We start from the raw sequence: 144,179 nt of genomic DNA on the forward strand, positions 1-144,179 counted from the left end.
AGTTAGTCTATGCAGATAAAAATGAACTGATAATTAAAATTCTTCATATATGAATCAAAGTTATTTAAAGGCATAGGATTCCCCTCTGCTCCTTAATGGGAAATGAGCCAAGCAGTGACGCCAGTGAATCTGAGGAAGAAAGCAGATGTGGTAAAGATGGCCAACGGTCAAGTATGGCCAGAACCAGAGGGAAATGGAGCTCTCCCAGGCAAGGCAACTGGGCAAACATATTTATTTACACAATGAAATATGTGAAATCCAGAGCCAGTTGTATGTATTAAATAAAATTGGGCAATAAACAAGAAACATGCCAGTCTAACTTTCAATATGAAAATGTCCTCTACATAGTGTATAAAATACATAGAATTAAGAAAAAAGAGTACAGCGACAGTGAAAGAAAAATGGCCTCAAATGTAAGTCTCTGGCTAGTTGATAATGTCAGTTTTTCATGTCTTTTATGTTTTGTTGTAGCATCTAAAATGACCAAATAAGCCATGATTCTGGAATAAATTCTAAAGCATAAGTGAGTATGTCATGTGAAATGAAAATGCAATTCAGGGCTGTATGGAGGATATACATTTATTAACAGTGAAAAAGCATTTACCCAAAATGAATGTTACAAAATACAAAGAGAACCTGCACAGTCCGGTGAGCTCACTAGTTTCAGCATTATCTCAACCTGCATAGGATTCTGTCTCACTCATTTTGACCTTTCTCTCTCTCTTATCTACAACCAGATTTTCAACTTAAAAATGAACAAACAGGAATACTGAATGCCTAGCCTTTGAAGCAGTAGTTACTAAGGAAAATGGAAAACAAGTTATCTGATCTTAAGCCCCACATATTTTAAAACTGAATTATCTTCTAAAATAGAAAACAACAGACTAGTTACAGCAGCTATAACACAAGTCAGATAAGTTAGATAAGGTCCACAGGTACTAGAGTAATAACTAAGTACACTTCTTCCACTGTACCGATCTTTCATATGCATGTCGAGAGAGACACAGCTGTAACACGATGGCTTGGCTTGAGTGCCAATATGAAATTCTCTCCTTTCTGTTCAGAGTCTAGAAAACATATAAATATAGAACTTGAGTATACATATAATCTGTTGTTTTAGTTTCCCAGAAGTCAGGCCAACTGGATAAGAATTCCTGATTCGGGAATGATAGTTTTCTGAATAGGTTTTTATTTTCTTTCTGGGATAGGTTTTATTAATATTAGAGATCTGTGCCTCACATAATTTAGAGTAAGTAGCAATACAGTAAATATCCTCAGAGAAAACCCTCACTTAACAAACTCCCTGATGGGCACTGTAATTTTACAGTGAAGTACCAGGCAACTAAGAATTTGAGGAATACTAATGAAATTATTTTCTTATGGGGAAATAAATTTCAGTAAATTCTTAGTAAGTTTTAGAGACTACTAATTGAAACTAATTCTTCCTATTTAGTTCAATGAGAAACCTGTAAGACTGGCTAAATTGTTAACGGGCTCTGTGAGGCCTTACTTGGGTATATGTTAAGTTTGGAATCTAAAGGTGATTCACCTTTTAAAAGCTGATTTACTTAGTGATGAAGAAATCTCATAGATCTATCTTAAAAGGCAAGTTTGTCTAAAGGCATACAGAGCGTTCACATTCTGCTACACAAAATTTAGTTCTGTAATCCCTACTTGAAAGGATTTGGTTTTTCATTTAAAATTAATCATGTTACTTGTTTGTGCAGAAATACTCCCTAATTATATAAAACTTTTTTTTTAGGCTGTAGCAACATAGATAGGAATTGAATTCTGGAAAATATTTATCTGACAAGTAGATAAGTTCTAAGTACTAAAGACATGTGTTGTAAATTTAATCCAATTTGAATATTAATATACATTTTATAATAACTTCACCAGTATCCTGGGTACCTTCATAACTTTCCCTAGTCTTGCAGGCATTTAAAACAACATCAGACCCAAGCCTGGCCTAATGGCTGGTCTTGGCATTCACTAGTCTATTTCTCTAACTGTTGACTGTTGTTCTTCTCTGACTATCCTAACTGTATAGAACAGTGACTTCCTGTATAGAATTCAACATCATTTCCAAAAAAGATACTTTACAGATAAGTCCAAACTTTATTCAAAACTACATCTTAAATTTAACGATACTAAACATCACAATGGGAGAGGGGGAAAAAAAAATCAAGGCCAAAAAGAAAGAAAGGAAAAACCACCCCACAGTGTATCAAGGCTTGAAATCTGTCCAGAATTCAGTTCTGATGTTTTAAACTGCCACGGGCAGAAATTAGCACACCTATCAAGAATGCAGTGTCAAACTAATTTACATTTTTATACAGATCAAAACAGATGTTTATTTAGTGCCATGTTCATATGTGCATTGACTCTATAAAGCAAGTTAGATGAGCCTCTGAAGACCTCTCACACACTTTGGGCTCCCACTGTTTCTGAAAAAAAGAATGAATGCATTATAAATTACTGAAAGACCTACTAGAATTTATTGTTCTCTTACATTAAAACTTAGAGCATAAAGTTACTACAAAGGAAATACTAATGCAGTTTAAAAATGGGTTAAGAGTTTCTGTTTGAGGACGTCAGATTATAACACTCCACTGGGGAAAAAATGTAAAACTGATTAAATCCTGACCAGGAAAAGTGGCTGTGAGGGAAAGCAGGACGGGGGGACAGGTCCCCAGGACACTCAAAGCAGGTGGAGGTGCAGTGCCGGGCGAGAGGGGCTCAGCCCAGGCCCCTGAGCAGGGGCAGCATTGAGACACCAACTAGTAACACTGGGCTAAGCCACTGGGAAATCAGTTAAAGGTTTGATATTTAGTATTTCAGGGAGAACAAAAATAAAAAGTCTTCATTTTAACTGATTGATTAATGAATTGATAGAGAATAACAAGAAAATCCTTTGATTTTGATGCAAGACACATTCTCCTCTGAGTGGCCCAGGGGCTGTGCTATTAGATCCATATAAGGAAATCCGGGATTTATTCCCTGGTTCTGCAGTGAGGCCTACTTACAGAGAATAGCCTTCAGGAAAAGTACAGAAGTTTTAACTATTATAGTTACAAAATTAAAATGTTTGCTTTTATAACCTTAATGTAAGAAGATGAGTAAAACTGAAAAGACAGCAGAAGAAAAGGGGGGGGAGGCCACTGGCTGAGTAATGACCAAAGTTGACAGAACCAGCAACCAACCACATATACTTAAAATAACAAAAGTATCAAACAGAAAAAACAAAAATAATAGTAAAAGGGGAGGTAGGTCCAAATACTCACTTCTGGTAGGGAAGATAAGAGATGTCTGAATTTTTTAATTTAAAAAATTAATTCTAACAATATTATTTAAAGATAAACAGTATCTTATCCAAAAGAACTAAAAAACAAGAATTAAAACATATGGGCTCCTCCAATTACCCTTAATTCTTTTGTACTTTTCCTTCTTAAACAATATGCATCTACTACCTTGCTAAAACTTACGATTTTAAAAATAGAAAATTATCTGATAACACCATTTTATACCTAATTTCTAAATTAGGCAATGGGTCTTGACTTTCTATAGAATTATGCCTCCCTCCCAGTATTTCACTTAAATCTTCCAAGTACTAGGAGTAGATTTGAAAAATAAAATGATGGCATCAAGATTCAGTAATTTTTCAATATGAGTTGGTTGAAATTGGAAACTCTTACCAGGTTCTTTAAGTGTCTGAGAATTCCCAGCTAATTCTTCAGTCTGCATTTCACGTAATACTTCACCAGATAAGTGGTTTTTCTGTTCTTCCTCTACCATTTTCTTCCTTAGATCTGCCTTTGGAATGAAAAACCAAAAAAGCCTCAAAATCAGTTTTCATTTCAGTAGCATTTGTTACATAAGGATAAGTTTAATTAATTAAAGGAAAATACCTCTGAATATATTGTCAGTTTAAGTGGTAAATCTTCAACTTTCACAAAGTCTTCTTCATCCGATTTTTGACTTATGTTACCAGACTCTGCTTCCTGTAAGATAAATTATATTTAATGAAGGCAATCCACTCTATCTCTGGATCTAAGTCTTTAAAGTCATCCATGCCAAGAGATAAAGTGGATTCTTACATATAAGTACACATCAGTAATCCCATTCTATTTGGTTTTTTCCTGTGTTCAACTCTATGAATAGAACAAAGCTGGGGTGCACAGGAAGGGCCATGCACTGGCAGCTGTGGACATACTGTCAAGCATTTCTGTCCTCATTTGGTAAAGAGCCAGTTTATATAGGTTCAAAGAAGACATAGCAGTTACACTGAGGGCAAAAGTAATGAGAAGAACAACAACTGTATCCAGCAGGGTATCAGTAAACACGTACAGGCTTTCAGTAGCAGCTCTGTGGAAGCTGAGAAAGAGGAGGTATGAATCTAATAACTCATTTTTGTGATCTCTTCAGTGTTTCTTTGGAACTTGAATTCTTTTATTCTCCTAGTTCTCCGTTTCTGATTTTTGATGGTATCACTGTACCAATTACACAAGTGGAAACCTTAAAATTTTCTTCTTCTTTCAACATTCCTCACCCATCTCTCCCTCGTTCAGCTCGAACTTGGTATCTCTATGCATGGTAAGGGAGTTTCTTAACATTGCTTCCTTGACAACAGATCGTACGCAGTCACCAGATTCATCTTCAAAAAGCAGGACTTTGGCCATCTGACTTTCTTGCGCAAGAACTTTCAGTAGTGGCCCCTGCCTAAATTTCAAATTCAAGTCCCCTCTATAATCAAACATTAATTTCAACTGACTGCCTCCTATAGCAACTCTGTGCACTCAGCAAATTATAGTAAGAATAAGCCTAACAGGTAACTTTCAAAGTTTAAAATACATAATTTTACTAGTGGTAAAGCAATCAAAACCCTTAAGATACTCTTTCTACTTATATTTCTGGAATATTATGAGAAATTATGAAATCTTAATTGTAAATACCTCTATTAAGAAAGTTGGTATCAAAAAAAAGTGAAACATATTCTGTAGGCCTAAAAGTATTGTTATAAATCGCTTAATTCCTACTGACAAGAAATGTTTATAAAACACAGAGATCTAAAAAATAATCTACTATAAAAATTAAATTGAAACAAAAATGTCCAAGGTAAAAACTCATCTACTTACATCCTAAGTATAGATTTGCTACTATATTTCTTTCGTTTACAGTATAGAGATGAGGCGTCTACTGCTGTCAAACTGTGAACTTTCAGGTTTATCAAAGATTTATGAAATGCTCTAAAATACTTGATGTTAGGCACGGGTACTGTAAGAGATTAACGGTGACCCAGGTATCATCTGCCCAAATCTAAACTTGGAATGCACTCTGAAGATTGCCACCTACAGCTCAAAATTAGAAGAATAGCTTTTAGGTTTTCAGACAGTCCTCTTAATTCACTATCACCCTGCTGTTCAAGTTTAAAATCACTTTGAATAAAAAAAAAAAAGTTTTAGCAATTTCTAAGCCTAAACACAAAGGATACTCGTGTGTACAGACTGTAAGGGGTAACCTGGAAATGGAGAAATACCCACAGAAATGAAATGTAAATGATACGTACATAGTCATTCACTAACACTGGAGATTCAGTATCAGGACTTCCGGCCAAAGAGCTCTCAGGAGTTTCCTGAGCAGACTTAACTTCTTTGACTGCAGGCACCAAGGTTTCAATTTCAGTTAAAGGCAAAGGGTTAGGCTGTTTAGATGAATCAATGGTAGTGAGAGAGTCCTTTTGGACAGCGCTATTTAAAGGTTGCTCATTTTCCAAGATGTTGAGGTAACAGGGTTTCACAGGAGTGCTGTCTTGGTCATCTGTCATCAAAAGATAACATTAATGTATTGCAACAGCTATTAAGCTTTACTGTTATACCAAATAGTAGTATATATGAATAAGTAACCAAGATATTTAAAATCCAAAAGAAGAGGCTACTGCAAATTTTCCATATCAATGATTCCTAAAATTAGTTGATCAGATTCATCTGGGGATGTTTTAAAAATTAGATGCCTGAAATCCACCCAATTTCTAATAAAGTAGGATATTCATGAGTAATACCCAGAAATGGGCATTCTAAAAAATCCCCCACATTGGTAGCTAAAGATGTCTTCTTTAAAGACTTTTTTCTGTGTGTTTAATTATTTGTCAACTCTTATTTAACAAGTGTTTGCAGAAACAAAGCCCTCATGTTTTCTACAAAGGATTTAGGGGAAGAAAAAAGACAGACATCAGGTCCAAATTATCTTCAAAGTTATGTCAGCTAAGAATTTAATTATTTTAAGTTTTAAGCACATAAACGCCACTTGAGATAATCTTAACATCGAACACTTTAGATTTCTTGCCTTTACTAGTAGTGGGTTCTTGTTCTGATGGGACATTTTTGCTTTCTCCTGATTTTTCAAAGTCATGTTGTAGTACCTAGAAGGAAAAAGTGATGTCTTAATAGCGGGGCCTGAAATAATAGGGTCACTATATAGGAGATGGGTTAATGTAAGGTTTTTGTCCAACATGAGACCTTCATACAAGAGAATTTAAAAAAATCTTCTCAAAAGTGTTTGGAGAAGGGATAGATAAATAAAAAGGTTTCCTTTTCTTCTTCAAAATAATAGAAAACTAGAGTGTTATGGATTCCACTCTTTATTTTTTAAATCAGATTCAATCATGAATGACACTAAAAGGCATCTGTATATAGATGTTCAGGGAATGGAAGAGGAAGTGAGCAGGAGGGAGAAAAGATGAAGTCAAGTGCCTTCAGCAAGAGGAGAGAACAAAAAACAGATTCACCTCATGCTTGGAAGTACCAGATTCTAGGAAGGAAGGAATACACTGTGGATGAAAAGAGGGGGTTGCTGGTGGTTCCCTAAAGCCGTTTAAAGAAAACACAAACACTGAGGTTCCCTCCCCAAACTCACACAGAAAATGGGAGATTATATTTTGGGTAAATGGAACTAGTGGGCCTCAGCCCTGGGGCTGCCAGGGGTAAGGGGGGGTGCAGAAAGCACAAATAGGGACAGGATAAGATGTGCCGAAAACAAGAACTCAGCAGAGTGTGTGCCGTGATGGGATGCTCGGCATGGTTTCCACGTCCCAGTCCAGAGCAGCAGCAGCCAAGAGGATATATACTTCCTCCCCGGCAGGAGGAGAATGGAAGACCCTTCTGGGGAGAAACTAAACCACCCCAGAGGAAATCCAATAGTCACTGACATTTGGGATTTTCTATCAAAAAGCTAACTATCTGTCCAAATGCCCTCCAGTGACGCCCACAACAACCCCAATCAGCTTTTTGGAGTGTTGTTTTTTAATATAAACACCAAAGGTACTGCAGACATTTGAAGAAAGCCTGCAGATGAGTAAGAGAAGACAGCGCTTCCCTGATTTAACAGCATGCTATAAAAAAGTAATCAGAAAACAGATTAAAAATATGACATTCATATAAGTGTTAAGGTCCATAGGAGTCTCCCAGAAAGTAAAGCAGAAAGACTAATTGGACAATATAAAGAAGAGAGGAGATGAGAAGTTAGACAATTAAACCAGGGGCACCTGGGCGGCTCAGTCAGCTGAGAGGGCATGATCTCAGTCTGTGAGTTCGAGCCCCACGTCGGGCTCTGTGCTAACAGCTCACAGCCTAGAGCCTACTTTAGATTCTGTGTCTCCCTCTCTCTCTGCCCCTCCCCTGTTCCCAATTTGTCTCTCTCAAAAATAAATAAAACATTAAAAGAAATTAAACCATGAGGGCCGATAATATCTGATAATATTAACTCTAGGAGGAATGTAAAGAGAAAATGATGGGAAGGAAATATAAAAAAAGAAAATTTACCAAAATAAAGGAAATGATAATGATTGCTCACAGACCTGCCATGTACCCAGTATAGTGACTAAAAAAGACCCACAACAATGTGTATCACTATAAAACTTCCACAAAAGTCCAGGGGAAGCTCCAGTGTGGGAAAGAAAAAATACAAAGAATCACAACAAAAAAAGGCGCTGGCCATCTCAGCAGCAACACTGAAAACTGGGAGACACTGGAAGACAGAGCAGTGTCTCTCAAAGACCTGAAGGAAAGTATGTGTAGCATGGAATAATTTATGATTTTCTCAGACATATAAAGTCTAAAAGTATTTATATTTAATGCACTCTTTTTCTGAGAGATCCTACAAATGTGCTCCACCAAAATGAGGTAAAAGGATAAGACGAAATTCTAGAAACACAGAATAAAGAATGACAGAGGGGATTTCCAGGCTGCTAGCTCATGAGCACGTCTAATGAAGAGCCAAACCCAGGACGGAGTAGGAAGAACAAAACTGACAGACTGGTTCTTGTAGAAAATTATACTGAGAAGTGTACTGAGCTCTTGGTGGGCAGAGTGAAGATTTGACTGGGTTTGGGTCAAAGAAAATTAGGTAAAAAAAAAAAAAAAAAATTTGAGACAATTATTAATTTTAGGTGGAAAAAAATGTACAAGACTAAGCAATAAACAGTATTTGCTTATTAATTCAGTAATATTTATGTAGTTTGACTAAATCTATGGTTAAATGCAGATGTTAGCTGAAGATATGATTAAACAAGGACAGCATTAATATAATTAAATGAAGCGTCATAAGTGGCCTCAAAGTCTTCACCTACTAGAAGAGGAAATCAACAGAGAATGTCTAATACATAAATACACACACATTATTCAGAAATAGAGCTAAACAGCTGAAGAAATCATACAAAATACTGCCTATGGAACAGGATGAAGTGGAGGGAAGAAAGGGAATGATTTTATTTTGTCACATACGATTTCCACATATGACTAGGAAATAAATGAAAAATCCAGATCTTCCGCAGTAATCTCATAGTTTTTAGGACTTATTACCAAAAAAAAAAAAAAAAAAAAAAAAAAATTCAAGTGCTTTAAAGGTAAACATTGGTAAAACTAGTGTTTGATTTGGATTTCAATAAGGACAGTAAAGAGGTTTGTTTAGTCATCTCATCTCATCTCAGTGAGAGCAGGGAAGCTGTCAGTTCTGACACCTTAAAAAGGATCTGCCTTGAGAAGGACAAATATCATATGTTTGCACGTATAGGAGGATTAGGAGAAACTTGACGGAGGAACAAGGGGGAGAAGAAGGGGGGAAATGGTGGGGGAAAGGGAGAGAGGCAAACCATGAGAGACTCTTGAATGCTGACAAAAACTGAGGACTGATGGATGTGGGGGGGAGGGGGGATGGGCATGGAGGAGGGCACTTGTGGGGATGAGCACTGAGTGTTATGTGGAAACTAATTTGACAATAAACTATTTGTATAAAAAAAAAATACTCCTGAAGTTATATCTTTAAAAAAAAAAAAAAAGGATCTGCCTTTAGCAGGTGCAGACTCGGGGAAGGTGTGTTAGTCCCAACAGGAATACCTGATCGTTCTGTTCAGTTTCTTCCGTAGTTTCAGTGTTAGCCTGAAGGGAAGTCTGAACATCTACAGGTCCTTCCTCAAATTCTTCTATTTCTTCATCTTCATTTTCATCTTCTCCACTTCCATAATTCGTCAAAGCCTGAGTTTCAGCTTTGGATAAGTCTACGTTGATTAATACACAGTTTTTAGTAAATTTTCATCACCAAATCTTTGTGTTAGCTCCCACATACTGCGTTCCTGCACTGCACAAGTCCTTTACATACAACGCCGGAAACCTTCAAAACAGTAAGCACTAGAATGCTGAGGCGCAGAAAGGGCAGGTAATTACGCAGGGCCGCACTGAAAAATCCAGAGTGGCTGGACACTGAACTCTGTATTCATTATACTCCCCACACCTGTGTGAATAAGTGACCTATAAAGAACTCCCGTATAAACCTAGTACGAGCCTTTACACTTACTAATAGACACCGGACATTTTTCACTTTCTTCATCTTCCTCTTGATCAGAAACCTCAGATCTCACATGTTTGGGACCATCACCATCATACATCACAGATGTTTGCGTCCGCTTCACCGTTTCGGTCTCATCCTTGTCCTGGTCACAGATAAATGTACTTAATTCCTTCAAATATTTCTTAAAAAGGCATATAGTAAGTCTACCAAAAAAAAAAATTAAGTCATTATCTAATAAAAAATACAAAAAATAATTGTTTTTAAAAGAAAATAAAATTTTGTCAGAATCACAAATATTACGGTAAAAGCTGTTATTTAATCTTCTGTCTCAAAAGCACGATCTTTAGGCACAAATTAATTAGCACATACTTTGTCTTCATCATCAATTTCTCCAGCAGGTGAGCCATGATCTCCTTCAAGAATCCTTTTGGCCTATAAGCAAGTTAAACAGAAATGAGGAGCAACCTTTCTATATTATACTTAGGTATTTAGTAACTTTCACAAATGCTGCAGTTTCTGGTAATAATCCAAAGCACTGACCACTTTCTTAGAAATGTAAATTCAACTCTTTCACTGAAATCTTTTAAATTAGCAAAACAAAACCAACCCTGCCTACCTGACATCTCCCTGGATATGTAAGAGCATCTCAAATTTACTAATTCCAAAACAAAAACCTTGACTCCCTCTCCAAACCCCAGCCTCCTCCAGCCTTTGCAGTCTCCATAAATGGGCCTTCGTGTGCCCAAGGAAAAAGTCAGACAAGAGAAACCAGCCTGTGCTGTACTTTTATTATCCATAACTAAACCATTAGAACTGCTCACTGACTCAACTGTCAAAATGGATCTGCTGGTGCACACTCAGAGCTGAGTCACATCATTTCCCACCCAGACTACTACAGTGGCCTTACGACAGTCTCCCTGCTTCTGGCTCTTCTCTCTTACAATTCCTATACAATGTGGTATCTAGACAAATCTTTTTAATTGCACAGGAGATGTCACTCCTCTGTTTCAAAATTTCCCATGGGTTTCCATTATGCTTAGAATAAAATAAAAGAGAAGGTCCTTACCAGTTGGGCCTTACCTCCCTAGGTGACTTCATCTACATTCTCACCTCATTTAATGGGTTCCTGCCACCCTAACCTTTTTCCTGTTCTCTAAACTGTTCTTTCATGCCTTATTTCATAAACCAACTCACACCGCCTCAAGAGACTACTTATCTTAAAGTAGCCCTTCTATCATTTCTTACGGTTTTGTCCTGTTTTATTTTCTTCAAGCTCTTAAGCAATGGCTGAAATGATCTGAAACTGTATCTAGATTGAAAATATTATGCAAAGTGTGAAATAGATGGCTTGACTTTATCCTACTTTACACTGCAGGGAGAAGAGTTACCTCTTTCTCTTCTGGGTCTTGACCTTCTTTCCCTCTCGTGCTTAGAGCGTCAACAGGAGGTATGAGGGGTTGGTATGCCTCAAGGTGAGGGGGGAGAAACCTTCCAGTTTCATACGTGATCAAGACTAATTTAACAAGGCGTAAGAAGCTACAGAGATGTGCAGCCCAAGCCCTAACCTGCAAACAAGGCATATGTGTTGGTGGGGGTGATAAATATTCCTGGGAGATCTATTCCTGGGTGGGCAACCGCCACAGCAGGCAGTTAGCCAGCTGAGGCTCGGATCCCAGTCCTCTCTCTCCAGCAGCTGACAATCATGTAAGATACCTGACAATTCCTGTCCCCAATTTCTGTCTGTATTCCTGATCTTGTAGCCACTGCTGTTACATCTGAGATTCAGTATGTGGCTACCGTATGTACTGATTTATGGATCTGATTAATTGCTATAATTTCGAAAATATGTTTGCTGAGGTCAAGTGTGATTTTAGTTATTAATGATCAAGAACTATAGTTATATGCTAATTATAACTACTCCTAAAACTTAAATCATAACGAATGTCATTTACCTCTTTGGCATAAGACTGTATCACTCCGGCTGCTTCTATTTTCCTTTTGCATCTCTGTTTAACGGTTATACTATTATTATCCAAATCTTGCATGAGCTTGAAGAAAGCCAATTCATTAAACAACACTTCAGATATCTCTACAAGAAGATCTTCTCCACAGTCTTTGAGTTTTCTGCCAGCAAATTTTGCTAGTGAATCCTATTCAAAGATAAACCAAGTAACTAAGATTATAGTAAACTTCAAATGTGGGTAGAGCAATACAGAGGATTAACAAATTTAAATTACAATACCCAGGGAGGGGCACCTGGGTGGCTCAGTCAGTTAAGCTTTGGACTTCAGCTCAGGTCATGATCTCATGGTTCATGGGTTTGAGCCCTGGGTCTGGTTCTGTGCTGACAGCTCAAGCCTGGAGCCTGTTTCACATTCTGTGTCTCCCTCTCTCTCTGCCCTCCCCCACTCGTGCTCTGCCTCTCAAAATTAACTAAAAAAAATTTTTTTTTAATTAAATAAATTACAATACCAAGGGAAAAACAATTCTGTTACTTTTTAGTATGAAGACAGTTTAATGGCTAAAATTACTAAGAAAAAAACAGTAAAACTCTTTAGTGGAATTCAGTAGGAATTGTGCTCGTCCTGCTTAGAGAGTATATGGAAGGAGAGGAAAAGGACCTACGATCATCCACAGATTTAGTCCCTACTTAGTGGAACTGGTGGCCACCAAAGAGTTAAACAGGGAACTCCTAACCCCGGATGTTCCTACACAGTACTAGGGGTACATACTTACCACGGTGAGAAGCTAAGGTGCCCAGGGAGGAAAATATGCAGTCTTCCCTTTCTCAATGTTAACAACAGAGTATTTTTTCAAGTTTCCTCCTTTTATATGACCCAGCATTCTTTTTTTTCGTTTATTTCTTAGAGTCTTTTTTTTTTTAAGTTTATTCATTTATTTTAAGGGGGGGAGGGGCAGAGAGTGTGGGGGAAGGGCAAAGGGAGGGAGAACAGAGAGAATCCCAAGCAGGCTACACATTGTAAGTGCCGAGCCTGATGCAGGGCTCAAACTCACAACCATGAGATCATGACCTGAGCTGAAATCAAGAGCTGGACACTTAACCGAATGAACCACTCAGGTGCCCCTAAGCCAGCAACCATTCTAATTTAAACTTTTTCTTCAGAATCAGTTTAAAAATAAACTTTAGTTCTATTCACGTTGAAACACAGCATCATCAAACGAACAAGTCAGCCATCTATAGTCTATACATTTTTTATAGAACTGCATCTTTTTCTTTCTACAAATATGGACTATGCCATTTAAAAAACAGGCAAACAACTATGTTTTGTGTCTCCTCCCTCCAAGAAACAACCTTATCTAGCACAATTGTGGAAAATGTACAAATGTGGCTGCCTCGTGAAAAAAAAAATTCACTCAATAGGTTTCTTCAGAAAAAAAGTAGAAGATAGTATTTTACACTCTACCTCATGAAAGATGTTCAGCACTCTGGCCAAGATTTACTGTAAATCTAACCTTTATTCTTTAGGTCCCTCTGTGAAAAAAAAATCAGGAATAGGATAACAGAAAAGCAGCCAATGTTCTTAGAATAAAATCTGATTTCCAAATTAATACCTTGGCACCTGTCTCAATTATGGGACTAGTAGACAAAACTGAAGGAGGACTGCATGGATTCTGACCAACAAAAGTACTTAAGCATAAGCAGCTTCTCTCTGAGCCTGACTCTACAATGGAATTATTATTTCTTTCTGTAGGAATAAACTAAATTTATAAAAACACATTTGTCTAAAAATTATCCTAAACATGTTTAAACCATGCATAACAACACAGATGCCTTATATTTCTTAAAGATTATGTGTTAGTACAATTGGATTAAACAGAGCCAGCACAACTTAAAACTTATTATTGAATTAATACTTTACTCTTAATAAAAACAAAATGGAAAATTAAAGTGATGGAAAATGTGCATCGAGTGTAGTGTTTTACAAAAGTTAATAGAGTGAAAATACCATCTCTAAAGCAATGTAAACACAGGAATAGGCAGCAAGGAACAGTTTTATGGGAAATTTCTGTAAATTTTGTAAATTTTTATAATAAAGATAAAAAGAAAAACGTATTTCACAGCGTGGAGTGAAAATACACATCACTGAACTATCTCAGTGGGAAAACACAGGAATGTATTTAACTGTAAAGGTGTTTATTATACGAAATAAGGTATGGTTACTTATCACAACCTTACTACTATTAACATGCCACAAGATGCTAGTACCAGCCTCTCCCCGCCTGTGTGACAAATGTCTGTAGAGGTTGTAGTGTCTCTCCAGGCAAGCATAACTGCCCCAGGTGAGAACCACTACCTTAACATTCATTTAAAACTACTGTTACAGCCTAAGAAGTCTCCACAATCAATAGATGGTTTCTGGCTTCTAAAATTTCCCACACTGGTAAAAAATTATTTTAGAAAATACCATGCAGTACTTTCTGAACATTTCAAACTGGAAATGTTCTTACTGAGTAGGAGAAAAATCAAAACAAAATTTTATTCTAGTTTGGATAGGCCTTACAGGATGATTGGGTCAAATGAAGACACGGGCCCTAACACAGTATTTTTTCCCTAATAGAATTTTTTTTCAAAACCAGGTAAGGAATAACTTAAAAAGATACTGAAAGGTCATCCCCAATGGATGCTGGAATGGACATTTATTTCAATAAACTGCATATTGCCAGAAAATGGCAAAAAAAAAAAAAGAGAGTCTCAATTGTATATAAGTCATATAAGTATAAACTCTTACCTGTAATATACTTCCAAGTTGTTTATGAAAGAACTTTACAAACTCTTTGCTCTCATCATTTTGCTGGGTAAGGGTCAAAACCATGCGTCTAACTGAAGTTAGAAGTTGAGAAGAGCATACTTCATCCATGTGCTCCTGAGAAAAATCCAAGTTGGTTAGGAAATAAAGTTACCTATTGGTTAAAAAATATTAATTCCCATTAATATGGAAGACATTGTCTTCCATAGATGCCTCTCAATTTTCAGATGCACATTTAGAAATATTTATCCATAAGAAGAGCCAGACTCCCACACTATCCAGGTTAAGGGGTTTATACATTTTGACCAACCATAGCAGGTAACGGCCAGGAAAAGAAACTGGCTGATTCAGTATTTCATCACTTCCTTTCTTAAAGTTTAGCTCACAACTCACCTGCTACCCACGTGCTCCACCTATTTTCTAACTCCGCTTTCTCAGTTGTGGCACTATGGATACTCTGTGCACTGTAGGATGTCTAGCGGTGCTCTGGCCCTTACCCACTAGATGCTAGTAGCACCCTTTACCTTTCTAAGTCCTAAGGACTAAAATTGTACATAGACATTATAAAATGTTTTTAAGGCCAAAATCACCTCAGTTGAGAATCCTAACTTTTGTAACAAGTTTCGAAAACTTTTGGGCAAGTTTCTCCTCCTTCACCTTCCTTGAGAAGCATGTGCAAGCACCTAATAATTCAAATCATGGTTCGCTTTTGGAGGTGAGTCCATGAAAACATCCACACCAAGTAACCTCAAGGCTCTAATACCTCTTCTGCCACTAAACTTACTTGGGCAGGTCCTCTAACCTTTACTCAGGTAAGTTTCTGCTCTGGTTTTGTTTTTTTCTATAGAAATGTATAAAGTGAGGTGACGAAAGTAGATAATTTCTAAGGTTCCTTAAACTGAAGGACTTAAGGTCTCTTTTGAAAAATTCATTGTCAGAGCAGGCAATTAAAAAAAAAAAAAGGACAACAGTCTGTTGTCTTCAAGGGAGCAAATACCAGAGAAGTCAGATACATGAATAATCAACCACTACATGCTATGCACTGTCCAGCAGATGATACTTTTAACTAATAGGGACCATTTCTCTTTCATCACTGAGCACAATGGCCAGCTCACAGGAGATAACTCATTACTGGCTGATAAACAGGTATCATAAAACCACCACACTAGGTTCTAGAAGGATTTGTAAAAGCATATTGGAAGCAACAATTATCTCTGAAAAAAAGGACACTTCAGCCAAGCAGAAAAGAGGGAAGGCACTTTATATTTTCAATAGTGACAGCTTGAACAAAAGACTGATATATGAAAAAGCAATGGCAGGAATAGGACATTTTGAGCAATTTGAAGTGAGTGTACCAAATGGAGAACTGGGAAAGATGAAGTTAGGAAAGTATACCAGGTCCAGTAGTAAAATCTTTCAAAGGCTGTCGGGGGGAGTCTGCTTGGTAAACATTCATTTCATGCCTATTATGACAGTCTAGGTAAAACATGAACATCTGAATTAAGGTTATGCTATCAGAGGGAAGGAAGGAGAATCCATTTTGGGCTCACTGGTGACAGGGGAAGATAGTCAAGAAGTCTAGTTTAGGTGACTGGGTGTAATGCTGACATTAACAAAGAAGTTCTTATAATCCTACCAAAAAAGTCAAGATTTGAAGTGAAATGAGACATAATAGTTAAAATGAGATCATTAGTTCAACTCATTTTCTTGGCCTCAAAAACTCTGAAACACTAAATTAGTAAGTGAATGAAAGGGCATCACTTAAATCACACACAAAATGGTAAACTGCAGATGACTGCATTCCCTAAGCATAAAGATAAATCATTCAGATTTTAAAACCCTTAGAAAATAACTGTACATATTAAATATTACTACCAATATACCTAATTTAACCTAGAAAGACATGTTTAAAAGTATTTATTATATCACTCATGATAAAACAGAAATGTGAAATAAAAAAGGCTATCTGTGTTTAAGATGAAAGCAAGTAATCGCTTAAAGACAATTCACCCTAAGGAATGGTTTCAAACTGTTAAATAAATACCTACCCTTCTATCTACAAGAATATATACATATTCTTGGGGCACCTGGGTGGCTCAGTCGGTTAAGCTCAGTCAGTCCCAACTTCGGCTCAGGTCGTGATCTCACGGTTCGTGGGTTGGAGCCCCACATCAGACTCTGCTGACAGCTAGCTCAGAGCCTGGAGGCTGCTTCAGATTCTGTATCTCCCCCTCTCTGACCCTCCCCTGCTCACACTGCCTCTCTCTCTCAGAAATAAAAACATTTAAAAAAAAAAAAGTTAAAAAAAAGAATATATACATATTCTTATAATTTATAGGAATATCAATATTCTTTTTGGGGAGATAGTTACATAAAAATAATGGGAGAAAAATCCACAGAATTGATGAGACTAAAGTTTTTAGCTTTCTTAGGTTTACGTGTATTTTCTGAATTTACTATAATGAAGTCTTTTTTAAGACTAAAAAAACAAAGCATAAAGTGTTATGTTTAAAAAAATTATTGCTTACCTTCAAAAAAGGAATGACTTCTTTCATAATGGCTTTGATTTGCCGGTCCAGCTGCTGAGTATCAATTCTAGGACATGGGACAGTAGAAACTTCACTTACAGGTTGTTGTGAACTACGATTTTCAATGGGAGTTTCTATTTTTTAAAAAGAAAATGATTTATTAGCAAATTAAAGCCTATGTCATTATATATGTCCATTTATTCAGAATTCTAAATATTAAAATCTAATAATTTTATGGGAAAATAACACAAAGGAGTATCTATATAGTTTTAGCATCCTTAATAAAAAGAAAATGGTGATAAAACTACTATTATACATCAAGGGGGTCTATACATTTTTTTTAATATATGGAACTATAGATTTTTACTTTTACTCAACCAAGCACACACCTTCCAAGTTAGTAACCGCAGCCGCGGCAGCAGCACCGTCCTCGGCCTCAACAATCCTGCAGGTGCATCTTGTGTTGGTGCTACTCTCAGCCTCCGTCTTCATGCGCTCATATTCTCTCATTCTGGCTAATGCCTGATCTAAGTGAATCACAGTGTTACCTGCATATGGAACGGAAATATTTCAAGAAAATATAAAAGCAAACTTTGTCATGTATCCCTTACAAAGTCTTAAAAAAAAAAAAAAAGTCTGACCATAGGTAAAGAAACGTAGGTCCAACAAATTCCAGATACTATACTAGCTGGGTAACAAGGCATACATTAGTCTCTTAGACTCTGAAGTCCATACTGATTTCACTACATCACGTTGCTTCACATAAACAGTACAAAGAAAATATATCCCAAATGTCACTCAAATTCTGATGAAAACGATCCAACTGGACACAAGCAAATAAGGTAAGGAAAAGGCCTAAGAAAAAGATTTCCCAGTTTTCCTTTGTCTACTTCATACAAAACTAGTGGTAAGAAAAAAAATCAATAAATGAAACAAAGCACTTGGTAACTCAGAAAGGGAGAAAAAACCTGAAGGGCAAAGGGCCGGCCACACAGAGATTTTTCTCTATAATGGGAAGAGTTCAGTTCAGACTTGACAGGTATTTAAACAGATGGGAACCAGGCTTAGAGTCCTTGATAGTCAAGATAAGTCAACGAAGACTTAATGCTTTGGTAAAAGGTGCACATCTAATAATAGGACAAGGCTTGGCCCTTTGCTTTGTAGGAGTCCTTTGGAATCTCCTAAATCTTGTTCTCTTCATGTGGAAAAACACTAGACTAATATGACCTTATTTTATCAACTAAATGCCCCAGATGTCTAAAATCACTGAGTCTTCAGTATCTCTTGAAAGGGAAACAATCAGATACCTATACATTTTTCTTTTCCCTAGTCTCCTTTCCAGGTCTAAGACTCCAGATTTTCTTCTTACTTTGGATTATACAAGACTCCATGCTTGTTTTACTGATGATGAAAAAAAAAAAATGCTAGGTGTCATGCACATTGAGAATCATCTGGGTTTCACACAGAAGACTATGCTAAGAAAGTTCTTATCTCAAATTATAAAGTTAACATATTTACTGAAAATATGATTGAATGAGGCCCTGATACCTCTCAATTTTTCCCATTAACTAGAAAACCTTAAAGGATAATGTTTCCCTGAAGGGAAGGCAATTAACATTTCTTAAACTCTTATTATACATGCTAGAAAGCTGTATATATTTTTCACAAGAACATATAGCAAGGTAGGTAAGACTCCCATTTCCTTAGAATATGGAGGCAGAATGATCAGATGATTTGCCAAAGGCTAAGGAATCAACAGGAGATTCTTGACTTCAGACTGATAGACTTTTTGCCATGGTCTTTCTACCACATCTTGCCTTTTTGGAATTTTGGTTTTTAATCGATGTAATTCAAAGATTGTATTAAAGTCATGTTCTAAGGTTATAAAACATTCTGCTTACCTAGATCATCAGTTGCAAAAGGCTCAAAATTTGAAGATACAGACATGACACTAGCATTATCACCAGCATTTTGCTCACTTATTTTATGTGTTTCTCTCTCAAAGTTCTTCTCAAAAGTTTCCTAAGTTATAGTTTAAAAAAACAAAAATCACTAATATTTCTTTAAAAATTATATATTAAAAATTTAACATACTAATTATTTGCATAAAACTATATACTTAAAATTGTGATATCACTAAAGTTATTAAAGGCTGAATAATCACAGAGAATGTTAAAATATTAAGTAACCTTGCAGAACATATGTCATTGAGTAGATAAAAATACACACAGCCAGCTATTAATTTTAACTTGGAAAATTAACACTTCAAATTATTTCTACACTCTCAGGGAAATTCTCCCATCTCTAAACCCTAACAATGCCTAGGACTTTACTACATGTGGTTTTACCAGAAGAAAAACATGACAGCATCATTCACTTTTTTAAATGAATTTTATTGATATAATTTCCATAAAACAATGCACTCATTAAGCATACAGTTTGATGAGTTCTATAAACTCCCATCTAACCACCTTCCCTAAAGATAAAGACCATTTCCATCAGCTCAAAAAGTTCCTTTGTACCCCCTCTGCAGTCCCCACTACACTCCACCCATATGATTTCTATCACCAAATTAGTTTTGCTTGTTCTAGAACTTGACATGTAAATGGAACCAATTCAATATATACTCTTCAGTGTCTGGCTTCTTTTGCTCAGTGTTTCTGAAATTAATCTGTTTCAGAGGTTCATTATTTCTTAATGGCCGAACAGTATTCCATTGTAAGGATATACCATATTTTATATATCCATTTATCTGTTGATGTTCGTTTGAGGCTATTGTGACTACAGATGCTATGAACATAATACAAGCATTTTTGTGGACATATGTTTTCATTTCTCTTGGATGAATACCTAAGAAGAAAAACTGCTTGGTCACATGCCAAGTTTGTGTTTAGGTTTATAAGAAACTGCCAAACTGCTTTCCAAAGTGTTTGCACAATTTTACAATCCCATAAGCAGTATGAAAGTTCCAACTGCTCTATATTCACAGTGACACTTCTTACTGTCAACCTTTTTAATTTCAGCCTTTATAGTGCGTGTGAGGTAATACCTCATGTGATTCTAATATGGATATTGGCCATTTACAGATCCTCTTCCATGCAGTGCCTGTTCAAATCTTGCCCATATTTTACCAAGTTGTTGGTTTTACAAATGAATTATAAAAGTTATTTATATAGTCTGGATTTATTATTTATATAGTCACTGTCAGATATACATACTTAAATTATGTTCTCCTAATGGTGTCTTTTGAAAGGCAGAAGGATTTTATTTTTAATGATGTTTATCAATTTTTTCTTTTACAGTTAATGCTTTGTGCACCCTAAGAAATCTTTGCTTATGTCCAATCATGAAGATTTTCTTTTAGAAGTTTTATAGTTTTAGGCTTTTCAAGACTTTAATATCAAAATAACTTTTGTATATAGTGCGATTAAGGAAAGTCTCACTAGAATGTAGAAACCCGTTTCAGTTGTGTTCTTTCTCCTATTTTTTAAAAATTTCTCTTAAGTTATGAAATATGGGGCACCTGGGTGGCTCAGTCGGTTAAGCGTCCGACTTTGGCTCAGGTCATGATCTCACGGTTTGTGGGTTCGAGCCCTGCATCAGGCTCTGTGCTGACAGCTCAGAGCCTGGAGCCTGTTTCAGATTCTGTATCTCACTCTCTTTCTGCCCCTCCCCCGCTCACACTCTGTCACTCAACAATAAATGTTAAAAAAAAAAAAACATTAAAAAAAGTGATGAATAGAGTCATTTTGTTGCTCCTTCAATTAAGATTGGAAGGTAGATGTGCTTTTGCCATTTTATGGCACCTAGAAGAGAAGATACAAAGTGTTTCTTCCTCTTTCTAAATTTCAATTCTTCATCTCTCTTGTGACTTATAATTCCCACATGCCTACTTTTACTTCCTTCCTTGGTATGAAAAGCTCTTACATACTCTGAAGTATGTCTATACAAGCTCCATAAATGAAGCTCAAAAGACCTTGGCCTAGAAACTTTGAGAATCAGAGTCTGTATCTGTCCAATATGGAAACCACTAGCCATGTGTCTATTTATATTAAAATTTAGTTCCTCAGTCCCATTAGCCACATTTCAAGTGCTCAATAGTCCCATGAGGCTAACAGCTCCCATGTTAGACAATGCACGTACAAAACACTTCCATCACTGTAGGAAGCTCCACTGGATAGCACTGCTCTAGATCTGTGGGCTGGAACACTGGATGCTGTGCTGCTGCTGATTAAATCGCATTAACAAAGGGAGGATGTTAATGACATCAATGATGAAAAGAAGTTTTGAATAAAAAATTAAAGAACTGATTTATTTAAAAACAATACTAAGTATAGTTATTTGTGCCGAATCCATATGGTATGGGTTGAATCTCTGTGTCGCCCCCCCCAAATCCGTATGCTAAGACCTTAACTCCCAGTGTATAGGAGGTGGACCTTTGGGAGGTAAATCAAGGCTCAGAGAAGTAAAGAGTCTGAAGCCCCCATGGCGACATCAGTACCCGTATAAGAAAAGAGATATGGGGGCCACGTGTGGACACATGGAGAAGGTGGTCATCTGCAAACCAGGAAGAGGGCCCTAACCCAGTACAAAATCTGCTGGCACCATGATCTTGGACTTCCCAGCCTCCAGAACTGTGAGAAATAAATGTCTGCTGTTTAAGCCACCCAGTCTACAGTATTTTGTTGTACCAGCCTGAACTGAGACACTTACTTAGGAAGCAGGTCAGTATCTTAAATTTTATTTAACTTTAAAATCCTGTCATGTTAAATTAACTTTGTCATAAACTGTAGCTCAGTTTTCAATTTGCTACTGATGGTAAAGGCCAATGTGCTCAAACATTTTAAAATAACGGAGTAATACCATGTATATGAAATCTGGCTAAAGGGGAGGCAACGGGAGTTACAGGAGGCAGAGACATCAGTCATGCTCTCAGCACGTTATGTCAGTGGCTAGTCAACTTTAATGTAACTGCATATCTCCTCCTTTTGTATACAGCTGGACCACTCTTCATTTTCCACAAAAAAGAGCACACAATTTCCAATTAGTTATAACAGCAATCCCAAATAACAATTACATTATATATTTGACATTGTTAAGTGAATTAAAACTATGTACAAGTTTGTGTTCAGAGAGGTATAGGAGGTGGAGCCTAAGGTTTTAAGCGGAAAAGATGACCTGGGGAAAGTACGGTTTTAAACAGGAGTATAAGTTAAAGAGGAAAAATTCAGAAAATGTCCTCAGTAATTGTAAGGAAACTACTACAGGTGAAGAAAACACAAGAAATCTTTTGAGAAAATACTATCTTTTCAAAAGAACTTACACTGTTAATATATCAATAATGGGCAGAAACACAGTAATACTGTTTCTGACTCTACTCTATAGCAGATGACTTGCTAATCAATTATGGCACTCTTATCCATGAATTTCCAAATACTAGAATTGGCAGAAAAAAGAAATTTATTTGTTAGCCCCAGGACCACATGTTACCTTTTATAACAGAATCAGGATCCAAACCTTTTAGGTGATTTCCAAACCCCTAGCACATGCTCTCTTCACTATCCTAGTAGTTGCCATTCACTCGTTCAGTCACTTCTAGGCTAGGTGGGGCCTACTGGAGAAGATCACTTACTGAAAATGCACCATTTTCCTCTCCATTCTTTTCCTTTGCCCAGTTCCTTTTACTTTACTCAAAATTTTCTTCATAAACTGGAATATATTAAATTAACTTTTTTCCCTGGAAGCCTTTCTTTGGTCCAGGCTTCTCTCTTCTAACCCAAAGACCTGATTTATCTTGTATTTATGTATTTAAGGGCTCTGTGATCTGACTGCAGTCTGGTTTACTAACCTATCATTTATAGATAATTTCTGGGATTTAGCTGCTGACATATTTTAATTTGAGTTTTATACCTTACCTCAAAATGATGTGTTTGACCCAGCTTTTTAAGAAAGCTAAAAACCACATACCAGGCATACTCACAATTTATAATAACTTATTTAACTTTTGTTTACTCCATACTGAAATTATGTCTACATTCATTAATCATGATCAGCTTACATCATCAGTGGTAGCAAGGCTTTCACTGGGGGTAAGTTCTGAGTTTGATGCTATCCAAGTACCAGAATTCACTGACTTTACATTTTCCCCTTCTTTTTCATGGTTTTCAGAAATATGTCTGGATACTATGTCCTAAATAAGGAAATAAGATAGTTACTTACGTGAAACATTAATTTTTTTTTATCACAAATTTAAAAGCAGCAGACAGAAGAACAAATGCAATTCTCCTCACCTCATAGGTTAATTATGAGGAAGAAATAACATTAAAGACATAACACTAAAAAATTGCTCAGAAAAAGACTTTTAGAAAAGGCTATTTAAGCTATGCAAGTTTTAAATAAAATGGTAAGACAGCACATGAAAAATGGATCATTATACATATGGAAGAGGATGTACTTCAGTCTAAGAAAGCAACCAGACAGAATCATGAAGAAGAGCAGCACCAGACAGGATAGGAAAAAGAGGGTGGGTACCAGATACCTGCAATGCATATAAAGCCCTCTGTCTCAAATAGTCTGTATTAAGTAGCTGAAGCTCATGGAAGAGTTCAATAAGAAAATGTGGACGAGATTCATTTTGAGAAATTAATGTAGCTACTTCAGAATAAATAGTATCCCGCAAAGCTTCAAACATGGAAAAATCACTCCCAGTTTCTGGAAGATATAAAAGATCAGGAAGTTAATACTGATGAAATACATTCCTGACCATTTCTACTGGCTTGTATCAGTACTGTTTAAATTACTCCAAAATCAGAACATACTCAATTCTATTCCAGGGCTTTTAAAGTAGAAAAAGAATCTTAAAAATTACTGAGATAAAGATAATCTAAAAAAATATCAAGATATATATTAGAAAAATACTTAAATGTACAGATAATATTACCTAGTATTACTCAGACTGTATTTATTTCTCAAAAAAATCATATGGATAATTTTACACATTTCACAGGAATAATCAGTGGAAATCTCTCAGCACTTGAATGAAATAAACAGCAGATAATTGTTTTTTTTTTTTTTTTTTTTTTACTAATATGAACTTCATTACATAAAGGGAAATTTATTTAGTTAAGGTTTAGAACTAAATGCTGCCAATAAAAGCTACTATTTTTAGGTCTATCTAGTAGGTCTATTAATTCTCAAATCTCAGCTACCATTCTATATTGATGGAAATTGAGTTTGTAAGTACAACACAATATAGATCAATTTTGCTAATGTCTTACTGACACACTCAGCCTAAGCTGGACCAGGTATGACCCAACGCAAATGTTTAGTTTCACAGATTCTAGGTATCACTCTATTACTTAGCAACAATTCTGCTGTATTTGCTGATAACATAGAATTATCGCCCTTAGAGGTATATGGTCATACTTTTATTTTTAAGAGTGTAAATTAACAACTGTTCCTGTGGTTGTGAAGCTTTTGGTTTCGGCTCAGGTCATCATCTGGTGGTTCAGGAGCTCAAGTGCTGTGTTAGGCTCCGCACCGTCAGCATGGATTCTCCCTCTCCTACTGCCCCTCCCCTGCCCACTTTCTCTCTCAAAATAAATAAATAAACTTAAAAAATGTTTTTAAATGGTTCCCATTTTGAGTTCTCTATTAAAAAAAATCTCTAAGTAGCTCTTCTGGCTATCAAAATCTGTACCCTTTCTACAGCAATAGTAGAAACATAGATAGTTAAATATTCAAGTTCCACAAATACCAGTGACAAGTTTCTAAAACAGAGACTTTAATATGTTGAGTGTTTTCATACACTGCGCTTTTAAATAAATATGCAAAGATCATAAAGACTTAATTCACTTTTTACAACAGAGGATAAGAATATGCAAAGCAAGAAGCCTAATGATAAAATTTCCTACTAACTTATGTCTTCTATCTTAACATCTTCAGGTCTCGATTTCTACAAGTATAAAATAATAATAATGAATATGCAACTTCCCTATCCCTCACACATTTTTCAGTATAAAACAAAATTAAAAGAACAAAATAAAATACTTATGTTCTCTGACTAGTTTTAAAATGTTCAAATGCGGTATTTATTATAAACATGAACCAAAAATGTCTCTGTAGGAAATATCTAAAGGAAAAATCCAGATAAGAAAATGAATTTAATATGCAAATTTCCAATTTACATAATACAGTTTGACCACAATTAATTTAGAAAATGTTTATTATTTCAAAAATATAAGAACAAAGCACATTCAACTGACATCTGTTACACCTCTGTAGGTGAAAAACTATCATTCTAAATTATGTATCATTAAAGATGAAATTATTCCCAAATACTGAATTAAGTTGAACACACACTCCACCTCCCCCTCACCCCTCTGGCCCTGCAACAGAGGTAGAAAGTTTTTGCCTGTTTCTCCTCCTAAACTAAAATGCATTAGTTTAGGCAAGAAAAATCCTTGATCTCAGTCAGGTTTCTCTGATTCGGTCTTATTTTCATAGTTCTTTAGGAAGTGTCACAGACATAAGTCAAGCTTAGTCTGTGCTAGATTCTTGTTTTTCCTTCTCGAGATTCTCCTGCAGATTCACAACAGACTTCTATTTTTCCCTCATGTATACTGTAGTAGGCCATTAAAGAATATTTATAATTCTAAATCACACAGAACCATATTTAAAACATATATATATATAGTATAAAGATAAAAACAGCACTTTGGAATGTTTGTAATTTTCCATGCATTTTTATTTATCGTGGTCTATGCATGTCATTTTTTTGTTTAATTGTGTATTGGCTCATTTTTAAAAAATAGATGTTGACTAGTTATGGAAAATAACAGAAGTCACACTATAATACTTAACACTGTAAATCAAACCTAGAAAAAAATAACTTTTTGTTTCAAAAAATTATTAATGCTTTTAAGCGTTTAAGAAATACAAAATCAATAACTTCAAATAAAGCACTGAATTACGAAGACTTTCTATCACCCTTATGAATGTGCTGGTTATGTTCTCTACAGTAACTGAAAATGAAAACCAGAAAAGCAGCTAATTTTATCATCCAAGTAAAGAATTCTAAATGAAAGCCTTCAGAATCTCATGAATATGAAGTCTCTTTCACTTTTACAAGGCAAATGACATATATACACTAAGCTTAAGCTAAAAAAATAATCAGAGCAGCAAAACTAAGGATATTTAGGACTAATGGAAAAAAATTAACACAAAGTGGACACCAAAACTAAGCAGATTGTTACCTGGCGCTTCATTGCATGCATTTCTGTTAGACTGCTGTAGTATTCTCCTAGCATGTGCTGCAGGAAAGGGCAGACATAAGGATGAACATAAAATGTGTATGAATTAAAGACAGGGTCTATAATAGGAGTAAGTGAATTAAAAAAAAAAAAAAACAATTTCTTTAAATTGTTTGCCTGAACTGAGATGTTATCACAAGGTAAAGTTTTTACTTTGTTTTAAACTAATCTTATCAGGGAAAATATAAGATTTGCTATGAACTTATATATAAACTTAATGTGACTGATGATGACTATCATAATAAACTTCTGCCATTCACTCTCAGAAGCACACACATTGTGGCAAACCTCCCCTAACTCCTTAGGGAGAGGACAGCACAATTCTGCACTAGCGGTCATATGTGCTGCACTCTAGAAATCACGAAACAAACCCCACTAGTACATGCTATAAAGAATTTTAGGGTAATGACTAAAACTAAGTGTTTTTAGAGAGTGAAAATGCAAATACACAGTGTATATTTACACAATTCAAGCATTTTTTAGTGCACCAAAATCCAATCCTTTTATTTTTCTAAGTAACAGTAAAAGGTCTGAAGAACTATGCCCATTATTTACGTAACTTAATAATCCAATTAAGTCTTTCAATTTAATGCCCTTCACCAACTTCCACTCTATTGTTTACTCTTTGAAGATACCACTATTTGATAAAGATAGTGAAGTGTAAGTGTTATAAAATTTTGGTAAAATGCTGGGGCCGGGTCAGGAGAATTGACAGTTTTGTCAAAAGGATCCAAGACTTAACAGAAGACCAGGACTGAAACTTCCACGATGCCATTTCCTAGCAACAGGACCTTGAGGAAGTCAGTTCAAAACACAAACTGTGACATTTCTTTTCTGATTACAAAAGCAATAAATACTCGTTATGAAAGGTTTAGGAAATATAGAAAAGTTTCAAGATGATAATAATCACTATTAACATTTTCATGTATTTTCTTCCAGTCTTTTTTCATTGATATTTTTGTTAACAGTTGGAATTATACTGTTCAGACAACACTAAATGTCAGTATTGTGTTCACTTTCTGTTTTCCTTAGCATAGGCAAGTACAATTATGGAGTTAAGAGCATGACTTCTGAAGCTTTCGAGAAAAATTGTAATTTATGTTACGAGCTCTTTATGACAATGGTGGGGGGGGAATAGGTCTCTCTGACCATGTTTCCTCATCTGCAAAATGGAAATAAAACCAATTCACTGCATTATGAGGCTCTAATGGGACGAATAATTTAATTTGTAAATAGTAAAGCATAATACAAATGGTAGCTGCTACTCTAGCTTTTCACCAAGCATCTTACTGACACCTGACAAGTGAGGGTCTATATCTACTGCCTCCCGCTCCATGTTTCTTTGAGATGTACTTGTTCTTTATGAAACAGGAAAGTACCAGTACTTACTTAACGTAAATCTGTTGCAAACACATACAATTCCATTCATTCAATCAACACTTACTAAGTGCCTACCAAGTGTCCAGGATCATGGGAACATTTAAGGTACAAATATGATAAGGTATTACCTGCAGTCCAAGGGTCTCAAAAAGGTGACAGACACTTTAACAGGTAATCACTATAAAATGTGATACAGGCAACAGAATAGATTTACACAGGCTACAACAGAAACGAAAAAGGAGAAAGGGAAACTTCTCTGAGTTTAGATTTGGATGCAGTATTAGAGTTGCAGAATTAACATTTTATAAGACTCCAGTAGAGAAAAAGGCTTACAAAGCGCAAAAAGGTGAACTCAGGCAGAGAAGACACCTGCTGAGGTGAGAAATGGCATGACAGCTATGAGCAAACTTCAATTCAGTGCCTTGGAAAGAGTCAAGTTTAAGGCAGAGGGTGGGCAGAGAAGAATCTAGAGATGCAAGAAAGAGCCAAATCTCCACTGGCCAGAAGTTACATTAAGGCATTTGGACTTTCCCCTGTTAAGCATGGTAAAGCCAAAGATTTTAAGCAGGGAATAATATTTTATATCGAATCCTTATTCAGAGAAGATTTTCAGAATTTCAAATCAGTTCCAAATTAATATCAACTACACTTTTTGTTCAGAATTTTATCAAAATGTCAAAAGCTAGTATCGCAATAAAAATATTTCCAGTTTACATTTCTTGATATCAAGAATATATCTACTCTTATACAAAACCTGCACATGACAAAAAATTGCGACACACCGCTTTTCAAATCTAAGATGAAGAAGTCCTTAGATTAAAGCAAACCAAAAAATAACATACCTGAAGATATTTCTGTAGACCTACTATATTTTATTATTTTTTCCAGCTGCTCATGATTCTTTCTGCTGAATACTTTTGCTTGAACAGGCTCTTCAGTCTGGGCTGAATGTCTGTTCCTACTTTTGCAAGGTTCACATGTGCTAGACATACTGGCACTTTCATACCCTTGAGTAAAAAAAGTGACAACTGTTATCAGTTGCAACTAACTCAAACTAAAAGGGAAACTGATTTCCAAAGTGAAACAGTACATGTAATCCAATTCAGAATGCTATGAAGGCCTGGTATAAATAGACATACACAACAGTAATACAATGTCTGGCAATAACCTTTGAAAGCATGGGTAACAGTAATATATTCTAACATTTCATCGTCCTTTGATACTTAACGAGTACATCCCAACTCAAACTATATGGCAGGCCTTATATGACCCAAATTCTCTACTAGACTCCAATTTTTCATTGTTAGCAAATACAAGAATCCTGTCCAGTCTACTGAAAATGTCCATTAACAGAGGGAAGTAATGGGCACTAGTCAAATCTGTCTGCCTTCTTATTATAACTTGTGTGTAATAGGACTTGATTTATAAGGTCTTACCCACTCACAGGTTATCTATATATTCTACTAAATTTTCCTTGCTGTATGGCACAGGATAGGACTTCAACTTTATTTTGTTCCACATGGACACTTGGTTATATCTACCCTCTTCCCAATGAAATTCTTTGTCAATATTATTAAATCTCCTTATTAATTTTTACTTCGGGACACTGTTTAAATGACTTATCTATTCCAATGCCATTTTCATTCTTTTAGCCACCAAAGTTTTACGGCATGCTTAAATATCTGGTAAGACAAGTCCTATATAGCTTCTCTTATTTTCTTGGCTATTGTTAGACGTGTCCTTCCATATAAGCGCTGATATTTTTTTTTCTAATTTCAGAAACAGTCCACAGTCCATGGGGATTCAAAATGGAATCACAGTAAAAGCATTTCTTAATTTAAGGAGAATTGATATTTAGTAATTTTACACATTCTCTTCTAAAAACATCGTGTATTTGTACAATCTTGTTTCATGTTCTTCAAAAATATTTACATTTTTATCGATGCAGTACTTTCCTTGTTAAATTTATCCCTAAGGATTTCCCTCCTATAGCTCTGGATACTACCATGGGAAGAGGATTTCACCCCAACTTCCATTCTGTTACTACAACAGCGAAAAATACTTGCACATTTATTTCATAACCAGCTCCTTTATTAATTTGTTAACTTTAGTAGCTATTTTCAGAAAATAGCTCTCTCAGAAAAAATATAAAAGGTTTCCCTCCTTTTTGAATATTTATTCCAATTATTTAATTTTTTGTCATAATCCTTTCCAAACAATGTTAGACAATTATGATGATAGAGAGGAAACCTTGTCTAATTTCTAACTTTGATATAGGTTACTTCAGAGTATTTTCATTTATAATGTTGTGATTGAGATTAGCTAACAGCCTTCATTATATTAAATATCTGTCTTCTTAGGGGCATTTTACTTAAAATATTTATTAGGAATGACTTCAAAGTTAATCTAATCTACCACTATGATTATATGACTTCTGTCCTTCAATTTGATATCAAAATTACGTTGACAGATTTCCTGATAATGGATCATGATTACATTCCTGTAATAAACCCTGACAAGTCTAAAATTCATTTTGACACAGGGCAGATTAAATTTGCTAATATTTCACTTTTCAATTTACATTAGCAACTGAGATTGATCTGTTGTTTTCTTTACTCAACTGTTGCCTCTTTTTACCTTTCCTTATATTAAAAGTGTCTAATCTGATTCATATGTTGTTTCTGTTGTTTTCCTCACACAGGACACACCAATATCTTCATCTTGACAAGTTTGAATACAGGACTCTCAAATTGCAGTACTTTTTTGTCTGTGTATGGACATTATTTTACGTTCTTCTACTTATGTTGTATGATGTCAGTTAGGTTCTTTTTTATTGTATAGAACTTGTTCTTCCAGTCTGGAAGCTTTGAAGATGTTTACTTTTTCCCTTGGAATTAAGGAATTTTATCAGAATATACACAGGGGTATGTGGATACTTTCCCCTCTTGCCTCCCAGATAGACAAGTTAGCTGAATTTCTACTAAATTCAAGGGTAGAATTCAGTGATTCATCACATTTAACACCCAGTGCTCATCCCAACAAGTGCTGTCCTTAATGACCCTCACCCACTTAGCCTATCCCGCCACCCAACAACCCTCCAGCAACCTGCAGTTCGTGCTCTGTATTTAAGAGTCTTTCATGGTTTGTCTCCTCAATTTTCTAGGCCAAGGATTTTTGGGACTTAATAGTAGTTATCCTCTTTGAATAATCTAATCATTATATGTGAAAATCATTTTTTTCCAGTTCTACTGAATTTGTTATTAGTTCAATACACTTAAGTGTTTTTAGGATTTTGTTCCAGGTGTGTATTTCTTTCACTAACTCTTTTTACTAGATTTTACCTGTTGCGGTGTTACCTGTTCTGGTGTTACCCTACTGGCTTCTGTGGCTTCTCTGGCTGCTGGTCCCTTTTGCAGTCACTGTTATATTCACTGGGCCAGGCCAGGACTCCTATCTATCCTGAAGACTGGACCCAACTGTGGGGTAGCTTCACTGGCATGCTGACAGTAGTTGGAAGCCTCACTCCTACAGTGAGTGAAGCAATGTCATCACTAGCAAGGTGGCGGTCTCTCACCAAGACAGTAAGAGGAAACTTCTCTACTCTGTCTCCTCAACTGCAAAGGCAATGCTCTCCCATGGGCAAGGTAGGGAGGATGCCATCTACTTGTTCAGTGACACCCTTTCCCATTAGTACCTTCAAATGGCAAAAGACTGCTATTCTTTGAAGGAAGGGAGGTGTAAGAGGAGGAGGAGGTACAGGGATGCCCATCCTCCAACCAAGTCTTCTCCAAGACTGCAGAGGTCTGATCTTTGCCCCAACATTCTCGGAATGAGCCGAGAGAGCCTAAAGCCTTACTACTTACATGCTCCAGATCACAGCAGCTGCTCTGCTATTAGCAAGTAAGTCCCCAATGTATGTCGACTTATTCTCTGTAACATCCAATCTGGAGTTAACCTTCCCTTTTTATTTTTAAGGCCGTCATTCAAGTTAGGACTCTATCATCTCATATTTGGGCTCCTGGTTTCTTCGCTGGTCTCTCAGACTAAAGTCTAGACACTCTCATCCATTCTGCATGAAACTTACTGGAAAGAGAGCCCTCTTGGTTATTTCTGACCTTCACATAAACAGGTCCAGCAATAAGGGTATACGACTGACAAAGGGAATAGGTAAAATGGAGAATTAATGAAGGTTACTGAAACCCCAGAGTTACATTGGCTAGGCCAGCTGGTAGATGACCACCAAATGTTCATTAGCATAAGGGCGTGATCTCCTGTCCCATTTTATCACTTTTTCTCTTGCCCATGATCTGTTTTTCTCAGAATGAGTGGCAACATAGCTAGAAAAAAAAAACGTATTTCTAGCTGTGTCTCCACTTCAGCGACACAGCTCAGCCATGATACCCTGGAGACCTTGCACATATCCACAAAGGCCACACAGATAAGGAATGAACTGCAGCTGAGTCTAAGTCTGCACAGAAGACCTTATGATCCTCCTGGAACACAGAATACAAGAACATGGGAGGCTTATGAGGAACTACTATGTGGCTATTTTTTACTTGCCTCCCCGAACCCCCTTATAAAGCTGCCATGAAGCATTTTTTTATCTCCTCCTGGGTTCTGATGAAATAGGAGACCTTTCTTTCTCAGGCTCTGAGGACAAATTTCCAGACTCTAAAGTGGTCTGTAGCTGCAACACGGCACTGGCTCCTTAATAACAGGGCCCACTGCTCATGCTGGAACTGTCATCTGGCTTCTTCTGTTTCAGTGTCCCCTCGTGGCATATAGAACAAAGAACACAGGGTGCTGGGACTTCTAGATGCTCTTACTTTGTATGCCTATGTAAGTAATAAACTCAGTGACTCTAAAAAGGGTTGTTTCTTTGCTGGCCACATCTGTCAGGCCTTGCCCTTCCCGATGCCTGACATGTATTTCAATTCAATCTTCACCAGTCATCAGGAAAGGGAAGAGAAAAGAAACGAAAAGACTCAGGGATAGTCACAGTACATTAACAATTCAATACAATTTTCTAAGAATGGGGAAGACCTAGACTATAGATAGGATCCCACCGCTCTCTAATAATATCAAAAGAGGGAATGGACCTGGTGGAGAGTGGCCAAATTACAGGTGTGATACCTGAAACATCTGGCAAGGCAAGAAATGATGCCTAATTCATAAAATCTAAATTAGAATGGAAGTTTAAAGAATTTGTATCACCTCACTTCACATGCAGTTAATATATACCTTTACATACAAAGATCTGCTAAAGATGAAAATACATGACCATCGCTGGAAACAAAGCTAACTGAGGATGCAGCATGCTACTTCTGAGAACTGTCCACAAGTACAAAGCGAACAGTTCAGCCTAGGAAATCTGGGACAGTATAACCAGCTGTGCTCTCTCTCAAGACAGCAGCTTAAGTCCCACCACGCTGATCTGTCATTTCCTATTTCTTCCCCCAGTTCCTTTTCTTTCCTTGCCTTATCCTGCCTCTAAACTTTTTTTCATTGTTACTAGTTTGGAATGCCTTCCAATATTTCTCCTCATCTGACTACATTTAAGACAAGTAAATATTCTTTTTTTCTAAGAAAGCATGGCCATTCCTACCCCATAAAAGAGCACTGGTCTACCTCAGTGCTTCTCAGACTTTGGTGGGCATATATTCATATTAAAACATCTGGAATCTTGTTAAAAGACAAACTGAAAAACAATGTGGACTCATTTGTGTGGTGCTGATATGTCTGTCCATGGTTCAAACTTTGAACAGCAAGGGTTTGGCTGACTAATTTGATTTTGCTCCCTATTGGTTTGACTCTACATGTATTAGTTAGATTCTACTATCAAGTCTTATTTTTGTATGTATGCCTTAAAGTAGGGCTCTCACTGACAGATGGTCTTAAATGCCTGTCAAACAAATGTGTATATATGTTTTTGGCAAGTATTTTTATACTTAGAAGAGAGGAGATAGGTCAGAATGTCAGTCTTTGCCCTAAAGCAAAAAAGCTAAACTGCATATACAAAAATCCTAATTCCTCAGAATAAAGGGGTTTCCAAAACAGGAATATACCAATTATTTCTAAGCTTGGGTAGACATGGCCACTAGTTGGCTTAAGGGTCCCCTAAGAACCTGCTACTCAAAGTGAAGTCCACAAACCAAGATCAACAACACATGGGAACTTGTTAGAAATACAGATCTTTGGGTCCCCTCTCAGACAGAATCCATCTGCTTTTAAACAAGATTCCTAGGGAGAAACAGTAAAGTTTAAGAAGCACTGCCCTAGCACACTCAAATTAACTGGCTTAATGAGAAAATGAAAATAAACGTTCAAGTTTCTTCACTTATTCATATGACAGAAAACATTTTTGTAGGAGCAAGGTAAAAAAGAGTAAAACATTCACTGGGTCAACCGAGGGACCACTCTCTAACAACAGCCATTGCTCATTATCTATCTATCTACTTAAATGCCCTCTAGTGACACCAGGAATCATCTTGGAGAAAGCAGAATAGTTGGATTTCATTCACCTGAATCACTGACCAATATGCTACATAAAAGCAGCTCCTACCAAACCTATATAAATGGGCAAACATTTGCAAGGATGGTAACGTGTGCGCAGAGAAAAATATCATCCCTGTTCAAATTTGCTTGTTTCGTCATCAAATCAGACTCTTCAGATGGGAGTAGTGGTAAAAGCCAAGGACATGAAGGACACATGATGAACCGAAATGAAATAAAGGAGCACTGTGCTTTCTTACATACAGTTTTCTTCCGAGTTCTCAAGTGTTTCATTAACCACAAGAGGATGAAGAAGAATGCTGTGAACGTTTACAAGTGCATTTTTACTACAGGGTTTCGTACGACCTCCATATCCTTACATGTATTGTGAGCTTCCAAGAGACAGAGTTAGCTGTGCATGGTGATTTTTCACTTTTCTGATTATATGCCTTAAATACTTTGTTCTTAAGCACCAAATACTATCTCCTTGAACTTAGAACATCTCAGAGCCACAGCCAAAAAGCATTCCCTGAAAACTTGAAGGAGTATCCTTTAATATTCCACATTCTAGAGCTAGACTTGAGTAAAATTCTTAAAAAATCATAGAACATCTATTTTTGTAAGTGGCATGCAGTTACCACTATAACTTTAATAACTTTAATACCACTAGAACTAGAACAGTTACCACTATAACTTTAATAACTTTAATACCACTATAACTTTAATAACTTTAGTACTCAATGACCAAGATTCAATCAACAGAGGTTAATGTTTTACCTTATTAACTAGGGGTAATTTCCTAAAGGATGAAGAGCAAACTTGTTTTAAAAGTGGTTTCATCCATGATATTCAAAGAATGCAATGTAGTTACAAGTCCAAATTTCTTTAAACGAATCAATCAAGGATGTAACCACAAGTCATAACGTAACTAAAGTGGTGGATGTGGGACACCATCCTACAAAAGATGCAGTATTTAAAAAAGAGTAACAGTAAAACTTGGGCATTTCAGCAATTTTTAGTAGGGCATGTTGGCAATTTTTAGTAACTTTCAAAATATGGACAATATCTTCAAAAGCTAATGGTAACCATATACACAGGAAATATAAGAAGCTTTATGAAGCACAAAAAAGATTAAATACCATGTCTTAAAATAGCTACATTAAACACTACTTGAGGGGCCCCTGGGTGGCTCAGTCAGTTAAGTGTCCGACTTCAGCTCAGGTCATGATCTCACGGTTCATAGGTTTGAGCCCTGCATCAGTCTCTGTGCTGACAGATAGCTCAAGAGCCTGGAGCCTGTTTCGGATTCTATGTCTCTCTCTCTCTCTGACCCTCCCCTGCTCACACCGTCTCTCTCTCTCTCTCTCTCAGAAATAAAACATTAAAAAAAAAAAACCACCACTTAATAAATTTTATTATAAATTTAAAAGTGACTAAAAGTTACTTTATTCAAGTAGGTTTAGAACAGTGCCTCTCCATTTGTCACAGAAGTTACCATATTCAACAAATTTTAAGGGGCGCCTGGGTGGCTCAGTCGGTTAAGCCTCCGACTTCGGCTCAGGTCATGATCTCATGCTCGTGGGCTCTGAGCTGTCAGCACAGAGCCTGGAGCCTGCTTTGGATTCTGTGTCTCTCTCTCTCTGCCCCTCCTCCTCTCATGCTCTCTGTCTCAAAAATAAATAAAACATTTAAAACAAAACAAAAATTTTAATACTTACCAATATTCTTAACTCTGCTTTTCAGCTGAGTAGAATGCCTTTTCTTATTCTTTGACTTGGGAGTTTTATCTTTAGATGCCAGGCTGGCCTGTGCAGATGCTTTTCTGGTCTTGAATGTTTTAGTTACCGTTGTTGGATCTACCGGATCAGGCATACTGCTAAAGCTTTCTAAAGACTCTTCATCAAACTGGCGTCTTCTCCGGCTGGTCTCTAACTGAGTTTTGCGATTACTATTTGTAGTTTTCTCTACAGACACTGGAAATCCAGTCTTGATAAATGGTTTTTCTACCTCACCTTCCTGGTCGTATGACCATGGCGTCCTACTGTTCTCCACCTCCTCTTCAGGCTGTTTTTGATTCCTTATCAATGAAAATAAATTTTTATAGGTACAACAGATTTCTATGTTTACTGGAAAACTGTCGATATAGTTTACTAGATTTAGGTAAATACATCAACAGGCTATAAAAACATTTTTACAGAAATAAACTAAATATGCAAATATTATGCAGGCTAATGTACTAAATTACTTTGAACTTTAATATTAGACTCTTCTCATTAAATCCTTTTCATTAGCAAAAGTCTCAAACAAAAGATCTAGCATTCATGAAGAAAAAGAGTGGGAAAGAAAAATAAAAAGGGCGCCTGGGTGGCTCAACTGGTTAAGCAATCTGACTTCAGCTTAGATCATGATCTCATAGTTTGTGAGTTCGAGTCCCACATCAGGTGAACTAGCCTGCTTCGGGTAAGCAAAAGTCCCTCTCCAGATGAACAGGAGTTCCCCTTCACCTGAGCCTCTTGCTTGCTTGCCTGTTTGTTCTTTTTCTCTCTCTCTCTCTGCCCCTCACTCACTTGCATCCTCTCAAAATAAGTAAATAAAAAATAAAAATAAAAAAAGGATGGGACATACAAGGAAAAACCAAAACACGTGCAGGAATAGCTGAGAAAGAGCTGTTCCCAGGTTTGGGAACATACACGGATCTGCTGTCACTTTAAGCAGTTCAAAAAGAACTGGAATTTGCTGGAAACAACTGTCCATGCAACTAGTAATTTACTCCTCCACACATTTAGTTCTAATGGTGTGCTAAACACTGGCATTCTTTAATGTATTAATAGGTATTCGTTGATCATCTAAGTTTAAAAAAATAGGCAAAGTTAAACATGTCTACGGGAATTCTCAGAAATTTTACCATGCCAATGTGCTTTACAAATGTCTTAGAAGAAAACACAGTCAGCAGGATGTCCAAAACTTTTTATCACAGTGTTCCAAAGAATGTGACTTGGGAAACTGAACTACAGGATTCAACTTCAGACAAAAGTTAGCAAACCTACACTCTGCAGGCCAAATTCAGCTTGCTGCCTGTTTTTGTATGCCTGGGAGCAAAAATGATTCTTATATTCTTACATAGTTGAAAAAAATTCAAGAAAAACAGTTTGTGACACAACTTATATGAATTTCATATTTCAGTACACACAAAGTACTACTGGAACAAAGTCACTTGTTCATATTGTTTTGGGCTGCTTTTGTGCAAAAATGGCAGAAATATATGGTTACGACAGGCACTATATGGTCTGCAGTATTTATTATCAAGCCCTTTAGAGTAAGAAAAGTTTCCTGACCCCAACTCAAGACTACAGTGTTTCATCTGACCTCTTGTTATCTCCAGCCATTTAATTCAGGGAACCTACCTATAATAGTTGAGACTTTTGGGAGATGAGGTCTAATCTGAAGTAGGTCAAATATCTCAAATAACGTTAGATATCCAGATCCATCCTTTTTTACTATCAGTCATATATAAAATATGGATAGTAATGAAGTAAAGACCTTCCAATAGTACAGCTATTCACCAGAGCTTTGAGTAAATATTTATTGCTTATGATGGAAATCCATTCAACCATCATTTCCGAATGGCAACTATGCCCTAAACACGGTTAGGCTCTGACGATGGGGTATTTTAAAGAGCAAGAAGACATTTAAGGGGAAAAATGGTTAGCAGAGGAAAGAAAAAAGTAGGTCAGCCAAAGGATTCCCAGAATCTAATAAAAAGTTGAATTCCAGGAGTTTTTGTTTAATCACATAAAAAAATCCATGATTTAATAAAGTGTCAAAATACTTATTTAAGAACCCATGACATCCCCAGTCCATAACTGAAAAAGAATGTGAATTTTCTAGTTGTAAAGGGCTAAGAAAGACAAAATCCAAGATCCTTTATAGAAAAAATACTATGCTGAATTGACCTCTAAGTTTTCATCTTTCTAAAAAGTTTTTTTCTGAATAAATAAGAGTAACATAAAAAGGCTATTTTTACCAGCTGGCTATCAAAATCATTTTCCAGATTAACACACACATGAAAAACAGCTACAAAAATATGAAAGATTAACCGGACTCAACCCAAGTATAGTCTTTTATACTATTTGAGTCAAAAGTTTTATTTGCGAAGACTACTGTATTAAAAAATATTAACATTGAAAAAATATATATGTAGAATACTGAGAAACAGAAAAAGATATCCTGACTGTGACTAACACCATATATCACTGATCTAATAGTACTCTACATTACATCTAGATAGATCTTAAGAATTTATTCTAACTAGAAGCTATGAATCAAGGAGCTATCACTTTACAGCTATCATCTAGTAGTATATATTAGTTTCTAGTCCTAAAGTGAACTTAAAGAGAGAGAGCAAATCCAGGCAAAGGACACTGTATGGGTCACATCTTATCCTTCCAAAATGGATTTCACAGGACACTCTGATGAAAACCATGATACCAGGGATAATGGCAGATGTATGCCCAAGAGATGACCTGGTAAGATTATCAGTTTCACAATCCCAATGCTAAAAAGCCAAACAACAGAAGCAGACTGCCTAATTCTGTTTTCAAATTATGTATAATTAGATGTAATCACAAAAGCGACATTTAAGAAAATAATGGATTATGTTCACAATCAAGTACCTTGGTTTTTCTGCTCCGATAGAAGAATTGCTTTCAAAAGGTTTTGGAAAAGCCATATATTCTGTTTTCCCTGAAGAATTCTGGGCTAATGGTTGCTGCTGTTCAGTAGGTGTAGAAATATTCTGAGAAAAATCTCCAATATTAGAAGGAAATAAAGGGCTGAAATTCATACCTAATAAATAAAAGCAGTGGATAAGACAACAACAAAGTGCCTGGAAACCTTAACATGAAATTAAAAGACACTTTTAGTTAAATGTGCCACTCAAATCCACCAAAACAAAAAACTATTACGTTAACATTCATTTGTTCAATCACTCTTTATATAGCTCAGCCCACGGGGTTTTCTGCATTGGTGATACAAAGATGGATAAGGATCCTCACCCTTCAGAGCTAAAAGTTAGATATAATAGTACCTGACCTTTATCAAATTACCGGATACTGGACTCTACTGTAGGCATTTATTTATCTGTTACTTCGTTTAATGATCAAAACATCATGACAGGTTATTATAGTAATTTTACCAGGGAGAAAATCAGCTCAGAGATTAAAAGGCTAGTAGATGAAAGAACAGTTCAGATCTCAGGTCTGCACAACTCCAAAGCTTCTATTCTTTCCACTCTAATTCAACTGGGAAAGTAGAATATAACTAGATTTTTATCATACAGTGCTGTATCAGATATATTTGAGGGGGATACTAACAACTTGGGGAGAGAAAGGTGGTGAGAAAAGGCTTCGCAAAATTACTTTGTGAAGAAAGAATAGTCTTCACCCAGAGGTGACACTGGTAATGACGGATATTACTGCAAAGGACTTACATGTGCAATTTTTTATATTATATTACTTAAAAATGTACTCAAAAAACATTTGTTGCCAATATTAATACTCAAGAACTAAAGCACTTGTTAAATTTGTTAATGCCATTGTTTTTATAATCGTGCTAAGAAAATACACTGCTGTTTTTATTTATTTATATTCACAAAGCCCTCCAGCCCTCCAAATCCTTTTCTCCTCTATATTCACTGGCAAACACCTTCAAGTCCACCTCCTTCACGACGCACCACATCTAAGCTAATATATTCTACCTCCAGAACGTCTTCTGAAGTACTCCTGGTTCTGGGCCCCTCCTGCCAATGCCTTAGATCACGCCATCATTCTTTCTCTAATATTACTGCAACAGCCTTCAATTTTCTATTCACCAGCAATACTCTTAAGCTCCTATCTCCAATTTCTGCAACACTATCACTAGTATAATCTTCCTAAAATAGAAATCTCATGCTAACACCACGCTCAAAATCCTTCCTGGCCCTTCTGATAGGCCACAGAAAGTCCAAGCTTCTTTGTACAGCACAGAAGGCCTCTGCTGCTCTCCAGCCACATCAATTACTCTTCCCCTGTGATGGCCCTAAACATGAATCAAACTTAATGACTTCTAAATTCCCCCCATGATCCACTGTTTCACTGCTTTGTAATTCTAAGTGGTCCCACTGATTAGAAAACCCTTTCCTCTCTAATCTCCCTGGAAATAAATGGTGCTCATTCTTTAAATAACATGCCTTCTGCAGAAAAAAAAAAAAACACCAAAAACAAACAAAACTTGTTGACCATTTCTTGCCCCAAAGAAGAGTAGACCTCATTTGCATCACTGCTATAGCAGACATAGCACTGTGCTGGCCACCTGACACCCCGAGCTTCCTCACTACTCTAAATTACTTTAAACATTAGTTATACCTAGGGGTGCCTGGGTGGTTCCATCAGTTAGGCACCTGACTCTTGGTTTCGGCTCAGGTAATGATCTCACAGTTTCGTGAGTTCAAGCCCCACATTGGGCTCTGTGCTGATAGCGTGAAGACTGTTTGGGATTCTCTCTCCCCTTGCTCTCTGCCCCTCCTTCCTCACTTGCATTCTCTCTCATAATAAATAAATAAACTTAAAAAACATTTAAAAAAAAAAAAAAGCAAAACATTAGTTCTACCCATTTGAATCCCAGTCATTTATTTGGTATCTGAAACATAATGGGTGCATTAAAAGAGCCTGAATAAAAGGCTAAGCTAAGTAAAATTCAATCCAAGCATAAGCTAAGCTTCAGTCTAGGAGTGAATCTCCCTACCAAGACATGCAGCTCCTCTAGAAGAACACCAGAACACCACTTCAGTCATCTTTATTCTCCTTACGCTCTACACAGTGCCTGGTGTGCGGCAATCATGGGAGAGCCTCATTCCCGCTCTCCTTAGTAAATGGTTGCTAAGTAATTCAAAGGTGTAAGACTAAGCAATCTTCATACGTAGTTTACTTAATTTCATTAGCAACCATTTAAAGTTTTTCACCATAAAAAATCAACAAAGACGAGTTCGTAACTTTCTTTGCAACATCAAAAAAGAATGATAAAAACCCACGCAAGAGACAAACTGTATTCCTGAACACTTGGCATTTATTTTCAAGTTTGGAGTCACTTACCTGGTGCAAATGATGACAAATTAGTAAACCCGGGAAGGTTAAACAGATTTACAGGCTGCGAGGGAAAGCTAAAAGGACAAAATAAACTGGGAGAAGACGTGTGTGATGCACCGCTGCCTCTCTCCTTGCTTCCGGGTTTCTCTGGGTGCTGATTGTGTTGGCGCAAAAGTTCATTTAGCATTTGTTTCAACCTATAAATATTTAAGAAGTCAGTTAACTTACAAATCAGTTATATTATCTTCTGTTTAAAGCACATTTAGAGATAATACATATAAAAAGTGATTCAAAAACATGCAGAAGAAATGGACTGTTTGGACAGTGACAGCAAACAGTGGCGTCCTGCAGACTTACTTCCTTAACCTGGCCTTTGGGACAAGAACTACACTTACCACTTCGATCAGACAGTAAGTAGAACTCTAAGAAACTCACAGATTTTTGATGCTGAAAGCTACAAAGAGGTATAATTTACACAGCATGTAATTCACCTAATAGAAGTATAAAGTCGAACACTAAAAATTTTTAAAAACAAGTCTATGGTATTAAAAAGGAACATAGCGCAAGTCACTGTTTATAAAATCCTCAGATACTGAGAATGTCTGAATGTCCAATTTTGCTCGTGCCCTTTTCTCCCAGAAGATAACTAGAAAACACTTGCTCCATTTTAGCATTTTCCATGCATATCTACTGCTGCTAAAAACAGATTACCTTTGCACATTACTCTGTTGCCACGTGAGCTGAGTGTAGCACTGGTTCAGCTGGTGCATTATGAAGTGTACTTGAGGAGATGCAACATTGCTGGGCATAACACTGTAAGGACCCGTAAGAAGAGTCTGTAGCAGACAAGATAACGTCTAAGGAAAGAAAAAATGTCCTAACAGTTACTGATGACTTGAGAAAAATTGGCACTGTTTTAGAAGCAAGAAAAAAAAACAACTGACTTTCGTAGTAACCTTTACCTGCTGGTCTTGCATCAAAGTCTGACAAATACTGACACTGAAATCCAGCTGTTTCTTTAGCTGATTAATTTGTTCTTGCCACTGTTCTTTCTCCTCCACATAAGACAGTTCTGACATCCAGCGAAGGTTTTCCTGGCGCTGCATGCTGATATTCTGCTGTCTCGTCTTGGCTAAGGGACGGTAATTTCCGTCTGCTGAAAAAGGGCGACTGTTCTTCCACCTACCACAGATTTAAAGCATTTAGGTGATCATATGTAATTGTGCAGTTTTTAAAATCCGGCAAAAAAATCAAGAGCAGTATTTTCTTAAGATCAAAGTTTAAATTCAAAGGGCCTAAAAAGTACAGAAAATGAGGGGGAGAGGGAGGGAGGGAGAAAGGGAATTTCAGATTTCTAGCCTTGTGCAATTATCATTTTTAACTTTTTTCCACCTTTTTTACTTAGGTTTTACACTGAAGTGTCCATGTAATCCTATATTCTGCAAAATGAACATTTTATTACAAACATTTTTCCATTCTTCATGCTTTAAACTTAGCCACATGATATTCCATCAAGTGGAACTACTTAACCATCTTTTATTCATGAAACATTTTTCACTGTTAGAAATAACAAATCTATGATTTTAAGTTTTGCTTAACTCCCCCAAACAGGAGCAAAGATCAAAGCTTATGAATCTTGACCCGGTCTAGTTGGGATCTACACTGGCAATTATGGTACAATAAAAAATATATTTGGTCTTTATCCCAGGTGCCCAGCATAGAACTCCCAAACCCTTGGCATCTCCTGAGAGGAAGGTCTTTGCTATTCACTCAACCATAGCTAATGACGCTTGGCAGGCACTAGATAGCTTTACGATAAGGGCCAGTCACTAGAAAAATCAACCAGGTGTTTACAGGGTTAGAACTTTCAGCCCCACCTCCAACTTCAAGAGAGGGAGGAGGCGCTAAAGATTGAGTTTAATCGGCAATGGTTGATGATTTCATCAGTTGTAACTATGTAAGGAAACTTCCACAAAATCCCCTTACCAAGCTGGTTAGGAGAGCTTCTGGGCTGGTGACCACATTGCAGTGCTGGGAGGGTGGCGCACCCAGAGGACACGGAAGCTCTGACCCCGTGCCCCACCCATTCCTTGCCTGCACCATCTCTTCCATTTGGCTCACTCCTGAGTTGTGCCCTTTGTATATGCAAGTAAACGTATTTTTCTGAGTTCATGAGTTGTTCCAGAAAATTATGAAACCTAGACAGGGCTTGTGGGAACCCCCAAATTTCTGGCAAAGTCAGACAGAAGTGTGAGCACATGGAGACTTGGCATTGCAACTGGCATCCAAAATGAGGGCCATCTTGTGGGACTGAGCCCTTGACTTGTGGCATCTACCCTAATTCTAAGTAGTTAGTGTCAGAATTGAATTGGATTATAAGACACTCTGCTCAGAGAATCAGAGAAGCACTCAGAGTCACAAAGATGTGAGATGTCAGGAATCAGGCAAAAAGTTAAAACCGTGAAACTAACCTATTCTTAGTTTCTTTTACATTATAAGAGTTATGATTCATGCTGTTAGGAGGATACATAGAAAAGTTATCATTGGAACTGGCATCTTGCTCTTCTTCTTCCTCCTCTTCATCTGTCCGAACAATTCCTTCAGAAAGGTAACCATCTTCATCTCCTTCTTCATCTAGTGCACACTGAGTAGAACCTCCCCAAGTTGCCATTGTTCTAGAGATTAAGAGACAAAAAATAAGAGGCCATTCTGGAGATTAGCTAAATACCTTACCATCTACTATGTGCCAGACATTGTACCATATATGTACATATGTGTGTATGCTTATATAGAAGCACAGAAGTGCTCATCTATACAATTTCACTTAACCATAGTAGTAAGATGAGTGGTATTCTTTCCACTGCTGTTATACAGAGTATGTTTACTCTGCCTTCCACAAAACAATCCTTCAAATAAATTAAAACAGTAATCATAACCCCTGGAATATTTTTTCCTAAATTAAAGGCCCTTCAATTTTTAACTTTTCCTTGAGTGACAGTTTTCTAGATCAGAGCTCTCCAAAAGAACTTTCTGTAACAGCAGTAATGATCTATGTACGTGGATCCAGTACAGTAAACACTAGGCACACACTGCTAATGAGCATTTAAAATGTGGCTGGTATGGACTGAGAAAATGAGATATTAGTTTTATTTACTTTTCATTTACATAGGTATAGGCAATGCAGCAGCTGCCATACTGTAAAGCACAATTCTATACATTTTTTAAAAAAATTTTTTAATGTTATATTTATTTTTGAGAGAGAGAGGGAGACAGCATGAGCAGGGGAGGGTCAGAGAGGGAGATACAGAATCTGAAACAGGCTCCAAGGTTAACCGACTGAGCCACCCAGGGGTCCCCATACTTTTTAATTTAAGTTTACTCTTAAATTAAATCTTAATTTAATTTAAGAGAGAAAGAGAAAGAGAATGAGAGAGAGGGAGAGAGAGAAAACACACACAGGGAGGGACAGAGAGAGAATTCCAAGCAGGCTCCACATTGTCAGCAGAGAGCCCGACACGGGACTCAAACTCATGAACCATGAGATTATGACCTGAGTGGAGATCAAGAATCAGATACTTAACCGACTGAGCCATCCAGGCAACCCTGGAGACCACAATTCTAGAGCCATGGTTCCCAAGCCTAGATGCTTATCAAATCTATCTAAGTAACTTTTCTAAAGTTCAGATGTGTGGTACTCAGAACAGAAAAAAAGTACCAGAGATATAATCTGATAAATAAAGTATATTTTGGGACTTCAAAACAGGAAAAGTTCTTCTAAGAGGAAGAGAATAAGGTTTGGTGCAAAGTTCCAGAAATGCCATCTGAGGATATCAAAAGGTAAGATCCCAACAAACTTGAATTTCAAAATGTTAGTTCTGAGGGGCACCTGGGTGGCTCAGTCAATTAAGCATCTGACTCTTGATTTCAGCTCTGGTTGCGATCTCATGGTTTGTGAGTTTGAGACCCACATCAAGCTCTACTCTGACTGTGTGGAGTCTGCTTGGAATTCTCTCTCTCCCTCTCTAACCATCCCCTGCTTGCTCTCAAAAAATTAAATAAATAAATAAGTAATAAATTTTAAGATAAATAAATTAAAAAAAAGTTGGATCTGAATACTCCTATATGATAACTAACCCATCTTACAGATAGCTGATATTTTAAGAAATATTCTAAATATGGAAATTTCAAATGTAAACCCTAAAATCTAAATGTTTCATATAATAAAACCTTTCCTAATCCTTAGGAAATTTACAGACAGGAGATTTTTAAGTAAAAATGTGCTCATTTCTAGCCTGATAAGTAACAAACATTTCACTTTTATAAGCCTAAAATGTTAACTAAAAAAATAAGGCTTACACGCTCAAGAAAATCTGTATCACTATTTGACCAAGTGCCTTAGTTATTTACAAAAAAAGAAGTGATGCTATGAGAAGTTAGAACAGGAAACAGCTGGATTTAGTTAAACCGAACCACTTAGGTGATGCTTAAACACTAGCCTCCAGGAAACCGTAGATGTGTGCTGAGAGGGGAAATGAAGCTGCCCTAGGCAGGTAAAGTTAAATAAAAAACTAAAACACCGCTCTTACTTTTCTGTTCTACTCTGCTGAGGAGTGCACAGGTTCTCAGATCCATCACTTCTCAGTGAAACAGCCACTGGAGATGTAGTGTCAGTTAGCCCTTGCCTCCTCTGATGTTCGGCCATCAGAGCTTCAAGCTGCTTTCTTCTCTGTCTTAGCTCTTCCCTTAACATCTCATGTCTTCGCATTTCTGACCACAGCTGTTATTTTAAAAGTCACAGTCAAGTTAGTATCATATACTTGGATTTGTTTTAGCCTTAAAGAATAGAAGACAAAGAGTTCTATTCTCCCCCTATCCTTTTTACACTAAGATATCCACAGTTAAAATATACTTTTGTGATAAGAAAAAACTTTCTTATTATTATCATTAATCCTTAATGAAAACAAGTAGTAGCCAAATACACTTTGTCAACTATTTAAAGTTACGATGTTTTCTACAAATCGCATATAAATAAAATGGAAAAGAATAGGTCTTTCTAACTGAAATGATTACTGTTCAATGCAACTACCCCTTAAATATAATTCTGCTAAATATTTGCTAATAAAGAACAAGATTATTTTGAAAAAATCCCAACTTAATTACTTTTGGGGGAAAAAACACCAAAAGACAAAAACAGGCTGCTTTTAAAAACATGTTCCACAGATATTCAGTTTTCTGTAAGACGTGATGTAAGACTTGGGAACAGGTACAATATACGATACCTCATTATCTACTATTGAAGGATCTTCAGGCTCAAAACCAGATCTGCTTGTACTGGTTTCATTTCCATTAACAGCTGGGGTTGAAGTAACAGCTGGGATATATTTTTTTGTGGGACAATTACCCGAACTAGTGGCTGACAGCTAAAAAAGGATTATTAAAAACTATTATGAGGAATTAAAGCAACTGTGTTAATTTCATAAAAGCAGTTATTTTACCATTCCACTGGGGCTCTAGTGCTATATTTAATTTGTTATTATCAGACCTCAAATGACATCATGATCCAAAGAAAACAAAGATGAAAACACAGGATAAAGCTGATGAGTAGCAGCCAACCCTCAGGAACAACAGAAACAAGGATAAAATGTTACCGTAAAAATTTCATATACTCAACCCAACTCCAGGATGTATCTCTCTGGATATTATTTAGACTATGAAGAAGGGAAAAAGGATGAGGTAAGGTGGAAAAGGTTAGGAAATAAACAGTTATAAATAAACATCATTTGATATGTTTCCCTTTCTTATTTAGATGATGGAGAAGGGAAACATGATTAGATAAGGTAGAAGAGGTTAGAAAATAAAGTTACAAAGAAACATCATTTGATGTGTTTCCCTTTCTATGAAAACAAGCCTGACTAAATAAAGGTAACCAAAACATTTTAAGAAAAATCTCAAAAGAACTGGTACTCCCTTTTTGCATCAACCTTATTCCCACTCCTGATTACCTGGTCAAAGTTTGCTCATTCTCCATTCTAGTTCAAAGATCCATACATATACTATTTAATAAGCAAACTACAGATAAAGTATTTTAATTAATTTCCTTAGATAATCATGATGGTTTAAGGGCTTTATTATATAATTTAAGGCAAGAAAAGATGTAAACGCTAATCCCTTAAAGGCAAAGCTCAAACCAGAATAATGTAAGAGTTATTAACACTCACGTTCTGAATCTAAAGCTGCCTAACCCAAATGAAAAAAATCAAAGTAATCGAAGTCAACTCCTATGTGCTATCTTTCACAGTGTAATTGTAGACCCTTAACCCCTTTCATTAGTTCATCCATTTCATTTATCAAAAAACTGATATAAATGTTACCACATCAGTACCAGAAAAAGACAGAGTACTTTCAAATGACATTAGGTTTTAAACATCTTTTTTCACACAAATGGGGAAAAAAAGTTCTCAATTACCTGTAGGTCAGGACATGCCTTTTGCAATGCTTGAATTTTCTCTTGAATCTCAATCAGTTTCTTTCTTTCTTCCTGCAACTGTTTGAGCTCTCTCTGTTGCTGCTGTAGTTTAGCCTCATAAAATTTCTCTCTGTAATTAAATTGACATTATATTTGCAGACTCCAATAAATCTGATGATAGCATTAAGCATGATGTAATACAGTACCTAGCCAAGTGCCTTCTCTATAAAAAGAACTAAATTTTTATTAAGTGAAGGCCCTGAGCTTAACATACCTTGCCTTTTCATTTATGCCAGCATCTTTCTGTGTTTTATTGGTATTTCCTCTAGTGTTATTTGCATTTTGTTTGTTGTCTTCTTCTGTTGGGTAGAAATCATCCAAATTTGAAGTACTGGCAGAGATAACCCCTTGATCTGTTGCATCATCATCCTAAAAAACATCATTAAAATAATCTTGATATCTATAAAAACATTATCCAATGCGTACCTTAAATAACACTATTCTGTAAAATCTACGTAATATAAAAATTAAAGCAGTAGGTTAAGTACATGATTTTTAGAGAAAACTGAAGTTCATCCTGTACCAATTGCAAGAAAAGAAGTACTAAAACAACAAAAAAGTACACTCATAATGTGAACAACAAAAAAGTACACTCATAATGTGAATTGCCAATTACCCAGTAATGACAAACATTAAATTGCCTTTTCTTATTTTGACCAGATACTGAGCTATCAAAGAAAAGCTTTGCAAAGAATATGAAAAAGATCAAAAACACACTATCAGATCTGGAACTCTTAATACTAGATAATTTTTCTTAAAAAATGTAACTTTTACATTAACAATTTCACATAATCAATGTCCACTGTCACTAGTTTAAAATTTTCTATTCCCTCACTTTAGTATTTAGTTTGCCAAACGAGGGCCAATAGGCCATAATACAAAAACTAAGGAGAATATCTCACATCTGTCATTAACTACTGGAAAAACAACTCACATTTAAATCAATGTACTTATTAAGGCATGGGGGGGTGTGGTTTCTGGGGGTGAACTACTGCATTTTCTTAAAAAACATTTAATTCTACATATTTTTATACTTACCCATGTTTTCTCTGAAGACCTCAACTGAAACTTTAATCTTTGGAAGTATCGTTTTAATAAAACCTTAAAGAGTTAGTGCTGACTATAAATTGAGTCAGCTCAATTACAAAACTGGCTAGTCAATTTTAAGTTTGTAGATGGGTGTTATCTGGTCTTCTCATTCATCTAAAAACTAACCTAATTCATTACTAGTACGGATAAGAAGACTTCAAAGAAACTGAGTTGGGACACAAGAACAGAGAAGCTGCATCATAGGCCTTCCACATAATAAAAAGTGGAAAAATTAAAGTTCAGGAAAAAGTACAAAACTGCCGGAAATCTTAGAAGGCCATGAGAGGGCGCCTGAACAACTGAATGACATCAACTTCAACACTAAAAGTAAGTAACTGACTCAAGAATTATTTCAAGAATTATTGTTTTCACACACAATTCTTTTAAAACAAATCAAGCAGTATTTACCTGTACCATGGCAACAAGATCCTGTAACTGTCTAAGTTTCTGTTTTGCAGCCATAAGTCTACTGATCTTCTGTTCAAATTCAGCATCTTCTGGAGCCTCATCAACCAGACTGCTCCTATGACTAGTTAACGAAGCCCCACTGACTCCCTCGTCTTCTGCTTCTTCCTCCTCTTCCTCATCATCTTCACCTTGTGCAACATGAATCCCCTGTTCTCCTTCTCTATTATAGTGACAATCTGCTGGAAGCATGTATCATTGAAATCAGTAACTGAATTAGCTTAAAAACAGTACTAATGAAATAAAATCCACTTAGAAAAAAACAATATGTCAAAATTATGGTCAGGAGCCAATCATACCTAAAGAAGGAGGCATGTTTAGAGCCCTCATGTTGGTAGCAGATCTGTTGTTAATTTCACAATTAGAATTGACTGATCTCCCCTCTCTATTATTAGAAACACACTGTGCATTAGAATTACTAATTACTTCATTCCAAGTGGCAGCTACTTGTGGATTTCTAAAAGAAAGAAAACAGCCTGATGTTATTTAAATGAATGAATGAATGAATGAATTTTCAAAGTTTTAGAACTGCTGATAATTCCCAACTATGAACATCACTGGCTATTTCTCCATTTAAACTCAAACTGCAATTTAAAAAAAAATTTTTTAATGTTTATTTCTGAGAGAGAGAAAGACACAGAATCTGAAACAGGCTCCAGGCTCTGAGCTGTCAGCACAGAGCCCGATGTGGGGCTCAAACCCACGAGCCGTGAGATCGTGACCTGAGCCAAGGTTGGACGCTCAACCGACTGAGCCACCCAAGGACCCCTTAAATTCATACTTTGAATAAGTGGCTCTTGCTTTTTGTAAATGTCTGCTATTTGGAAATTTAGGAAGAAAAACATCCAAAAAAATCAAAATTATACCTAAAAATAGAGAGGTAGGAAAATGTTAAGATACTTCTTATAGTTTACCTGCATTTGATCTAACAAAAAGCAAATTTGCTAAACTACTGCACTCACTGCTTCTCTATTTGTTTATCTTTACAGGGCAAGTAAGATTACACTGGCCAAAATAGTACACTCAAACAGCTTTACAGGAGAAAAGCTTAAATAAAAAGCAAACAGCAATCTATTGAGGGTTTTTTTGTTGCATATTAGAAATATCCAAGTAGAAGGAACATGTCAGAAAAAGTTGTTACCGAAGGTTAGTAACAGGCTCAGAGTTTTCATGTTCAGAATCATATTCTGACTCTTCAGTTTCTTCATCTTTTGTGTTTTCATTTACAGCATCCGTCATCATATCTGATGTTTGTTCATAATAATGAACTAATTCTCTTAGTTCATTCAATCTCTTTCGAACTTCATTTAACTTCCTGATAAACAAACAAAATATAATACCCATTTTAGCAAAACAAAGCATGCGGTATTTTCATATACAAGCAGCCAGTACAAACAAAATTTAACCCTAGTCAAACACCCAGGCGGTGTGACTATAAAGTAACGAATTTCAAGGGTATCTTTCTTACTCAGTAACTCACCACTCTATTTTCTTATGTCATGTTAGGGATAAAAGCTTTAAAACAAAAAGTTTCAAGGGTTCACCTGAAGCAGATTTGGTTCCTTAATAAACAGTGAAGTAGTAAATATTCAATTTAAATCCTACCTCTCAGGCAAATCAGTAATGTAGACATTACTAAGCATTTACAGAAGGCTCCTCATTTATAACATATAGAGATCTATACGTGTAGAATAGGTTTACCCAAAATAATAAGTTTGAGTTTCCATTAAGTGCCAGAAACTATCCCAATGTTTTTTAATCTGTAAAATACCTTTTGAATAGGCCTATTATTATCTTTATTTTGCAGATGAAGAAACAGGCCTAGCGAGGGTAAGTTATTTGTCCACATCACACAGCCTTGTGAAATACAATTTCAAGGCTTTCTGATTCTAGAGCCTGAACTCTGAATTTAGAACCATTTGAATATAAAAATATTTTAATGCAATCCCAGCTATTTCAAAACTTTTTGTTGGAAAATGGGAATGCATTTGCTCACAAAAACTATCTGTACTACAATGTCTCATTTCTCTTGGACAACTCAAAGAACGAAATATAACAAACACAGACCCTTTTTCTACCACCTCTTAAGAATTCTAATCTATCATATTAAATAAACTCAGTTTTTCCAGAGTTTTCAACAATCCAAGAACAAAAACCATAATTTATCTTCATTATTCAATTCTAATCTATGTAAATAATGTTTGTAAAAATGTTTTACTGGAGTTTTTCGGTTGGATTTAGATGTCCTTCATTTTCAGTCTCATTCTGAGAAACTAGAGAAGCAGCTGGATAAGGAACAGATGACGTGAGGCTACTGGGTTCTCCATTGACTGGTGCCACGCCTATGGGGGCAGAAGGAGCTGCAGCTGCACTTCTCTGATCCACACTTCGAGGAGAGGCTGAAGAAGGCACAACTAACAAAAAAAAAGGATCAGCTACCATAAATAAACAAATATGGCATCAAATAACACTCAGTTTATTTACGTATAAAAGTAAAAAGTAAAAAAATCATTAACATCTTCAATTTTGCGGATTTAAATTTTAGAAACTTAAGAATAGAACAGCCAGACCACTTGTTCATTAAGATGTTCCTCAACCAAATACCACAGACTCAAAACAGGAAGAAAACTGTAAGCAAAGACAAGGTGGACACTGACCAGAACCAGGATATTCTACTTTAAAAAGTAACCAGTATACTCTCCCAATAAACCTGATTCTAGGTTAAGTTAAATAGGGTAAATGTGGATGATGTTCAGTAAACCATCTACAAATCCTTACAGCCCTGGTGGATAAGGTCCCTAAGAGTGTTCCAGATCCACAGCTCACAGGAATTACATCTGGTCTCCAAGATGGAACTTTCCTTGTTCCAAAAGACAAACTGTTAAAGCAAGTGTAGTACATTCATACCATGAAATACAGGCCAGCAATAAAATTTTCCAACTAGATGATGGCTAACCTTCCGCAGTTCTTGAACTATATGCTAATTACTTTTCTGTCCACATGGATCAAAGACACCTTATGCCTTCAAGGGCAATAAATGAAGATTAAGAATCTTTGCACTTTTCTATCTCCATCACTTTAAGACTATTGTCATCTATCTTTCTCACAGGGATGACCATCATTATTTGTTGCTCACATTATCAACTGCTACAGCTGGTTTCCAGCAGTCTCTTTGCTCTACTCCTTGACTGTTCTACCTTTTGCTGCTGCTTTGTTTCACACGTAAACGTGTGAAAAAAAAATCACGTTTTTAGAGTCATCAGTAGCAGAGTGCTACTTTTTTTTTTAATCTATTTAAAAGTGACCACAAGGCCTTGAGTACAACTTTCGAATTTTAAGTTTTTCTTAGTTGTATTCATCTGTACAGGAAGGATAAGCACTGGGATTAGATGATACTCAGGAGAAGGAGAGACCGGCAGAGGTCAGGGAAAAGAAAGAAGGATGTTTCAGGCAGAAATATTAAGGTTTTTTGGGGGGGAGGGTGGCAAACAAATAGGAGATGGGAAAAGAATAAGGAACAGGGACTCCAGAGATGTTTTTTCTATCCCTGTCTTTAATGAGAGCGCAGCAGGAATGTTGAAGAATTTTGACCAGCTGGGGTTGATCCTACTAGTAATCAGTTTCTCTTGCTAGAGCTCCTATTACTGACTGTTTAGGTAAAAGAAAGGGACCAGGCTTGAGAAGGTGTCAAGAGAGCAACTGCGGACTATTCAACAGAGGCCAAGAAAGGCATCTGTGAAGCAGAAAACATGGTTCTCATAGTATAACTAGTACAACTATGCTCTTCTATTCCCACCTAAGATGGCTTCTACTTCAAGAAAGTTATTCATTTTTATAGTTTATGTAGCCTATACATTATAAACTATGTAAGTTACAGGTTTTCTTCACTAAACCATATGTACTACATAAGTTTTTCACATCTCATTTTTTTGCATACTTTCTAAATCTGTTTCGTAGTTTTTAAATCAAAGTACTAATTTGGATAAGAGTTCCATTTAAGGGGGGCGCCTGGGTGGCTTAGTCGGTTAAGCGTCCGACTTTCGCTTAGGTCATGATCTCGCGGTTCGTGGGTTCGAGCCCCACATCGGGCTCTGTGCTGACTGCCAGCTCGGAGTCTGGAGCCTGTTTCAGAGTCTGTGTTCTCAGACCCTCTCTCTGACCCCTCTCTCTGACCCTCCCCTTCTCACGCTGTCTCTCTCTCTCTCCTAGAAATAAATAAAAATATTAAAAAAAAAAAAAAAAGTTCCCTTTAAGGGAAAACTTGAATATGCTAAAAAATCCAATATTAAATGTCCAAATATCTAACGGTTTACCTTCTCTTTTTGTTTCCCTTAAATTACAATCCTACCAATTTTTCAAAGCCCAACTTTATTCTTTCCCTTTACTGAATTATAGAACAGATCAACCATCTATCTGGCTATCTTCATAGATTGCCTTATTAGTTAAAAACTTTCCCCATCCAAGTCCTATCTCCCCTCAAATACTGTCATTTTCTTGAGAAACTATGAGTACATTCGTTCACCGGATATTTAATAAATAACTACTAGATGCCAGCACATACGCTCTTGTGTCCTCCACCTAACCTTGCTGAGCCAGATTTACTTACATGACGAGTTGTTCAGATGCTGATCTCGAAGTGTATGAAGTTCTCCAAGCAGTTTGTCCATTTTTTGTTTCTTTTCCTGTAATACTCTCATTTTGCTAAAAAGCTGTACTTTCTCATCAGGTAAGTGTTCTGAAACTGATGGATTCCTGCTTTGGGAAACCTCCCTAGTTAATGAAAGACTTTCTGCCTGTCTTCTATTGTCTGGAACAGTTGGAGGCTTATTTAAAAATAAAAAAAGAAGACCAAAACAGTTAAAGGTTTCATTCTCATTTTATAAAAGCATAAATAGTCTTTATAAAAAGTGATAAATATCTACCTCGATTGTGCTGGTGGGTGAGTATATGTCTTTCCATACTATTTCCCTGATGTGCCACTATAACACATATATGGTTTTATGGACACAAATAACTAAATTAAGTACGAGAAATATAAAATCTTTCAAAAATCTCATTTTCTCTCTTGCCATCTTTTTAGAATCACCATCATAAACTTTAACTTCTTAACCTATCAGTTTTTCCTATCACTTCTTTCCACTAAGGCTTAGGAAATCATAAAACGAATAAGCCACCATTAAGCTTAAATTTTAACATTCTGCCACATTTGCATCAATTTTTTTAAGAGAAATATAAAATTACAGAGATAGCTAAAGCTCCAGACATACCAACACATACCAACCCCCACCCTCATTACTCTCTCTAGATATAATAGGTTTCTACCATCCTCACATATGTTTACATTTTGTTACACCTATAGAAAATACACATCCTTTATGCATTTATAAACATCAGCCAAGCAGTATCCTTCTTAAACTCTTAAAGTTTTAGATTTAAGTTTAAATTCTTAAATTTCACTTGTCACTCCATTCACAAAGTAGGTGTTCTTCTAATTTAGTGTTTCTCAAAGTATAGTCCCCAGACTACCAGCAGTAGAATCACATGGTGAGAAAGCCCACCTCAAATGAATGAGTCACACATACTTTTGGACGTGAGGGGATTCCACTAATCAGAAAACTACATTTTTTTTTTTTAAAACAATCATGCCCAGTGATATTTATACTCCGTGAAGTCTGGGAACCACTAGTTTAAGTAATAATGATTTTAAACTCAACTATACTAAAAAAATTAAGTTACCTGAGAATCACGAAGCTGATTATGAAAACGCTGAATCAAATCATTCAATTCTTCATTTAGTTCAGATGTGATACTAACTCCAGATAAGCTACCTGTAGTTTCTGTTACAACTGGAAAGAAAATTATTCAACAAAACAAATAAATTAAAATTCAATTGAATTTAAAATTTCAATTTGAGAAGGCAAAACTAAATTCTGGGAGAAAAATAGGAATTAAAAAAAAAAAAACCAACCTAATTTATAACTCTCAGATTTATCTCCCAACCAATCATTTTAATAGAAATTTCCATCTCACCTGAAAATAAAAAGACCCAGAAAACTCTAGTATAGTGATTCATCTTTTTCTATCCCATCATTTAAGGAGAAATACTCCTACATTGAGGAGAATACTTCCTCAATGGAGTAGGGAAAGGACAGGCCAATCAGACTGGGCTGGGGAACCAGCAGGGGAAGTGGTTAATCTCAAAAAGCGTAGCTAATACGGTCAGGTCTCAATTCCCACCTCCCCAAACAGAATCAGTGATCTAATACAGGGAGGCAAACATTTCATAAAGATTCAGACATTACATGTTAGGTTTTGTGGAAATACAGTTTTTGTCTCAAGTACACAATTATGCCACTGCAGGGAAAAAGTAACCACAGACAATACATAAATAGACATGGATATGTTCCATGAAACTTTATTTTATGCAGTGGAACAAATCCAGCTGGCCATAGCTTGCTGACCCCTGCAACAGAAGAGGTAATTTAGAGAAGTAGTTGCTTATGATACAAGTCATACTACAAGACCATAGTTCTTATCTTCCTATGGCAGTATCCCTGAGGTAGTATTCAGATGGTAATTTCAATAACGGTCACTGCTCTACTACCCAACCACCCTGTGCTTATCCTTGCTAGCTCTAAGAGAAACACTGGCTATAAACTGTTTCTGTTTTAAAGGAAAATACTAGCTTTCTCAATGAAAAATTAGAACTTCAGGGCTAAATAGGATCCCAAGTATCTAGTACAAACTCTATTTTGAAAACAAAGAAATTACAATATCGATAACTAACACACACTTAACTAGCATACACTTGCTAGTTCAGTAATTAAAAAATGACTCTTTCCTTTAACAATTACTTTGCCTCACTTATATACCAGAAGATTAAATATCATCATTCTGGTTTTTCATCATAATCTCAGAAATACAAGAGAAAATGTTTAAAAACTACTAACTAGAATTATTTTTGAAATAGTAAAATAAATTACTCTTAAACCCTTGTTCATTCTATTCCTGGTGCCTACCTCATAGTACACTTTAAAGAAAAAAGTTCCCATACTCATAAAAAGAAGACCTCTGACCTAGAATTCAAGAGATCTGATTTTACTAATATTCCATATAAGCATAGACAAATCACAAACTCTGTTAGAGCTCCTTTTCTACAACAAAGAAATAAATGCTCTAGTGACTAACACACAATTTTGTGATAATCAAATGAGATGATATAAATGTAACTATTTGAAATAACATAACTATCAGAGGCAAGTCTCTGAAATCTAAAACTTGGAAAATATTTAAAGTATTTACAGCGTTAGTCATTAGCCTTTAACTAGTATTAGTCATTGTTTAAGTATTTTGTTTTCATTCTAAATTATCTACTTCCTGAAATATAAATATCAGAGCTAATGATACTCTGAACTTTACAAGAGAAAAAAGAGTTCAAAATGTGTATTAATTATTGGTATATACTATACTACATACATGATATACAGTTATGTAATTATCACATAGGAGTAAGCTGCTCGCAAGGCATAAAGTTCCTTATGAAAATGCAGAATTATATGTAATAGTGATCTGAGGGCTCAGCCACTGGGCTAGCTATGGATAGTAGCATAAAATGAGTAATAACAGGGTAACCTCAGTGAAGACCTAACACAGAAAACCCAAAGAAAATAAATTATTAGACTGGGATAACAGACTAGAAAATATACCTTAGTTAGTAAAACAAAGAGTTTTAACAGGTAACAAGATGTTTTCAACATAATGAGAAACTCAAGAGGTTTGAAGATGACAAAAAACTATAAAATTAGACTCAATACTAACAATTCAATACAATTTCCACCTAAATGACAGATACAAGGCTATGAGAGAAGGGGAAATGAAAAAAATGTTTCTGAGTCTCAGGAACACTATACAGGATATAAATTCAGTAAAAAGGAACACTACTGGGTATCTATCTAACTGACATAACAGAGCTACTACCAACATCAGAAGCTTAAAGAAGCTCTACACATTTATTCACTGCCACTTTTAAGGTTTTGACCTTTTCTTGGAAGGCAAGAAAAGTATAGCAATCCCAGGTGAATAAAATACAAAAGGTGGAAAAAACCCATCAAGAGCCCTATGAGTGTAAGGTACAAAAACAAAACTGCAGACTGTCCCTTTTACCTCTTGAGGGCGCTCTCTGATGAAAAGGAGAGCAGGCTGGCTGTCGGCCCGGTACAGTATGTCGGTCAGGAGCTGTCCCTGCAGTCTTTTCTGCGTAATCAGAGAAAGCACAGGACTCGGTAAGCCTACGTAGGTTTCTCAACTAGTCAACAATCAAGATATGATTACCTAGCAACCAGCATCCACCCTGCAAGACCATTATTAATCGAGCCTTGCTTTTATCAATATGCTAGACTGCAGCATACCAGAATCATCCATCACAGCAATAGCTTGCTCGGCTTTGTGCTGCAGAGCGAGAAGAGTGGCCTGTCGTCCCTGCAGGGCTCGCAGCTGCTCCTGCTGCTGTAACATCCTCTTTAATAAGTCATGCTGTTTCTTCAAATTTTCTATCTCTTCCATAGGCTCCTGCTGAGGATCTCTGGCCTAGAAAATAAGATCAATAATACTTACATCTGATTATTAAAATTCATGTTCCTGTTTCAAATACTAATGGCAAAGTACATATGTAGATGATAAATTAGTATTCAATATACAACCCTTGATACAGTTTTAGCAGACTTGAAGAAAAAAGAATTAAGAAAAAAAATGATGACACAGAGATAGCCTGCCAGGTTAAGAGCTAGGTAGTTAGGTAATTTCACAGTAAAAGAGCATAATCAATGGCTTAGCTTGAAGAATTAACCAATGGGGAAAAAGGGATACAAAAAAGGTCACAAAGGGCTAAACACACACACACACACACACACACACACACACACACACACACACACACACACGAGGGATCCAGATCTTACAGAAAAGGAAGAACAAACAGATACCAGGTGAATACCCTAAAAAAATGCCCCTGGAGAAGATCAGGCTAAAAAACATTCTACCTCACTTCTGGAAGTGATGTTAAAAAACACTAATAAGACAAAAGCAAAACCCATTATTTTCTAACCAAGGAAAGAATTTTTAGAAACACTTTTTATTATTTAATAATCAGACGAAAGGGTTTGATTTACTTGTATCTCATTTTATAAGCATAAGACAGAATCTTTATATTTCGTATCAAAGATAACATTATTATGTTTTATTTTAGAATATGCTCAGCAGAGTCTGAGAATATTAGGTACTTTGAAATTCCCCAAAAATGCTACCATTTTGCCTGCAAGTAGAGGAGGAACAAGATTAAATAGGTGCCACTTATAAGAAATTACAGAATCTTAAATATTAAATCTAAAACCACTGAAATGTAACCCAACAAGAAAAACTGAAAGTCAATTAAGCAAAGAGACCAAGTTAAATACAATTTAGAAAAAACAAGCCAAATTACATATGAACTGTAGATATACAGCATATTGATATTTTTCATCATTGATTTGCCTTTTTAAAAATCTTGTATTTTAAAAGTTTAATGATTTTACCAAATATTTACACAGAATATTTCTATTAACTTGAAAACATTTAGTCAATTTTAAACTTGCACTGCTACCAAATTTTGGTTGGAATTATGGAGATTTTAAATGAATAATCCCCCCCACTACCAAAGTTATTAAGGAGAATAAAAGTTCAATAATTTCATTTGAAAGTAAAAATGCACTGATCTACTTTCTCTATGTGATTCCTGTAGAAATTATGGGAAAACATATGGCTCCAGAGAGATTCCCTGTTCGGTGACGTCCCTTATCAATAACTATGCAAAAATCCCTTCTCATTACCTTCCAGGCAGAAGTCATCAGTATTATGAATAAGTTTTACACTGTGGACTTGGCAAGCAATAAATTACCAAGTGAGTAAGTACATGGCTATGAATTAAATACTCTGAAGGAAGTAGGATCAAATAAGGAAGTAGAAAGACTATGGGTGGAATATGTGATATACATATCAGAGAAGCCAGGACAGTCAGTGCTGTCTCTATCCTGTATTGACTGATCAGATTTCATGAACATGGAAGAGATACCAGTCTATCTTGAACAAACCAGTACTTATTGAAGATTTTCTGTTGTCATGAATTTCCTTTCCACATTAACTGTTTATTCAGTTCTCTCTCCCAACATATACAAGTGGAGTTAAGCTACTAACATTTACATTCGCTCCTGTCAAAATTCATCTCCTTAGTTCTGGCTTATTTCAATTTATAATCCTCCCATCTCTCAAAAATACTACTAAAGTATCTAAACACTGTATCTAAACTACTTAGACCTCAAGGTAACCTTAAAGGTATCTAATTTTAAAGAGTTTACTAAATAAATAACATTCTGGGTTTTTCCCCTTTAAAAGCGAACTTTTTAAAAGAACTTTAATTCTTGCTAGATTTATTTGCAAAACTCTGACCAATAATTATAAAGATTCTGAACTATTCATGAAAGTAAACACAAATACCTTCAGATTATTCACTAATCCAAAAATGATTTCCTAACAATTTTTGAAATTAGAGTTTTAACACTGCTTAATAAGTTCTGCATCCATATGAACAATATTCAAACCAATACTCAGAAAATCTAAGCTGAGGGAAGCAGACAGGAACCACAGTCAAACAATAAAGAAAGGGAAGATGAGAAAAAGGAAATAAAAATACCTAAGGATTAGAACATACCAAGCGGATGCTATCCAAAAGAGAATCCAAAAGGGAAGCAAAGAATATATTCACTCTTCTAACACATATTTACTTTAACTTTTTGAGTCACTCTCAGCAAGTACATTTTTAGGTTAGAGATAAAAAAAAAATAACTTATGCATGAACTTCAAAGATGCATACAAGTTCAAATTCAGAAAATTATTTCCTCTAGTCAACTGAAGTTCCTCCAATAACTCTTGATGGATCCAAATACATTTTTAATGCTGAAAGGTACTTCAGATAATATATGTCCCAATTTTCTCATGCGAAAGGGAACTATAAGCCCAAAGAAGATAAAGCTGTGATTTATCCAACATCACAATTAGGGCAAGTCAGGTTCCTAAGATCCAGGCAAGTATTTTCCAGACCACACTGTCTGCCCCCAAATTATGTGCTTAGACAGTTTTAAATACAAAAGTCTAAGACACAGTGGTCAGAGGAAGCATAGTCTGGTTTGGGAGACAAAGTTAGCCTACATGAAATCACTAGAAGTGATGAAAATGATAGCAGCAAAGGTGTAGATACTATTTTTAAAAGCTTACAAAGTCTCTAAAAGCTGATAATGAATACAAAGGAAAGAGAAGTATGGGCAAATAATGAGGCATGGGCACTTGTAGAAGGCTTCTTTTCAAAAATTATGCAAAGTGTCATCATGTCTGTGAAATATTCCATAAAATGGATTCTGTCCTTGTAAGCAGCAGGAGAATATCAACCATTTCCTACCAAGCTGTAATTTACAAGGTTGCTTAAAGCTCTGAATCTTAGTTAAGAATTCCACTTTTTTCCTACTTGTTTAACAGCATAGGACATCTTGTAAGGATGTTAAGTAGGAAATGAAGGTGAGGTGGGGAGAACACAATTCTACATAGCAGAGGAAAAACCAAGTCAGTTGGTGAGAATTAGGGTTTTTTCCTAATAAAATATTATGAGCAGAGTATGATAGAACTACCCTAGGATGGCCCTGAGAATAAAAAGATTAAAGAGAATCATATTAGAATAAACTCCGAGATTTCAATAGAGAGTAATATTCACTTACAAGGATATTATTCAAAAGAACTAAAAGCCAGGAAAATGGTTTTTAAAAGAAAATATTTACTACTTCAGGAAAAAAAGAAAAACTGGCAGACACTATGCTATAACAACTGTCAATTCCTTAAGTTTTCTCACTATTCAGAAGACTTAAAAAGCAGTGAGTTTTGAAAGATATTTATTATGTCTCATTCTCTTCTCCAATGGTCCTAGTTGTACAATTAAACAGCTACTGGGGCACCTGGTGGCTCAGTTGGTTGAGTGTCCAACTCTTGATTTCAGCTCAGATCATGACCCCAGGGTCATGGGATCTAGCCCCACATGAGACTCCATGAGAAGCCTGCTTAAGATTATCTCTCCCTCCACCCCTCTCCCGCACGCATGTGTGCTCACTTTCTAGGAAACAGAAAAAATTTTTTTTTAAATCTTTAAAAAAAAAAATCAGTTACTTAATTTACTCTACTGTTATACTGGGGCACCTTCTGCTTAACACTTTATAAAGATCATCCTAGCTGATTTCAAACTAAATCCTCAGATTATTATGGGAGCCAGGAAAAAATACAAAAAAACAGAATCAACTGCCAAAATAGAGGTTTTGTCATTTTCAAACAACTAGAAAAAGAAAATGTACAAAACAAAATAAAGACCAATCCAAGTTAATATAAGCTACTAATAAAACATAAGGAATTAGTCTAATCTATACTTAATTACTAAAATAGTATTTTATTCTTGCCAAAAGGATGCAAACATTTTATAAATGCTCTTTTATATTGAAACTTGTTTTAAGTGGAACTACACAGTTGTTTTTAAACCTTTCCTCAGTGCCTTTTTGCTGATCATGCAAAATTAACATTTAGGGCAAACACTGGAGGAAAAAACCAGTAAAAACATTATAACTTTTTTTTTTTGCTTTTTCAAACTATGAAGTATTTTTCTTAAAAAAAAAAAAAGAATGGAACAGGTTTCGAACAAGAACAAAAATAAAAACCAAAAAAAAAAAAGGCACCATAAAAATACTTCATTCTTGGAAAGAAAGGAAAGGTTATAGCTTACTCCATTTTCTTTTTCTTTAATGAATGACTACAGGAATTAAGACAAAACTTAAAAGCACTATGTTCATCCATAAATACAAATATCAGAAACAAACAGCAACTAATGGTTAAGGTTTAAGAATATTCTATTCTGAGTTCTCAACAGCAAAAGAAGAAAATGGATTAAGTTTCGAGTCCTTTGTTAATGCAAATTAAATACAGCTGTCACATAAAATCCATGGAGAACAGATAAGAAAGCAGAAAAGAATAAAAACACTAAGGGACAACACTTTATCAAAGCAATTTACGGTATAATTATCCATGTTAATAACTTATATATTTAAGAGTGATAGCAACAAGAGAAAGGCAAATAAGGAAGAGGAAATGTGAACAAAAGAGGTGCTCATTTAAAGACTTCCCAAATTAATATTGTGAAATATACCTTTGAGGGAAATCCACGTTTTCGGCTATATTTCCTATCAGGCCTCAGTTCCCTGTCATTCTGAGGAGGTCTGTCACCTTTCCCTTTTGGACTTGTAGTAACGTCAAAGTCTGAAACCTGTTCTTGTGAAGCTGAATTCCCTAGTTTGTCCTCAATGCACGGCCGAATTTTCAGACTAAAAGATGCCTCCTTTATTAAATAGTGTAGCATATTAATTTCTTAACACAAACTCCTGTTTAACATACAAGCCAGCCTTGTGAATATAAATACAAAAAATTTACCAGTCCATCTCTTTAAAAATCAACCCACACTTCCCCAAGTGTCATAAACTTAAGACTTCTAAATTTCTGCATACTAGACTAATGCTTACTGTAATCAAGTAAGTATCATATCCTAGGCAATTTCCCAACTATACAACATCTAAAGCACATTTTTAACATTTATTCTGCTGTTATTAATCAACTTTCATAATGTCATTTTATGTTTATGAAAGAAAGTCTCATCACAGTGAACATTATATATGCGTATACAAACTAGAATAATCAACTATACCATCTCCCACTCCTCCCCGAGAGAATTCCTTTACCCACATTCCCCAACTCCATTTAAGCTGAAATGAAAAATAAGGAAAAAAATTATTCTTAGCACCACTGTAAATAGAAAAACAATTTGCCCACAACAGAATCTATTTTCAACAATTGGTTGGATCAAGCCCTGGTGAAAATAATGTAGGTAAAGAAAAATTCAAATTTCCTCTTCAAATTAGGAAGGGCAGGGAAGAGAAAGGATGCAGTAAGAAATTATGCAGGTGATACTAACAGGAAACAAACCCTCAAATTCCTCATGCTGAATGGTATTTTGGAACGTATCTCAGAAACAGAAGATAGTAACACAGGGTTATCCTTTCATAAGAAAAGCTTTACTTGTAATAGGTTTCCAAATTTACTAATGCATGGTTATAGGTGTGCCTGTTAAAATAAAAATGCTTAAAAGCATATAAGTTTCAAAGCCCACTACCTTATAAGTTCATTTTACAAAGTTTTCCTCCAAGTTCTGTAAATTTCTGATTACTTTTCCAAAAAACAGTATTTTGATAAATTTCATTTTGCAGAGTTACAAGAATAAATCATAATGTAAATCCTATCCTGGCCCATTTCATTTCAGTGTTTCAGTCATCTAGTTTTACTACAGTTCAAAAACCAGCCTAGGAAGGGAAAATCCTAGTAGCCTTCAAATGAGTCCTCAGTGGCACAAGAACTTGGAGACGTTTCCAACAGACAATATGCTTCATAATGGTACTTTGTACTTCCAGCTCCTATATCCATGATGAATTTTAACTTTCCCAAAGCATCTTAAAATGCATAAAGCTGTGCTTAATGAAACATAGAGAAACCATGTTTCTGCAGGCAGATCAGACATCATTAGATTTTCAAATCAATCATTAAAACGTTTAATAAGTAAAACTTATACTCCCATCTTTAAAAATATATACAGCATTAACAATTTGAGGGTTTCTTCCCTGAAAGTATACTTTTCATTAAGAAATGCCTATAAAAAATATCATCTTGAAAAATGGGGGGAAAGTTTAAATCTTCATTTCCAGCACTTTTAATTACCAAAAAGCCGCTTACCGTGGTATCTGAAGCCTCAGACTGCACATCTATGTTTAGCGATGTGCTCTCAGCTACAGAACCAGATCCCACAGCTGAATCTATAGTCCGAACATCCTCCTCCTCATTTTCTCTAGCCTGAAATATTTTAGTGGTATAAATCATACAACTATTAAAAAGGGCAATAAAATGTTATAATGGATGGCACGATTTTTTGAAAATATATTAACTCCTCTGGGGTAGAATCAGAATGTCATCAGCATATGTACAGTGATGTACCACAAAAATAACCCAATACATTATTTAAAAAGTACAAAACTTACAAGGATTTTTTGAAGAAATTTCATATATGACTTTTCTTGTTCTTTAAGGTGATCTATTAGATGAGTAAGGCGCTCAACATTAGCAGATCTTTCATTTTTCTCTACAAGATCTTCCCGCATGGAACTAGCTTTAGTAATATAATCACGAATCTGAACAAGCCTGCTTACAATCTGCAGGGAAAACATTTGGAGGAAAAAAAAAAAAAACATGAAAATAAATAGTATGTAAAACTACATACTCCAAATCAGTCCACAGCAACAATTCTACATATTTTTTTATTTCAAATACAATAACGAAAGATACTTCAAGCTTTATCATTTGAATTCATACAGGCAAAAGATCTGAATCAAATTTAGAATTTAATCAAAACATAATTGGCAAAACTAACAACTCTAATAATTGGGAATTTAAAAATTTCAAAATTAGTTTTAATTTACATTACTTGAAAAAATTTACTTCCAGAACTACATGCCTTTAAACTGTTATTAAATTTTTCTAACATTTATATAATATTTAATTTACTTATAAGTAAAACTATTATAAATACTTTTGAAAGTTGTTTTTGAAAGAAATATATTACCATTTAAAAAATTTCTTACAATAACCTATTAATCACACTGTTTCAAATCCCTCCTTTACCAAAAACTACCAACACAGCCTTTGGTGGATAAATAGAAGCTTTAGTTTACCGAGATACAGCATTTCTACAATCATTATGGGTAAAAACAAATTTACACCATATTGAATAGATGTGGAAGATTAATGATGAGAATCACACAACTACACAACTAAAATTCCTATGTGCATAACTCCATAAAACTTAATCTTAGTATTTCTACTTCGAAGTTTATTAAAATAAAGCAGAAGAAGCATTTTGCCACCTGGCTACTCTCCATTGCAGGCTCTCCCCTTCCATCCTCTTCAGAGACTTGACAGTTTTGCAAAAGGTCATTACTTAAAGCAGAGGCTAACAACTCTTTACACTGTGCTGACCCGATCATTTCTCTCTTAGGAGGACTTATGGCAGCCTCTTTGCTCTTGTTGGTATTAATCTGCATAGGCAAAAAGTTGAAGGGCTTTCGGTTTTCACCAAGCTGACGTTTGTTGTTAGCAGCTGTTGCTCTACCTTGAGAGTCACTTCCAATGCTTCTCTACATATGAGAAAGAAACCAAACCCCACAAACGTTAATCTTTCAAAAATTTTAAAAAAAATTCCAATGTTCTTAGTCAATTCACCATCAGCTATCAATTCAGGAAGTATACTTAAATAGCTTTGTAGTAAGATGCAAAAGATATTATCTAATCTACAAAATTCTTTTACTAAAATACCAACACTTTAATTAACTTGTCCTATTCCTCATTTTCTCAGGCCTAATTCAATTGATGAATATAAGCAAGATTAATCTAAATGAAGTACTAGGACTACGAGCCACATTTATAACTCACATTGCTAATCAAACTTACTCACAGAATTTTGTATGGGCTTTGGCCCCAATGACTATAACTTAATTAATATAAATATCAGCACAAAGATATGTCTAGATGAAGCACTGTCTAAAAGAGTACTTAGTTCAGTGCCTGCTATATAACAAGTGTTCAAAATTTAGCATATAGATGACTAAATGATATGTGATCACCACCACCATCATCCCAGACTTGAATGTACCTTTATGAATATTTGGTAAACTGTTGGTTTCTCCAAAGCACAGATGTGACAGTAAAATATCTGTTAAGAGTTCATTATCATTTCCATTTGCTTTTAGTTCCAAATTTCATTTCAGTAATTTTAAGACAAACCACAGTTTTATTTTAAACTTGAGGTAATGTAGAACATTCCCTTAGCCAGTGATAAATTGGATCTTCCTTTCTGTAATCTTATTTAGTTACTAACATACAAAATTTAGTTCCATAATGAAATTATTCACGTTAGTCACAGAGTATACGTTATAAAATCACAAAAGATTTGTCCTTTGCAACTTCAGAAAGCAGTCTCTGTTGCCCTCAAAGAATCTAATACCAACACCACTAATTGAAAGTCTTTTTACATCCATGGATACTAAGAAAAAAGAAATAAACAGCTCACTTCTTATTCCTAAGACTATTTAACCCATTCTAAATATTTCTCATAGTTACAGCCAGATTTTTAAAATAATTCACAAACCTGATCTAAATCACTGAAGTTTATCCGCTGTTTCAGTTTCTCTAATTCTGCCTGCTCGGGAGCAGACATCTGAGTCACATATCTACTATGTGGGAATGTATGTGCAGTCTTTGTTCTTCGCCTTCCAACTCCTGGTGACGACTCCGGAGAAATATCATTAGTTACCCTTTTATCACTTTCTACACCAAACTTTTTCTTATTCTTTTCTGATGACCTATTTGCTTTCTTCTGTTGGCCACCCCAATCCTTTAAAAAAGTAAAGGCAAAAGTTAATCTGGCCTCTATCAAACCAGGAAAGTAATGTGATACGCGTCAAAACTTTTGGTCACTCTTAAAGCTAAAAATGACAAAACATTTTTCACATAAGCATACAGACTTAGAGACCATTATATACTTCTACTAATGAGTTTTCCTACTACATCTAGCCTAAGTTTCAGAGACTGTCCTTTAGAAAAGAGATTACTTTTCTATCACACATCTTTAACAAACATAAATCCCCAAATTCTCAGTATGAATACTTTCAAAACCATTTTTAAAACTGGTTCCCTACTATTTATAAATTGGATAGTGAAATAAATCACAGATACCTTTACTGACCTCCTTTAAAATCAATATGTACGTTAAGACAGATCTGGAATCAACATGGATTCTAAAGTAAGTACTGTTGGACCGCCTGAGTGGCTCAGTAAGCTAAGTGTCCAACTGTTGATTTTCTCCCAGGTCACGATCTCATGGTTCGGGAGTTCGAGCCCCACCTCGGGCTCTGTGCTAACAGCAGAGAACCTGCTTGGGATTTTCTCTCTCACTCTCTTTCTGCTCCTCCCCTGTTCACATGCTCTCTCCCTCTCTCAAAACAAATAAATAAACTTAAAAATAAATAAATTACTGTTATCTGAAGAAACATTCCACTATATGACCCTAGGCAATTTAACTTCCCAGAGTCTGTTTCCTAATCTCTAAAGTAGTGTCACTTTTAAAACACGATTAAAAATAACATTCATAAAACATCTAGCACAGTGCCTAGTATATCGTAAGCAATAAACATAACATTAGGTTTTACAGGCCACAACGTACTACATGATAAGGTCTTACATGAAATGACAAAAATGATTCATATTTTAATGGGAAAACATTTTTATTCATTTAGTTATACCCACATTACCTAAGTCATTCAACAAAAAGGTCTATAAATTCCTACCTTAGCCATACCAGGAGAACGGTCTAGTTTTACTACAGTAAACCTTTATAGGATGTTCTCCTCATTAATAACACAATTCCCTTCTCTACGAACTGTCTTTTCACCCCAATCCACATGTGGGTCTTCTTGCCAACCTGTTGTCCCACTTGCCCTACCCCTTCCTGGCCAAAGGTGACTGGAAAAGAGATGCGTATCTAATCCAAATTGGGATGATCATACTTCAAAATTTCATATTGGACCTAAAAAATAACTAGTCAGTACATAATTGCAGCCATAACTGAAAACTTTAGAATGAAGGGGCAATGACAGTACACCACATGGACCACAGGGGAGAAAAAACTGGGTCTGCGAAAAGAAAGTTGTGTTAAGCAAAGGCACTCAGAAGCAAATAGGGTAGTGAGAAAGCAATTCTTGACAACTTTCTAGTTCCGTTTTCTAGTTCTCTTCCTAAAACCCAGCTATAGACCTCAAATCTGTTTAAGTAGTTTTCCATAAGACAACTGTGTATCCTTATAATAAATATTTTTGGCTTAAGCTAACAAGAATTGCTATCTGTTAACTACAAACAAAAATGTCTTCAACTAGGGGCGCCTGGGTGGCTCAGTCAGTTGAGCATCTGACTTCGGCTCAGGTCCATGATCTCACTCATGGCTTGAGTTCAAGCCCCGCGTTAGGCTCTGTGCTGACAGCTCAGTCAGCACAGCTCAGTCAGCACAGAGCCTGGAGCCTACTTTGGATTCTGTGTCTCCTTCTCCCTCTGCCCCTTCCCTGTTTCCCTGCTTGTGCTCTGTCTCTCTCTCCTATAAAAATACATAAACATTAAAAAAAATTTTTTTTAATGTCTTCAACTAATATAACAAATAGCCCAGTGTCATTTAATGTGAACAACTGTGTTCACAGTCTCATTGAGTTTGATTTGGCTAAGGCAGGGGAAAGATGCATTTTAACACTAGTAGTTAATGACACACCATCAATGAGAAGTTATCATACCATATTGTTGAGTCGGTCATCTACACCTTCAGGGCTCCAGTTTGCTAACTCCTGATCATTCATGCCTTCTTCAAAAGGACCTCCTCCTGTAGCCATCCTGGCTTTACCAATTAATTTTCTGCAAAACAAGTGAGAACGAACATTTTTAACACATAAAAATGAACTCTTAATTTTTAAACCATTCCATGAGGCTTAGTGATATAAAAGAATCCAGAAAAATTCATCTTATGAAATAGAAAGAGGTACCGTCAACCACATACCATAGACAAACTGATTTAGCTGCCACACAGCTATTACAATTAACATGAGTTAAGTAGCTGTAGTGGTGGCAAAGGGAAGGAATACTTCAAAATATGCACCAGGCATCCTGGCCTGCATGCTTTCAGGCTATTTTAATTAATTAATTGAACACAGTCCTAAAAAGTAGAGCAATGAGGTAGGAAAAAGTTATTAATTGCTAGAACCAAAACTGCTTTTAGGAAAAAACCAGGGGCTCCTAGATGGCTCAGTCAGTTAAGCATCTGACTTCAGCTCAGGTCATGAACTTATGGTTCATGGGCGCAAGCCCCGTGTCGGGTTCTATGCTGACAGCTCAGAGTCTGGAGCCTCCTTAAGATTTTGTTTCTCTCGCTCTCTGCCCCTCCCCCACTCGTACTCGCTCACTCATGCGCGTGCTCTCTCTCCCTCAAAACTAAACGTTAGAATAAATGCTTGCTCAAATCCTTTACTCTTTTTTAAAAAAAGAAAAGAAAAAAACTGACACTCCCACACACCTGGGTACTGATATTGTGTCATAGTTTCAGAGGTTAGAAGTGCCCTGCATGAAACATGGAGAAAGGTTTGGGTTTTTTGTTTTGTTTTGTTTTTTTAATTTTTTTAAATGTTTTATTTATTTCTAGGAGAGAGAGAGAGACAGCGTGAGCAGGGAAGGGTCAGAGAGAGAGGGAGTGACAGACTCTGAAACAGGCTCCAGGCTCTGAGCTGGCAGTCAGCACAGAGCCCGACGCGGGGCTCGAACCCACGAACCACGAGATCATGACTCAAGCGAAAGTTGGACGCTTAACCAACTAAGCCACCCAGGCACCCCGAGAAAGGTTTGGTTTTAATAGGAATGTAATGGTATGCAAGATAAAGAGAGGGCAGGGAGGAAGCAGGCCTACGTGGGTGAAAGGCCAATAAAAGCTAAGAATCCAGTGGCTTAAAACATTTGAGAATCGTGATGCCTACTGCTTTACTTCAAGTTGTATTTCTACTACCTTAGTTTCTCCTAACTCTTGAGTAGTCTACCAAAGTCATAAATTTTCCCCACTAAGAAGAAAAAAAAAATTTGAGGATTTTGTGAATATCAAAGAAGATACTGAATTTCATACCTGGGTCAAAGAGATGAGAAACAAAGAACAATGGCAGAAGCAGAGGTTCAAAAGAAGAGATGAATCAGGAGAAAATAAGATTTCCACATAACCTTACGAAGTGTGGAACTTGCAGGTTGGAGGACGGAGTAAAAGAGATGAGCAGGTAACTTTATTTAGAATTCAAGGGGCAGAGAAAGGCATTAAACAGTAGGGTCATATTAGGTTTCTCATTTTACAAATAATAACACTAACATTCAAAAGAGTTAGATAATTTCAACAAGGTCATGCAGCTAAAAATGTCAAAAAGAAATACAAATCCAAGCTACTTTGACTATAAGATCCTAATTTATCCCATTCACTAGAGGAAAATATTAAAAGGATTATCATCCATGAGAAGTAGGAATTATCTCATAAATGTGTTATTGCTGGAATATCTACTATAATATATATTACAGAGAGATTAAATTTTATCATCTCAAAAAGTAGTGATAAAACTCAACACTTAATTTGGAAAAATCTTAAAAGTACAAATACAGGGGCGCCAGGGTGGCTCAGTCGGTTAAGCATCTGACTTTGGCTCAGGTCATGGTCTCACAATTTTGGAGTTTAAGCCCCACTTGTGGCTCTGTGCTGACAGCTCAGAGTCTGAAGCAGGCTCTGTGTCTCCCTCTCTCTTTGCCTCACCTCCAGTCATGCTCTGTCTCTCGCTCTCTTAAGAATAAACAAACATTAAAAAGACATTTTTTTAGGGGAGTCTGGGTGGCTCAGTAGGTTAAGTGTCCAACTTCAGCTCAGGTCATGATCTCACGGTTCGTGGGTTCGAGCCCCGCGTTGGGCTCTGTGATGACAGCTAGCTCAGAGCCTAGGGCCTGCTCCGGATTCTGTTGTCTCCCTCTGTCTCTGACCCTCCCCTGCTGATGTTGCCTCTCTCTCTCTCAGAAATAAATAAAACAGTAAAAAAAACTTTTTTAAAGAAAGTTTTTTGGGGCGCCTGGGTGGCTTAGTCGGTTAAGCGTCCGACTTTCGCTTAGGTCATGATCTCGCGGTTCGTGGGTTCGAGCCCCGCGTCGGGCTCTGTGCTGACGGCCAGCTCAGAGCCTGGAGCCTGTTTCAGTCTGTGACTCCCTCTCTCTCTGACCCTCCCCTGCTCACACTGTCTCTCTCTCTCTCTCTCCTAGAAATAAATAAAACATTAAAAAAAAAAAAAAAAAAATTAAAAAAAAAAAAAAAAAAAAAGTTTTTTTTTTTTAAAGTACAAATACCGTGACACTTGCTTATAATAAATATACTGTTTGTGGGTCTTTTCAATGAGCACATATTAATAACTTTCTAATATTTTAATGTTATTTATCTTGAGAGAGAAAGAAACACTATGAGTCAGGGAGGAGCAGAGAGAGAGGGAGAAAGAATCCCAAGCAGGTTCCATACTATCAGCATGGAACCTGATGAGAAGCTCGATCCCTCCAAATGTGAGATCATGACCAGAACCAAAATCAAAAGTTGGGCATTAACCAACTGAGCCACTCAGATGCCCTACTTTAATAATTTTCTAAGGAAGTGAAAGAAGTCTATCTTAAATCAACAGCCAACAATATTAAAATAAGACATGAAGGACATCCCTATAAGAATAAAGACCAAAACAAGAATGACATAACATAGAAGTTATTTAGCACTGTTTTCAAAGTTCTACAAAATGGAAAAATATGAGGGACACCTAGGTAGCTCAGTCAGTTAAGCGTCCAACTCTTGATTTTGGCTCAGGTTACGAGCTCATGGCATTAGGCTGTATGCTGACAGCAAGGAACCTTCTTAGGATTCTCTCTCTCTTTCTGCCCCTACCCTGCTCATGCGTGCACATGCGTATGCGTGCACTCTCTCAAAAATAAACGTTTAAAAAATAAAAGGAAATTATGAAACAAAAATATTAATACTGAAAACAGAAAAGATGGTGTTCTTAAAAATATGCATTAGAAAACGCAGAGATCTATTTCAAAATATCGCCAACAATCACAATGAAAATATCCTGGAGAAAAATGATGCCACTTATTAACAGTGACCTAAAAGAAAACACCTAGGAATAACGTAATTTCACCATATGTAAAGAAGCACCAATAACTCTGTAAGGCAATAGAAAAGAAAATGTAGTAAGTACAAAAACAAACTATCTTCCCTAGTGGGAAGACAAATATTATAAACATCTCATTTTTTTTTTTAATATAGGCTTAATGAATTCCCAGTGGGATTCTTCTTGGAATTTGACAAAACATATATCTGAAAAATACAAGTAAATGTAGCAATAGAAGTTGGGAGAGTAGAAAACTAGCCCCAAGAGATATTCAATCATATTGAGTGCCTGTATGAGTTAAGTTAGTATCAGCACCCCACACCAAAATCCTAAACTATACTCAATTAGAAAAATGTAATGAGGAAAATTAATTATAGCTAACATCTATTTTGTTCACTATATGGTAAGCACCATGCTAATAAGTATTTTATGAGCATTTTATCATTTACTCTTCATAAAAATAGTACGGTGTAAGATGATGTAGGATTATCCAATTGATGGGACAATTTGCTAACACTTTTGAAAAAGATCATTTAGAGATTTAACAGCATTTTTTAACTAGGATTTTTCATCTCAAACACAAAAACAGAAAAACGACTGAAGTGACAATTTTCTCAATTCTTCCAAGAATGGTACTTACCCAGTACCAGTTCACACACAAGAAAAAAAATTAATTCTCAGTGAACAATGGATGCCTTAGAGTTTAATTCTCTCACAAGTGGAAAAGGCTGCCTTATACCGTAACACCAAGGTAGTATCTAAGTAGATTAAAAATAGATCAGGAAGATTAAAAAGAAATCAGACAGACAAACAAGAAAACAGGATGGGCTTTAAAAATTGAGTTCTTACAAATATGGACTGCAGAAATAAAAAGGAAAAAGCTGAACAGATTTTATTCCTATAAAAGTAAATCCTAAGTTTACGGAGAATAAGTAGTAACTGACAAACTGGGGAAAATCTCAAAGAAATATGAAGTAAAAGCAGTATCTTTACTATATAAGAATTTATGGAAAAAAAATAAAAACATTAAATAAAAAATCTCAAGAAAAGCAAGTATAAACAGGACAATTAAAAAGAAGTCAGTAAACAACGAATTATGAAAATGTTAATCATAAAGTCCAGCTGCAAATTAAAATAAGGGACTATTAAATTTGCTGTATTACACATATTTTCTAATTCTGATGACAGCAAAGGGAAACTGGAATGCTCAGTCACTATGGTGACAGGGTAAACTGGCATAACCTTTCTGGTAAGCATTTTGGCAATACTGTATCAAGAACTAAAACTGAGTTTTGACCCTGTAATTATATCACTCCACAGCTAATATAAGAAAACAAACTTAAATGTGGCGGGAGGGAAGCTATAATGCAGGAAATTGTTTCTTATGCTATAATTGTGATAAACTGAAAACAAACTGAATGCTAAACAACAGGCTGGATGCTATTAGGCAAGAGTAGCCTTTAACCATATAATTATGAAGGCTGAAAAATATTGCCTGTGTTTATAACCTCATAGAGTATATAAAAGAGGAAAACAAGCAATATGCAAAAACTGCATATAGATTTTAAAAGACTAAGGATACATACTAAAGTGGTAAAGTGGTTGCACGAAAGCAAATGTTGGTTGTGGGGGTAGGAATGTGATCATTTTTTTCTCTCTTCTCATAGATTTTCTACAATACTTTGCATTTTTTTAATACTAGAAATATATTTAAGAACTTTACAAAATAAAGGATATCCAGAGAGGTATGTTCAGTGAACTGACAAAAAATGAAACATTTTGCAACTGCTTTTTTCTAAATGTACCAATATAATTTATAATATTAAAGAATAAGAGCTCCAAAAACTACATACGCAATACACGTAATATCACCTTTGAAAATACTAGAAGCTAACTGTAAAATTTTAATTATAATAGAAAATAATTAACATTTTTAAGTAAAAACTCTTACATATCAATGTTTTCCTAAAATAGTGAATGCTGTGCTTTCTATTAGTAGAGTAATAAAGTTTATTTAAAGATAAATTAAAAATATATCTGGAAAGATAATGTTCTACTTTTTATTTTTATATTATGATGAATTCCCTCTAAAATAAAAAGCTTCTTCTAAGGATCTATTTGTAGGCTAAATGACTTTGAACACTATTAAGCTTCTAAAACAATTTAAAAACTACACATTAAAATCAGTTGCAGGGGATGCCTGGGTGGCTCAGCCTAGGACTTTGGCTCAGGTCATGACCTCACAGTTCGTGGGTTCCAGCACAGCATCAGGCTCTGTGCCGACAGCTCAGAGCCTGGAGCCTGCTTCAGATTCTCTGTCTCCCTCTCTCTCTCTTTGTCCCTTCCCCTCTCATGCTCTGTCTCTGTCTCTCAAAGGTAAATAAACACTAAAAAAAATTATTTTAAATTAAAAAAATTACAATCAGTTTGGGAAAAATAGGTCAAATACCTTTTAAATCTTCTAAAAGACAATATACTAACTGAAGTCCATTAAATTTACAGAATAAACAACTTTGTCTACAGTTATATTGTGAAATAAACACTCACATGAGGAAAGAATATTTAATAAATAATAATGATCCCAAATGTGTGTGAAAGGCACCCTCCTATACAAGTAAAAGTATTACTATGACACTAAAGAAATAATCGTGTGTAGATCAATTCTCAATATATTAATAGCTGATTTATCTAAGATGGTATCTCCTGCTATAAAATGTAGAAAGTGCAGGCAAGTGTTTTCCTTTTCTTCACCCTAACCTCTCTAACCACATCAAAGTCGTCTTTAGAAATAGGTGTCTGCATTCTAAATCTTGTTCTGTAAACACATTAATGTTATTATTTATATATTTTTATCATTATTTTAAACTCTGAAATGGAAAGACTTCTAATCATCAAAATAGGTATGGAGACAAGACCAATTCAAGTAAACTTCCAACAGCACAATCAACAGGACTCGGTGACTACTATGATGCGGACCATGAGGCAGTGCAAAAGCTCTTACAGGCTGAGTCCCAGGTTTCTAGTCTGAACAATTGGGTGTATGATGATATGTTTCCAGTGACTAGAAAAGGAACAGGTTTTTGTTGAGAGATAATAAATTCAGTGTCAGCAGTGCTGGGTTTGAGATGCAATCTACGCTGGAGAGAGACTTGTAAGTCATCTACTTAGAAAAGTACTTGAAGTGGAACAGAAGGACTGGGGAAAAAACTGTAATTAAAGGTTTTAGACATATACAAGGTACAAGTTTTTTCTAAATGTTTACTCGGAGTCACAAAATAACCAAAAGTGGTACTTTACATATCTATATTAGATTTCTAAAGGTTGCATTATTTGGGGTATTTCTTTTACTAATTATAAAAGTACCTGGTACACTGTTTTGAAAGTCTTCATACAGTGTCCAAATGTACTAAGCACTTTTAATGGAAACTGAGAAGATAATGCATTAAATATTTGGTATTATGTGTTGTTTAGTCAGTTTCATTTGAAGAACTTCTCAATTTCTTCTCTGTACTTACGATGGTCAAGTAACTAAAAAAAAAAATCACACACGATCTTTTCCATAGTGCTTTCAATTTGAGACTTTTTTAAAATTTCAGTAATTTTCTAGAACTTAAGGTATCTCTGTAATTACCCTCTTCAAATTAAAACAAAAACTGTTAAGATACTGGGAGAAAGGGGATAAAAAGACTGCAACAAAATACAACAATTTGAATCAACAAAAACTTTATTAGACCTATGTACGAAGCACAGCATCAAGTCTATCTTGCAGTACAGTTGTTCTGCATAGAACATTTCATATCAACAAAATATACCCTTGCTCAGTGAAGTGAGAACATGGAGGTCAATTAAATTCTGCTTGCTAAGACCTCTCCCTCCCTATAATCTATATTCGAAATCTATCACTTCCTTGTCAAGGATTACTTATAACACTCAAATCTATAGGCCCTGCTACCACCATCAATCTGGAATCAGTTCACTTCTAACTCCATACTGATAACGATTATTCCAAGTCTCTTCTATTTCCCTAGTGTGATATTCCAAATCCTTTCTATTTTTCCCAAGGCTCAAATACCCTTGTCTCCCTTACAAATGGGCCAGTCCTCTAATGAGAAAACCAAAGGTCTTCTAACATGAGTTAACACAATAGCCCTACATTTTTATTCCATCTCATCCATCTTCCCTAATATGTTAAAAAGAAAAATTGTAAGTGGTTTTATAATTCTTTTTATTTACTAAATGCCTACTCTATCATTCTAGTGTGTTAAAGAATACACACTCACATTTGACTTGACCTTCCCTGGGGTCAATCTTTCTTGTCCTATTAGTCTTCCAATTAAAAAAATACTGAGAATTCTAATGAAGATACAAATCAACTGCCAATCTGTATTTTCTCACTACAGTTGGCTTAGATCAGAAGAGAACTAAGGACTTACCTGCTTTCTTAGAAAGCAAGGACATATAGTATTTTTAAATTGGGTTGTCTTACAATTTAACAGTGGAATTAAATTCAGGCTCTGATGTTTTTCTTAAAAGAAGCAATTATTTTTAAAATGCCTTTTAACAAAAATTTCTTCTGACACTCATCCTTTAGTCATTTAATTTCTAAATTATCCTTAGCAAGCAATTATTTAACTTTCCCTCGGTGAACTTTCATTGACTTTTTTTTTTGCTGGCCAGAGAATACCTTTAAGTAACCAGCATTTGACAATGCACTGAGCATAGAAACTAACATTTAAAGTGATCTTATGCCCCTTAAAAAAAAAAAAAAAGAAAAATCAAAACTTCAATCAAGAGTATATATCACAAGCTCAAAAAAGTTATAGAAAATGCCTTATGATTAAGTGGACTTGGAAAGAGAGGCTATCCAACAGCTGTTATAAGAAAAATTCAAAGGGGCTGAGGAAATTCTGTGAAGACAAAGACATTTCAAAATGTAGTGCTTAAACTATTTTACTATTTAATAATTAGGAATAACATCGCTCTTTTCTAGCAAAAGTATGGAAGCAGAGCAAAGTGGCATGCCAAAAAGCAAGGCACGCAGGGCAGCAAACCCAGAATGTCTGTTTACTAAATAGACAGGAATCTCACCACGCACTGGTATGTTGACAGCAAGCTCAGCTATAAAGTCTTCAACTATAACACAAAGCATAATAACCTATATGATGTCAAATTACCTGTTTACAGACTAGTTTTACAGTTCAGAAACGGCTCCTCTCCTGCTCTGCTTCACTTCAAAGCTGTTGCCTGCTTGTGATTTAAAAAAAGTCATGTTAGTAAATTCTTTACTTAAAGTATAGAATAACAAATACTATATTTATAGCCTAAAATACGTTTAGAAAAATGAACAGAAAAAGAAAAATCCAATTTATCGATATTTTAGACTGGTTACCATAATCCTTCTGGAAAACTAGGATATACTTAATGTTTACATCTTCCAAACAACAATGCGATGCATTAATATCTACTTTGGTACATAATGAAAATGGTCAACCCTAATTTTCATGTAAAGACCCATCCCAAAATCAAGTCATTAACTTTCCTGCCAGTGAACCTATTCTAGAGCTTTGTCTTTCCAAAGATGAAGAAAGGTTTACTTGAAAGCTAGCTACTTAAAAGAAAACAACCTTGTCACTATACAAACCTAGGTTTACCTTCTGTTCAAAACCTCAGTATTCTAATGGTTTCCAGGACTCTCACCAGGAAGGTGATAGGGAAAGAAAAGAGCAGGTGCACCCGAAGCTCTCTAACACCCACTCCGGTAACCAGAGACTACCAGAAGGCGGAGTCTGGAAGGCAGTTATGGGGCGGGAGGCAGAGGGGCGCCCAGAAAGCCCGCTTCTTCCAGCGCCAAGTTGCAATCCGTTACTCATAAGGCACACGACACAGACCTCAACTCGGTCAAAAAAAAAAAAAAAGAGAGAGAGAAAATAAATAAAGAAGAAAAAAGCAGACAAGGTGAGCTCCTGAGGAATGGGCCCAACGATGAAAAGTTTGGATGACCCGCCTCCCTAGCAGGGCCTACTATCCAATCCCCAAACAACATTTCTGCAAAGCAAGCAATGTTTCCCGAATTCCACTTGGCACTGAGTTTTCCCCCCATCTCAGACCCTTTCTAACCGGACGTGCAGGGTTAGGGGGCAATGGGGGGGGGGGGGCGCAATGGGAAGCGGGGAGAGAAGAGCTGCTACATTAACATTCCTCGCAAGTATAAACCACCTCTTCGCCGAAGTCAGGAACGCCTCCCCACCCCACCCCCAGCCGTTTTGCTCTAAGAAATACCCGAGACAGCAAAAATCCGCTGCTCCAAAATCCCAGCCCGAAAGTCGCGTCGCTCCTCACTCGGCCTCCGGCCCCCCAAATTCTGGACACTGGGAGTCCCACAGCGGGAGCTGGGGTGGGAGGGGGTGCAGTCACGTACACTAAGGCCACTACGGCCCCTTGCTGTGGAGAACTCGAGCCCTGTCCCCGGCAGCCAAACCACAGCCCCCGCTCCGATTCCTCCACTTGCAAGGGACGTTCTTGTATCCCACGAGACGCAGGGCGGCCTCCCCTCTGGGGCCAGAAAATGGGAGACGCGCGGAGGCAACGAGGGGGCTCTGCAAGCCGTTACCGCGTCCCTAGGTGCTCACTCGGAGACCGCGGCGTCCGGCCCTGGGGAAAGGGGCGTGAAGACCCAGGAAGCCACAGAAGGCGTGGGCCCGAGGCCAGGGCCTACAGGGTCAAGTGTCCCAGGGCCGTTGCTCTCCCGCCCCTGCGCCGCGCTGCCCGCCGTTGCCAAGAGCTGGGGACGCGCAGCATTACCTGTAAACGAAGCAGCCCCTCCGGCCAAGGGTGGAGTAGCGGTCAGGCCCTGCGACCCGCCACCGGCAGGGGTCCTCCCTCAGAGACCGCAGCAGGGAGCGCCCACAAGTTCCCTGCTGCCTACGGCCCAATGGCCGCCTTCTCTACCTTAGCGACTCGGCGCCAACCGCCGCAGCCACCGCCATCTTAGGATCTCATTGTGGTGGGAGAAGAGGGGCGGGGGGACTGCAGAGGGGGCAACGCGCCGTGAGACTGCGCCGTCTCCTCGGCAACGGCCGCGCGGGGGCGAGAATTCGCCGGAGCGGGCGCCGCAGTGCGACCGGCGCTCTAGGCTGGAGTCATGTGACCGCCGGAGTCTGTGGTGTCACCTCGGGCCCTTTAGCCTGGCGCCGACTACACGAACAACCAGAGACTACATATCCCAGAATGCCAACTGGACCCTGGTTTCGGAACGCCCGCGCGTCCGCCGCGAGAGGGATGACTACAAATCCCGGCATGCTGTGCGCTCCACGGCTCTGCTCTGTGAGCGGGGGCTCCGGGCCTGTGCGAAAGTAGATTGCGCTCCCACTTTAGCAGGAAAACAGAGGACGCCGGTTCTGGTTTTCTCTGTGTGTTCGCTCCGGACTCTGGCCGGAAAGAGAAGAAAAGACGAAAGTCGCCCGTCTGTCCATCTACATCTGGGTTACTAAGAGATAGAAACAGAAGGGCCTATACGATGTAGTCCTGATTTTACTCAGTGGGCATTAATCATGGGAAGTTAAGTGGCCAAACCACTAACCGAATAGCTAGTCAGTGGGGAGACTCCTAAATGTTAGTGATGAACATCACCTTGGACTGACGTCCTGTGTGTTGCTCAGAAGAACCAGAGGATTTCAATCAAAATTTAGTAGAGGGAAATTTGTCTTAAAACTAGTCCCTGAATGCTCATTTATGCTCCTATCCCAGCGGTTCCTCTTTCGAGGATGTTGAATTGCTAGGTTCTCCCTTTGTAAAAATTCAAAATTCCGCTGAGTGAATTCTAAGATCCAATTGGCTTTATTCAGTTAGCGTATTGAGCAGCGTCTCATGTAGCAAATAGAAAGGAGCTCCTTGGAGCTGTAGAAAAGGGTAGCTTTTTAAAGGCAGGAAGGGGGTGGAAAAAGGAAATTATTAGCAAAGAGTGCATGGTTTCTGGGAAGGTTGCTTTCCTATGTGGAATGGAAAGGCCTACCCGATGCATTATTGACCTGCTGGTGACCAAGTAATTCCAGGTTGATTGGTTAAAGGTTACATTTCTGGGGTGTTGAAACTGCACGTAGGTTAGGTATTAGATCTTGGCTTTCTGAGTTGGGGTTTAGTACAGGATTCTATTGGGGGCCTGCAGTTTCCTTTTTTTTTTTTTTTAAATTTGTTTTAATGTTTATTTTTGAGAGAGGAAGAAACAGAGACAGACTGCACATGGGTGAGGGGCAGAGAGAGAGGGAGACACGGAATCCGAAGCAGGCTCCAGGCTGTCAGCACAGACAGAGCTCCATGTGGGTCTTGAACCCACCAACCGAATGATCATGACCCAAGCCACCAAGATGCCCCCTGCTGTTTCCTTTTCAACTCCCTTAACACATACACACACAAAATGTGATAGTGACTTTTAAGGCCTTCAGTGTCCCTCCCTGAAGACCTAAAACACCTTCTGTTTTACTGAGTGCAAGGGCATTCTATTTTTAGACAGTTTGTGGGATGAGTTTGTTTTAAGCAAAATAAAAAGGAGGAGGAGAAATAGAGGACGTTTAGGTTCCAACAACAAATTGTTCTCATAACCAGAAAAAATTATTCAAAAGCCAAATAATAGAACCATATCTCCATACATAATTCAGGTAAATAAAGCTCTTCCTGAAACTAGATGCAGGTTCAGTCTCATTACCGTGAGACTTTGTCATATATTTTTGAATACATTCTGTGTGTCTAACGTTGATAATTATTTAGGTAACACATAGTCCCTGCCCTTGAAGGGCTCATATTTTAGCGAATGATGGAGAAATGGGCTGTGATATAAATAAATTCTGTTTTGGAAGAAAACAAAGTGCTGTGGGAATCCAAAGCACAGAGTGACCTGGGCCCCATTTTAATCCCCCCACTCTAAGATCTTGGGCAAATTATTTATCCTTTCCAAGACTCAATTGCCCCATCTGTAAAATGAAGAAGGAATAATGTTGCCTACCTTGTAGGGATTTTTTTTTTCTAGTAGTGTTTATTTCATAAAAGGCCCAAGTGAAACATTCTTCCTGTTGTGATTTTCTTGATTTTCCCAACTATCCTGAAGAGACTGATTCTGCATTCTTTACATTTTACAAGCAAAAATTTAAGTAAATTACCAAAATTCTGACAGCTCCAAGTGGTAGAGCTTTGGTGAAAGTAACATCTACTGAACTCGTTGGAGGGATTTTTTGATCAAATAAGAGAATGAGTGGAAAAAATTACTGGCATATGATAAGGCTGCAAAACATTAGTTATCATTATTATCCCTATCATCATCATTTTATTTTCATACATATTTTTTATTTTTTAAATATGTAGAAGCTTCTGTCATTAAAACAATCCAAATGAATTTAAAAGCATTACAGAAATCAAGATGGTCATTATGCCTTTTAAATTTATGATCTCTAAAGAATGTCAATCCTATTAGGCCTGTTTAGTGAGGGGAGTTGTCTGAGAAATTTGTGTTCCAAAGAGATCCTCCAACTCAAAAATGAGCATTACTGATCTTTGCAGAGAACAGAGAAAAGAAGAAAAAAACTGAAAAACTATAAAATTATTCTAGACTTCCAAAAACTTAACATCTAATTCAGAAAATAAACCTTATGCAAATGAATCGATTTAGTATCAGTAGTGTATGAATATGGCAAATAAATGATACAGACAATAAGCGCTTTAGGAATTCAGAGAAAGAATATTGATATATTGCTTCAAAGATAATGGTGGCTCCAGGACTTCTGTGTAGGAGGAAATTAGGGGCACCAGTTTGGTGGAAATGTAGATGGGGACCATGTGTGGCCTCTCAGAGTTACACAATGGAACTCCATCTCAGTTTCCTACATTTAAGAACAACTTAATACACATACTAAACTTCAAGAGAGGAGGCATGAGTGGAAAGGAGCACATTTCAAACACCTGGTACATCCAGCATCCGTGATGGGTAACGCAGAAACCAGACTGGGTGAAGTAGCGGATTCAAATGGTTGGGGAATGCGGAGGCATGAGAAGATAGCCAGAGTGATCAACAGGTATCTGTACGTTTTCTATAAACCATAGAAAATCTTATGTCAATCTGAAGAGACTGGGCTTTGTTCTGTCGGTAGGGTACAATCACAGTGAGGCTTTGGAAAAAACAATGATATAATGAAGTAGTTATTTAAGGAATTTAATCTAGTGGCAATGTTTAGAACAGGCTAGAGGGAGGAGCGAGTGACAAGAAAGCAAGTGTTAACTAGCAGGGAGTAATTGAGTCCTACGGTAGTAGCAGATGGAATCAAGGAGTTGGATTCTGATGGCAAACTAAATCAGTTGCCATACTGTGTAAAATAGCATTTTTTCTGTCGTTTGATATTTAATATGACACTGACCAGGGGGTGTTTACAGTGTAACGTTTTGTGCTATATTATTTATCTCCTTACTCTGTTCTTTGTTCTTTATCCACAGATGGATTTACATATGGTGAGAGCAGAAACCCTGCCTTTGGGAGTTCTTTATAGCCCAAATGCCTTGCAAAGTTCATTTACTGTATTTCGATATTCACTAATTTAGACTTTGAGAAGAACAGTATGCGCAGCACCTAGTTTTAACCTGCAGGTGGTGATAGAACTTAAAGGAAAAAATCTTCAGTGACCACTATCCCATCATATTGAATTTTATGATTATTTTTATACGAGATTATTTATACACCCAAAAGAATATATGACATTTATGTAAATTATAAAGTACAATAACAAAAGAAACACCCAAGAACCAACTACCTAACCTAAAACATAGACTATAAACAATCTATTGAAGGACCCCTTGTGCTTTTCTCCAAACTCATTCCCCTTTACAAACGTAAATATTGTCCTGTAGATCTCAATGCTATCATTCCTTCATTTTCCTCATATAGTTATATGTATATATACCCAAATAATGCGTTGTTTAGTTTCACTGGTTTTCAAACCCTATATAAATGGTATCATACTGAATATATGCTTGCTTGACTTGCTTTTTCATTCATCGTTTCTGAGATGCATCCATGTTGATGGGTGGAAACACGTCTGAAGAACAGAATGTAAAATTAATTTTGGAATATTTCTAAGTTTGAGCATAAATGATTTTATCTTCACTCTTCATGTTAGCTTTGTGGGGTCAATGGATGAAGAAATTGTATAAACAATGGATCAGTTGAAGAACTCGGACCTAGTTCTTACATTTTGGGGCAAAACGTAAGCACGTTACTTCTCTCCCTTAATCCAGCCCAGAGTTTCTCAAGATTGACATGATTGACATTTGGGGCTGGATGAGTCTGTTGTAGGAGGCTCTCCTGTGTATTATATTTAGCTGCATGCCTGAACTCCTCCCACGAGATGCCTGTAGCACCCTGCCTCCCCAGTTGTGACAACCAACAGTGTCTTCTGACATTGCCACATACCCCCCACCCACAGAGGGCAGGGCAAGGGATGAGGGCAAAAGCACTCCTGAGTGAGAAGCACTGATCCAACCTTTGCACTGAGAAAATCATGCTACTCACGATTTTTCTTAGGTACCTGTCTCGCTCAAAAACCTAAACGTATGAATAATTAAATCAATTAATTACTATATATAATTATATCAACTAATTATATCAAATCCACATACATAAGTAATGTTTCAAGGCTCATCTTACCTGCCTCCATTCTCCCCCTATCTAGTTACCATGCCGTCTCTCATTACTGCCACTTCATACTTTCTAGGACTGGGTTCCAAATACCTACTTGCCACCCTTTACATACAATGTTAGTGTTTACCCAGTCTGGCTGCCCTTTCCTCCATAACCAGTTTATGTTCTCTGCTTTCAAAAGTCTCTCATTCAATATATGTACCCTTGTGTTTCAGACTATTCTGTCCATATTTGCTTTTCATCAGTCTTTACACAGCTCAGCTCTTGTAGAGTCTTAACCATGATACCCTGCTTCTTACACTTTTCTCTGTATATTTTGGGGTGGGTCTATATATTTACCCTGCTTGCTCTACTCATTGTAAACCTCATCAGAGCTGCAATAGAGTACTCCTGTGTGGAATGCTTGCTTCCCAGACAGATCGGGGGCCGGGGGGGCTTAAATAAAGCCATACAATAGTAAAAACAGGCCTTTGGGAGGCTCAGTAGGCTGAGCGCGTCCAACTCTTGACTTCAGTTCAGATCATGATCTGACAAGATCAAGGCCAGCTTTGGGGATTCTCTGTCTCCCTCTCTCACTGCCCCTCTCCCTCTCGCACTCTCTCTCTCAAAAATAAAAAACTTAAAAATAATTAAAACTACAAAGAAAATCATCTATACCTTATTTCCTAGCCTCCTATCAACCCTACAGCATATAAGAGTGAAAGTATTAAATATATTTGGATATAGGTTGTTAATTTAGGCGAGATCAGGCAATTAAGTGGGAAAATTCCCAAAATATGGAAATATAGGCTGATAGAGATTTCCTAAGTCATATGAAGAATAATAGAAAGTATGAACAATCAATCCTCAGCTTTTACTTTAAAAACCCTGGTATTGAAAATACAATCGTGGAAGGGGCACCTGGGTAATTCAGGAAAAAAATGGCAAAACATATGTGAGCTCAGATTAAACAGGAAAAAGATTAGAATGCTCTTTCTTTACCACCAGAGTACCAAATAATTTTCAGGGTTAAAACCTTGGGGATATTGGGTGGCAGGATGGATAGTCCAAATAAGGATAAGGAAAAATGTAAAATCCTGACAAGAAGTAGGGCAGAGATTGACAAACGTTTTCTGTAAAAGGCCAGATAATAAATACTTTACGTATTGTGGGCCACACAGTCCCTGTTGCAACTACTTAGTTATGTGATTGTAGTGTAAAAGCAGCCAGACAAAATATAATGAATGAACATAAATGTGTTGCAATTAAACATTATTTTAGGATATTGACATTTATATTGTATGTAATTTTTCCATGTCACAAAATATCAATCGTCTTCTGATCTTTTTTTTTCAACCATTTAAAAGTATTAAAACAGGAGCACCTGGGTGGCTCCGTCAATTAAGTGTCCTACTCTTGATTTCGCCTCTAGTCATGATCTCAGGGTTCAGAGAGATTGAGCCCTGAGCCTGCTTGGGATTCTCTGTCTCCCAATGTCTTGGCGCCTCTCCCACTTGCACTCTCCATTTCAAAATAAATAAATAAATAAACGTAAAAAACAATATTAAAGCAGGCAGTGGGCCCACTTTAACCCATGGGCCATAGTTTTCTGATGTCTGACAGAGTACTCACATTTAAAATTTTTAGGTAATGATAGATCAGAGAAGAAATTAGCCATGGAAGAAAAAAAATACAGACTCATTACTTTGCAGGATGGTTATTTTACAAAGAATCGTTTGCACTAATAAGAAAGGGAGGATATAAGGCAAATGTAACTGAACAGCATTTGTAGGTATTAGTTAATGCTTTTTTCTTATATACTCTGGTTTCCCCTATCCCGGCTAGTTGCAGCCATGTGTTGCCCCATGAAGGCTTGTTACAGCCACAAACACCAGAAACAAAAGATACAAATTTCATACATAAGAAAAAAGATTAAAATCAGAGCAGTCTCCACCTCTCACAATTTGCCTGCGTGGAAAGAGGAAGAAATCATGGGAAATTCAAAGAATTTTATGCTCTTCCCCGCATCTCTGCAAAAGGAAGAGGTGGAAGATACAATCTGTGGGCACTGGTGACCGAGGAGGGCCTGGAGGGTTCCATGGCTATGACCGGAGACTACTGTGGCACTCAGCAGAGCTTGCCCACCACAACCCTGGAAGTCACATGCAGCCCTGAGAGGAGACTCGGTGTGATATAACAGATCAGGAGTGAGATTAGGTCTCTCGAAGCCTATCAAATACAGTCTTGAAATCCAATTAGAAAAACAAACATGTAAGTTTGTGGCATAAAAAAAACATACCCACTTCACTTACCTCGTTCGAATGTCTGCTGCCCGAGTGTCCCCAAGTCCTCAAAACTGTTGGAATAACCATATCTCCGTCACATATACAGTAGGAAACCTAATCTCAGTGTCGATATCTTCTAGAATGCTTGGAGCTAATGTATTTTTTTGTTTTGTTTGTCTAATATTTCCTGCTTCTGCTGAATTCTTGATTTCTTTCAAGTCTAGCTTCTTATGGCTATTCTTTTTCCCCATCCCACATCATTCCCAAGGCAGAACACCACCTCTTTCCCTTTATTTTCTCAAAATACCATAGAAACAAGGCACCTCTGTGTGGTACACTGCGTTCCACTGAAAATTTGGAGTTAACGGTATAAGAAGAGACGAAGAGAGATTTATACTGCAGCTATTCGGACAACTCTGTCCTTTTTAAAAGATCTTTGGCCATAGCCTGGAACTTCTTCTTGGCTGCCTTTTACCCAATTCCCTGTGGTTTTGATGCATTCTGCCTTCACATCCTATTCCCCATTTTTATCTCATCACCCTCCCCCCTTTTCACCCTTTTCCTCTTGGGTTACCCATGGAAACTCCAAATTCTTCATTAGTTTCTCATTAACAGAACAATTTTGTTTTCTTGGCCTTGCCTCTGGCTTTTCCCAGCTAGACGCACTATTAACATAAAATGTTCTTCTTCTGCTACACTGGTATCAGGAGGACTCATTTCCTCAGCCTGGAGCTCTAAGAAAGTTTTGTCTTCTTTGGATGCTAAAATCAATTGCATAAAGTTCTTCATTATCCTGATTAGCAGAAATGGTAAGAAGAAACATCTCCCTTTCCCCAACCCCTCCACCTCCAGTCATCAAGAATGCAGTGGGGGGTGGCTGAATTAGTTCTAAACGCCAGTCTTCAGTCCAAACCCACGTGGAGAGAGGAACAGGGACCATGTCCAGTTTTACAGATAGGTCCTGGCTTTTCTTATTGTTCTTGCTGTCGCTCTTTGTTACACTGCACTCATCTTGTCATTCCCACATATCTGGGGCCATCGTTATCCTCTGCAGCAGCAATTCTGCTTCTGAATTCTCAGAAGCTTCCTATGGACTATGGGGGGTGGGAATGGGGGGTCGAGGAGTTGCAGGCACTGGGAAGATGGGGAGACAAGGATTCTCCTTATAATGTTATGGTCCAGGTTAAGGTCGCGGTTGCCCTCAGCCACCACCAGCTTGGGCTTCCACTCTTTGTCTCTGATTAGTATAAATCTCCGCACAGGCTATAAACATTTTCTAAGGTTGAGCAACCCCGTTACCTCTGTGCAAAGTTTGTAAAGCACTATAGCAAGTGGATATGAGCATGTTTGTAGGGCAAGACTACTTCAGGTCAAATCCTGTTGTAGGTGAACTTGAGCAAGCGGTTGCCCTCTTTATGTTTCATTCACCTCATTGACAAAATGGCAATAAAAATAACAATACATATCTCAAGGACTGTTATGAGGATTAAATGAGTAAATGCACTGAAAGTATTCAGGTAGTACCTGGCTCACAGTAAGTGATATAGAAATGTTTATACTTACTAAGTTTACAAAGAAGGCTTTGTGCTAATATTGACTTGGGCCTCCACGTTTTCAGAACCCCATCCTGCACTCCCATTTTAGCATAGATTTCAAAACATTTCACACCATTCTCGGTTGGCTGAGTCATGACGGCTTTAACCATAGGGACTACATGACTACCTCGAGATACCGACAGTGAGGCTGGATCACCGCAGGAAAGAAATTAGATTTTATCTTACTGATAATGGAGCACCACCAAGCTTATTTAAGTAGAGAGTATTGTGGTCACTCTTGTTTTTATAAAGATAACTCTTTTTTTTTTTTTACTGTGTAGAAGATGGTCTGCATGGGAAAGAAACTGGAAGTAGATCAATCAGGTAAAAAGTACCAGTAGATTATGCTAAGGTGATAAGGACATAAATTAAGGTGTCATTGGTGATGGGGCTGATGAAGAGAGTTTGGCATTTAGAAGGTGGAATCAACAAAACTGATTGGCAAAGGAAATAAAGGATGAGAGATGGGAAATGTGTCTGATAATGCCAACCTCTGAAACTGGGTAAGTGAATAAATAGTGGTTTTACCAACTCCTTATGTTCTCTCCAAGGAAAGAGAGGGAGGGAAGAGGAAGACACTGTAAGGAGTTTAGTTGAAAGCTAGTGAGCTAGAGGGCAAACACTTCTGAAGCTACAGAGACAAGTAAGAGTTGAAGTTAAATATTTGGAATTGCTAAACACTAACATTCAATGGACTAGCAGAGGAAGAAGACCCCACAAAGATGAGAAAGTTGGAGGACACCCAAGAGAACTAACAGGCATTTCATGAAAGCATATGGAAGAATACGTTTTGAGGAAAAAGGAACAGTCTGAGAATCAACAAGAAACTACTATGAGGAAACATGTGGCCCATTACAAGCAGTTGCAGCCAAGTGAAGGGTCATGTGTCATTGGCTTTGGCTGAGAAGTTAATAGGAAGTGAGACTGTGGAGTCCATGAGTGTAGATCGCTTTCATTACAAAGTTTGGTGGAAGGAGAAAGGGAAAAATCAGAGGGTAGCTAGAGGTACGAATAACGCAAGTTTTTATTTCCTAGGGTTTAAAGGAATTAAGCTTGTTTATAAGGTGAAAGGGGGTCAAGACTCTGAAAGGAGAGGGTGACATTAAAAATGAGAAAGGGGAACAGAATTAAAGAAATGCAGTTCTAGGGGCGCCTCGGTGGCTCAGTCAGTTGAGTGTCTGACTTCAGCACAGGTCATGATCTCATGGTTCATGAGTTCGAGCCCTGCATCTGGCTCTCTGCTGTCAGCACAGAGCCTGCTTCAAATCCTCTGTCCTCCTCTCTCTGCCCCTCCCCACTCATTCTCTTCCCGCATCCTCCTCTCAAAAATAAGTAAATAACCTTAAAAAAAATGAAAGGAATGTAATTCTAGAGAAGAAATGAAGGGCTGGGATTCAGAGCCTAGGTGGAAAGAGGGATCAATACCTACAGAAACAAATCAGCAAATCCAGCAATCGGGGGCTGGAGTTGGTAGATATGTACCCCAGGGGTCAAGAGGAGGAAATTCTGGCGTGTTCTCTCAGAGGCCCCACTTGTCTAAGGGTGTAGTCCACTCACGAGGCACCCCCCCTCCCAATTCCAACTCACGGCACTACTCCCTCACTTATGCTTCCCAGAATCACCGCTCAAATAAACTACTTGCATCCCAATCTTTGTGTCATGCTCTGCTTTGGGGGAACCCCAATTTTAAAGGATTGCGAGTTAGAATATTATCCCAGGCTTTCTGATTCAAGGTTTTGGGCTTTTCTCAGCCAAATCATATTTTATCACTTTTATTAATTTTTTTTCCAAGCAGAGTACATGCCATTGCCAAAATACAAGTTGTTCATTTTGCTTCTAGGTCTCTGTCCATACCAGTCATACTATGTCATCAGATGAGGCGTCTAGAATAAGAACCTCTTGAAAAGACATCTGTGGAAGCAGCAGAAGCTGTCAATATGTGTCACTCACCTTCACTTCCATGATTTCTGAATCTGACCCTTCTTTTGGGGGTGATAGAGAGATAGATTACATCCACATCAACTCCTTCATCTACTCCTTTGCCTGTGTCTAAAGTTACATTGCATTTTCATCTATATCTATATCTATATCTACATCTATCTCTATCTCTGTCTATATCTATATGTCTATGCCAAAATCTATATATATCTATGTTTTAAAAAATAGATATCAGCCAGGGCGGGACAGGAAGTTGAGAGAGGAATAGGAGGAAGGAGGTAATAATGTATCAGAGTTCTCTATTGGTTTCTGGCTGGCTAACTTAGGCAGGGGTGAATTTGGTGCAATTTACTGGAGAATGTGGGACTCACAGAATCAGAAGTCATCTGTACTTCAGACGTCAGAATGAACAGGAATTAAGAGAACTGTGGAGGGTCACCTGGGTGGCTCAGTCGGTTAAGCGTCTGAGTTTGGCTCAGGTCATGATCTTGCCATTGGTGAGTTAGAGCCCCACATCCGGCTCTGTGCTGACAGCTCAGCGCCTGGAGCCTGCTTCAGATTCTGTCTGTCTGTCTGTCTCTTTCTCTCTGCCCCTCCCTTGCTCAAGCTCCATCTCTCTCTCTCTCAAAAATAAACATTTAAAATTTTTAAAAAACGGGGGCTGGGGGCAGGGGGAACTATGGAAAGCCAAGTAGCAGGAAGCAACGAGAGCAGCCGTGTCATAACCTGAAGTGTCTGGCCAGAATACTGCTGCTCTTGCTGGAATGAACGACCTTCCTTGTGTCTCTCCTTAAAGGTACAAATTCTCTGGAAGGAGCACTCAACACACTCATCCAACTACCCACCAGCCCCTTTGGCTGAAAAAAGATCTAGCCCTTTGGCTCTTGCCATGGAACTGCAGAATTATTTTCCCCCAAAGTTCTGGAGAAGCCCCAACTAGAAATAGAGCTGCTATTAGAAAGGAGGATCAGAAGCCAGGAGACAAAAGAATAGCAAATGTCAACTGCAAATCTCATCAGGTAACCAGACAGGGCTGGGGCTGCCTGCTGACTGCAGATGACATGGGACTGGCCATCGATAAGTGAATAACCATGAGAACTTTATAATCTACAAAGCACAAGGATCCTTGGCTACAATATGTATAATATTTAAAGGACAGACTGAGAAATACGGGAATACATTGAAACAGGCTCCAGTAGTGGAATAAAATGATGCTAAATAAAATTACCTCAGAACAGGAAAATAGTTATTGGCATTTTGCTGTGTTTGGAACTGCAGGACAGAGTCGGCTATCTCACAGCTCCGACGAGAAAAGCTTTCTGCAGGCTGAATGAGCAGCCTGGGCAAAGGCACAGAAACAGAAAGTACAGCTTGTGTTTGGGAAATGGCATCTGTCCAGTTTGGCTGGGGTGCTGGGAGCATGAGATAGTTCAGATATAATATTTTTTCGTGGGCTTCAATTCTTTTAAAAGCTGAACAAATCATTTTAAGACATTTACCTGCTTTGCAAACCGGTTTTTCATTCTCACTTAGCCTGCACAATTGAATAAATACTCAAAATCTGACACTGGATCTCACCCATTGAAGTTCATGGCTCATATTTTGGCCTCTTGTTCTCTTTTATTCTTTAGCGGTCACTAAAAGTAATTACAAGGCGCTGACATATTTGTACACCAGTGTTCATAGCAGCGTTATTAACAATAGCTAAAAGGTAGAAACAACTCAAATGTCCACTGATGGCTGAACAGACAAAATGTGGCCTATACATACAGTGGAAAGGTCTTCAACCTTAAAAGGAAGGACATTCTGGCCCATGCTACAACTTCAATGAACCTGGAAAACATTGTGCAAAGTAAAATTAGAAACAAAAGAGCACGTATTGAATGAGTCTCTTGTGTGAGGTACCTAGAGCAGTCAAATTCAGAGACAGAGTCAAATGAGGTTACCAGTGTCTAGGCGAGGGAGGAACAGGAGATAATATTTAACGGGGCCAGATTTTCAGTTCAGAAAGATGAAACAGTTCTAGGGATGGATGGTTGAGATGGTTATACAATAATGTACGTGTACTAACGCCACTGACCTATACACTGAGAAACGCTTGGGGGGGGGGAAGGTCAAAATGGTAAACTTTATGCTATGTATATTTTATCACAATTTGTTAAAAAGGCAATAGTCTTTCTCACTGAGTCACCAAGAAGGTACAGCAAGAGTCCATCTTTTAGGGTATCTAGACTCTGCTTTTCTCCCCAAAGCCAGTGAATAATTCCTGTGATGGTGTCCACAGATGCCGTGGAAGGTCCATCAGAGGTTCTCCCTTTCCCCAGTCCTTTTCATTCCTCACAGGGAGTGATCACACCTATAAACATCCTGTGGGCAAAACTCTCAGAGTCAGCCTCCCGAAGAACATAACCTGAATGGGCAAACGAAGTACCTTCGAAAACAGCAAGAGAGAAAAAGGTACACAAAGGAACAGGAAGCATAGCAGCAGGTTTCTTGGAAGCAACGTTGTGTGAGGACAGTGGCGGAAACAGAGTGCTACACATAACGAAACACCTTTCAGAATCTAAGGCAAAAATATTTTCAAATATACAAAAACTCAAAAACAAAAATCAGTCAACCAGCATGTCCACACTCTAGGAAAAGTCAGCTCGAGAAAATCCATGAAACTGTATGCTAATGATTTGTGCACTTTTCCGTATTTTTTGCGTTGATGAATAGTTCATTTTAAAAAAAGAAAGAGGAGTTTACTTTTGTTGTGCTATGAGTAAGGGCAGCTTTCTTCTCTACGCAATCTTACGCCTCGAGTCCTGGCTGAGCCAGTGACTCCCAGATGCCTTCATATTGATAATACCTCAGTATCCTTCTAATCAATCCACTTATTTTTTAAAATTTTATCTAACTTTTCAAGTTTTTCTTGGTAACAACATTGTGCTCCACACACTCATTCATCACCGATTAAAGCAGACATTCGCATTAACATTTCCATATTGGAATGTAAGATTCTTGTTCTGCTGAAAGTGCAAATGAATTGGGCAATGTTAGCAAGTGATTTTAGGAGCAGGGTATTGTTTCCATCTAAACTCACTGCTTCTCCACCTCATAAATATTGTAGATTATTAAAAATCATTTTCTTCCGGGGCGCCTGGGTGGCTTAGTCGGTTAAGCGTCCGACTTTCACTTAGGTCATGATCTCGCGGTTCGTGGGTTCGAGCCCCGCGTCGGGCTCTGTGCTGACTGCCAGCTCAGAGCCTGGAGCCTGTTTCAGTCTGTGACACCCTCTCTCTCTGACCCTTCCCTGCTCACACTGTCTCTCTCTCTCCTAGAAATAAATAAAAAATATTTTTAAAAAAATCATTTTCTTCCTTCCCTTATATAAAGCAATGTCTTCTTTTTCAAAAAAATTTTAATGTTTTTTCCTAGAAATAAATAAAAAATATTTTTTAAAAAATCATTTTCTTCCTTCCCTTATATAAAGCAATGTCTTCTTTTTCAAAAAAATTTTAATGTTTTTTTAAAATATTTTTATTTATTTCTAGGAGAGAGAGAGACAGCGTGAGCAGGGCAGGGTCAGAGAGAGAGGGAGTCACAGACCGAAACAGGCTCCAGGCTCCGAGCTGGCAGTCAGCACAGAGCCCGACGCGGGGCTCGAACCCACGAACCGCGAGATCATGACCTAAGCGAAAGTCGGACGCTTAACCGACTAAGCCACCCAGGCGCCTCAAAATTTTAATGTTTTTATTTATTTTTGAGAGAGAGACACACAGGGAGTGAGAGAGAGGCAGAGAGAGAGAGAGGGAGAGACAGAATCAGAAGCAGGCTCCAGGCTTCGAGCTGTCAACAGAGAGCCCGACGCGGGGCTGGAACTCACTAGCTGTGAGATCACGACGAGATCATGACCTGAACCGAAGTCAGACGCTCAACCAACTGAGCCACCCAGGTGCCCCTATAAAGCAATATCTTTATAAAATTATTTATTAATTATCTGTGTGTATATATTGCTGTCTCACCCTCAATCAATGAAATTGCAGTCCTGATCTTGTTTTGAGATGGAAGGAAATGAAAATTGTGTTTCTTCTGTGTATTAGGCCTTCTCGTAAGCACTGCATGTAAGTTACCAAGTTTGAAATCAAGTATGAATATTTATACTACATGCTGCTACAGATATGGAATTTTATTGTTTCGTGAATAATAAATATTCCTGAGTTTCTCATGCAAGGTATGTGTATGCTGGGTGCTGTGGATATAGAAATAAGAAAACAAGTCCCTGACCTTTCTTAGTGAGGAAAGAGAGTCCAGTACACAATATAGTGATGCCCAGTGTAAGACAAGAAAACACATAGGAGAGCATGTAGTCTACGTGGATAGGGCTGGTGGAAAGACAGATCCCCAGGGGAGTGCTATTTCACATAGAAATACACATAGAAATTATTGAAATAGACAAATAAAGGAGAAGCCTGGAGCATACATATAGGCACTCATACACATACATGCATATGTGCATACATACGCTGTCAGTAATAATAAAAGGGCATATCAATGTGATTGATTCAGTGGCGAAAATAGTCGTGGGACATGAGATTTTAGGCTTGTCAGGCATAGAGCCTCCTTTCTTTACTCTTTAAATTCCCTGACTGTGTGGCAGGAGAATGGTACACACGGGGAGCCTTCCTTACATATAAGACTCACCACAGGAGTCATGTTCTGCAAGAATCTCTATCCCTGGATCCATCCTTTGTGGGCAAGAGAGCAGAGGTGTAGCCCGGAGGTGTGGCCGCCATATGTGTACGTGTACACTGAAATGTAGGTGACTGGGCTAATTGGATTCTATCTCCTAGGGATGTAGAATTTGTACAGAAAGACACCGCGGCTAAATTTCCAATTGAAACTAAAACAAGTTAAGGGCTGCCTGCTACAGAATAAATTGAAGAACTCCTCTCTTGCTGAGGTTTTTAGAGCTGTCCTTATTCTGCCTTCCCTTGGCATGTTTGTGGCAGCCTATTATTGAGTCTGTTACTTATCAGCATCTCTCTAATAAATACAATTTTTTTTTTTACTCCAGATGGCTGGATGAAGTTTATTTCCTTAGCTTGCAAACAAAAACAAAATAAAAAAAAAAAAAAGGCCAGTGTAAGTGAATTACTCTGAAATTGGCCCTTAATATTTCATAATCTTTGATTGCTGCAGTTAGGGACTGAGGGTCTACTCTGAAGGTTGTAGAATTTTCCCTCAATATCTCTAAGGGGGGAAGCAGGAAAAAGCAGTTCAATCTTAGAGAATCACCTTATATTTTGTTTTTAAAAATTTTTTTAAACGTTTGTTTTTGAGAGAGAGAGTCAGAGTGTGAGCAGGGGAGGGGCAGAAAGAGAGAGAGAGAGAATGAGAGACAGAGACATTATCCAAAGTAGGCTCCAGGCTCTGAGCTGCCAGCACAGAGCCCCATGTGGGGCTTGAACTCAAACACGAGATCATGACCTGAGCCGAAGTTGGACGCTTAATCGACTGAGCCACCCAGGCACCCCACGAATCACTTTAGTATATATTCTTGCGTCTTGCACATGTGACTCAGGTCCCTACCCTTTGTTTTTGATGTAGTCCTAGTTATTGATAATGCAATCCACATATAAATGTAAACTTCTTAAGTGTAAAATTTTTAAAGTTTAATATGCCAGCGTCTGGTCTCAAACGTACATGCCGAAAGATAAGTTCATTGTAATGGGCCATGTGTGGGCTAACCAAAATATGAATTGGAATGTGTGTGTAATTGTGCCCAATGAGCTTTTCTTTTTCCTCAGCATATGTATAGTTATTTGAAATCAAAGCCATATCTTTGAGCTATTTCTCAGGGCATCGTATTAAGTGGTCTTATTTTTTCTAAGAAATAAAAAATAATAAAAGATGAATAAAAAATAAGGACAGATTATAAATTCAAGAGTGCAAATACATTTTTGTCAAATGTGTATTTTTAAATTCTCTGCTAGTATTCAGAAATTTTGTTGGAATACTTAACAACCCTGGAAACTTTACTTTTAGATGTGGTCATAAAAGTATGAATCATCATGTGGTTTCCAATTAGTTGGATAATGTTTTAAGAGGAGGTAATATTTAAAGAATCTAAAACCAGAGAGGGAAAAGCATACATGGAGATTGGATTTACACATATGAACGAAAGAGATTTATAGCAAATTTATCAAAGACAGAGAAGTCATATTGTGGAGTCGAATGAAAAAAGACATCTTGCATTACCCATCTCTCTTATGTGCAAAGGCCTACTTTAAAATGTGATTTTACTTAACATGAACTTGAATTTTTTTCCCCTACATATTTTTACACAATAGCTGAATTTCTTCTTCATGTGTTAAATGTAAAAAATCTGTTTTCTATCAGAATTAAACATTTATTTGGTTGCCATTTTTTAATGGCCTGAGATCTTATGGGGAAATTCTTCTTTAATAAGAAAGATGTTATTTTTCAGAGGCATAAAATATATGCAGTTCTGAAGTTCTCACACATGCATCGAAGAAAAACATTTCTTAGCCAGAGCCTTTTCATTCTTTGCAGGGAAAAAAAAATGAAGAAGAAAACGTCTTCTGCACTTTGCTCTGTCAGGGAACCAATTTAAACTTGGCTAAATACCAGAGGGAAACATTTTCAGGTAGACAAGAATCCTCTGAAACAAAGAATAGTGAATAAGCATTTCATTTTAACTGGTATGCAGGGAAGGCCACCGTGCCATCTGAAGCTACACATCTTGGACAAACTGTCCAATTTCTACCAGTACTACTTTTCACACGATTCATGTAGCAGGTGTAGGGAGTGAGCCGTTCAGATCTGAGCAAAAGAACAGAGGATTCCCATATTGAGTGCTCTAGGAAAAAACTGCATTTGGAAAATGCATTTGGAAAATTCCTTCTCAGGGATTTGGTTTTCCTGTTTGGGATTCTGTATCAGACAGAAAAGCAGAGCCTCTAGGATCTATAAGGGATGGTTTTATGCAATTGTGGGGCTGGCAAAGCAGTCTTTAAAAAGTCCCTTTTCTTCATACGTGATGCTGGAGCTCAAAGTATGCCTGGCAAGTTAAGTGAGAAGGATAGATGGCTGGCTGTAAGGGAAGGAGGGTGGACTGAAACATATATCAGTTCTTATTGCCTCTGACCTTGGTGATGTGGGACTGAACTTTTATCATGAGCTGAATCCATGATCCAGGGCCAGGCAGAGCAGCTGTAGGCCTGACCAAAATCTTAGGCCAACAGTATGAGCCAACAGATAGGCAACAGCACATGAGAATCACAAATTCTAGGAAATGTAGTTTAGCTCAGCCAAGCTGACACATTTCAAAGTCCCCCACTCTTTCTTGACTCCTTTTCTTTGTCTTGCTCTTGATTGATATTTGCGCTTATTTTTCTAGAACATATTGTGTCAGAGTCTTTCTCAGAAAGGCTACATAAAGGTAGTTTTGAGGTTTTTTCAGTCTTGCTTATCTGAATTGTCTTCATTCTATCTTCACACTTGATTGCTAGCTTAGCTGTGTAGAGTCCTGATTTGGAAAATATAAACTCCCTCGGAATTTTTAAGGCATTCTTTCTGTGGAGAAGCATGATAGTATTCTGAGTCTCAGTTCTTTTGAGGTGATTTCATTCCCTCTGGAAGCTCTTTGCAACTTTGCACTCTCATTGTTCAAAATTCCATCATGATAGCCTGAGGAGTGGGTGGGTATTTTTTGTCTTTTTTTTTTTTTTTTTTTTACTTCATTGTGCTAGGTAGTGAATAGGCTCTTTCAGCTTCATCTCTTTCATTGCTAGGAATTATTTTTCTATTGTTTCTTTGATAATTTGCTCTCCATTGTTTCCTGTGTCCTTTTTGAAAGCTCTATTAGGTGCATGCTTGACTCCCAAAATAAAACTTAATTTTCTTATCTGTGCTTTCCTATTTTTCATACCATTGTCTTTTTATTCCACTTTCTGGAAGGTTTCCTTGAATATAAATTCTAATCCATCAGTTAAATTTTGTGTTTTGGTTTTTAATTTTAACTATTTAATTTCTTTACCACTCTTTCTGCTCTGGGCTAATTGTTCCTTTAAAAAAATAGCATTTTCTTATTGTTTCTTACCTGTCAGATAATATAGTTTCGGGGGTTATCATGAAAACATCCCCCATCTTAACAAAATAAAACCTTTTGTTTCCCTCACTTCCTCTTTTTTTAAATATTCATTTATTTCTTTATTTTTAACTTTTTAATGTTTATTTATTTTTGAAAGAGAGAGACAGAGCATGAGCAAGGGAAGGCAGAGAGAGAGGGAGACACAGAATCCAAAAAGGGCTCCAGGCTCTGAGCTGGCAGCACAGAGCCCAAGGCAGGGCTCAAACTCACGAATTCATGAGATCATGACCTGAGCTGAAGTCAGATGCTCAACCGACTGAGCCACCCAGGCACCCCAATGTTCATTTATTTTTTGAGAGAGACAGAGAGACAGAGAGCGAGCAGCGGAAGGGCACAGAGAGGGAGACAAAGAATCCAAAGCAGGCTCCAGGCTCCAAACTGTTATAGCACAGAGCCTGATGCAGGGCTCAAACTCATGAACCGAGAGATCATGACCTGAGCCAATGACAGACGTTCAAACAACTGAGCCACTCAGGCATCCCTACTCCACTTCCACTTATAACAATAATACCCCTATTGCTCAGTCCCCCTTTACTCTTTTCACTCGTTGGTCTCTGCCTGAACTGCTTCCTTCCTCTCCCTGTCCCCAGGTGTCCCCACGCCTTACTTTTAAGATTTTGCCCAAATGCCATCTCAGTGGAGTCTTCTCTGATCCACTCTATTTAAATTTGCATCTCCTTCTCACATCCACTCTTCAGTCCTCTCCCTTGACGTATTTTTCTTCACAGAATACAAGAGACATCACTTTCTAACATATTGTATAATCTATTCATTTTGTTAAATGTTTACTTCCCCGTCTCTGCTAGAATGTAAGCTCCATGCGGGCAAAGATTTGTCAGTTGTGTTCACTGCAGTTTCTCCAGCGTCTAGAACACTGCCTGGCACAGAGTGAATCCTCAGTATTCAGAGTTCTTTGGTTCTTTCTTCCCCCCACCCTTGTTCGTAATGTCTATTTTTCATACTGGAGCAATTTTTCAAAGGCCTGGTGATCCTTGGTTGTCTCTATGTGAAGCACCAAAAAAGGGTACCGAAAGCTAGCTTTATGTTCGTGCGTAGAGTCTGTGGACCACTGAGCTTTAATGTATAATCCAGGGGTGAGCTGGCATATCTCTAGAAGGAACTACTGTATTTTAGTATCATTAATTTTTTTTTCCTATGGGACCATTCCATTTCTCCCAAGAAGAATTCTTGTCTCCTTCCAAGAAATATAAGGTGGTCTGACAGTAATATGGTTTAAAAAGGTGGTTGGACACACTCGGTCTATGCATGTTTTCATTTAATATCTCTGTTTATGGCTCCTACCTTCTAATATTCCTGATATCCCCAAATGAAACCTTCAAATCAGATTTTTATAGGAATAAAAGATGGACAAGCGGTAGGTGGTAAGTAAAGAGTTACATGGGGTGGGTAAAGGCTATTGGGTCCAAATATACCTTTTATATTATTTCATCAATTCTTCCCTGGACCCATTTTCAGTTCTTTACAGTTACCCTTGAACTTTGTGGTTCCTTTAAAACCTTTTCCGATAAGTTGTAATCTCTTGTCCTCTCATGTATCATTTATGTTCACATTGCTATTGTAGCTTTATGCCTTTTTTTTCCTTTGCTGTCATTTTTGAAAGGGTTTGGGGAGAGAGCACAGATAAAAGTGTGTGGTCAATTCACCATATTTAACAAGATATTGGTAACAATTTTCTGTTTAACTAGGGGCAAATCCACATTTATCTTTGGGAGAAAATTTTTCTTTTTCTTGGTGGGTGACACTTTAATGGGCTTTTATTATACAAAGTATAGCCTATATTATATTCTGAAAGGGAAAGTATGTTGATGTAAAGAGCAAAATTTCTCTGCATAACCCTACAAATGGTTTTCTTTACTGTGGGCACAGCTATATCACTAGTGTTTATGACTTGATTGGCTGGGGAGATAGAATTCTCCCCTTTCTTATGAAGCAAGAGAAGAGTTAGGGGTAGGACATGGTCAAGGGCACTTCTGCACATGGGGGGTTATATAGCCCCCTCAACATGGCAGTAGTTTGGGTCCAGGGATACAATGAGAGAAGCCTGATGGGGGACCTCTGTGGGGAAGAGAAGAGCCATGGTTAATAGACCGGTTTACATTTTCCTTCTCTGCATTGTCATTTCCTTCCATTATTCCCAAGTTTCAGAACAGTTTTGCAAACTTTGTCACAGACTACTAAAAGCTGGTGTTGGGCTTTCAGGAAAGGGCTTGTGTCCAAATCTAGCTTAGATTAGGGAAAGAGAAAGTAGCTTTTCCCCACAGCCACCACATCCATTTTGAAATCTCCCTGGTGGCAACAGCAGCATTTCAAGACACCACCAGGGTCCCAGAACATGAACCGTTGGCCAGGAACAGAGAAACATTTTTTTTTTTTTTTTACATAATAATATGGGTTTTCCCTTATATAATGTTATGTGTCAATTTAAAACATTTAAAACAAAGAGTTTTACTAGGTAAAATACTAATAATATGAGTTTTCCAACTAGATAATTACAGCAGCTTTTTCCTTGCCTCCTTAGAGCACCAGAGGAGCTGTGAAGGGGGCCCTAATTTCATAGGACTCTGTATCCGAGTCTTAGCGCCAACCTAGTCGACTCATCCGTTATGTACATTTATCTGTGTTGCCTAGTTATCCGTGAACTCTCCTAACTTTGATATAAAACTTTAATCCTCATTATGTTCTAGGGAGGTTCCTTGTAGATAATACCAAATGATCAAAAGAGAAGAATTTTAAAGTGGGAGTGGATTTGGGGGACTATCTGATCAAATAGCACTATTTTACAGATGAGAAAATTGAGCTTCAGAGAGCCACGGCAGAGCCTGAATATCAATACAGTTCTTGCAGTTTTCGGTAAATTGTTTTCACTCACTTGACTATATCATTCATATTGTCATGGCATGGATTAATTAATTTCAGAGCTATTTACTTAGTATCTATTAATTTAGTTTTCACTAGTTATATAAAGAATAGAAATAGGGTGATTATATATTGGTATCTATTAGTATCTATTAATTTAGTTTTCACTAGTTATATAGACAATAGAAATAGGGTGATTCTCTGTAATATTGGTTTAGTTTTACTAATTTTAGAATGCTTTTCAGGGCACCTGGGTGGCTCAGTCAGTTAAGGGTCCACCTTTAGCTCAGGTCATGATCTTGCAGTTTGTGGTTTCGAGCTCATAGCTATGAGCTCAGAGCCTGGAGCCTGCTTTGGATTCTGTGTCTCCCTCTCTCTCTGCCCCTTCCCCACTCACAGTCTGTCTCTCTCAAAAATAAATAAAACATTTTAAAATAAGAATATGCTCTTCTTCAGAAATTTCTCAGACCTATGCTATGTGAGAACAAATTTTGCATTCTTGGAGGACTCTACCTGAGATGATATCCAAACCAATATTTTAGAAAGGAGTTTTATTACCTGCGCCTGAGAAGGTTCTGTTAGTTACCTGAACAAAGATAGTTCTTGATGACCTTGATACTTACAATATGCTCCATTTTAAATATTTCAGTAAAAGGCATACTTTGAGTTTAAAATGTGATTATTGCATTCAGAACACAGGATTTTAAAAGTCCCATAAAGGGTGTGCATGTCCCTGAATTGGGAGTTAAGGTTGGAAAATATAACCATCAGAAATATATGCCCATTGCATATACTAAGGGATGTAAGACCAGTTGTCTGACTCTAGTTTATAATGGGCTGAGAACAGATATGTTTGCTGCTCGAGGCTCGAGCTGCCTGCAGAGGGGGAGAGCTGGAATTAAACCTTCCCCTTGGGACTGGGTCAGATATCAAGTACTGGGCGGGTGTCCAATCCAGCGGACACAATCCATGGCCCAGAGGGGTTGGATGACAATTATGCTATAACTGATGTATGAATCGAGAGACTTCTCTGAATAAGATCTTCCAAAAGGAGAAGGAGAGAACTTGTCGGTGCTCATCCAGTCGTGTCCAGAGGCCAGAGCGACCTGACCTTGGTGCCACTGTACCTCTTGTCTGGTGGCAGTATTCTCAGGCCACGGAAGAAAAGTCTATTTAATTACTTTACTTTGAAAAGCCAAAAAACCTATCCAGTGCCCTTTATTCATGTTCTGTGGGCACCCAAACTGCTTGTGACTTGCTCTCCAGGGTGATTTTGCCCACCCATGAGGAATCTGCCATGCAAATAACTGAACAAATGATCTTATTAAGCAAGTCCCTTTTTCTAAATTAATGCGTTGGCTTTTCTGTTTTATATATCCCTAGAGAAACTGTCGAGCATAAGTTAGTTGCTGAGAAACTAATCACGCTTAGGGTAAATGCATAAAATCCAACTTCTAGATCAGCTCATTTAAGATGTAAGCCTTAATAACCTCACTATCTTTCAGTGAAGCCGCATTAAGAATTGTGCCTTAAAGTGTGCATCCCAATACTTCTGCTTCTGATCCATCTCCTCCAACACTGAATGCGACCCGCCCTCTTACAGCATTTCCTCACACTTCTAGCGGCTGGTGATCTCCGGTCTCATTCTCATTTATAGCATGGGTACAGTTGTGCAAGGCCACAGATTTTACCTTCCCTATTAACATTTCTTCGTGCATGCATCTGTGGACTGAAGTAATAATGTTTCTCCTAGCGAACTCAGTGCCTGGCATGCTTTCCAGAACATTGTTCCTAGATTCTGTTCTTATTGCCTGATCAGCTTTTTCCAGGTATTTCCTGAGGCAGTGAGTCTGGCTAAGTCTTCAGTAGACAGAATTATCTACCTTTAATGGTGAAGAGCATAGATTCTCACCCCTACTGACTTTGAATCTTGTCTCTACCTGGTGCTATCTTTGTGACCTTGGGCAAATTACTTAAGCCTTTGTGCCTCGGCTTCCTCGTTTGTCAAATGGAGATAGCAACAATATCTGCTCTTAGGACTGTTGTGGCTGAATGAGTTATGATATATTTACCATGTCTGACATCTAAGTATGCCACATGGGAGACTTATTGTTATGGCTATTCCCTCTTCTGAAGAAGGGAGCACAGGGTTTAATTAGATGTCTGACCAGGAGAAGGCAAAAGGAATAAAGAAGGAAAAAATAGGTTTGTATTTCAAAATATTTCTTTTCCCATTGAGGTAATTATCAACTCAGTCAAATAATCCCATAGTTTACCTTTTGACATTTAATGTCAGCAGCTTGAATTCTCTACAGTTATGAATGTTTAACCTCCACTTCTATGTGTGTACATCACTTTGTCAGGGAGGAAAATTTTTCCCTTCTTCCCCTCCATGTTCATTTTTAAAAAATTTTTTAATGTTTGTTTATTTTTGAGAGACAGAGAGAGAGAGAGAGAGAGACAGAACATGAGCGGGGGAGGGGCAGAGAGAACGAGGGAGACAGGGAGACACAGAGTCTGAAGCAGGCTCCAGGCTCTGAGCTGTCAGCACAGAGCACGATGTGGGGCTCAAACTTATGAACTGTGAGATCATGACCTGAGCCAAAGTCGGACTGAACCACGCCTCACCCTCCATGTTCTTCACCCTAATAATTAAATTAACATAAGACAGATTAATAGGAGAGGAACAAATTTTGTATGTATGAAAGTTCCAAAGACGGAGACTCAAAAGGCTGTCAGACAGTTAAGCTCATATGAGGGATGAGCTAAGGAGATTCTGATAGAGGTTTGGAGCTTCAAAGGAGAAGAAGGGAAAGTCGCATGAAGATGAGTAGAGCACATGTCTGGTAAACTACATGTTTGCCAATGTCTTTCTGATAAAAGATTATCTTTGGTATTGACTCCTTCCTGGTACAGACCCTCTATTTACATTCTTTTAAGCAGTAAAAGGGAAGGCAAATGGCTTTCTTGAGTCTGTTGGGCTTGATTGTCTTGAGCTCAAAATAATCCACATGCCAAAGAGGTATATTTGGGGGTCATGTTTCCTGCTTCCCCCTCAACTTGAATCTAACTGCTCTTCTTTCCAGTAAGCCATCAGGATTAGCTTTTTCTGAGTGAATGACAGGAAAATGTTCAGAGGGCAGGTCAAACATTGGTAAAACTCGACTGTAGAAAACAACCAAGAACAGAGAGAAAACACAACTTCCGCATTTTACCGGAATCTGAGTTAATAAATAAGGATCACAGAGAAATAGCAAACAACAGCTTGAGTTACATCAGAACAAAAAAAAGAAATGATGAACCTGGATTTCCAGTCTGATACCGTTACTCAACCAGGGGAGCTCACAAGTCGTCTGTTACACATTCAAAACTCCTCTAGAGTTGAAAACAAAAGGAACAACTCGTTCAGAGTTTAGTTGATGGTTCCAGATAAATTTCATAATTTTGCACCTAAGGGAATTGTTGTTTTTCTTAAAGATTAACTAAACTGACCATTTCACCTTGGCAATTATTAGCTTGACACATTTTTTATAACTAGGAGAAATTGGCCTTTTCTCCATATTGTAGTTGAAATGGCATTTTAATCCATATCTTAATAGGTAAAACTTTATTGTCATTAGTACTAAAAGCAACTGAACTTTGCTTCAGTTCAGCTTCAACTGAACTTTGGTTCAAAGTGAGCATTGCCAAAATTCAAGTACAAAAACTCTCTGGATGAGCACAAAAATACAGGTTGAAAAAAACCAACAGAGATGTATTTTCCTAATGATATATTATTAGCTCTTTCATAAAAGTTCTTACATATAGGAGAAAAAAAAAGATCAGAGTACTGCGATTTGTCATTGAATCTCCTTTTTTAGTTTTCCTTCCAGTTAAACTGATTTCTTCATATATTTGTTCCCGGAGTAAAGCCAGAATCAACATTGTCCCTATTTCTAATCAAATAACAGAGAAGCAATTACAAAATCTGAATGTAGTTAGAGAATCCTGGGAGGCAGAGTGGCGGGATCTACCCTGAGCTGTGTCTCTGACTGTTTTTACTTCAGGAAAGGTATTTAATGTCTCTGTACTTTAGACATAATTGTAATAATGCTAATTGATTTCATAGGTCTGATATTAAGCATAACTCAAGAAACAACCATGGGCTCTTAGAGAGGTCAGGTTAACTAGAGAGAAGCCTGCCTTTGCAGGTTGGAAAATAAATTTAGGATTATATCTCCTTTCCATTCCAGCACATTTTGAATGAATTAGATGGGAGTTTGATGTAACTAACAGAATTTCCAGTTTTAATATGCAAGATGGAAAATAAAATAGGTCATGGTACGATTTCCATTTCAGAAGTAAAGTCTTCAGAAATGCTTTTCTTTATTTCTACCTTTTGGGAATCTAACTTATTTAGCTTTTTAAGGCTTTTACCGAGTATAATTCTTAAGATAAATAACAAAGATATTGTTATATTCCATTTTCAGAAAAAAAAAAGTGAAGAAAATAGCCCAAAAGGAGTCTCTAAGTCTGTGTTTATGGTTGAATTTTTAACTGTCTTTCATTAAGCGTGTAGTCCATTTGTGAATGCTAATTTACAAGCCACGCTTCCTTCAATAGCTCTTTCTTCTTTTTATTTCTTTTATCTTGTATCCTTTCATTTAAAAAAAATGTATGTTAATATGTACTTTCATTTTGTAACTGTGTCTTTAAAAGTTATATCAGCTGTACTACTATTCAGTTCCAAACTTAATATTTTTGCCTTTCAATTTAATCCACTATCAACTAACCTAAAATATTTTTATAGAGAAGAAATTGGACTTTAGAGGTTTAGAATAATTTATATCAAATAATACAGCATGTCAAAGAATAGCCATTTGAAAACTATTTTAGTTTTATAAAACTTGAACCTTTTGAAATAGTCTAAAGCAAAAATATTATAAAAGAAATACAAATGTATAGTGAGGAATTAAATTATCTGATACAACTTTATCTTAAACCAGATTGCAAAATAATAATGGTTGACTCTGATGGATTATAGAGACCAGACTTCCAAAACATTTGTGAGGCACCTGGGTGGCTTAGTCAGTTGAGCATCTGACTTCAGCTCAGATTATGATCTCACGGTTTGTGGGTTCGAGCCCCATGTCGGGCTCTGTGCTGATAGCTCAGACCCTGGAGCCTGTCTTTGTATTCTGTGTTTCCCTCTTTCTCTGACCCTCCCCTGCTCACGCTGCCTCTCTCTCTCTCTCTCTCAAAAATAAATAAAACATTAAAAAACTAAAAAAAAAACATGTGAAATACCTAATACCTAAGCATTTCTTCAATATTGTAGATCTATGATTACAATGAGGGCACTGAGGAATTTTAGATGACTGGAGATATTGAATTATTCTAAAGATGATCAAATTAATATAATAACTTTTAAAAAATATTTTTGGGGCACCTGGGTGGCTCAGTTGGTTCAGTGTCCAACTCTTGGTTTTGGCTCAGGTTATGATCCCAGGGTTGTGGGACTGAGCCCCGCATTGGGCTCTGCACTGGGCGTGGATCCTGCTTGGGATTCTCTCTCTCTCCCTTGGCCTCTCCCCTGCTTGCATGTGTGTATGCCCTCTCTCTCTCTTAAAAAACAAAGCAAAACAAAAAAAAACAAGCTTTACATATTTATGACTCTGCAATTGATTACATGTTAAGATATTTCCATCATGTAAATTTTTTTTGTTTTATTTTTTATTTATTTCTGAGAGATCAAGAAAGAGACAGCATGAACAGGGAAGGGTCAGAGAGAGAGGGAGACACAGAATCTGAAACAGGCTCCAGGCTCTGAGCTAGCTGTCAGCACAGAGCCCGATGCAGGGCTCGAACCCACGAACCATGAGATCATGACCTGAGCCGAAGTCGGACACTTAACCGACTGAGCCACCCAGGTGCCCCACTTTTTTACTTTTTATAACTTGAACTTTATGACAAATTCAAAAATTAAATGATAAATAAGCATGAAGGTACAAATGAGACTTAAAACAATAGCAGCATAGCTGTGGTAATTCTGCCTGATATTTATTACCAACTGAAAAATATGAGTCAAACTAATAATTTATTATGAGATAGGTATGATAATAGCTTTAGACTATTAAATGAGCCAAATTTTAAATATGTCAAGTTTTAAGTTTTCAGTTATTTATTTTTTCTTGGGATTTATAAATTCAAATATTTCTTTTTGAAAGCTATTTATAAACTAGCACACACCACAATGTCATATTTGCAAATCAATGCAAACTTCACAGAAGCCATAGAACATTATTAAATGTTCTTAGTCACCACTAAGACAGGAGATGGCAGAGGGCATCTGATAGGGACATCTAACAAATTCAGCCAACAAAAAGAATTTGATGTCTAATAAGCAATTGTAAAATTACAATAATGGATGCTGGAAGATTCTAAAATTTTAACTTCAAGTCACAACTTTTCTTCTCATTGATTCAACAAATTTTTTGTTGAATACCTGAACTGAGTTGAATTGTGTCCCATCAAGTGACACATTCAGTCCTAACTCCTATTACCTGTGAATGGAATAAGGTCTTTGTAGATGTAATCAAGTTAAGACAAGGTCATATTGGATTAGGATGAGGCCTTCATATAAAGGTTGGTGTCCTTACACGAAGAGGGAAATTAAGATACAGGGACACACAGAGGGAAGACAGCCATGTGAAAGTGGAAGCAGAGGCGAGTGTTGCTACCATAAGACAAGGAAGGCCAAGGACTTCTGGAAGCCACCAGAAGCTCTAAGAGGCAAGGAAGCATTCTTTCCTAGAGACTTTCAGAGGGAGCATGGCCATATCGACACCTTAATTTCACACCTATACCCTCCAGAAATGTGACAGAATAAACTCCTCTTGCTTTAAGCCACCCACTGTATGATAATTTGTTCACACAGCCCTACGGAACTAACCCAGTACCTATCTACCCAGCACTGGGATAGAGCAGAAACAAACAAGATCATCTCCTCCATTTCATGGCACTTACACTGTAGATAGCAGTGGGGGTGGGTGGGTGGAGGGGGCATACAATAAACAGATAATATAATATTTCATTATATTTGAATATAGAATTTCCATTTCCTTAGTGCCTAGCTGTTCCTTTCTTAATACGTTCGGTTGAACTGTTAAAAAATGGCATATGTTTGAACACTTTTGACCTACAACAATGGCAATTTCATGTACTTCAGGTTAATACGGATAACACATATTATGAATCTGACTACTCTAGGTATTTCCCAGGAGGGGACCGTACAACATTTGTCCTTTTGTGTCTGGCTTGTTTCGCTTGTCATAAAGTGTTCAAGGTTAATATTGTATGTATTATCTCATTCTGATTACCCATTTGTCTGTGGATGGACATTCGAATTGTTTACACCATCTTTTGGCTTTTGTGAATAATGATGCTATAAACATTGGTATACAAAAACTGTTCATATGCCTACTTTCAATTCTATCTGTTTTTACATGCTGAAGGTTTAATTTTTCTTCTTAAAGTTAGAATTTTAAAATCACAGTTTTATCACAATTTTACTTAGTGCTGAGCAATAGGTTAACTGAGAGAATTAACGATACTATTGAAGTCTAAGTATAATTACCTCTTCTATTCTGCGAAAGGATAGGTAGGTCAGAAGATGGACATTGTAGCAGAAAACACTGGCCTTGAAATGTTTCTGATTCAAGTAGGGAAATACTATGTATATGTTATAAACAACTAAGGCAAGTTCAAGTCTTGCATAGAGAGCTTTTCCTTCTTGAGGATCTTTAGAGGGCACCACTCATCATCTCAGCTTTTCTTAGGGAAGATCAGTCTTGTTTCCAATGAAATACTATAAATAATTATTGAAATTTACTACATACAACAGTAGACACATGGGCAACCTATATTGTTTTCCAATATGATTTATAGAGAGTAGTCACTGAAAGTAATTGGATTCTATCTCTTTGTTTCCTCCCATTTTTCTCTCTCTCATTCTGATGGAGGAAAGGAAGAAACATATTTTAAACATTGTTGTATTTTATTAGGACTTAGTTGCATACAATTATGTTTAAATGAACAAAATCATGGGCATAGGAAATCTTTAAGAAAATGAATCTTACTATAGGAGTGTTTCATTGCTATGCCTAATTTGAAATTACCTAAATATACACAATACATTTAAAGTATATTATTATGGGGTACCTGGGTGGCTCAGTACATTAAAGGTCCAGCTTCAGCTCAGGTCATGATCTCATGGTCCATGACCTCGAGCCCTGCTTGGGCTCTGCGCTGACAGCTCAGAGCCTGGAGCCTGCTTCTGATTCTGTGTTTCCCTTGTTCTCTGCCCCTCCCCAACTTGCACTCTCTCTCTCTCTCTCTCTCAAAAATAAAGAAGCATTAAGAAAAAAAAAAGTAAATTATCATAATTGTATTAAGAATGTGTTCTTCTACAGGCTCTTTTTCACAAACAGACTCTTGACAGATGGACCGATAGGAATGACAGACCCATCCAGGAACTCCCAGATGAAAGAAACATGAAGCCACCCCTCGATGGGAATGAAAATGTGTTTGTTTATAACGTCACCTGACCTTGGTTAGGGTATCCATTTCTACCAGAAATTTTGCTTAAGTTGTAAATATCTCAGTATCTGCAATGCAAGGTTGAGGACACTACTGTATCGTAAATAAGGCTTTTTAGTGTAGTCGGTGTTGACTTCTTCAAAAATATGATCATGATTTTCATGACAATTGTAGAAGCTCTCTAGAAAAGTTTTAAAAACATAATTCCAAGCTTATTTTATCAATTAGAAAATATTGATAGTAAACTTATTCATCTTCTCAGTGTGCTCATCATACTTCTATTTCTTGGCAAGACCTTCTCACTTCTGTCCCCTCTGAAACTCACAGATGGAGGCTGTTTCTTTACATTGGAAACAATTTTAAATGTCATAGTTGAATTTAATTTTCTTTATATTTTAATATAAGCTAATAATTTAGATGTAATTCAATATATTTAACATAAGCAATAGATAAAAGCTTAGTGTACATAGCACCTGGCATAAAGCAGGCACCAATACATGCTTGAATTTTTAACGGTTACAGGAAAACAGAGTAAAATACCAATTTTCCTAAGCTATATGGCTATAAACTATATCCTATGAATGTATAGAAGGGTAATTTATTGAAAAAAAAATAGATCTACAAATGCTATTAGAACTTTTCTGCAATGATATCATGGATGTTCCTGTGTTTTGTCTGACTTCTTTGCCTATATAGCTGTGCGATGTACTCAGCATGGGACTTCTTTCTTCATTCACAATGTTTATTTTGTTTCCAATGTTAGATGAAAGGGATAAGTTAAAACAGGTAAGTTATACATCTTCACGGTAAATGAACTGCCATTAAATGGATTTCTGCCCAGTGTTATCATACAGAACATTCGGTCTTAGAGTGTTTCTCTTTAGACTGTTAAGTGAATACAGATATAGAAGGAAACTTAATTTATGCCTCCCTTCAGAAAGAGCTCCTTTGAAAGAAATAAGCAAAATACTGTGCCTGTACCTTTCCTGTATACATGAATGAGGCCTGACAATCCACCGGCTTCTTTGGAAAATGATTAAGCAAGGACAAGGCTCTTTTGTTGGAGAATCGCCCTACATTAGTCTCGGATGATCTTTCCTCTGAGCCTATTCATTCCTCTGGAGAGAAATCTCACGTCTCTGGCCTGGAAAGTCATGAGAGGAGTAGAGGAAGGGCTGCCTGGCTGCCAGGACAGATGGATCCTGGTGGTAGGTGGGGAGGTGTCTCAACCTAAAGAGCAGAGCACTCTCCCCGACTTCTACCGTGCCTGCTGTCGTGCTACCTGGAACCTCTCTAGTTCAACCTCAGTGAACAGTAAGTCTTGTTCAGTGTGGTATTGGCACAAGAACAGACACAGAGATCAAGGGAACAGAATAGAGAACCCAGAAATGGACCCACAAACGTATGGCTAACTAATCTTCGACAAAGCAGAAAAGAATATCCCATGGAATAAAAACAGTCTCTTCAGCAAATGGTGGTAGGAAAAATTGGACAGCGACATGCAGAAGAATGAACCTGGCCCACTTTCTTACACCATACACAAAAATACACTCAAAATGGATGAAAGACCTAAATGTAAGATAGGAAGCCACCAAAATCATAGCGGAGAAAACAGGCAACAGCCTCTTTGACCTCAGCCGCAGCAACTGCTTACTAGTCATGACTCCTAAGGCGAGGGAAACAAAAGCAAACATGAACTATTGGGACCTCATCAAGATAAAAAGCTTCTGCACAGCAAAGGAAACAATCAACAAAATTAAAAGGCAACGGATGGAATGGGAGAAGATATTTTCAAATGGCATATCAGATAAAGGGTTAGTATCCAAACTCTATAAAGAACATATCAAACTCAATAGCCAAAAAACCAATAAGCCAGTGAAGAAATGGGCATAAGACATGAATAGACATTTTTGCAAAGAAGACATCCAGATGGCTAACAGACACATTGAAAGATGCTCAACACCACTCATCATCGGGAAAATAAAAATCAAAACCACCATGAGATACCACCTCATACCTGCCAGAATGGCTAAAATGAACAATTCAGGCAATGACAGATGTTGGCAAGGATGCAGAGAAAGAGGAAACTTTCACATTGCTGGTGGAAATGAAAACTGATACAGCCAGTCTGGAAAAAAGTATGGAGGTTCCTCAAAAAATTAAAAATAGAACTACCCTACAAACCGGCAATTGCACTACTAGATATTTATCCAAAAAATACAGGAGTGCTGTTTCAAAGGGGCACATGTACCCCAATGTTTATAGCAGCACTAACAACAATACCAAAGTATGCAAAGAGCTCAAATGTCCACTGACTGATGAATGGATAAAGAAGATGTGGTATATATACACAATGGAATATTACTTGACAATGAAAAAGAATGAACTCTTGCCATTTGCAACAATGCGGATGGAATTAGATTGTATGATGCTAAAGCAAAATAAGTCAGTCAGAGAAAGACAGGTATCATACGGTTTTACTCATATGTGGAATATTAAAAAAAGCAACAGATGAATATAGGGGAAGGGAAGCAAAAATAGTATAAAAACAGAGAGGGAGATAAACCACAAGAGACTCTTAAAACACAGAGAGCAAACTAAGGATTGTTGGTGGGTTGTTGAGTGGGAGAAAGGGCTAAATAGATGAGGGGCATCAAGGAGGGTACTTGGGCACTTGTTGGGATGAGCACTGGGTGTTACATTTAAGGGATGAATCACTAAATCCTATTCCTGAAATCATTATTGCACTGTATGTTAACTAACTTGGACTTAAGCTAAAAAAAACAAAACAAAACAACTAAGCGTTGTTATCTGATGGTGTGGGAGAAGCAGTATTCATGGACTGCTCAGGGTTTAGGTGAGGATCTGAATGCAGGCGATCACCTGCACCCTGCCTTGCATGCTGGCTGGTGCCTTCAGCCCTGCATCGGGCAGGGGCACGGCGATGCTGCTTAGCTTGCTTCTTGTGCCGGCCCCCTTTGCAGCTGCTTGTTCCTCAGTTTTTGCAGCGATGCCAGCTCCCCCACACACTTTGTACAACCTATGAACAGCTAACCTTGCATGCCAGGTGTTTGCTCCGCTCCCTCTCTCTTCGCCCTTGTCAATTCATGTCTTTGCCATTTTTCTTTACTCTTTTTCTAGTGGGGTTTTGCAAGAAAGGAGATATAAATGCATGTGTTCAATCCAACCAAAGTCCCTAACTCCTTTCCATTAAAAATTTTTTTTTTCACTTTAGAGAGAAAGAGCACAAGTAGGGGAGAGCTGGAGAGGGAGAGAAAGAGAGTGTCTTAAGTGGGTTCCATGCTGAGCATGGAGCCCAACATGGGGCTCTATTCCATGACCCTGGAATCACGACCTGAGCTGAAATCAAGAGTTGGATGTTCAAATGATTGAGCCACGCAGGCACCCCAAAAGTCTCCAACTCCTTCCTAACGTTTACTTTAAAAAATACACGTAGGCCATTGGTTTTCCCCCGATCAGGATAAATATAGAGGAGGAAGGAGGAAGTATTGTCACTGCAAACAGACTAGTTTTACAGCAAGGAAAGCACATTCTCACCTCCGAGAAAGATTTTTCTTTCCTGGGGAAAATGTTTGGCAGAGACAAGTAAAAATTTATTGGGGTTGCAAAAATAAGTTAGATGCTGGGTATACAATAATTAGCAAGGTGGGGACTTTGCCTTCAAAAATCTTATTCTAAGCAGTTTTTCTAAGCAAGTAATCCTATCACTTGGCCCAGTGCCGGGAACACAGCAGGCATGGGAACAATGTTTACTGAGTGGATAAATGCAATTTTGGTCTATAAATATAGTGGGGCGGGGGGGGGGGGGGGTCACAGAAGAGGAAGTAATTAATTTTGTATTGAGGGGTGGTCTGGGAAAGTTCAGGTTTTTTTATATTGAATTACATAAGGTTTCATGTATGCTTACTTTATACTGTCCTTAATTTCCATTTTAATAGTCATTTTCATTTCTTGCATGAAACATTGCCTCGCTGAGGCTGCTATGTTTACTCTTTCACAGCATGTGGCACAGAACGGAGCACAGAGACAGCTGATAATGAGTAAATGTTTGCAAACACTACCATTCCCTTGCATTGCCTCTGCTTCAGGCAAGCTGCCCCCTCTCCTGCCGGATTAACCTAATGTTCCTTCGGAGAAGTGTGTGACTAAGGAACAAATAAGTCACAGCCATGTTCAGGAGTGAGACTGCTGTTCCCTGGAGAATGTGAAGGGGAGGGCTTCTGTTTGTCCATGCAGCCTGTTTCTCTGTGTATTACAGACATATGTGGATAATGATGAAGGCCGTGTGGAGTTCAGGTTAAAGGCATGCATGGGCTATCAAGGTGGAAAGCCTTCAGCTCAACTGCTGCATATTCCATAAAGTGGCTGTGTGATATTAAGGAAGTGACTTAACCTCTCTGAGCTATTCATTTGTATGATGGGGATAATGGTACTTGCTGTATAGAGTTACTTGAGAATTGAAGAAGATGCTTATAAAATACACAGCACATTTCTACATTCATAGTAAAACAAACGTCAGCCAGAAGTAAAATTATACAATTCTATCTAGCAGACTCTTTATTACTCTCTGTAACGTGCAAATTTCACACACTCTAAAAATTCACACTCTAGGGGCCTCTGTGTGGCTCAGTTGATTAAGTGTCCATCTAACTGTTGCTTTTGTCTCAGGTCATGATCTCACAGTTTGTGAGATTGAGCCCTGCATCGGGCTCTGTGCTGACAGCTCAAAGCCTGGAGCCTGCTTCAGATTCTGTGTGTGTCTCTCTCTCTCTCTGCCCCTTCCCCATTTGTACTCTTTCTCTATCTCTCAAATATAAATAAACATTACAAAAATTTATAAAAATAATCTCAAGAAATGGTAAAGTGAGTTTTCCTCTACAACTTGAAACAGAGCCGAAAATTTTATATTATCTTGGTAGCTTGCCTATACATTAAGACATCAAGAAAAACAATGTCTATCACCTCCTTTAGTTGTTGAAAAATAAAAGCAGTCTTCTATGTGCAAAGTAAGTGTTCATGAGGCATGTATCCTATGCCAGGATCTATCTAAAAATATTATGTCAAAGTTGCCATGGTCCTGTCAGGTAGAAATTACGATTTCCAGGGGCGCCTGAGTGGCTTAGTCGGTTGAACGTCCGACTTTCGCTTAGGTCATGACCTCGCGGTTCGTGGGTTCGAGCCCCGCGTCGGGCTCTGTGCTGACTGCCAGCTCAGAGCCTGGAGCCTATTTCGGAGTCTGTGTCTCCCTCTCTCTCTGACCCTCCGCTGCTGCTGCTCACGCTGTCTCTCTCTCTCTCCTAGAAATAAATAAAACATTAAAAAAAAATAAAAAAAGAAATTACGATTTCCATTTTACAAATCAGGAGCATTTTAGTGGGTTGTCTGGGGTCCCACAAGGAGGAAGTGGCTCAGCCAAACTACGGAGCCAAGCCTTCATGGTTACAGAGCCTCTGCCTTTTCTGCACAAACGGCACATTAACAGTAAGACCCTCAAAGACAATCAGAGTCCCTTCTCCATTTTTTTACATTTTTAGTTTTGAGAGACAGGGACAGAGCACAAGTGGGGGAGGGGCAGAGAGAGAGGGAGACACAGAATCGGAAGCAGGCTCCAGGCTCCGAGCTGCCAGCACAGAGTCTGAAGTGGAGCTTGAACCCACAAACTGAGATCATGACCTGAGCAGAAGTCGGAAGCTTAACCTACTGAGCCTTCCAGAAACTTCTTCTCTATTTCTGTAATTAAACGGGTTCGATCCTATTTAAGGTCACAGAGAGCATCATCCTGTGCGAGGGAGGCATGGGGAAGCCCAGGAGAATTTCCCCGAAGACTCTCAGATTAAAGATGGCGCTGCATCTGGCCTCCTGGATTGCGTTGGGTCTGAACCCAACTCTGGTGTCATGAAAAACTCACAGTAAATAAGTTAATGAACTTTCTTTTGTGCTTGCAGTTGTTTCGATGGAGAAAATGGCAAAGATGTTCAGTGTTCTCCTTGTCACCACTGCTCTAGTAATGGGCAGGAAGAGCTGGGTAAGCTCATTTATTTATGTTTCTAGAATGCCTACTTTGACTTGCATCTTCTTTTATTTTGCAGAAAACATATAGTAATTTGTCACCAAAAAAAATCACCTGAGGGGGGAGAAAATGAATAAGGTTTGTAGAAGCCCCTGTCACGTATTAGGCACTTACCAAGTGCTTTCAAACTTGTTCTTAAAGTCAAAAACCAGTATTTGCCATAAATAAGGAAAATCTTTTTGGATTTACTGGGGTTACTTAGGTAGTTAAATAATGTTAGAAATTTAAAACTATCCATAGTAATTAAAATTAACCCATGGCTTTCCCAATATCGAGCTTTCCAATGCTGACCACTGTTAGTGTAAACTAAACAAACTTTTTGACAGTAATTACAGGGAGCTCACGCCTTGCCTTCCTCCACTTACAAGTAAAAGGGAGAAAACACTCATTTACTCAAAGCTCTGGGAGAGAGAAAACTCCTAAATTTAAAATAAACTCACTAAGTCCACGTATGTAGGCTTTTAAAGATAAAAGATACTTGCCCTCTACTTTCAGTTATTTTTAAATTGCACACTGCACTATATTTAACACTATCACAGCCAATTGCCACCTACTGGAAAGCAGCGCAGGATCCCAGACCCCATGAACGGTTTGCTGCTCATGTTTTAGACTGGTGGGAATCAGGGAGCTAAGTAAATAATTCTTTCAGAGCGGCTAAATCAAGGAGTGTTAAAGAGAGAGCACCAGGAACAAATAAGAAATGGTCCTGGAGCAATAGTTGGAGACATTCAGTGACCTGGACTTGAAAACGGGAGAAGATCTGTCACAACAATTCTCTATACTCTTGCTGTGTGATTTCCCATTCTGAGGTTGAATCTCTGGGTTTCCAGGATAGGCCTTCACAGGAAGGGAATGTACCTCTGTCCCAAATAGGGCGTCCAGCTGTGCTATTCTGACCAACCAGCAGAGGGTCTGGAACATAGTGGCTCTTCCTATATATATGGAAACGCATAAGGCAGTACATAAAGTTAGGAACCGAGAGGCAATTGTAAATTGGGAAATACATCTGATGGCTGTTTTAGGCAATAACGTATATAAAGGTAGTGGTATAAAGCACCTACACGTGAAAATTCATAATTTCTCAAAAGTAAACATTTACACTTATCACAGGAGATCATGACATAAGTTGCAAAGAGAGATGTCAAAGTAAAAGTGGAAAATGGCAAAAAAAAAAATTGCCTTTTGTCCTTTCCGCCCACCAGACCTCTAGTAACTCTTCCAACACTGAGTACCCAAGAGCCTTTCTTGCAGCTTCTTGGCCCTGGTACCTCCTGCAGGAGACCCACCTGTGCAGCTCACCTTCCCAATTAACCCCCCTTCCCCCAACATTTGCTTTCTCTTTGGAGAGTCCTCAGTCAGAAGCCGGTTTAGAAAGGATCTGATAAACTTTTGCACGTGCAGTATTCTTGGGGGGTTGCTCTTTGAGAGAAGATAAATGCCTTAACTGGAAAACTCAGACTCTTCCTATCCCTCTCTGAAATAATTGAAGGAAAAACAAAAAATAAGCAAAAAGTTAAAGTGATTTCAGTAGAATTTCCAGTCACAGGTAAATGGGTGACATAATCGGGGATATGAGGATCTAAATTAGCATCCTCTGATAAAGGCGACTGCATGTCATCAGATTGTAAGTATTCAATTAAATTTTTAAAACATTAATACCAAAAGGTCGTTCAAAAGCCCTGTTTATTTTAGAGACTGACACACTAGCAATGCACAATGATGCCGTGAAGCACTTAACTGTCAAGAAAGCATTAGGTGGTGTCATGCAGAGATTGAGAGCAGGGATTTCAAACTGGATTTGAATCCCGACTCCTCCTACCTGCTGGAAATTCCTGGGCAAGTTTCCTTCCTCACCAGGACTGAGCCAATTCCTCCCTCCTGGAATCATTACGAGGATAAAATGAGTCTAAAGCTCTTAATGTAGTCATTCAGGTTATTTCATATTAATATACAACTTTCTAGTTCAAGCACTTTATGATAGCCGTAATTATTTTTTCTTCAAATAACAAGTATCATCGGTTTCAAACCACATTCTGGTCAGAATAATCTTCTCAAATGAGAGTTGGGGACCAAATTGAGTGATTAATTTGTCCAACTTGTTAGAGCATTTATTTCCCAATGAGAGTGAGCTGCACATTCCTTTGCAGGCTCTAGAGAATTGTCTCCAGGAGCAGGCACGGCTCAGAGCCCAGGTGCACGTGCTTGAGACCCGGGTCAAACAGCAACAGGTCAAGATCACACAGCTTTTGCATGAGAACGAAGTCCAGTTCCTCGATAAAGGAGAGGAGAATACTGTCATGGACCTTGGAGGCAAAAGGCAATATGCAGGTCAGAACCTAATTTTCATATGTGTTTCAGTAACTTTTAACTCCCATCACTGTGCAATGGTGGTGCTCGCTATTTGGTCGCTTCAGGTTTCTCTAAAGGGCATTTCCTATTCTAATAACAAGCAGCATGAAGCATTATGCCAAATGTATATTTGGTATAAATTTAACTTTATCCTTTTCTATTATCTCTGTAGGGGATATTTAATATCAATGCGAAATATCTCAGAATTTCTATATTTTAAAGAGAGATCAGGGGCGCCTGGGTGGCTCAGTCAGTTAAGCATCCGACTTCTTCTCATGTCATGAGCTCGTGGCTTGAGAGTTCGAGCCCCGCGTCGGGCTCTGTGCTGACAGCTCAGAGCCTGGAGCCTGCTTCAGATTCTGTGTCTCCCTCTCTCTCTGCCCCTTCCCAACTTGTGCTCTGTCTCTCTCTGTCTCTCAAAAATGAATAAACATTAAAAAAATTTAAAGAGAGATCAAAGACAATGGATTATTCACATATGGGTGTGCAAATGACATATCTGAAAAATTTTACAGTTGAGTTTTGTTTCTGTGTAGCACTTCTTGTTACATTTATACAGTTTTCCCTTCTGAGGCCCAGTATGTGCTTTAGGGTAGTACATGAGGTAATAGAATAAAAGGGCAGGGAATGAAAAAGGATCACAATTATTTAGGGAAATACAAGAGTTGTTTTTCTGTGCATATTTTATGGTTTGATAATATTCCTTTCAATGTTTCTATGTTTCCACCCAGAAACTTAATGATCTTAAACTGTCAACATATTCAATGCACATATCATTATTCTTTGTAGAAAACTATTCACCTGCCTTCCTCCAGGCTTCTTTTAAAGTAAACAAGCCATAGTTGTCAGAAATTAGAATGCTATTTAGAGCACTTTGTTTATATGTCTGCTCTGGCTACTGCCATGATGTATTATAATTCTTTTGTTTATGAGTCTATCCTGGTCAATTGAGCAGGCACTTCGTTAGGAATGATGTTTCATCAATCTTTCTTCCCTATCACCCATTAGAGCACCTGGAATATAATAAAGCCTCACACTTATGAAAGAAAGCAAGGTAGTAGAGAGAGATAGGAATCGCTAAATAGCAAATGTAAGTTGGAAAATATATCTAACTGTAACTGAAAAACTGTAGAGGCTAAAGAGATTCCAGGCTGATGGAATAAAGACATCTTTTTTGTGTGTTTCTAAATATACTCATCAGTGAGCGATGTAAGAATTGTGAGAATTTTAGAAATTATCTTTCAATGAAATGTTCCCTATTTCTTTCTTTACCCAAGAACCTAATCTCTTTGTGGTCAGACTTTTTGTCCAGGGCTCCTGACACTATTGTCCAGCCAGTTGATCCCTAACTCTTGATTCTTGAAATAGAACTCCCCTTCCCCCATTTCAGGATCAGAAGGAGGGATGTAGGGTGAGGATGGCTTGTGGCTCTGTGGCATGGAACAAAGAGGAACCAAAGACAGCTCGAGTAAAAATAGGCTTGGGAAACAAAGGGACTGTGTGAAGCAATCTCAGGGGCAAAGAACAGGAACTAGAACCTAAGAAGACAACAATGAAAGAAGGCTAAGGAAAGCACTCGAATAAGGAGCACAGTCAGTTGAGACTCCTTGAAGACCATGATTCTCAGCCTGGTCTACAGTTAGAATCATCACCTGGTGACCTGTTACCATGCTATCACCTATGAAGAACTGTAGATGGTCTGAGATTTTACTCCATTTGCAAGTCATTCTATTTTCAGTTAGCCTGCCTAGCTTTCATGGGTGCTGGAAGAAGATAAGAGATGCCGGGGTCAGAGACATGAACTTCGTGTTTGTACCAATATCCCTTGCCTGTGAATACTAAGGGAGCAAAGTGGAGATTGTGCAGGCTGTGGGCTGTGTCACAGCTGAGGAACCCTGACTTTAGGAAACCTCAATCTTTTATAATGGGTTACAAGCAAAGCTGCTCAGTCTTTTCTCCTTTGCAAGAGATGTTATCTCTATGGAAGTGGGCAGAAACTAATCTGTCAACTGCTCTAGAGGAAGACATGGTCTCTATCTTATAAGGCTGCTTACCATACAAACCTCCTGGAAAAAATAGTCCAGAACATAAACTCTGCTTGCAAAATATGGAGAAAGACAACTGACCCATGGGAAAGTGTCTGTAAATAGTGCTCAGGTTCCACTCCAGACCAATTAAATGAGAATCCCTACAAGACTGCAAAGGATTTGTGCTTTTGTTGATGGGTGCGGATGAGATGGTTCAAGACCAGAATCAGGCCAGGCTCCTCCCCAAATTTCTTTCCACAGGTTAAGGAGGCGCCATCTACTATAGAAGGCTTTACTTCTTTTCAGGTGGGAGGGAGGTAGGGCATGGTAGGAATTCAGTACCCTTTTCATTTGGTGAATGTTGAAGGCCTAATCGTAATGTAGTCAGTTATACACTCAGCAGACTTCAACTACCTATCCTAAGATTGTGGAAAATGTAAGATACCAATGTCAGGGTAGGATATCACTGGAGTAATTAGGCCAATCACTGTTGATAAGGTTGATTCAGAGAAGGGGATAACCAGAATGGCCAAAAGGCCGTTTGACTGGTGACTTTGTCTTAAAGACTGAGTTGTGTGCTTCCCCCCCCCCCCCCATTCAAATGTTGAAGGTCTCACCCCCAATGTCTATGAATATGACTGTATTTGGAGATAGGGCCTTAATAGAAGAGATTAAGTTAAAATGAGGCTATTAGGATGGGCCCTAATTCAATCTGACTGGTGTCCTTATAAGAAGAGACGCCTGGGGCACTCATCCACAGAGGAAAGACAACGCGAGGCCACAGCAAGAAGGCAGCCGTCTGTAAGCCAAGGACAGAAGGTTCAGAAGAGCCCAACGCTGCTGGCATCTTATGTGATTCCAAAAGTAGGTACACAGCTGATCCCAAGGGCAAAGAGAAGCACCGTTAGTCCAAATTCCAAACTAAGCCCAAAACCCAGGATATCTATTTAAATGCAATCTGAACAGGTTGTGAATACAGATTCAAGTGTTCAATAAGGTCAGGAGGCAGGTGACTGGAGGTTTGTTACTAGGACTGTGCATGGGAAAACATAGTCATCGGAAGACTCAGGTTTAGGAGCTAGAACTCCAATTCCTGTGTCGGGAGTGCTGAGTTGAGACTTTGGGAAATAAGTCACCAAAGAGTAAGGCAGAAATCAGGTACCAGGAAATTAAGATACCAAGAGCAGAGCAGGACTGACTGTATAAACAGGAGTTGGATGGAAGAGTCATATGGTCAGGGTGTAGACAATCAATTGTAGTGTGTGTGTATGTCTGTCTTATAACATTATAATGCATAAAATAAGATAGATGATAGACATTTTCTGGTTTGGGATATAACAGCTAAAGAAAAAAAAATTCAAAGGGGGCCCCTGGGTGGCTTAGTCAGGTGAATATCTGACTCTTGATTTTGGCTCAGGTCATGATCGCATAGTTGTGAGATCGAGCCCTGCAGTGGGATCAGAGTTGGTCATGGAGCCTGCTTAAGATTCTCTCTCATGCTCTCTCTCTCTCTCTCTGCCCTCCCTCAACTCAAAAAAAAAAATGGAGCAGTTAGTAGAACTATGTAATATAATTCATATAAGCTAGAAGCATGAAGGAGAAGAAGGAATAAATTATGAAATATAAATATAGTTTAACTGCACTTTATTTTATAGCATATAGGCAAATAGTACTAGAGAGCCTGCCAAAGGCAAACCTTTGATAAATAAAATATATAACAACCATAAATTCTAAAAAGTATATAATTAACATAATGTATAATGTTGTATAAAATATATGAGAACTTACTACCAAAGTTTAAAATATATGTAAGAACTTGTTACCAAAGTTTATGTTTTTGGTCTCCTTAAATTAAAATATCAGATGTTCATTGGGGTGCCTGGGTGGTTCAGTCAGTTAAGCGTCTGACCCTTGACTCTTTTTCTTTTTTTTTTAATTTTTTAAAATTTTAAAAATTTATTTCTAGGAGAGAGAGAGAGAGAGACAGCGTGAGCAGGGGAGGGTCAGAGAGAGAGGGAGTCACAGACTGAAACAGGCTCCAGGCTCTGAGCTGGCAGTCAGCACAGAGCCCGACGCGGGGCTCGAACCCACGAACCGCAAGATCACGACCTAAGCGAAAGTCGGACGCTTAACCGACTAAGCCACCCAGGCGCCCCCGACCCTTGATTCTGACTCAGGTCATAATCTCACAGTTCACGAGTTCAGGTTCCACATCAGGCTCCTCATTGACAATATGGAGCCTGTTTTGTATTTTCTCTCTCCCCCTCTCTCTCTGCCCCTCCCCTGCTTGTGCATGTTCTCTATCTCTCAAAATAAACAAACTTAAAAAAAAGAAATATTCATGTGTACCATCTGTAGAAATATAAACTTCTTTGTTCTTATTTACAAGTTACTGTTTCATTACTAATTTGTTTTCTGAATTCTAATTCATCTCATGGTACAAACCACCTAATTGCACACAACCTAGCAATTTGTGCAAATAATGCACAAATCATGTGATTTTATACAACATATAATTAAATGTATCCTTTTTAAAAGCTTTTGGCTGCTATTAAATTGTGTACTTAAATTAAAAGATACTAAATTCAATTAATTGGTGACACTTACCATAGCCTGTGGCATTACATCTTGTCAACAAGACCACTGGTTTAACCACATCCCCTTCTGCAAGGCCTTCAATCTTTATTAGACAGCCCCTTGAGGCATGTGTAGTGATTAAGGTGTTGCCTCTGAAGCCTGGTTTGAAAGCCCAGCTGTCCATCTTGCTAGCTGTGGCCTTTGGGCAAGTTACTTAACCTTTATGTTCTTCAGTTTCCTAATCTGTAAAATGGGAATGATAAGAATGGTTCTTTGTTGTGAACATTAAGAGTTAACACATGTAACATGATTCCAATAGCATTTCATACAAAAGAGGTGCTCAGTGAATGTCAGCGCTCTATCCACATTATTATATACCCTCTCTCTTGTTTTCAAAGGAGAGAGCCTGCTCACCCCACCCTTCAAGAAGCCGGCCCTCTCCAAGGAATCATTATCCTTTCTTCTCTTGTTTCCTTCTTAAGGTCACCAGCGGGTGAGGGAGGGTGGTAAGAATGGCTGCAGCAGGGTTAGCTCTAGAATTTCCCAGCATGCCCTTGGGGGCAGCTGAGCTCATGCTGGCCTTTCTTTGAGTTTAGAATGTGGGGTACTTAGCGCCTTCGGTCTTGAGCTTTGAGCGCAGCCACCATTCTGGGACAAAAGGGAAAAGTCCATTTGGCAAGTTATCATGTCACTTTGTGAAGATTAAACATTCAGCCTTCCAACATGGCTTGCTTTCTGCATGGTTGGAGCAAGTATTCACCTCATCCAGTACAGCGTGTTGTTTGTCACAGGGCAGGCAACCTTGGCCTCACTCTAGTATTATGTAAGTATCCCCAAATCCCTTTTTTTTTTTTTAAACTCCCAGGAACACAGAGCTTTCTAATCTTGCCCTTGCCTGCTTACTATCTGGGGAGGTGAATGGGTTGAAACAGTTTGAAAATCATAGTTTCAAATATCTAGTTAATGTTTTACACCCTCCGTTGCTTGAACTTCCTGCTGTTGAGATGCAAGTCCTATTTTCACATTTCCCCAAAGCAGCCTCCTTATTTCTAACTTCTTTCTTATGAGCAATTTTGCTACTGGTGCTTCTTTGATGTTTTGTTTTGTTTTCATTTGTTGGGTGTTTTTTGTTTTAGTTTTTTTTTTTTTTTCTTTTTTTTAAGTTGAAAGCTTTGCTCTGGATCTTAAATTGTGTTTGGATTTTTCCTCTGGGAAGAAGGACACATTTTTCAAAACACAAACTTGCAGTTGGCATAAAATAGAAAGAAATAGAAAATGTTGGCTGCACATGCTATAGTCACAAAGTTTTCCAGAGGCAAATGTTATAGCTAATCATTTCCATATTTGCCTGGAAAACAGTCTGAATCTTTAGAGTCTTTACTATTCAGCTCTTTGGTTGGAGATTATATGGAGCAAAGAGCTCCATCCTTAATAAGGTTAAAATCTGCTTACTTTAATGAAAAGTGTTGTACGATCTACTTGACCAGAAAATGCATGCTTTTGAACAACACTGACCTAATTTTAGGTAATACTTTTCTTCTTGTTTAATTGCCAAAAAAAGGTCTGTCTCTCTCTGTCTCTAAGAACCCAACATGCATAAGGAATGTGCTTCTGAATCTCAGAAATAAATATATGAATAAAACCTAAATTATGACAAAGATGAACATCTTACCTCAGTAGTGGTATATGATTGGTCTTACCGTGCTGAAGACTCTAGAAAGTGACAAAGGTTCTTTATTTTCTCTTCTAATTCCTATTGCCTATTCTGTCTATTTGGTGTGCAGTACATTTTACTGGTAACAAAATGGAGTTGTAGATAATTTGGCATCAAAACAATGAAAATGAAGAAAGAACTTGAAAATATGCTAACAGAATGGAATTCTCCAATCAGGAACAGAAAATGTCGTTTCATTGTTTGTTTTTTAAGGAAGGAAATTAGTAAAATGCTAAAGGGTAAAATGTTCAAGTTAGCTATAATTTATAGTATTTTGACTCAAAACTCTGTAAGTATTCTTGAGACCATCTCTTTATTGTGGCCACTACTTCAACCAACATTCCAGACACTGAAACCATAGTGAGGCCCACACTTGCCAAATTCTCTAAGTGTGTATAAGTCAGCATAGATGACACCCAGTAGATATTAATATATCCTACCCTCAAGTAGTTAAAGAAATATATACTACGTTTTGGCGACAAGCTGGTAGCTGTGTTTGCTTCAATGGTCAAAGAAATATCATGGCAAAGAAGAATGCAGAGATAAAAGGAATAGCAGAAGTTTGCAGTTTTTAGCAAAAGCATCTAAGAATGCATGGACTGTTAGAAATTTCAGTGGGTTAGTAAAAAAATCTATTGAAACCGGGAGGTTATAAGAATCTAACAAGATTACTATTTTGAATTCATCTCCAGATGTTCAGAATGATTTATAATGTTCTAAGCCAAGATAACCCATATTATGTTATTTGCTTGAGGTTCCAGTTCTACTCCAATTTTAGCTTCATAGGAGAGATAAGTTCTACTATTCTGTCAGATACAGCTATAAGTTCCACTTAACTATGTTGTAATTGATCATATATAATTTTTTAAGTGTTTTTCACAAAAATCAGAAAAGAGAAAACAAATCCCTATTTTATTTCTTTTCATGATCATGTCAAGGAGTCAGATATAATTAACTATTAGGAAAGGAAATAAGATTTTCCTAATATCTACTGGTAGATATAAAAGATGCAGGTTTAAAAAGCAGATTATCTACATCAGTGTTTATCTATCTCCATTGGTATTGAGTAATCTTATCCAGAGCCTTCCATGGGGGGAAAATATATATATATAACAAATGTTACATTACCTTGTTTTGCAAACAGATTGTTCAGAGATTTTTAATGATGGGTATAAGCGCAGTGGATTTTACAAAATCAAACCTCTCCAGAGCCCAACAGAATTCTCCGTTTACTGTGACATGTCTGATGGAGGAGGATGGACTGTAATTCAGAGAAGATCTGATGGCAGTGAGAACTTTAACAGGTGTGCTAATTATGACATAAGGATTTATTTGGAGTAGCATGTGTAAGATTTATAACAAGTAAAGCCTTTTTATTATATCTGGAGGTCTAAAATTAGAATTTCACCCTTTCCAAATAAGAATACTGAAAGTGCATTTGCTTATCAAAAAAATATTGGGGTGGTAGTTGGGGGCGGTGGGCACCTTGGTTACTATTGCAAAGGTCCTTTTGGGTTCTGCTAAAATCAGCTTTCACTGAAAAATTTTTAGACGCTGGAATGACTATGAAAATGGCTTCGGAAATTTTGTTCAAGAAAATGGTGAATATTGGCTGGGTAATAAAAATATTCACTTATTGACCACACAAGGTAAGGTTTGCCTGATATCAAATTCACTTGAAGTATAATTTTAGAAAAACAACAACACTAAAGGGGTACATGGGTGACTCAGTGGGCTGAGCTTCAGGCTTTGGCTCAGGTCATGATCTTAGGGTTCCTGGGTTTGAGCACCACATTAGGCTTTGTACTGTGACAGCTCAGAGCCTGGAGCCCGCTTCAGATTCTGTGTTTCTCTCTCTCTCTGCCCCCCTCTCAAAAACAAATAAACATTTAAAAAATCAGAACAATAAAAAACATTAAAATGTTTTCTACTAAACTACAGACAATGGAACGAATTCAGTAACTGTTGTATTTTGCAGATGCCAATGATCCCTTTTCAGCAATAATCCCCTTTATAAAATGTGGCCACTTAAAACTGGGACTAGACACAAAGAAACTAGATATGGGCTGGGGGTGGGAGATTCCTCATATATTTATTTTCTTTTTATGGAAAGGAAATGTAATGTCATAATTGTATTTTTTTAATGCCTCAAGTTCCTCAAAATAGCCATACTGAGTCAACTATCTATTACCATAAGTGTGTAACAAGCCACTTCTAGGTTTACTGGCTTAAACCACACTCATTTATTGTTCCTCACGAATCTACAAGTCACCTGGGCAGTTTTGCTCAGCAGGGCTGTGTTCTGCTGATCTTGGCTGGGCTTGCTCATGGGTGTGTGACCTACTTCTGGGTCTGCTAGTTGGCTGGCTGTTGTAGATCGGCTCAGATTAAGGATTTAACTAGACTGGGCTCTAGATAGCCTCTCATCTTCCAGGTAGCTAGCCTGCACTTGTTTGTGTAGCAGAGGCAACATTCCAAGAAGGAGAGTACAAGTACAAAAGCTTCTTGAGACCTAACCTTGGAACGGGCACATGGTCATTTTCACTGCCTTCATCTTATACATGAAAGTCACAGGACGAACACGATTTAAGGGGGAACTAAGGAGACTTAATGGAAGGAGTTACAAAGTCACATTGCAAAGGCTGAGGCAAAGAATTGGGCATTTGGGGCTGTTTTATACAGTCAAATACCATAATAAATGTACCGTCTCCACCCCCATCAACTTCTAATTTGAAAAATTTCAAAGATGCAGCAAAACAGAAAGAAGATTCAACCTACTACCCAGATTCTACATTAACATTTTGCTGGGAGTTTTTTAAATTGTTTTAATTACACATCTATCCATCCAGGAAGCCTCTTTGTTTTATTGACATAATTCAAATCGCAGACATTTATACATTTCCCACTACGTGCTACTGCATGTATCTTCCCCTAGAGTTCAGTATTTGTCTAAAATATCATTTGATGAATTTTCTAAGCTTCTCTTTCCCATGTTCATTTACTGCAACTCACTGCCTTCCTTGTCTCAATTGTAAGTCTGAGATTATAGTCAGCCCCACTTGGGTCTGATTTAGAATGTTTCCTAAAAGGCAATTATATTGCTCAAGAAAGCACGCTATATCATACTGGCAATGCAATAAACATAAAAACAAGGATTTGCTTGTTTCATTCAAGTTACAGAAAGTGACTGATGTTTCTATATTCATAATTCATAAGTAGGATTATAATTATAGGGATTTTGAGATACCAGAATAATAGCTAGAGAAGATGAATAATCCTAGAAGCCTGCTTGCCCTTCTTGTGACCAATTTAGATAGTCAACGCTATCTAAATTTATATAATATTTCCCTTTCTTCAATGTATTTATTTTCCTAATTTTGAGTATTTTATGATATATGTAACATCTATCATGGTTTCCTATTGAAACTATAAAAACTCCAAGAAGTAACCCCTGGCCCCTTCCAAACATACAAAGTTCAAAATTATTTGTTAAATTATTATTAAGTGCTCCTTCATCCAGATGCACTTAGCCAGCACATCTGCTTCCCCTTCATGTTTTAATTGTGAACGACTGTTACTCTCATGACAGCAAAATTGTACTTATCAATTCTAGGTTTCACAACCACATATCACATCATCCAAGGAAAAGCATGCCTTTGTCGCTACATTCTTTAATTGTTAGAACACTTAAGGCTAGTGAATTTCCTCTGAAAATAGCTTTATCTCCATTACATAGATTTTGACTGCAAGTGTTTGCAATAAAATTAATTTAGGGATGGTCTGTAATTGCCATCTTATTTATTTATTGGCCATAAAGATATTTATATTGTTACCTGAAACACTGAGACTGACTTTATAGCTCTTCCCTAATGGAAAGTATTTTGTAGGAGAATTAATTTGGCCTACCTTACTGTTCTCATCTACTTCACAGTCTTGGCTCACACAACCATTACTGCCTTTCAATCAGATTAGGGGGGCGTCTTGAAAATTCCACCTTAGAGAGCTCCATAGGAGGGTCTGTGGTGCGAAAGGGCCAAGGCCAACGGAAGCCCACACACTTACCTTCTGCTCCCACTTTCAGTAAGTAAGGGGCAATCTGGCATTTCCTGCCCAAAGAGACATGGGCTTGTTTCCAAGACCTGTTCATGCCTCTTCTTCATCTATCCCCCTTGAGAAGATGGTGTTGCTGGTGGGCACACCCCTGAGTCTGAGGGGAGGTGAAGCAACAGCTTTTAGCGTAGGTGTAAACAGAGCTTGGATGTGCAGCCAAAAATGTCCGCAAATGTGGCCAAGGCCCCTTTTTGTGCACGATGGAGGTAGAGATAGAGATAGAGAGGAGGCCCACCATAGACAAGACCTGCATGATGGGCTCCCGAGGGTCTCTCTCCCTGGGCCTCCATGTTCCGGCTTGGATCCCAAGGAGACAGAAGACTCTAAGTTCAAACCTGATCTTCTAGGTCATTGTGAAATTTTATTTCTCAAAGTAGGAGGACAGACCATATATTATCTAACAATTAATTTGATTTATAACTTTCTGGTTCCTGACTCTTTTCAAAAAAGAGAAAGAGTAATATTTGTGATTCACAAATGAGGGGACAATGGAGGAAAAAGGATCCCTTGACGATACCACCTAGTTCAATTATTTACTTTTAAGATCAACACTCTTACTGAAAGTAAGAAAAAGAAGATAAATGTTTAAACTTCTTAAAATTTCTATTCTTTCATTGTGAGGCTTCTTAATCTATTAGCTAAATAATGACTTTGTTTCTGTTGTTCTTTGTCAAGTGAACTGTACTAGACTTTACCTATGATAAATCCAGTAGAAATTTTCCACCTTAGGTATTGTGTCCCTAGCTCTTTTCAAGTAAAACACACAAGGAAACGTTCATGCTGTAAATACAATGGAGCCACTGTTTGTTCTTTGAAAGCCGACCTATGGCAGAAGGAAACAGTTTAAATAAAATAGAGCTACGAAATGTGTTTTTGAACTTCAGTAAATCAGTGTCATCTCACAAATCAATAATATCCTGTAATTTCTTGGGTTTTTTTTTTCCAGGAGACTATACTTTAAAAATTGACCTTGCAGATTTTGAAAAAAATAGCCGTTATGCGCAGTATAACCTTTTCAAAGTTGGAGACGAAAAGGTACTAAAATTTTCAAATAAGTAACATTATGAATTAATGTACAAAATGTAAACCCTGAAGTCAGTGAAGACAAAAATACACAGTAAAACCTATCTTTTGTTTTTTAAATAAACATATTATGAACATCGATTATTAAATTAACATATTACAGTGACAACTGAGAGTGAAAGTTCCCTCTTTTCCTTTAGAATTCCTACGAGTTGAACATCGGGGAATATTCTGGAACAGCTGGAGACTCCCTTACGGGGAATTTTCATCCTGAGGTGCAATGGTGGGCTAGTCACCAAAGAATGAAATTCAGCACACAGGACAGAGATAATGACAACTACGAAGGGAACTGTGCAGACGAAGATCAGTCTGGCTGGTGGTTTAACAGGTTTGACACTTTATAAACACAGTTACAATGGTGTTGATATCTCACTGGTGGGTATTAATTATAACGTGAGGTAATGTTGTCTTCTTTGTAGTGCTGGTATTATTAAGTCATCACACTCATTAGGATTCTTCAGTGATGAAGTATTTTTGCAGATTTGTTCAGTGTGTACATTAATAAAGCTTGAAAGGTGTTACAGAAGTAAATCAAATCGCTACTTCTGCAAAGATTGTTTGCAACCTGAACTATGGGGGAGTTACCACAAATAGTTGGCCACAAATTGACATGAAAAACTAGGGAGCATTTATTAGAAGACCAATATTTTCAGTGTTCTCTTAACCAGTTTGGTCTTTATCTTCTCTTATCATGGGATAGCCATGTGATTTTTGTAAATTTTTCTATGGAATACTACTTTTCAGTCACTCAGACTTCCATGAAACTATTGAGTCCAAGCTCCTCTCAGTATGGAAAATTCCTCTGCAGTATTCCTGACACTTAATTCCACCCTCTGGGTGAATACTTCAATGTTACTTTATCAGCTAGCTCATTCCAGTGTGGTTTTTTTTTTTTTAATTGTAGTAAGTTTTTCCTTTTATTCATCTGGAATCTGCCTTCTTATACTTTGCCAGATTTTTTTCTCAGTAGTTACAGAGCAATTGTAATTCCTTTTCAACCTAACCCTGGAGGCAGTGCATGAGAAGACATTTATTGTATTCCTCAATATTTTCTCTCTCTAGGCCAGATATGCTTGACTCATTGAGCTGTTCTCCACCCAAGATGGTTTCCAGAAAGCTCCCTTTGTTGTAATTACAAAGTTTAGGCAAGAATGGAAACTTCATACACTCTTTCTTAAAAATAACCTGATGGGTCTGCTATGTCTGCAAAGCAGATGTGCCCCAACTGTTAGGCAGTGCGTGAGTTTTGAACATCTTCTTTTCTCGTTAGGAAACAAAGACTACCTCAAAATGTCTAGACATTTAAATTTTCCATTATAGATTCTTTACGGAGTGTTTCTGAAGTATCAGATTTTCCATGTTATTGAAGACAATCCATTTAAGTTCCACAATCCAATTTTTAACCTTTATTTTTTCTCATGTAAGTATTTATAAAGCATTTGGGAATCCCCTGTCTGAGGAAGTGGCGGTCTATCAGGCATATGTTAACTTTCCCCCAAATCATGGGCGTCTTCCCTATGAGCATTCCGTGACTGTGATGTGCTGATTTCAGAGTTGTGGCTTCCATGGAGATACAGCTAGTTGTAGGTAGTGTGGTGGGTCAAGTTGAAATTCAGTGGTTGTAAAAACAGCATTTTAGCGGGGCACCTGGGTGGCTCAGTCGGTTAAGCATCCGACTTCAGCTGAGGTCATGATCTCACGGTTCGTGGGTTTGAGTCCCACGTCAGGCTCTGTGCTGACAGCTAGCTCAGAGCCTGGAGCCTGTTTTGGATTCTGTGTCTCCCTCTCTCTCTGACCCTTCCTTGCTCATGCTGTCTCTTTTCTCTCTCTCAGAAATAAGTAAAACATTAAAAAACAATTTTTTTAAAAACAGTATTTTGGCTGGATTTTGCTTTTTTTAAATTTTGAGTTACTTTTTAAATTTTTGGTCACTAGAGCACATACATCAGTGAAAGAGAACAGAGAAACAAAGGTATCTTAGCTACTTAACCAATCAAAGGTGATGATAGTCTTTTTCCCTAGCAGTTTTCTTGTTCTTTTAAAAGACCATCTTTGTCACCTTCTCTTCCTCCTCCTTTTTCTTCCCGTCTTTCTAAGTTAACATTGTGTAAAAATTAATGCATTATATCAAACTCACCCATAATTCACTGAGTTGCAAGCATCCGTTAATGTTTAATTTTGAACAGAAGTCCATATATAGAACTAACAATCCTATTAGTTACGATTGCCACGTACTACCTAGTTGGCTACCTTGTATTGTGTCTGAATGACAACCGGCACACATATTAACCCAGGCAAATAAATAATTTACTTGACTTTAGATACACGGGTTCAGAGACAACAAAGAAAGGTAGCTACTGAGCTCGAGCAGCCTGAGAACCTTATCCTTGAAGTCAAATGAGAGGTAAAGGACCAGTCTGTGCAGGTGGAAAATCAGTAAAGCTAGAGAAAAAGTCAACTGTTCCAGTAGCACGGTGTTACTTCTACCATGTCTCCCATTCCCGTAGTTTAATCGTATCATCTTCTTCGTCCTAATCCTCTTTTTTTTTAATCCTATAGTTCTTCTAACTTTCACAATGCGTTGGCACTTCGTAATTATTACTCACTTACAAAATGTTCTTTCTCCGCATAGCAAACCAGTCACTGAGTGTTGATGTGTTCTCTGCTTTGCGTTTGCAAATGCTCACAGCTCCTTCACCAACAGAGCCCCAACCATCTCCCAACCTAGTTGCAAGTCCTGTTCCAGAAGCTGAAAGATGCTGGACAATTGGTCTGAGAATAGCTAAGCTTGGGGTGCCTGGCTGGCTTAGTCAGTAGAGCATGTGGCTCTTAATCTCAGAGTTGTGAGTTTACTCATGAGTCTAACTTAAAAAATAAAAAGGTGGGGGGGGGGGTTCCCAGGTGGCTCAGTTGGTTAAGCATCCAACTCTTGATTTCGGCTCAGGTCATGATCTCATGGTGAGGGAGTTCAAGCCCCTCATCAGTCTCTGTGCTAACAGCGCGGAGCCTGCTAGAGATTCTCTCTTCCCCCTCTCTCTGACCCTACCATGCTCATGCTCACTCTCAAAATAAATAAATAAAGACTTGTGTTTTTTTTAAGAATAGCTAAGAGGTTTTATTTTTTTTTTTAAATTTTTTAGTGTTTTATTTATTTCTGAGAGAGAGAGAGCATGAACAGGGGAGGGTCAAAGAGAGGGAGACACAGAATCCAGAGCAGGCTCCATGCTCCAAGCTAGCTGTCAGCACAGAGCCCAGCACAGGGCTCGAACCCACAAACCGTGAGATCATGACCTGAGCCAAAGTCGGACGCTCAACCGACTAAGCCACCCAGACGCCCCAAGAATAGCTAAGAGTTTTCATTGACCAGTTTCCTATTTGGATTCAAATCACAGACCAAACAAAAATGTACGTGTAGTAGATGTCTCTAGGAAAACAGAAATAGACCAAGATATGTATTCCAGAGCCTTAGAGTACTTTCTTTTCTATCATTACCTTTCATGCAGTTTTAAAAACACAGTAGGCTTTGACACGTGCAGATTCAGCATGCAGGGTTTCAGATAGAAATTAGGAGATTGTCAGGATGGTCAGCAGGAGCAAATCACAAAGTTGGTAACTGATCCAAGCCAATCATTCAGCATCTATGGGTAAATTATATGCTTTTTTGATTGAATTGATTGGGAAAATGTATGTTAAAAAATTAATTCAGCAACTCAGACAAATGATTATTGGTCGACTGCTGGGAAAACTTTAAATGGTGGTTTGGGTTTCGTTTTCTTACCCTTGAGGTTAAAATAATGGATGTGTTGGCGATTTTTAAAAGAGGGGAGAGGGAGTTTGCAGCACGAAAGCTAAGTCTTGGCAGCAGAAAGGTGAACACGTAAGTGCAAATTATCCGGGGAAGCTGGCAACAAGCACCACACCAGCCACACCCTGTTCCCATTTCCTTAACTCTTAGCACTCTTGTGAAGGCCAGAGGTTACAAGGTCATGTTTTTGTTTGCTTGCTTTTTTGTTTAAAAGCTATGAAGAACAGAAATGTTTCTTTTACAGTGCACTACAGGTGACCTGGCCTATATCTTGAGATTTGTTAGGGCGCTAAAATCTATCAGTTAAAAAAAAACAAAAAACAAAAAAGTAATTAAGAAAACACCAAACATCTGTTGTAGAAATCTCCTGCCTTTTGGAAATTAGTAAACATTCCCTTGTTGGGGACGCCTGGGTGGTGTCGTCTGCTGAGCATCTGACTTTGGCTCAGGTCATGATCTTGCTCTGTTTGTGAGTTCGAGCCTGGCACCAGCTTACTGCTGCAGGCAAAGAGCCTGCTTGGGATCTTCTATTCCCTCCTCTCTCTGGCCTTCCCTTGCTTGCCCGTGCTCTCTTTCAAAAATAGATAAAACATTAAAAATAGATTAGATAGATAGATATCTAGATATCTAGATAGATCGATCGATCGATTGATTGATCGATAGATAGATCGTCCATTGTCTGAAAAATGGCAGAAATCAGAGTCAAAATGTTTTTATCATAAAGGCTTAGGAAGAATGTATTTCTAGTCTGATTGCTTTGTGTTTATTTTTCTTCCCACTAGGTGTCACTCTGCAAACCTGAACGGCTTATACTATAAGGGCCCCTATACTGCTAAAACGGACAACGGGGTTGTCTGGCACACGTGGCATGGATGGTGGTATTCTCTGAAATCTGTGGTTATGAAAATTAGGCCACATGATTTTATTCCAAATACTGTTTAATTTTCCCTGCTGGACTTTCTTTTGCAATTCATCTCGGTTTAAAGTAATTTGAAAAATAGCACTTGTGAACATATACATAGATAGATGGCAACTGCTATGTGTACTACTTTTCATTCCTACTGAGCTTTATTACTTATTGCACTTTCAGTACAGCAAATATGTGTGTCCTTCAAATAAATATAGATGATTGAATTCCTGCGTGCTGAAGGTTATAAGCGCTTATGTTGAACAAAAAAATACAACAGTGCAGAATATGTACCATGTTTGGGAGATAACACATAAAACATAAAAACATAATAAATTAAGTATGAATGCAGCTGAAAAAATATGTGAAAAAATCCAGTAAAAAATAGATTTGTAAGTCAACTGCATAGACAATAAATATAATGAATTCGGATTTGAACTCAAGTCTCTGCTCCCGAGCTGGAACTCAGAGACACAATTTAGGGTCTCAATCACTATAAAACAGAATCCTATAGTTTTAGGTTGTCTGTGTAGGTTAGATGCTTCTTTCAGAAGCCTCACTTAAATTCTTATACCATTCCTGTGAGGAGGTATTATCCCCATGTAACAGAGCTGAGCTTTTGTGGCTCTGAGATTTTGTGACTGCTCAAAGTTACAAAGCTAATATGTACAAGAATTCAAATCCAAATTCAGATTCAGATTCAAATTCTGAATGAAATCCCATGTTTTGCTACCATGCTACAGCTTCTTTTGGATAGAACTTGGATAGGTGATGTGGAGGGAGAGAACCTTTCAAGTGACGGTAAGAGTTAAGGCAAGATATTCTAAAAAATATTCGAGTGCCATCTATCAGGCACAGCAGATATAGTTAAAGCCTCAGTAGAGCTCTCTCTCTTTTTTTTTTTGTAAAGACATGCAGTAAGCATATAATCACAAAAATAGAAATAATTTTAAAAGCTGATAAGCATGAAGGAAAAACATGTTCCGGGGGAATGTATAGCAGGGACCTGACCTGGCTTGGGGGGAGAGGATCAAAAAACCTTCCCAGGAGAACTAACTTTCTGAGCTGAGATTTTTTTTTAACTGGTGTATGTGGGAGATCACTGTAAACCTTTGTGTAAAGTACACAAAGAAGGAAAGTACACAAAAACAAAAAACAGGTAAAGGAAGCAATATAGCATGGTGACCCTTAAGCCCTTAAACCAAGAATTCTGTCAGCAGAGAGCTGTGTGAACTTGGGCAGGCTGCTTGATTCCTCTGAGCCTCGGCTGTCTTATCTGTAAGATGATTATAAGAGTACCTGCCTCACAGGGTTACGTTGAGGATCACACAAGTATTTCAAACAATGCCTTGTACAACGTGAGCAATGAGTAAGAACTGCGTGGTTATTAGTGAAGTAGGCATTCAGGGACAATGACAACAGATGTCTTGATATAATAGGTCACATAAAGATGTTAAAGTTAGTTGTACTTTATCCTCTAAGCACTGTTTCTGAAGCAGGGCTTCTCAATTTTTAATGTCGTCCAAATCACCTGTGGTCTTGTTAAAATGTAGATTTCAGTTTGGGACTGGGCCCTTAGGTTTTTGTTTATAAACAAGTTTCCAGATGATACAGATGTTGCTGGTCTAGGGATCACACTTTGAAAGCAACAATGTAGGAAACTGGGTTCTATGGGACGGTAAATAATACAGGGAAAAAAGGGCTCCTTGATCAGATGAGTTTGGGAGATGATCTATGGTACAAAATTAAGCAGATTTATTCATTTTTAAAATGCTTACCTACTTTTGAGAGGGAGAAAGAGAGAGAGAGGAGAGAAAACAGTGAGGGAGAGGCAGAGAGAGAGGGAGACTGGGAATTCAAAGCAGGATCCACACCGGCAAGATCAGGGCAAAGCCCAAAGTGGGGCTCAAACCTATGACCTGAGCTGAAGGCAGACACTTAACCATCTGAGCCATCTAAGCACCCCAATTTCTTATTTTTAATACTGTATTGTGCATTCTGAAGTTCTAAGAGGGACATATGGTATGTTGCACTTAAAAAAATTTTTTTTAATGTTTTATCTCTGAAGGAGAGAGAGAGAGAGAGACAGCGTGATCAGGGGAGAGTCAGAGAGAGAGGGAGATACAGAATCTGAAATAAGCTCCGGGCTCTGAGCTGGCTGTCAGCACAGAGCCCAACACGGGGCTTGAACCCACGAACCATGAGATCATGACCTGAGTTGCAGTCAGATGCTTAACTGACTGAGCCACCCAGGCACCTCAGTATGTTGCACTCTTATATCTAGTTAGGAGTATGGTCAGCTGTAAGATGTACATCGCCTGATTACTGCAGTCCAAACAAATAGAGATTTTTCCATCTTACCTAAGAACTCAGAAGGCAGAACATTACTGGCCTACGTGCAGTATGAAAGCTGGTATCTCTGCAATTCACTTTACTTTTCCCTGCTTCAAGTCCGTGTCAAAAACAGGAAGAAGGCTGAAGGGTCAACAGACTTCAATTTATACCATATCGGCCAGAATTGTGTTACTTGGTCACTTCATCTAGAAGTAAGATCATAAAAGAGAATGTTGAATTTTACAGTCTTTAGAACTTACAGGCAAGAGAAGTGTCTGCCAGGGCTCCTGGCTGTTCATTTGTAAATGCAGTCTCGTGGGAACACTGTTCCAAACATCACACTTTGGGAAGGTATAAATAAGGGGGCACCAATGACAATTTTATTTATTTATTTTTTAAATGTTTTATTTATTTCTAGGAGAGAGAGAGAGATAGCATGAGCAGGGGAGGGTCAGAGAGAGAGGGAGTCACAGACTGAAACAGGCTCCAGGCTCTGAACTGGCAGTCAGCACAGAGCCCGATGCGGGGCTCGAACCCACGAACCGCAAGATCATGACCTAAGCGAAAGTTGGACACTTAACTAACTAAGCCACCCAGGCGCCCCACCAATGACAATTTTAAATATGGGTATTATTTGTTCAAGTAGTAAGTAGCTTGAAGAATTCACACAATTAGGAGATCAAAAGAAGAAAAGCTTTTAAAGGAGGGGGGGAAGATTTGACAGAGAAGTGGGACAGGAACGAAACAAGTGTTACATGAATCTTAGGATTAGAGTTTTTCAATGCAGAAGGAATGAGAAAAGAAATAAGGCCATAAAAAAAGTTGAAAGGGAAAGTATTCTAATGAAAGACCACTGGATTTAGTGATAACGTTTTTTTTGTGTGTTTTAATTTCAATGGACTAGGGGGAGAATATCCAGAGGACAGAAAATAAAAGCAGTTAGAGAAAATAGATCACTTAAAAAGCTTAGATATAAATGAACTAATTTAGATATAAATTGGACTGGTTTACCTGAAACCAATAGATGAGGAAGACCTCAGTCTACTTTCACCCCTAAGGAGTTATTTATTAGGCTCTATTACTTTTTAAAATGTAAGTACGCTTTTAGGGGCTTCTGGCTGGTTGGGGTTGTGAGTTCGAGCCCCGTATTGGGTATAGAGATTCTTTAAAAATAAAATAACAAAATAAAATGCAAATATGCTTTTGATTTATATCAGCTGATTACATGTTAGGGCCAATAAACTCACGAGTGCTTTTTGTTTTTCTTTTTAAATAGAGCAAAATGCACGAAGGCTGATTGCCTCACATGGGCAGAGGGGGATTCTACCAAGAGACGAAAAGCATTTATAAGAAAAAATAGTTGATATGTTCCTGAAGCCTGAAAGTACTAACTTCACACATCTGCCTACAGTTTTAGAAAGGCTGTGAATCGTAAAATCAGTACCCATCCACATAGCCCATCACCTATCCTTCGGCCAGCACTAAGTAAGCTGGGGAGAAAGACAAGTCAACAAGTAGGAATTACACTGAACAATAAACAAGACGGCCTTGTGTTTAGCCATTGCCCAGACTGTTAGGAATTTAAATTTTATTTTTGCCACTTTTTTTTACAGCTCCGTGCTGAGTATTTTCATCTCTAACATATGAATAATAGGGGCGCCTGGGGGCTAAGTTGGCTGAGCATCCAACTTTGAATCAGGTCATGATCTCACGGTCTGGGGTTCTAGCCTTGTCTTGAGGTGGCTGCTGTCAGTACAGAGCCTGTTAGCATCTTCTGTCCCTCTCTCTCTGCCCCTCCCCCACTCATTCTCTCTCTCTCTCTCTCTCTCTCTCTCTCAAACTTTAAAAAACGTTTTAAACAGTGAGTCATAATAGAGCTACCCACAGTAATGAATGTTGAGGGGATTAAATGAGCTAATACTGTGCTCGGCACACACAGTAGAGCCCCTTCTCCATGGTTTCGGCAGCTTCAGTTACCTGTGGTCAACCACCGCCTGGAAGCAGACGATCCTCCTCCTGAAGTATCCTCAGGTCACCTGCAGCCTAATAGACATCACAACACTTGTATCATTCACCTCTCCTCCTCTTCTCATGTAGGCATTTCTAATCTCACAGCATCTTGGGAAGAAGGCTGAGTACAGTGCGATAAGATATTTGGAGGGAGAGAGAACACATGCACGTAACTTTTATTAAAGTATGTTGTTATAATTGTTCCATGTTATTAATAATTGTTATCCGGCTCCTACTGTGCCTAATTTACAAGTTAAACTTTATCATAGGTATGTACGTACAGAAGAAGACATAGGAGACACATAGTAGGGCTGGGAACTGCCCACGGCTTCAGGCACACACTAAGGGTCTCGGATTGTACACATAGCCTGTAGACAAGGAGGTGAACAACCACCCTAAGTGCTCTATAAACACTCACTATGATGACAATGGTGGTGGCGGCGGCGGTAATGCTAATGGAGAAGAGGAAGGTAAAAAAGGAATATGGTGACGCTGAACTGGGGTGCTGTGTGACCTTCATCAAGGGTGGAAGGTGTGAGGAGAGAGATGGTCAGAGGTTGTCCGGAGAAGATAGTGTATAAAATGAATTATGGCTCTGGGTAAACGATATCTTCTTATGAGCCCAGTAGTCGCTTTTTAATATTACTAAGATTTAAAATCCCTCCGAGTTAAATATGTCAGTTAGAGAACGACAGATATCACATATTTTCACTCTTATGCGGAACTTGAAAAGCTTAACAGAAGACCATGGGGGAAGGAAGGGGAAAAATAGTTTCAAACAGAGAGGGAGGCAAACCCGTAAGAGACTCTTCAATACAGAGAACAAACTGAGGGTTGATGGGGCGGGGGGGGGGGGGGGGGGGAAAACAGGTGATGGGCATTGAGGAAGGCACTTGTTGGGATGAGCACTAGGTGTATGTAAGCAATGAATCATGGGGATCTACTCTCGAAGCCAAGAGCACACTGTATGCACTTTATGTTACCTAACTGGACAATAAGTTATATTGAAAAATAAATAAATTAAATTAAATCCTCAAAAATTAGAGGCTGAAAGCTGTTGTAGATATTGTCTGCTTTGACAGCCTCTAAAATGGGCCCAGGGGAGCCTTAGGTTTTGACAATATGCCTCAGGCTCCTTGCAGGGAACAGAAAGGTCTTTCATTAAACACAGCTCAGGGCTTTTTTTTTTCTTCTATTTTATATATTTAGGTTCCACATAATACTTTGTGATTTTTGTGTGTGTTTGGGGGAAAAAGAGGAAGAAAGCTTTTTATCTCTAAAAGGGGGTTTGGACTTCTCCCTTCATTTTACAGATCAAGAAATTTTCTGCATTTTTCCAATGACAGGTATTTCTGGGAAGGATTTTGTTACTCCCCTGACTCACATGAATTCACGAGCACTGTAAAGCCAACACCATACTCCGTGTTCTCACGGACGCTGGCACTTGATTTAGAATACTGCCTTAAAGAGCATCTACACCCAGTACAGACTGTGCTCTGGGGTGGGCAAGTCCCAGACGAGCTGCAACCTTTCAGAAGATAAAAGAGGGAATTAGGCCCTCAGTCATAACAAGCCAACCTCATCTCACAAAGAAAATGACATAGGGTATTGTCTCCTTAACTTAACTCCTGGGGTGTTGGCACCGATTGCAGTTTCTAGTCCTTTCTAATTATAGACGTGCTATGTAACATTGCCTTCACCTGTACCTATAACACTAACAATGTTCAGCACTTACCATTATCAAAGACTTTTCCAGCTTGAACTAATTAATTCATACAATTCCAACCATCTGGGACCCATAGTATTATTACTCAGGTTTTACAGATACTGAAAACTTCAAAAGAGGTTTCTCCAAGGTCACATAGCAATTGGAATGGGTCGGGAGTGTATCTTAGGGGTATTAGATTTTTACATTTATTAGAAGGCAACAACATTATGCAGTTAAGACTTAGGGGTAATTTGATTTTTTTTTTTCCATCAGGGTGCTAAACAGATACTGCTTTGTTGGTAGGTCACTCTGTGGCTTCTTTTGTAGCTTGTATCCCGAATGGAATGATTGCACCCTTAGGAGTTATCATACACGTCAAAATTGTTTGGAATAGCAGGTAGTTTTTGAGCTTTTAAAGGTAGTTAACATAAGCCAGCTGTTTCAACTCTCTCACTTTGCTCCTCTATTACACCTGCAGTATCTCTTTTCATTTGGGCGATATTAGAACACTCTTGAAATGTAAAATGAAACCCCAGAAAAAGTCCAATATAAAGGCTTCTCTGTCCTCTCCTGGTAGCCAGCCAACTAATTCAGATTCTTAGGAACTCACATATTCATCAGAAAAGGTCCTTTAGAGAGAATGCCAGCTAAAAAGCTGAAAACTAAAATCACTGGTTTTTAGAGAGATTAAAAATAGCCCAGGTTTCCCTAGTTTTGAGAAAGTTAAATGTGAAACAACACTAAGTAACTCATTGATGGAAAATCATCACCATGACCTTGCAGCTTCTGCGCTGGCCTAGTAGTTGTGGTTTGAAAGAGTCTCACACCCTCTTGTATTTACTCACGGTGAAGAGGTAGGCACTCATATACTTGAAAATACAAATAAATAGTCAAAAGCTGATAGACTTTAAAATTTTTTAAAATGTTTTATTTATTTTTGGGAGAGAGAGAGAAAGAGTGTGAGTGGGAGTGAGAGAGAAGGAGACACAGAATCAGAAGCAGCTCCAGGGTCTGAAATGTCAGCACAGAGCCTGACCCCGGGGCTCGAACCCACACACTGTGAGATCATGACCTGAGCCAAAGTCCGTGGCTCCAACCGACTGAACCCTCCAGGCACACTGAAAGCTGACAGACTTTCATATAGGCAATGATTATGTAAGGTAAGCAATGCCAAATTAAAATGATATCTTAGTAAGAGTTTCATGTTGACTAGGACCAGTAGGTCCAGAAAAGAAATGGTTCTGGAAACTTTCAGGATATGTAAGGAATTTGGTGAATATGGTTAAGAAGTTTTTCTAGATAGGGATCTTTTGAAACCTAGGTCTAAAGAACATCTGCATATGGTTTGTGTATGAATCAGCATGTAGTAGGATGTGTAATGCAGAAGAACATGGAATTTGGAAGGGCAGTGTGTTTTACTCTCAAAGCTGTTTTTAATACCAAGTTGTAGGTCCGGGCCACTTAATTTTTTAAAGTTTATTTATTTTGAAGGGGGTGCAGAGAGACAGAGAGAGAGAGAATCCCAAGCAAGCTCCAAGCTGTCAGCAAGGCTCAAACTCACGAACTGAGATCATGACCTGAGCGGAAATCAAGAAGGGGTTGCTTAACCGACTGAGCTACCCAGGTGCCCCAGGGCCACTTAATTTTTAAAAAGTTTTTAAATAGATCTAATTCACTCCAGACTTACAAGATCCTTGGTGTCATTCGTCAATACTCTTCTCACTCAGAGAAGCGGAACACTTTGATACAATGGTTTCAGTTCAAGGATAATTCTCCAGGATGAACCTAACTGAGAAAAGTGCATGTGAGAAGTTCAGATCCACACCGTCTCCTGAAATAGAGTAAGAACGCAGTATGCCGTGATGATTACAGTATGCACATGGCTCTCAGGTGTACTCCCGATGTCGACCGACTCCGGGGAACCAGGAGTGGGGGTGGGGACAGGTGCCCGAGGCAAGATGCTAGGACAGCTGGTAAGCTCTCCATACTCATTCCTTCACTTAGTAAGCCCTGGGTTGGACTACCTGCCAATGGCGCACGGATGCCAGCTACTTCTCATACTGGTTTTTTTTTTAATTTTAAAAAATTTTTTTAAAATTTTTTTTAATGTTTTATTTTTAGGAGAGAGAGAGAGACAGCGTGAGCAGGGGAGGGTCAGAGAGAGAGGGAGTCACAGGCCGAAAAAGGCTCCAGGCTCTGAGCCGGCAGTCAGCACAGAGCCCGACGCGGGGCTCGAACCCACGAACTGCAAGATCATGACCTAAGCGAAAGTCGGACGCTTAACCGACTAAGCCACCCAGGCGCCCCTTTAATTTTTTAAATTTTTAAAAATTTATTTCTGAGGGAGAGAGACAGCGCGAGCAGGGGAGGGTCAGAGAGAGAGGGAGATACAGAATCTGAAACAGGCTCCAGGCTCTGAGCTGTCAGCACAGAGCCCAACATGGGGATTGAACCCACAAACTGTGAGATCATGCCCTGAGCAGAAGTCGGATGCTTAACCGACTGAACCACCTATGCACCCCTCTCTCATTGTTTTTAATGTAAAAAAACTCACAGACTAGTATACCAAAAAGGGTAAATTTTACTATATCATGCATTAATATAAAAAGTAAAAATAAACCCCACCATAACGGGGCAATGAAAAATTTTCAATACTAACTTTATGCATTGAATGTAGGTTGTGAATTGTGATTAATAATTATCAATGTAAGTTAAAAGCATGATCTCAAATTTCAACTAGTATTATGAACGTAGGTTTAAATATCTCATCTCTAATTTCAACTAGTCTTAGATACTAAGATTTTATTACCATAAGGCAATATTCTATCATTTAGTAGGTGAAATAACATTTAAAACAATAAAATTAAAAAACAGAGACTACTGTATATATAGATTTTATGAGTGAATAGAACATGCATGCTCTCTATTCTCAAAACAATCTTATCTCATATATTAAATACATATCTACTTAAAGTAATAATGTAAAGCAAGATATGTCACCAATGTATAAGCAAAGTATCTTAATACTATGGTGTGTCTGGGGAAAAAATGTAACGTAATAAAACTCGTAATAAAATACGAATCCCTGGAGCTCACTGATCTCTGTAGTGTTTCACAGGAAAACCTCCACATCACGTTTCTGTATACCATCTTTGCTATCATCCAAAACTTCCTGAAAGAGCCTATTTAGAGACTGAAACTTTTCCATGCTGGAGGCTGGCCCAGGGGATTTTTTTTTTTTTTTTTTTTTTTGGTAAAGTGTGGGGCAGTCTATTTGGCCATTTTCAGTTACTCTCTTTTTCCTGTCTCCATAAATAAAGTCTGTCAAAACACAGTCTTCCATGCCAAGACGTGAAGAATACTTTCCGGGTTAGACAGTGCTTTATAAGATAGCAGTTTAAATAGTTTAAAATAAATGTTTGTTCATTTTACCTAAAAAATTTTGTTAAAATTTCTCAAGTGACAGAAAACAGGAGACTTCTTGGGCATTAGGAGGGGATGGTGCACAGTGGTTGATGGAGAATGTTTCCGGCAATGACAGAATCTGAGGACACTCTTGTTAGCTTTTTTTTCACACTGGTGTTTATTGGCAGGAAACGGGGTGCCAGACCTGAGGCCCCTCACAGAGTAGGGACCCGGGTTCTGTCGTCTTGGTCAGATACTGTGGCCACTGTCTCCAGAACAGAGAACAGTTGAGGCCTCTTCTCCCTGCCTGCACAATATGGGCTCTAGCAGAGAGAGACTGGTGCTAAAGGCCCACAGACGGCTTTGTGGGTCTGCTCCTACTGCCTCCTGGGTGGGGTCGCAGTGGCTTTGTTTACCCTGCAAAGTCACAGTGGCAAAAGTTGCCTCCCAAGGTCAACTTTCTTCACAGATCAAATTCTAGGAGAATC

At 37.8% G+C, this 144,179-nt stretch overlaps 2 protein-coding genes across 14 annotated transcripts; one reads left to right on the forward strand and one right to left on the reverse strand.

Moving 5' to 3' along the window:
* Nucleotides 1-561: 561 nt before the first annotated feature.
* On the reverse strand, nt 562-79,457 carry PCM1 (pericentriolar material 1). Of its 13 annotated transcripts, none has more exons than XM_039256286.1 (43): nt 79,287-79,457; nt 77,660-77,729; nt 69,069-69,186; nt 66,881-67,126; nt 65,601-65,870; nt 64,719-64,889; nt 64,417-64,533; nt 62,786-62,974; nt 57,930-58,107; nt 57,685-57,774; nt 55,258-55,367; nt 54,128-54,344; nt 51,740-51,935; nt 50,663-50,836; nt 49,821-49,978; nt 49,465-49,703; nt 48,182-48,336; nt 47,908-48,037; nt 46,721-46,861; nt 46,028-46,218; nt 43,913-44,116; nt 42,404-42,623; nt 42,153-42,298; nt 41,448-41,638; nt 38,994-39,165; nt 36,039-36,397; nt 28,671-28,835; nt 26,392-26,448; nt 23,676-23,848; nt 23,196-23,327; nt 19,039-19,159; nt 17,527-17,685; nt 17,138-17,271; nt 14,592-14,726; nt 11,793-11,990; nt 10,210-10,272; nt 9,847-9,982; nt 9,390-9,550; nt 6,343-6,418; nt 5,567-5,817; nt 3,909-4,001; nt 3,696-3,813; nt 562-1,067 (listed from the first exon to the last, which is right to left on the reverse strand). In XM_039256286.1, the coding sequence occupies exons 3-43, from the start codon at nt 69,162-69,164 to the stop codon at nt 982-984; spliced, it is 6,618 nt and encodes a 2,205-aa protein (XP_039112217.1). In that variant the 5' UTR covers nt 69,165-69,186; nt 77,660-77,729; nt 79,287-79,457; the 3' UTR covers nt 562-981. The 13 variants fall into 13 exon arrangements, with proteins under 13 accessions (XP_039112217.1, XP_039112218.1, XP_039112216.1 ...); XM_039256287.1 differs by having other exon boundaries at nt 49,465-49,700; nt 77,660-77,732; XM_039256285.1 differs by having other exon boundaries at nt 77,660-77,732.
* Nucleotides 79,458-115,539: 36,082 nt separating this feature from the next.
* Nucleotides 115,540-134,416, forward strand: FGL1 (fibrinogen like 1). Its single transcript, XM_039256299.1, has 7 exons — nt 115,540-115,617; nt 117,810-117,990; nt 125,474-125,633; nt 125,881-125,978; nt 129,386-129,474; nt 129,663-129,850; nt 134,110-134,416. Exons 1-7 carry the CDS (start codon nt 115,546-115,548, stop codon nt 134,267-134,269), a joined length of 948 nt encoding a protein of 315 aa, XP_039112230.1. The 5' UTR covers nt 115,540-115,545; the 3' UTR covers nt 134,270-134,416.
* Nucleotides 134,417-144,179: the final 9,763 nt, after the last annotated feature.

Source organism: Hyaena hyaena, unplaced genomic scaffold (assembly GCF_003009895.1).
Source record: "Hyaena hyaena isolate Hyena2069 unplaced genomic scaffold, ASM300989v1 scaffold_562, whole genome shotgun sequence".
NCBI classification, from domain to species: Eukaryota; Metazoa; Chordata; class Mammalia; order Carnivora; family Hyaenidae; genus Hyaena; species Hyaena hyaena.

Coding starts and splice junctions, on each gene's coding strand:
- FGL1 (XM_039256299.1), top strand. CDS start 115,546: ATGGAGAAAATGGCAAAGATGTTCAGTGTTCTCCTTGTCACCACTGCT. Junction 115,618..117,809: donor TAATGGGCAGGAAGAGCTGG/GTAAGCTCATTT, acceptor ATTCCTTTGCAG/GCTCTAGAGAATTGTCTCCA. Junction 117,991..125,473: donor AGGCAAAAGGCAATATGCAG/GTCAGAACCTAA, acceptor TTTTGCAAACAG/ATTGTTCAGAGATTTTTAAT.
- PCM1 (XM_039256286.1), bottom strand. CDS start 69,164: ATGGCTACAGGAGGAGGTCCTTTTGAAGAAGGCATGAATGATCAGGAG. Junction 39,166..41,447: donor TTTGTCATCATTTGCACCAG/GTAAGTGACTCC, acceptor TTTATTTATTAG/GTATGAATTTCAGCCCTTTA. Junction 14,727..17,137: donor AAGTCATTCCTTTTTTGAAG/GTAAGCAATAAT, acceptor GATTTTTCTCAG/GAGCACATGGATGAAGTATG.